Raw genomic sequence first — 144,179 nt, forward strand, 5'->3', positions numbered from 1 at the left:
ATTAGAGGCCTGCCAAAACAGATTGTTGAGAAGTAAACCAGGAATGTTTTCCTTACATAGAACTTTGTCAGAGTTCCTTTAGGAAAGAAGGAAGGAAGGAAGGAAGGAAGGAAGGAAGGAAGGAGGGAAGGAAGGAAGGAGGGAAGGAAGGAAGAAAATGGCCTACAACCTTGCCTATAGCCTAATCTGATAGAGGCATTTTCTCAGTTGGCATTGCCTCCTCTGAGATGACTAGCCTGTGTCAAGTTGACTTATCAGTAGCCAGAACAGGAAGCTCCCTAGAGTCTGATGATTTGGACTCAGTCTGTAGGAAGTCTGCCGAATGCATGGACTAGACATAGATTCAGCCCTGAGCTTCGTTCACAAACCTGCACAGACCTTTGAACTTTGACTTTGTTCCTGTTTGTTGTTTGTTTGCCATGCAGAGAGCAGATACTGAGCAACGCCCCCTACCCCCACTCTCCAGTCACTGCTAGGATCCTGTGGCAAGTCACTTCCCTCCCAAAACTAGAGACCAGAAGTCCCTTCTTATTTTACTCAGAGACACTGGGAAAATGTTAACATCTAAAGACTATAATAAGCAGCTAAACTTGAGAACAATAGTCCAATCATCCCCAAATCTTGTGGATTGTAAAAGAAAGATCAAGGTAGCCACCTTGTGGTTGCTGGGAATTGAACGCAGGACCCATGGAAGAGCAGTCAGTGCTGTTAACGACTGAGTCATCATTCTAGTCCCAAATAATCATGATTTTGACTCCAACAAACCTTGAATAGTAGCAGAAGTTGGGGGTTAGAAAGTCCAGAAAAACTCAAATGAAAAAGATTACTTTTTCTGAAGTATTTTTTAAGTGTGGGTACTGTATGTACGTGAGGGTCAGTACATGTGCCAGGAAGCATGTGTGGAGGTCAGAGCACATTCCCAGAAGTCAGTTCTCTCCTTCTGCCTGGGATGCAGTTCTGGTCATCAGGCTTCCATAGGATGCATTTGAACCTGCTGAACCATCTCACTATTACACAACTTTTAAAAAGTTTTATTTGTGGCTCTCTTCTCCTTCCTGTTCCAGAGATCGCTGCATCTTCGTGTGCAGTGCCAGCCTCGTCCCGTAGACAAGATGGTGAAGGTCAGTTTGAACGGATTTGGCTGTATTGGGCACCCAGTTACCAGGGCTGCCTTCTCTGGATCTGGCAAAGTGGAGATTGTTGCCATCAATGACCCCTTCATTGACCTCAACTACGTGGTCTACATGTTCCAGTATGACTCTACCCATGGCAAATTCAATGGCACAGCCAAGCCTGAGAATGGGAAGCTTGTCATCAATAGGAAGCCCATCATCATCTTCCAGGAGAGAGATCCTCCTAATATCAAATGGGTGACGCTGGTGCTGAGTATGTCGTGGAGTCTACTGGCATCTTTAACACCATGGAGAAGGCCAGGGCCCACTTGAGGGTTGTCATCTCTGCCCCTTCGGCCAATGCCCTCATGTTTGTGATGGGTATGAACCACGAGAAATATGACAACTCGCCAAGATTGTCAGCAATGCATCCTGCACCACCAACTGCTTAGCCCCCCCTGGTCAATGTCATCCATGACAACTTTGGCATCGTGGAAGGGCTCATGACTGCAGTCCTTGCCATCACTGCCACTCAGAAGACTGCTGATGGCCCCTCTGGAAAGCTGTGGCGTGATGGCCATGGGGCAGCCCAGAACATTATCCATGTATCCACTGGTGCTGCCGAGGCTGTGGGTAAGGTCATCCCAGAGCTGAACGGGAAGCTCACTGGCATGGCCTTCCGTGCTTCTACCCTCAATGTATCCATTTTGGATCTGACATGCCGCCTGGAGAAACCTGCCAAGTATGATGACATCAAGAAGGTGGTGAAGCAGGCATCTGAGGGCCCATTAAAGGGCATCCTGGGCTACACTGCGGACCAGGTTGTCTCCCGTGACTTCAACGGCAACTCCCACTCTTCCACCTTTGATGCTGGGGCTGGCATTGCTCTCAATGACAACATTGTAAAGCTTGTTTTCTGTTATGACAATGAATATGGCTACAGCAACAGGATGGAAGACCTCATGGCCTACATGGCCTTCAAGGAGTAAGAAACCCTGGACCACCCACCCCAGCCCAGCAAGGATACTGAGAGCAAGAGAGAGGCCTTCAGTTGCTGAGGAGTCCCCATCCCAACTCAGCCCCCAACACTGAGCATCTTCCTCACAATTCCATCCCAGACCCCCATAATAACAGGAGGGGTCTAGGAAGCTGTCCCTACTCTCTTAAATTCCATCAATAAAATTTGCTGCACCCACAAAAACATGTATTTATTTACTTATTTATTTATGTGTGGGTGTGTTTGTGTGTGCTTGTGTGCCTGCTCATGTATTTCACAGCTAGATACACACCCCTACAGAAGTCAAAGCTCAAATCTTTGGACTGTGCTCTCTTTTTCCACCATGGGTTCCCAAAATCAAATTTAGGAGGTTAGGCTTGCCCAGCAAACTTTGATCTGGTGAGCTATCTCACCAGCAAGGCGAAAGACTTTAATGCTTACTTGCTAGTCACTATTTTCTGTTTCCAATATCCTACTCCCCAGAATCAGGCCAAATGAAATCCTATAGTTAAATTTTCAAAGAAGTGAGAACTGTCTTTGCACAGAAGACTGTGCATATGGACCTAGGAAATAAAAGGACAAAAAAAAAAAAAAAAAGGAAATAAGGAAGAGGTGAGCAGAGTGAGGTGAAGAAACTGCAGGGAACTTACCCATCTGCCAGTAGAAAGAGGTAGCCAGAGGAGAGCCTGTTTCTGACAGGATGGTTTGCTTCTGATGTACAAATTAAGACATAACAGGTATCACCATTCATACCGGTATCCTTACCATTTTCTAGGCAGATGAAGAAGGATAAGGAGTTCAAAGCCAGTCTCTCACAAAAGACCATGACACAAAGAAGCAAACAACAGGGGAAACAATGCCCAAGTTAGGTATCTTATGCCACCAAGAAAAATGTCAGGGCCAGGAATGGGTTACATCTTCTTAAAGCATTGGCCAGATGTCTCCCCTGGATCCCCTCAAACATCACAGGCTATTGAATGTTCTCCACAACATGATGGTAAGGTCCTATTGATGAAGACAACACTTATGTATGTCACTAAACATGGCGGTGGAGCCTATTGACTAGTGTTGATGCAACTGGGAAGCTCTCTTCATGTTACCACAGGAAAAAGGTAATCAATATCAGCCAGCTACAAACCCTCCTGGTGACCTACTATATCAGCCTGCCTGTGAGACATTCTGGTGCACTAGTAGAACCAATGTTCTAGTAGTTTATGGAGGCAACCAATACCCCCATTTGGATTTAAGGTCCACTTTATGAGATGTCTCTCGAACTTGACACGAATGAAATGTCCAAGAACCTGAGACTAGAAATGTGATGGGTCTAGGAGAAACCCTAATGGTATTTATTATTCTGCTAAAGGAACATAGCAATAACATGACTGCTGAAGAAAAACTGTGTCTATCCAGAGGCCAGTACCTTGCTCAGCCTCGTCAGAGAAGCTTGTTCTCCAAGTAGATGGGAACTAGAGAGAGGCCCACAACTGAACAGTGAGTGATGCCACATGAACTTACAGAGATGTGGCAGTGTGCACAAGGCTTGCACAGGTTCAAACCATATGGGCTCCCAGAACCTAGAGGAGGAAGTGGATATGGGACCCCACCTCTAGCCAAGGAACTATCTGCAACTGATAACCACTGGCAGAGAGAAAACCAATTTTCTCCAATGGCGTGTCCCTGGGTATAGCAGCATTCCAGAACAGGCCTCGTGTTCAGGATCAGCTGACCGGTACAAAATAAACGCAAGGGAGGTTTTTGTGAATTTTCTGTCTTATTTTGCTTTGTTTGGACATTTTTCCCCCTTACCCAAGTTTTGCTTGTTTGTTTGATTTTTTGGGGGGAAAAAAGACTATTAGGCTTTTCACGATTTTCTTAGATTTATTTATTTATTTTATGTACTGTAGCTGTCTGTCTTCAGACACCCTCGAAGAGGGCACCAGATCCCATTACAGATGGTTGTGAGCCACCATGTGATTGCTGGGAATTGAACTCCAGACCTTTGGAAGAGCATTCAGTGATCTAACGGCTAAGCCATCTCTTCATCTCTAGCTTTTCAGTTTTTATTCTTGCAATTTTCTATGACCTTTGAAATTATTTCCAAATAAAAATTTAACTTTTTATTGATTTTTTTCTGAATGTCACATTATGCACACCAATCCCACTTATTTTCCCATCCCTTTGCATGTATAGTGTAATCTTGCAACCTCTCCCTGAAAAATCAAATAAGATAGAATTAAAAAAAAAAAAGAAACAAGAAAGAAAAACAAATCTTGTGGTGGATGCTGTAGTATGTCGCAGTGTGTCGCACAGTATGCCCTTTTGTTCACACATCTTTACTTACAAATGTTCTTGGCAATGAGTCGTTGATCTGGTCTCTGGCTTGTGCTATACCCCAATATCAGACCCTCATGGGGACTCCTCAGATGTCCTGCTGTTGCTGTGTCATGGAGATCCTGCAGCGTTGGTTCTGCAGGAGCAGCCTTTTCGCACACTCAGCAGATCATAGATGGCATAGATGTTGGGTGGGCCAAATTAAAACCCGGGATCTGGCATGGGTGGTAGTTGAGTTGGTCAGTCTGCCAGGGCAAGCTCTCCAGCACTGCCCAAGCTAGCGCACCCAATGCTGCTGACAGCAAGGGGCAGGGTGAGGTCTCCCTTGGGCTAGCTCACTGGTGACCCATGTACACCAGGGTCAGCTCTACTGTGTTGGGTGAAGTGCAGGGATGGCCTTCCCAAGTGCTGCGTCCAGTGAGGGGCAGGGCTAGCTCTCACACTCTCATGATCTCAGGGCTAGCTCTGGTGAAGGGGTGGGAGGCACCTCTCCTTTACCCAAGCCACCCCACAGCCAATAAGGAGTGGGGCCAGCTCTCCTGTGCTCATGCCCTTAGAGCTGGCTTACCAGTCTGCTGTCTCCCATCAGGGTCAGCTCTACTGTGTTGCCCAGGAGAGAGATGGGGCCAGCTCTTCTGAGAGTGGTGGCCAGTGAGGGGTGGGACTAGCTCAGTACAGTGTTTCAGGTAGCAGTCTAGACCAGGGACAGCTGCATGGTTTTTGGTGATAACATGGGCCTGGGACATCAACACAGACCCTGACTGCACAGACCTATGAACACAGACTCACATATGGCCCGCAGCAGAAACATGGGGCCAGATATCTCTATGACCTCAGGTAGTAACACAGGCCATGAAGATTAGTATGTTGCCATCCCCAACACACACACACACACACACACACACACACACACACACACACACACACACACACACAGAGAGAGAGAGAGAGAGAGAGAGAGAGAGAGAGAGAGAGATCAGCACTGCACTCAGAGATCCACATGGTCTCTAGTAGTGGTCCAGATCATGGATATATGCTTGGCCTTCGGTGGTAACAACTCAGGCCACAGACCTTGACACAGAACCCAGATGTAGCAGGACCACAACCCCAGACATGACCCTTGGAGACAGTCCCCGGGACCTCACCATGGCCTCCTCAGATCTGCATTTCGCCACCACTAAGTCTCCAGTTCTAACTTTCTCCACAGTGTACAAACCTCTTGGCTTCTCCTTCTCTTCCTTCTCTTCACTACGTCCTTTGTCTTTCCCATGTCTCTGTCACACATTCACCTATCATAGTGGCATGCAAGGCAGGTGCTTGAGAGTCTATCTTCAGGTTGCCCAGGTGAGCAGGACCTGTTATTTCTGGTTTTGTTTCTTATTTGTGTTTGTTTGTTTGTTTGTTTGTTTGGCTGTTTAGTTTGTATTGGAAGAGAGAGGGAGAGAAAAAAAGCATTAAAGTTGGGTAGATGGGGAATGAGAAGGATCTGGGAGGAGTTGGGAAAGGGGTAAAATGAGATCAAAATACATTGTATAAAAATCAATAAAAAGTAAGCAAAAATTAAAATAAAAGAACAGTTAGATCTGAGCGCATGGTCTGCAGAACTTTATCTCTCCTCCCGTGAAGTGTCTGGAGAGCGGTGCTCTCAAATCCGGTCTGGGTCTCATTCTAGAATTCGAAATCTTCCAAACAAGTTTCCAAATTCATGCTTTTGATGGAGCTCACTTCCCAGAATTTGGTCCTAGCCTTTTCCAACTGCAGAATATGAATCAGAATCAAAGCTGATGACTCTGAAAAATAAAACTTAATGTGATGTTTTGTCCTTAGAGAATAAAGTATGCGGTGAAGTGCTCTTCTGATGCCTTTCACAGTAATCGCCATAAACTCAGCAGAAAGCAATTAGATTTCCTCTGAAAGAGAGAACACACACCTCACATCACACACGCTAGCGCGCGCACACACACACACACACACACACAAAACACACTCACATCACACACGCTAGCGCGCGCGCACACACACACACACACACAGACACAGACACACACACACACACACACACACACACACACACACAGTCCGGGGAGTCCAGGGCCAGGAGCTACTACAAATGTTCTTGTTTTTAAAGAGAATGTGTTCTGACCTTATTTCTAAAGAACTTAGCATATGTGGCTTGGGTTTATTTTCCATTTGCTAATTACCAGTTCCTTGTCATCAGGATTTATCATTATTATTATTGGTGACTGAATCATCCTTTTCCACAAAATCTATTTTCCAGGCTCACCCGCCTGAAGGCTGGCTCGTGGTCCACCCCTGAGTGCCAACACAAGCCTTTCAGATGAGTCTTTTTTGCATTTCCCTGTCAAATCCTTTTGCTATCCAAGCTGAGACCGAAAGTCTTCTTTGAACAACTGCCTGCTTTTACATTTTGCTGCACTGACATTCGTCTTACTCTCAAACCAAAGCATTTTTTCCATTCTTCTGAGACCAGGTCAGATACACTTTAATAAGACATCATGGAAGAAATAGACTTGGCTGTAGTCTGCTGTCTTCCAGGACAGACCTGTGAACTCTCAATCTTGCAAATAAATGGATTGCCAGGAAAGTTTTGGAGACCCACATCCTCCCTGTACTCATAAAATAAGAGGGCAAGGGAAATTCTAATCAATATTCTAGCATAGAGCCACTTCAAATATGTATTCAATTTTTTAAATTAAAGCTATTTTTTTAATTTTAGGGTCTAGTTAAGAGCACTTGCTGCTCTTCCAGAAGATCTGATTCCATTTCCTGTCATTTACGTCAGGCAACACAACTCCAGTTCCAGGGGATCTAATACCTACTTCTGGACTTCATGAGTGCCCACACTCACGTGCACGCGCCTCTCCCATATGGGCATAATTAAAAATAAATGTTAAAATGTACAGATTAAAAATGTTATACTTTGAGATAAATTCTAGCAGTAGTGCTGTAGCAGTATCCATGTGTGTCTTAGTTACAGTTTCTATTGTTCTGACAAAACACTGTGACAAAAAAAGCAAGTGAGGGATGAAAGGGTTTGTTCAGCTTATACTTCTATATAACTGTTTGTCGCCAAGGAAGCCAGGACAGGAACTCACACAGGGCAGGAACCTGAAGGCAGGAGCGGATGCAGAGGCCATGGAGGGGTGCTGCTTTAGTGACTTGCTTCACATGGCTTGCTCAGCCTATAGTCTTACAGAACCCAGGACCACCAATGCCCAGGGATGCCATCCCCACGATGTGCTGGGCCTTTCCCCATTGATCACTAATCGAGAAAATGTCTTATAGTTGGATTTCATGGAGGTATTTCCTCAACTGAGATTTCTTTCTGTAATGACTCTAGCTTGTGTCAAGTGGACACAAAACAAGCCAGTACAAGGTGCCTTTATATCTTTTACTTGGTTTCTCAAAGGTTAACAACTTACATGGCTGAGCTGGTAAGCTTTTGTAGTTGACTTGACACAACCTAGAGTCATGTAGGACTAGAGACCCTTAGCTAGAAGTTGCACAGATCAAACTGGCCCAAGACCTTGCCTCAATCAAGGGATAGCCTTGATTGAGGACTGCTATGGGAGGGCCCAGTCTATTGTTGGCAGCGTCATCCCTAGGCAGGTGGTTTCTGCTTGAGTTCCTTCCTTAATCTCTCAATAGTTGTGACATGGCCTGAGCCAAATAAACCTCCAACTCACAGAGATCCTCCTGCCTCTGCCTCCCAAGCACTAGGATTAAAGGCGTGTGCCCTCACTGCCCAGCTTTAAAAAAAAAAAAAACACTTTTGGCAATTTTATGCATTTGAAAGTATGGACTTTTAGTTGACTATCAATTTGAGGAATAACTGATAATTATTGATAATTATCAATAATTAATAATTGTCCTTAAAGAATAGTCTCTATTCTTGAAATGGCTAAGTGGGTAAAGCTTTCTGTGTAAAGCCTGGTGTTCTGAGTCCAATCCACAGGACACACGTAACCATAAAAGTAGAAGGGACGAACCAACTTCACAGAATTGCCCTCTGGGCACTACATGCCCTGCCCTACAATAACAAATAAACATTGAAAAAAAAATAGCTTCTCTCTTCTATGTCCTTCTCATTGGAATTCTGAGGTAGTTCTCTATTTGTGAGCAAATGCACGTTGGGGGGCGGGTTGTATGATGAAATCAGATTCTTATTTCCTTCACAGGTAAGAGAGTTCCTGAGCAACTGGGAAGCTGTCACAGGGACCCCAGTAAGCAGGACAGATCATATTTCTGCTTCAGTGAGGAGAAGACAGGCATGTTCCCTTCTTTTGGAATTAGGGCATAAACATCTAAGCAGAAGTATGTTTCAATGGTTGGGGGTGGTACACACTTTCAATCTCAGCATTCAGAAAACAAAGGCAGGCAGATCCCTATGAATTCAAGTCCAGCCTGGTCTATTTAATTAGTTCAAGACAAGTCAGAACTACATAGTGAAATCCTGTCTCCAAATCAACCAACCAGTCAACCAGCCAACCAACTAATCAATCAAAAGTATGTTTTGGGGTTAACACACTCTACACCAAGGGCTTTAGCCTAAACCTCTCTGCTTATATGTTAAAAATAGATATTACATTTAATATATTTATATTTATATTATTTAGTATATTATATTTAATCATTACAATTAATAGCTATAACGGTGTTTAGTCACTGTTTTAAGAACAATGTATTATCCACTATACCTAGTGTGCTTATGACAATATATGGGAGGTGGAAACACGTTCTATTTTATTAACCAATCACATTTTTAAAATGCACTGCAGGGGTTCAATAAACATTTATTTTTGTAAATAGTAAATTTACCCAGAAAAGGTGTGAATTTCATTATTTGAGTTCCTTGGTCAAGATGAACCTGAAGAGGTATCTTTGACATTGCAGTTCCCTAACCCAATAAGCTCTTGGAATTTTGTTTTCTTTCATTTGGTTTTTGAAACCAAAAACCAAAAACCAAAAAAAAAAAAAATCTAGCATGTTCATACATGCTAGTAAAAGCACACTAACTATATTCCTAGCCCAAAGCTTAGGGTTTTGACTGGGTCTGTTTTGAGCTGGATTTCCAGGGAGAATTGGCAACAGGAAAAACCCGATATATTTTGGAGCTAAATCTTGAGCAGCAAAAATGGTAAATCTGTTAGCATCTGACAGCCTACCTCAATAGACCTGGTAATATTTGGGAGGGTTATGAGTTACTCTATATAGAAGTACTTGGGGACCTCAACATAATTATATAAATGTGTTACAACTATGAGAACAACAGAGTTTCAGGGACCAAGAAACTACTACTTTTATGTAGTCAGAAAATCACTTGGATAGAATCTCAGGACTCAGGATGTAAAACTGTTAGGATCAGGAGTTCAAAGCTAGCCTTGACTATGTGAGACTCTGTCTTAAGCACACATAAGACAGTCATACTAGCTGCCCAAAATTTCCCCCACAGGGGCAGGACACAACTGGTATCCTGGGGGTAAGTGTATGAGAGAGGATTCTGGGAAGCGCTGATTCACAGTTTTAAAATATGAGCTTGAAATGAGGGCCAGGGGCGAAAAACACAAACCCAGACTTCATCCTTTCATAGTAGGAGGCCAAGAAAATGTCAATTCCTTATCAAAGTCTCCCAGACACTCTAGTGGCACAGTTAGGACCAGAAACCAAAGCCTCTGGGCTCCGAACCCCACAGACCTTCCAGTGTACACATGTGTGATCTCTCCTTGTCTGGTGGGTTTTTTTACTCTTTTTTTTCTCTAAATTTTTGAAGATAAATTGAAGTTTTAGAGATCCAGTATGAAATCCCCATTTCAGTAGTTGACTGATGGAACTCTGCAGACAAGGAGAGAGAGGGGGAAGAAAGTCTCACCCCAGTGTTCCAGGTTTTTTCCTGCCCAGAAAACCTCAAGAGTTCAAGGCACTGGCGGCCATCAGTGCTTCGAAGGCCTGAAACATTTTCTTCCAGAGTCTTCTGGCTCTGAGGTTTTTAAATTACATTGGTCTTGAATTAATTCCTAAAGACTTTTCATAAACACTGAATGCTGTAATAAAAGAAAATGGAAAGGAGGGAAAGAAACTCTCAAAGTACAAGGGAAAAGAAAGCATCCACTCGAGTGTGTGGAACTCGAGAAACACATTCGTCAGGGATGGTTGGCTGAGTAGAAGCCATTGGTGACCTATTGAAGAGCTGGGGTCTACTCGTCAGAAAGCTATTAACAGAATGGCCAGCCCTTGGTGAAAGTGCAAAGGGGGTAATACCACCTTTGGCACCTCTAATCTGTCCCTCTGTGACCTTCTTGTAGCCATCATCCTCTCGTTCTCACGTCCTCATGATTGGCTCTCAATCTCTTCACAGCCTTTGAAATGAGAGAAATGTCAACTTGGCAGTTATATGAAGGCCTGAGGCTCTGAAACTTTACTACTGAGTCACTTGACTTCCTCTGTTGGAGATGTCTCATCCGAGGTCAGAGGACAGCCAAGGCTGTGGTTTGGATATGATTTGTACCGGAAAGGTTTATGTGTTGGAACCCTGGTGTGGTGAGGAAAAGGTGGAAACGTTTAAGATGCAGGCATTAGGCTGTTAGAGTTCCTGGTCTTGAAAAGTCCCCAGCCTTGGTGTTTTCTTTTAGCAATTTAAACCCGACCAAAATATCACAGGGGAATACCACATACGTGACTCACCAATGATAGAGTTCATCCTATCTCTGTGGAAGGGACTAGAACAAGGCTGAAAAGCCATTCCAGTTTCTGATCTCCCCACTGATTGGCCAAATTTGTAATGAGACTTGCATTGTAATATCTTCTATTTAATCCTTGTCATCTCCCCTTTCTTTCCTCATGCCTTTATTTGAAGGACACTCCCCAATCGATGACTCATGGATCCATTGCTGTGTGTGTGGCATTTTATTGGTAAAATTCTATAGGGTACATGACATGTTTTCTTACTGATATCTATTTTACATGCATACTGTGGATGCGGCTCATTCATGGAGTAGCATGTAAGACTGCGCTCAATGATCAGTATTGCAAAATTTAAAAACATCAAGTATTTACTAATGGAATGAATGTATGCAGATGGCCAGACTAAAGTGCCCCAGCCATGATTTGAGTTTCTGGATATCACTTAGCCTGAAGACCTACTCTTGATCATTCCAGTTAGATGAGACGATGTGTTTTCCTTTTGTGTATATGAGTGTGCCAGTTTGAACTGGATTTTAGGTAGAAGACTATGAAATTAGAAAAAAAAATCTGAAATTCTGGTATACCGTAACAAGACCAGTGGTTCTAAACCTTCCTAATGCTGTGACCCTACAATACAGTTCCTCACATTATAGTGACCCTGACCATAAAATTACTTCGTTGCTACTTCATAACTGTAATTTTTCTGCTGATCCACAGGATAACTGATATTCGACCCCAGGGTTGAGAACTGGTACATAAGAGCCTGGAAAGCTACCAAATGTCTCTGAACCTCTTTCTAAGCAGAATACAGTAAAACTACAACCCTGCCTGCCTCATATGAAGAAGGTACAATCATAGTATAAACCCATGTAAATGTAACAGTCGGTATGTCAGTCGCTTTGTAGACATTTTTACCAGAGTCGAGTCCACCTGACTTGTATTTAGGCAGGTTCTGACTTACAACAGGTCCCACCTATAGATGTTTTTCCTGTTGCCTTGATATTTAAGGGTTGAAACAATGGTTCTATGATAATATTTACTGGTTCAACCTATTTTTTTTTTTTTTTTCGGAGCTGGGGACCGAACCCAGGGCCTTGCGCTTGCTAGGCAAGCGCTCTACCACTGAGCTAAATCCCCAACCTCCTGTTGCCTTGATAAAACCCTCTGCTAAAGCAACTTAAAGAAGGAAGGGGCTACTTTTAACTCATAGTTCAATGTAAATCCCATTACACTGGGAAGCTCAAAGCAGCTTTCATATAATGTCCATAATCAAGAAGAGAGAGCAGTACTGATGCTAACCGGCTCCCCTTCACAATATCATACTATTCAGGATCCTTTGCACAGGGTACAGTCCTGCCCACAATTAAGATGGGTCATCCCCTCTTGATCAGCATCTCAAAACAGGCAAGAATGTCCAAGGCTCATGGCCTAGAAGTCCACCTCTCAGGTGATTCCAGATCCTGCCATACTGAACGTTAATATTAACAATCAAGGCTGTTGGATGGATTCATGCCACGAAAGCCTGATGACCCAAGTGTAATACCCAGAACCCAGGTAAGGATTCATAGGTGCTCATTGACAATCAAGGAACCTGCATGGGTCTACCTAGGCCCTCTGCATACACAGTTTTTTAAAGGATTTATTTATCTATTATATATAAGTACACTGTAGCTGTCTTCAGGCACACCAGAAGAGGGCATCAGATCTCATTACAGATGGTTGTGAGCCACCATGTGGTTGCTGGGAATTGAACTCAGGACCTGTGGAAGAGCAGTCAGTACTCTTAACCACTGAGTCATCTCTCCAGCCCGTGCATACGTGTTATAGCTGGGTAGCTTACTGCTTGTGTGAGACTCCTAACAGAGGGAACAGGGAGCTGTTTCTGACATTTTTACCTGCTTTGAGAACCGTTGTCACCCAGCCTTAATATGAGGAGAGGTGCCTAGTCTTACTTGATAACCATGTTTGGTTAATATTTCTGGGAGGCCAGCCCTTTTCTGAATGGAAATGGAGGAGTGGTGGGGAGGGAGGAGGTGGAGGGGACAATGGAGAGGGCTGGGAATGGAGGGGGGGAAACTGCAGTCAGGATGTAATGTATGAGAGAATTTAAAAAAATTAAAAATCACAGACACACACACACACACACACACACACACACACACACAATCACACGCTCCAAGGAAAGGAAAGAAGAAATGGAGTAGGGAGGAACAGAGGGAGACGGGGCAGAGGGCGTGGGAGGGGGAGACGCAGCCCCACGCTGCTGCCCATAACTGCCTGGGATATTTTCAAGGACTTCGACTAAAGATTTCTGTTTGGTCCCTTGCTTTGGGTGTTTTCCTCTGTTCTGTTTCCATGTTCATTTTCCTTTCCTTTTATTTCATTGAGGTGAGAATTATGCAGCACAACACTAATCATTTTAATATAAACAATTCAGTGACCAGAAGTCACTTCATGGTATTGTACAATATCCATCCATTTTTATCTACTTTCAAAATGTTTGCATCATTCCACAAGGAAAGGCTATTAAGCCGTTACTTGCTCACCTGCTCTCACCTACTCAAAATCTGTTTTTTGCCTATCTTGGATATCTCAAATAAATGAAATTGTTCAATATTTGTCCTGGCAATGGCTTAAAGGTGGTTCAATCATTAACATGCTTCACTGCAAGCCTGAGGACCTGAGTTCAATCCCCAGCACCCATGTAAAATGTAAGGCATAGTGATATGCCCTTGGAATCCGATCACTGGTGAGGCAGAAACACGATTATCCCAGGAGCCCTCTAGCCGAGGTGTGCAGCCTCATTGGTGAGTTTCAAGCCAATGAGAGACCCTGCCTCGAAGGAAGTGGACAGAGTTCCTGCAGTTGGCATCCAAGATTGTCCTTTGGTTTCTACATGCATTCACCACACTCTTGCATGTCAGAACACATACATATGCATATGTGCATAAAGATATTTCTCCTCTGCATGCCTTATTTAATTTGGCATGATGTTTTCAAAGCTTATCCATTTTGTGTCATGAGCCAGTGATTCTTTTCTTCTTATGGCCATATATTATTTCACTGTTTAACTTGTTCACGGTAAAATTTGTTTAGTCATTCATATACCGACATATCTGTGCTTGTTTGCAGCATTTGGCTATTGTGTCATTGCAACAGACATGGACATGCATGCATTAGATTTCATGAAATATTGCTTTGCTTGTGTTTGTGTGAGTATTTGTGTATTTGACCCAATATTTATGTGGAAGTCAGAGGATGACTCTTTAGAAGTTGACTCTTCCCGCTGGGCTGATGCAAGGTCTCTCTCATTTCAGTCTCACAGCATACCACAGGCTAGCTGAACGAGACTTCTTCCTCTCCGTTCTTCCTTCCTTGCTTTAAGAATGCTGGAATCACAAATGTGTCCCACTACATCCAGTTTTTTGACATGGGTACTGACAATCAAACTCAGATCATAGGTGTAGCACACCCTTTTATCTGCAGAGCCATTTTACAAGCCAGAGCTCATGAAATCTTAATGTCCACTGATGCTTAAATTCACAGCGGAAGCACACTCAATCTTAGACTTCTTAGGTCCAAGAGTAAATTCCCCCAGGCTCCAGCTACTTTAGATCGAATTTTTGTCAACTTGAAAGAATACTGACCACTAAAAAAACTTTGAAACGTCTTTGCAAGTTCGGTCTTTGGATCTATAGAAAGCACCCTGCTCGTGAAGAATACTTTGAAACAGGACCAAGTAAACTTCTCTGAAGTTCAAGTTTCCCCTGTTCTCAAGGAAACTTGAATAAGAATTGGAAACATTTCTGAACTACTGGAATGAGCTCGGCTAAGCATAGAACATTCCTGAGCCATGTCTTACCACCACAGTGGGAAAATCATCGCAGAGCCCGGAACCAGGAGCTTAGTGCAAGCCAGAGTGAAGAGTGGGGTGGGAGGCACTTGGGATTAGAAGTTCAAAAACCAGATCTCTCCTAAGTCAACAGGTAGTCATTTTTAGCACCCCATCTGCTCACAAGTCCTCAGCTGCTCTCTCTCTCTCTTTACTCTTACCATTTGCTTCCTGTCATCCATGTTTCGTCTCTTGTGGTCAGTGGAATGTCAGTGTTTTCTTTTCAAAGGGCTTCTAGGAATTGCCTCCGGCTTGCTTGGTTAAATCCTCTGCCGCACACACTTCTTCAAAAGGACATAGCGTCTGGAGAAAACCAGAATAGGGAGAGAGCATAACTGCTGATAACTCATCTTTAAAGAGCAGCAGGGCTCTGGTTCGTATTGATCTTGGCTTACCTGGCTAATGAGAACACAAACTGGATCTGAGCCCTTCCGGCTCCCTGACCCCAGGAGCTGATGTGATGGGTGGGAGATAATTTCGTATCTCTGTCATTTTTGTTTTTCTAATTACTTACTCTTTGGGACTATTGTGGGTTGAGAATCACATTCCTGACTCCAGACAACACAGGAGCAAGGAATTCTAATTCAGTGTGGGTTTTCGCTTAAGTTAGGGTCAATTTAGGAACTGTCAGTCATTTTAGAGGAATGATGTCTGAAGAGTCATGCTTGGAGAAGACAAGGAAGAGAGGGAGGAAGAGGAAGAAATGGGGAGGAGAGATTTTCTTGGCTTGTGTTATTAAAGGTGAGGACTTTGACTTGGGGTTCCACTTAAGTGACCCGAAGATACCCAAGGACCTGACCTCTTTTCATCTCTCCACACCGGCAAGATCAAAATGGTTGCTCCAAGCCCTCAGAGTTTCATGCTGGCTTTCTGTCACACGAAAGAAAAGCGTTCAGAATTTTCTCTAAGATATTTGAATCCTGTGATATAGGTCACATACTTGTCTCTGCCACAGTCATGTAGCCACCGGCAAGGAATAGGAGGTATTTTGGTGGCTGGATGACACTAGGTGACCTGGCCACCAGAACTGAAGTCAGAGCTCCCTAGCTCAACTCCCGGACCACCAGATTCCCAAGAAGAAACTTTGAGCTACTGACACAGGAAGTGATTACACTGGAGGAATCAATAAATGCCCAAGTTCATCTCCCAGGGGCTGGACTCCTCTGTGCCTTAATAATTTTCCACATTCTCATGAGTTGATAGATATCCTGTGATTAAAACACCTTGACTAAAACCAACCGAGAAGGCTGGAGGGAGATGGCTCAGCATTCAGGAGCACTGACTACTCCTCCACTGGATCAGAGTTTGGATCCCAGCGCATATCAGGCCATCCATAACCACCTATAAAACCAGTTCCAGGGTCACTCATGCTCTTTTCTGGCCTCCATAGGTACTGTGTGTACATGTCGCATAGATACATGTGCAGGCAAAACACCAATACATGTAAAGTGAAGAGAGCATTTCAAAGCAATTTAGGGGAGGAAAGGTCTGTGTTCAGCTTGCAAGTTATAGTCCATCATTGAGGAGTGTCAGGCAGGAATTAAAAACAGGAACTAGAAGAAGAAACCATGGTGATATACTGATTGCTCATTCACTCGTAGGCTCATGCTTTCTCATGCCAAGGCTACTTGTCCAGGGGATGGTGCTGCCCACAGTGGGCTGGTTCCTTACACGTCAATTAACAATGGAGACAATAATCTGCCAGAGGCATCTCACAAGGCAGTCTCATCAGGGCCATATAGTTGAGACCCCTTTCTAAGATGACTCCGGGCTATGTCAAGTGGACAGTTACAGCTAATAAGGACAGTTGGGTTCTGTTATTTAGAGTTACTAAGAAGAGCAAGAGAAGCAAAGCCACCCGGGAGCTTACGTTTATGGAAGAACACAGTGGGATTTGTCTCAGGAACGCCCAGTTTGTGCAAGGGGACAATGACAGTTTAAGCTGCCGGCATGGTCCTGCCCCACCGTTCTGCTCTCCATAGCAGAGCCGGCGTCGTCCGCTCTTCTCCAGGGAAGTCTTTGTTCTGATGATGTGAGCAATTCGACAACTAGAATCTGCTTCTAGTTTACAAGTCATAAAAGATGCTTCAGCAGCAGCTACTGACTTAACTGTAACTCAACAGAAATGATAGGAACGGTTGGAGGGAAACAGACTTAGCGGCTGTTCTATAGTCCTGTGTGTTTCCGGTAGCATCGAAGGTCAAGTTTCAGCAATATTTCTCTAAAAGGCACTTGGCAAGTGTTTTGCTGATTGAAAAGCTATGATTCACCAGACAGATAACTATCATCAACGTGACGATAACTGGGTGGCTTACCACTCTCGCCATGAGCCAGGCAGGTTTGAACTGGGTCATGTTGTGTGGCTTCATCATAACACACACTGTAAGCTACCATTGAGTGTGACAAAGCAGCCGTGGTGGCTGAAATGGTCTGGACCCCTGCATGCTTGATGTTGGTGTGATATTCCACAGTGGTTTGGTGGACAGTGAGAGGTGTCAGGATGTCCCATAGCTATTAATCTATGAACTATTTGTTCGGTCTGGGAGAAGTTACATAATTTCCAGAAACCAAGTATCAGGTTTCTACACTGGTGAAATGAAAGGAAATGCTTACCCTACTTACTTTTCGAAGTTATTAAAAATATGTGTCTTGGGTTCTTTCAAACAGTTTGATGTTTTTTTAAGGCAGAATGAAAAATATTTATATGGGGAAAAATGCCAGTGCCTCCAGAGAAATTTAGTGAATGGTTTATCCTGCAAAATGTACCCTTACACAGTGTACATTTTGTACATCAAGTGCAAAAATTCAACCCAACAGGAAGTGCAGATTCTCCAGTACCCCAAAGCAGTGTGAATGGAGGTAATAATACTTCTTATTCTATGTGTTGACAACTCCCAGCTGTAAGTTTTGACCTAAAGAGCCCAATAGGAGTCCACACTATAAAAAATAAGTTTGCTTTTAAAGTGAGATCTAATGCTAAGTCAAACAATGAACGAGACATTGGGAGCCAGGCACTGAGATCTAAACTTTCTAAAGCAGAACAAGTGTACCTAATGGGATAGCTCAGAACATGAAAGTTTTATATGTGGTTTGTTATTTTGGTTTTGTTTGTTTGTTTGTTTGTTTGTTGTTTGTTTGTTTTTTGAGACAGGATCCCACTAGTAGCCCTGGCTGTCCTGGAAATCACTATGTAGACCAGGTTAGCTATAACTCATGGAGGTCCACTTGCCCTCGTCTTCCAAGTGATAGAACCACAGGAATGGGTCGTCATGTCCAGCGCTGTAAATGTGGTTACCCCTGATGAGGAGATCCTCACATACACCAAATAATGCTATGTAACCGTGTTCTCCAACTTAATTGGTCAATAAAAAAGCTAAAGTCTGTGATTGGCAGTGGATAGAAGCAGATGGGTTTTCAGTTCTCTGGCTGAAGGTAGCAGGTATAGAGAGGACAAAGGAGAGATTAGGGGAGGAGGAAGCTGCCATGCGAGGAGATGGACCATGAGTATGTGGCCTGGAAAAACAGCAAGTAACAAGGGACATAGGCTGTGGTGCAAGTTAGAATAACTCTAAAACCCAATGTAGGCTACAGTTTATGAACAAAATATCTGGTTTGTGTGTCTTTTATCTGGGCTAGCTAGAATATATAATCCATTATCTGTCCAGAAGTTTTGGATATGCAGGCAGGACCAGCCCCTCCATGTGGCTCAGCAGTTCATAGATGGAGTAGATGTTGGGGTGGACCGACTCAAAATCCTGGATCTTGGGCCTGAATGTAGCCGTCAACCCACCAGTTCTCCCACACTCCGTCACTAAGGCCAGTTCTCCAGCACTGCCCTGGCTAGATCATCCAGCAGGGCCACCTCTCCTGACCTCATGCACCTGGGGCTGGCTCTCTCTACCTGCCAGAGACAGCAAAACCTAGGTGGTGGGAGGGCACCTCTCCCTCATTCATGCCACCATGTGGCAGACAAGGGACAGGACCAGCTCTCTTGTGCTCATGCCTTCTGTCAGGCTTACCCTTAGGGCCAGCTCTACTGTACAGGTCAGATGAAGAGCAGGGCCCATTCTCCTGAGTGCTGTGGCCAGTGAAGGGTGGGGCCAGCTGTGTACATCCCTTGGATATCATCATGGTCTCAGGCAACAGCCTTGACCAGGGATGTCCACATGCCTTTGATGGTAATATGGGACATGGACATAGACACACTCTCCTGCTGCATGCTCATGAAACCAGACATGGTCCTCAGGGGCAGCACAGGACAGGACTTCATCATGAACTCAGGAGGCATATTAGGCTACTCACAATAGGCTGTTTCTCTCCACCTTCATATCTCCAGATCTGCTTTTATAGCGCTCAAGCAGTCCGGCTTCGCTTTCTCTCCTGTCTCTTCATCCCATACTTGTACACCTTAGTGATTTGTGCTGTGGATGGGAACATAATGGCAGGGCCATTGGCTGTCTTCAAATGTTTGTCCAACCCTAAGATTCCAAAGGAAATAAATCTCTGGCCAAAGCTAAACACAGCACGGTAAAACTGGGATTCAACATAGTCATCCAGTCTCAGGGCTGAACCGCCACCACAACCAACTAGAGAGATGAGCAGATAGGTCAACGGTGAGAAGTAAACAGAGCAGGACATGTCCAGTCAACTGTGGGTCTCCGCTCTGCAGGTTCTGCTCTTCTTCCTGAGTTAGGATGCAGCTCTGGGAGTCACAGGTACTCATACAATGGTCAGGTTCTCTCAAAGGAAGACGGCGTAGACCCAATGGAGCTTGCCCTTATTACTGGGCCTACTGATGGGCAGTCCAATCCACCATTTCCCAACGAGGAAGAACAGCAACCACCTTCACGACTCCAGTTCTGCCTCGCTTCACGGCGTCTTCTTTTCCATTGTCACCACCTATTTGCTTGCTTCCTTCTCTCCTGTCACTCACACCTACTCACTTCCTGCTGCACAGGGCTATTGTCTCTGCACTTCCTGAGAAAATGGGGCTTGATTACAATTATTTCTTACAGTTCTTGATTTGATCTTGGTTTATTTAAAGACATTTGCAAGCTATCCAGACTAAAACAAAAACCAAATAGGTAGGTACCTAGGGAAAGCGAGTATCTTGTCTCCTCTGCCTCCAGAGGCAGTCCCTTTCCACCCTTGACTCAGATGGTCTTCTAGTCACAAGTGCGTGGGTTTGCTGCTGAAGTGGGGCAGTTGTGCAGAAGAATTAGATCAGATCCAGAATTCCTCCCCGGAAACGCTGGGTTAGAATTTCACTGCTTGCCATCCAGACAAAGCTTTAGGACATGTTCCTAAGCCATTACATTTCCCAAGACCTTGAACGGAAAAGCATTGTCTAGACAGATGATAGAAATGCTTCTCTGTTAATGGATTTAACATTTATACTTCTCTCTTTAGACATCGGGGAAATTAGACACTTAGTTGTTCTAAATGCTTAGATCAACTTCCAGATTGTTTTTTCTGTCATTAAATACAGAGTGAAATTGCTTAAAAATAATACTGATATGTATTTAATATGAGAAAATGTATTCAGTTCTTAGAATATTATGTACAATGATATTGACTTGCTTGTATAATATTGTTTTATCTTAGTAGCACCAGAATTCAAATTTTATTCTTTAAAAACATTTAGACTCATTTATCTTATATGTCTGGGTGCCGTGCCTGCATGTCTGAATGTGTACTGTTCATGTGCTTATAGGTGGTTGTGTTACCTCCTGGGTGCTGGGAACTGAGCACCCTTCTGTAAAAACAGCAAGGGCTCTTAACTGCTAAGCAATCTCTTTACATCCCTCAAAAATTTTCTTGATATCTATCTATCTATCTATCTATCTATCTATCTATCTATCTATCTATCTATCTATCTATCTATCTATCTATCTATCTATCCATCTTTAATCCCAGCACTTGGGAGACAGAGGCAGATGGATCTCTGTGAGTTGAGGCTAGCCTGGTCTACAGAACTAGTTCTAGAACAGCCAGGGTTTCATAAAGAAGCCCTGTCTCAAAAAAAACCCCAATTATTTCTGAATCTAAAATGGAAGGAAAAACATTCTTTAGTAGCACAGAAACTGGACCTAGAACTCAGTGGAGACTGTGATGTTATTTTCTCAGCACTTAACCACAGTGGATTGAGGAGGTGATGAGATGAGCAAAGCGGGCTGAATGAGGGCTCGTTCCTGGGCAGCGCCTGTCCTTTCCTCTAATAATTTATGGGCTTCTGGGCTACAAGACTCCATCATTCTCACGTCTTAAGACTTTTTCTTTTTTTCTTCTTTTCAGACAGAACCTAACTATATGTAGCCCTGACTGGAACTTAATATGTAGGCCAGCCTGACCTTGAAACTCACAGAAATCCACCTGCCTCAGACTCCCAAGTTCTGGGACTACTAAAGGTATGCCTGGTTCTGGTGATTTTGTTTTTCTTAAGCCATCTAGAGTTGGTTGTACGGTTTTTCCATGGTTTGTGTGTGTCCTATGGACGGTCACATCCTCAAAGCTGTTTTCAAGTGTGATGTTGTTGACCTTAAAGGGTGGAGCCAAAGCTGGAGGCAATTGTCAGTGCAGGCACCACCAGCTGAAGAGATTAGAGCTGGTCTTCAGGCAGAGCTCAGGTAGCTCTCCTGGAAGTAAGGCCTCCTCATGTACTCTGCCTGTTCTACAAGTGCTCAATTCTCTGTTTTTTTTTTTTTTTCCATCATGTTGTAACCCAAGACAAAGGGCTTTCAGAGGCTCAGTGGACAAGGCCACTTGACCTTTGGGTTGGTCTGTATATGGTTGGCTCAGGGAATGGCACTATTAGAAGGTGTGGCCCTGTTGGAGTAGGTGTGTCACTGTGGGTGTGGGTTATAAGACCCTCATCCTAGCTGCCTGGAAGCCAGTATTCTGCTAGCAGCCTTCAGATGAAGATGTAGAACTCTCAGCTCTAACTGCTCCATGCCTGCCTGGATGCTGCCATGTTCCCACCTTGATGATACTGCACTGAATCTCTGAACCTGTAAGCCAGCCCCAACTAAATGTTGTTTTTATAAGAGTTGCCTTGGTCATGGTGTCTGTTCACAACAGTAAAACCCTATCCAAGACAACCTTGGATTCCCCTTTTATTTTTCAGATAGATTCTCTTGTAGCACAGGTTGTCCTGGAATTTGCTATATTGTTGAGGCTAACTTTGAACTGCTGATCCTCATGCCTCTGTCTGCAAGTACTGAGATGTTAGACTTGAGCTACCTCTGCCTCTGATCTTGGATTTTTCAGCCTTCATATTGATAATTAACACATTCCCCCCCTTCTTTCTTTCTTGGCTTCTGGCATTTTATTATAACAATAAGAGATTAATATTGTTGGTTTGTTTGATGTGCTACATTGCTAAGGCAATGGAGAGGTTCTTTGGCATGCAAAGAAATCTGGAGTGCATTCCCTATGTGGTCTCTGATACTTTTTGAGTTTTCCAGTAGCCCCCCTACAATTGTGAATGTAAATGCTGGATTATCCCTTCAAAAGGAGGAACTTATGTAATCACTAATTATTTTCAGAGTTTATACTTGATCAATGAGTTGCTGTTGGAGTAAACCCATCTTCAGCCAGGCAGTTACACATGCCTGTGGTTATAGATATTTGGGGGTGGGAGGCTGAATCGGGATGATGGTTTGAGACCAAGAATTCAGTACCAGCCTAGGGAACACAGAGATTGTCTTAAATCACACAAAATGAAACTTAAAAGTCACCTATAAAAAAGTATCTTTCCTTCTTAATTTGATAATTTCCCTCAAAATTTAATGTGCTATTTTTTAAGACAAGGTTTCGCTCTGTAACCAAGGAACTCATGGCAATCCTCCTGCCTGAGCCTTCTGAGATCGGAGATTACAGGCGTGAGTCACAACAGCCCTCAGATGAACTCTTTGCAGTATGGTTAATTGCATTCTTTCATATTGGCCCAAGAGAAAAGATACTGATATTAAGTTCAGATTTTTTTCCCCTCAGGAAAAAATATGACATCTACTCAAGACAAAAGTACGTAAAGGGGAATTTTTTTTTTAATTTCAAAAATGAATGAAAAGCACTTCATAAGCCCCGCAGGCACCGCTCCCAGCTCCTAGCACACACTTCCCAGCTAGGCTGTTTGCTTTGGCGCTGTGACATCATGTAGAGATTTTTGTCTCCACAGCTTGGCAAATTCGGAGTAATGTAGAGCCCACACATAAGGCTCAACACAGGCTCTCTCACACGCGTCCTCATTTTCCCATGTGCCTGAGGCTGGCGGCTGCTCCTTTATAAATGTTGGGAGGAAGGTGATGATGTGATGGAGACACAGGAAACAGTTTGGAACCAGAATGCCAGGCACACAGCACAGCGGAGTCCCATCTGCTTTCTAGGGCAGTTTGTTTCACTTCCCTTGACTTGTGGCCACACCCAGAAATCTGGAAACCTCACAGTTCCTAAGCATCCTATTCCAGAAAATACAAGTTGCACATAGTTTGACCACCATGTAACAGAAGAGGAGAAATGGGGTTGGAGAGGTAGCTCAGTTAGCAGGAAGTCTGCCCATTATTCAAGAGGCCCAGAGTTTATCAGTGCCACATGCTCTGGAATTGCCCATGTAACTCCAGGAGCTGGGAGGTAGAGGTAGGAGGACCAGAGGCTCAAGGTCCTACAGTCTGGACTATGTGAAACCCAGCCTAAAAAAGGGGTGGTGGCGGCAATCATGGTTCATGTTGGGGTTCAGGAATCACTCAGACCCCAGCCTCAGTTAAACAAAATAATTTATTGAACACACACTCCAAGACAGACCAGGGTTACAGCATAGACTTGGGAGCTGAGGCTGGACCTTGACTATTTCTCAGGGCCACCTTATAAAGGCATGCGCCACAATGCCCAGATCTGTGTTCTGTGAGCTTCATTCTTTGAATTCACCAGGTGAGAACTCAGAAACCACTGACTTGGTCAAAGTTTTATGTGACCTTGAGTGGCTGGCACCTGATCCTGAGTTAAAGCCCACCTAAGACAAGAGGCAAGTTCCTCTGAACGCCAAGACATCTCACTTTTCCTCCGTCAACTCCTCTGAAGAGTGATTCTGGCCTGTAACCTCAGAACTCAAAGAAGCAGAGGAAGACTGAGTTTGAAGATGAGGATTATGGAGCAAGTCCGTATCTCAAAACAGAATGCTTGGAATGTAGCTCAGTGCGAGGGCACTCCCCTAGTGCACACGGCTGGGTTTTATTTCCAGTACTCAAAAGAAATGAAACCAATTAAATTTCATCCCTACTTTATCTGAATTAAAGCTAAGAAAAGTTTCCTTAAAAAGTATGAGAGAGATGGGTCATCGGTTAAGAGCACTGACTGCTCTCCCAGAGGTCCTGAGTTCAATTCTCAGCAACCACATGGTGGCTCACAACCATCTGTAATGGGATCCAATGCCCTATTCTGGTGTGTCTGAAGACAGTGACAGTGTACTCACATACACAAAATGAGTAAATCTTAAGAAAAGAATGAACTAAGGAATGTTACAGAACTATCTGTAGTCAATACGCATAAGCACTGGTTGACTTCATTCTCACTGATTCGTCAACGTTGGGAGGTTCATGGACATATGTCAGCATTATTTGGATGAACAGTCTAACAAGAGTGCTCTTGACAAAGACAATCCTGCTTGGAGCCTTTATTTTTCTCCACTGTAGCAAACAATTTAAGAGGTGCTATTTTTCCCTTCCAGACTGTTTAAACTGTCATGATTTCATTTGCATTGAGCTTTGCACCTTTAAAAAACACGCTTTCTTGGTAAGCTTTGGCTTTTATACTAAAGATGACGGTACACAAACCTAAAGGATTTGTATTTCCTTTTGGAAGGCGCTGTATCTAATTGCTACCGTCCACTTTGCCTTTTACTTCCTTTTACTTATATGCAGCAATCTAGTTTTCCTGTGTGAGTGATCAGTTAATAGTTCATAAGATTCAGAACAGGTAGAACCAGCCCTTTAATTTTAAAAAGAATTGGGGTTTCCTTAAATTTATATCAGCATACCCACCCTTCTAAGACATTCTATAAACCTAAAGGACAGACAGATTTTTTGTTGGTACAAATAGGAAAATGACTAGAGTCCATGAACATTCCAAATCCAATTACGGGAGGAATAAAACTGCCTTCCCATAGAACTGACTTCTTAAAGAGTTAAAATCATACTTTTCAGAGTAGTTGGCTTTAAGTGCGTACAATGACACAAACCAATGCTACACAAATGAGTAAATCCATCTCACACTTTTATTTATAAGTTAGTTCTACAAGCAAATTACTAAGCACAGAAAAGGTTCACAGCTTCCATCCTTTACACTAGAAAAATATATTATTTTACCAGCTTCTCAAATTTGCCTCCTGCCTTCAGAGACTAAGGTACTACATATACAGATTTTCAATTTGTTTTCACTCTTTACACAGAAAACTGACACTATTTACACAGACTGTAAATAGTATCTTAGGGAGCCGAATTAAGAGTAACCGTACTTGTAGGAAATGAACTTCATACAATATAAAAGTCTTAAGAATTCTATAGTTTATATAATTATATTATGGCAAGTCTGTGACAATACATAGTATAAAACATGAAGTATTTACAGTTAGGTAAACAATTACATAAGGGGAACATTTTTTCTAAGTTTAAAAATTTTCTGTGTGTGAATATTTTGCCTGGAATTATGTTTATGCACACACTATGGGCAAGGAGACCGTGGCCCACAGAGGCCAGGAGAGGGCCCAAGAATTACATATGGAATTACATATGGTTGTGAACTGCATGTGGGTGCTGGGATTCTCTGCAAGAACAACATTATTCCTGTGCTGAGCCATCTCTCCAGCCCCAATGAAGAGCAACTTCACGATGGTCAGAAAAGGGTATTTTTCATATTCCAGAAAGGTGGCTTTTTTCCCACTATCCTTTACGCTAGCTAATTCTGTACACTTGAGATAGCAGAGGCTATCTCAGTTATTTGACCCTCTGTTTTTTTCTGGCTTGGAACTGCTCTGTTTTGTTTTTCACAGATTTAATCAGCATGGACAAGGCGGGATCCATGCGTTGCTTCTGTGCTGGCTTTCCGGTGTCCTGCTGTGCTCTCTCCACTGCTTGAATGAGTAGTTCTTCTTTCTGTTCTCGATGTCGTGCTTTCTCCTCCAGAATTTTTTCCATAGCTTTTGTTTTCTTGAAATTAGGATCAGAAGGATCCAAATTGAACAAGTGGGAAGTGTACATTGCCTGAAACCGTGCATCACTGACATTTACCTGCAAATGCAAAGAGAACAAACACGTAAACAAACGCAGAGTGCTGGGGTTATTACTGCACATGTGTGCACCCTGGGCACTGGGGCATTTGAACCAATTCTGCAATCTCAAAGGCTTTCTGTTTGTTACTGGAGACAAGGTCTGTCTTTTTAGTCTAGGCTGAACTGGAACTTTCTGCTTTTGAACACAGGATCCTCGGTCCTGGTCTCCTGAGAACTAGGGTTAAGGTGTGTGTACCATATCTAGGACAGGCTCAGTGGACTTTTGAGGCCCGCCTTTTTAGTAACAGTCTGGAGGGTATGCTACTCTCTCTCCCATACTAATCTACTTGACTAGTGGCCCATGTGTACTCTGTGGTCTGTAACTTGGATGATCACTGTGACTGGCTAGAGAAGTGGCTCCTAAAGCAGGGCTTCCTGTTCCTTGCTTAGCATAAGACCAACTTCTAATTTGTCACAGACAAAGTCAATCAGGACACCGTCTAATTGCCTGGAGTTTAAGCAGTCACTACATTCTGGTATCAGAAAGGTAGCTACTCAGGATTCCAGATTCAAGGTCACTGGGCAGCTTAGCCAAACCGTGTTTCAAAATATAATGTCAACAGTAGCTGGAGATGTTGTTCAATGGTGGAGGGCTTGCCTAAACCAGTGTGGGGCTCAAGGTCAACCACCCTGGGACCACAGTGAAAAAACAATAAAATAAAGAAATCCACCTTTGAGTTCAAGATTTGGTGAGATACAAACCCCAGACTTATCCTCTATGTTTCTATAAAAAGTACTATGGTCCAAACTTGAAAAGTGTACCCTCAATCCAGCCAGGCTTAGGAGTAAACAACAAAGAAAGACCTGAGTCTACCTAGTTATAGTGATACTGACAGACACCGTACCAAAAATAACAAAGGGACTCTCATGAAAACGCAGTCTGTGTGTACTTGTCTATGTGCAGGTGCCTGTACTGCAGATGACTGAGGTTGATTATCAGGTGTCTCCCTTTAATGTTCTCTACCGCAGTTCTCTCTCACTGAAGTGACAGCCCATCAACTGGGTACGCTGGCTGTCAGCAGGCCCGCTGGATCCTTCTGTGTCCACTCCCTATAACTCCTGCTCCTGCGAGCACTGGGATCCAAACTCAGGTCTCACGTTCTTTACCCACTGAGCCATCTCCAGAGCCCTCATGCAAAAACTTAAAAAAGATTATTTGTGTGGCACGTAGAGGTTAGAGCACAGCATGTGGGCGATGGCGACTGGACTCAGGTTGTCAGATTTGGTGGTAAGTGACCTGCTGAGCTGTATCACCAGTTCCATGAAAAAGTATTTTATACACGATTACTTATGGGTGAAGATAGAGCTCACAACAGAAAAAGTAATTTATCAGAGACTCCATGGGAACACAAAGATATATGAAAAGGTGGAGCCGTAGTTGTCTTGCAATCCTTCTAACATGCTACAAAGAAGTTTATGTCTTTCCATTCACTTTGATCCAATTCAAAACTCACCCATCTATTTTTTTCTTCCAAATTCACTAGTGGAAACTGTCAAGCAGTTCCTAGTGGCTATTTTAAAGTTTTCTGTGGAGGGCTTGGACTCATGCCTATGGTCATTAGGACCACACTCTCAGCATAAGAAGGAAACTGATGAGTGACAGCAACAATATACACAAATTAAAAAGCATGGCCCACCTAGTTGGCTACTGTACACATCGAGAGTGAGGCTGTCATGTGACCTCTCCACGCTCAGCTGACTATCAACGCACGAGCATCACTGTTTCTGGTTTTGACCTTTAAAGGCTATAGGTTTTTGTTGTAGCACGGCTACCAACTTTAAGCTAACTATCTCATTTAGTGCTCAACCGGAGAACAGCGGGATGAACTGTTAGATTAAAGGACAGTCACTTTGTCACCTTTACAGGCCTTGACAAGACTTTTTGAGGGTAACTTCTTGCCTGATTCCTATCTCCAGAGTGACTTTAGATTTAACTCCACCTTCAAGAAGCTAACAATACTTGCAGAAAGGAGTCTAGTATAACTGTTCTCTGAGAGGCTCTACCCAGCAGCTGACTGAAACAGACACAGACACCCACAGCCAAACATTGGATGGGGACAGAGACTTGATGTGCCAGGGTGGGAGATACCCAAGGGGAGCTTCCTCCCTTTCAGAGGAGAAGGGGAGAGGCATGGGGGAGGGACTATGTGAGGGGGGGAACCAAGATATAAAATGAATTAGTAAGAAAATCAATGGGGAAAAAAGACGCCATAATAACTTGAGCTGCCAGTTACCTCAAAGTCATCTTCAAGTAACTCCTTCTTTTTCATAAGCTGTTTCTTCTTCTTTTTGCTCAGATTCTGGTGCTCTACGATCTTGTCATAATTGAAGTGTTTCTTGCTGTCCTCTTCCTCATCCATTACAAGTAAAGCCATCTCGGCCTGCAGAGAGGAAAACAAAGAAAAACGACAAATGCACAGCTGAGTTTCCCCAGTTGCTGTTCTGAGCACTGCTTCTACTCCATGAGTGGAGCTTAGGAAGAGGCCCAGGAGACAGAGCTTAAGTTCATCCCAGGCTACGAGGTGAGAACTAGCTACAGGGAAGGAGGGAGAAATAGTCTTTATTTAAAAGACAGGCTTCCATTTCTGTAGAGTGACCTCATTAGCAGGCAGAGGAAAAGAGCCCCAGGTCTGTCAAATACATTTCATCTTCACCTTGTTCTTTTTAAGCAATGACATGAAATTTACTTTGTGATACAAATTACAGTTTCCAGATGTGTACTTTAGCAATTAGGAAAATTCCTTCGCTCTTTTTCCCTTTGCCTCTTTCAATACTGATGCACTTTCATGAGGCAGACTCAGCATTTGCTTCTGAGGATAAGCATTGCATTTCCACTGACCATGAGACCAAGAGTCAGCTAAACAACCACCAGAACTAGAGACAACACACTCGAGCACGCTCCGGTGCCTCCCACAGCTCCCTGTATTACACACAGGACGCTTTATTCCTCGCCTTCCATCGCTGGCACTCACATGGGACTTCCCTATAGAGCCAAGTTCCATGAGCGGAACTTAAGCTACTTTAAGTAGCTTTATGAGTGCTACTTCTATGTAAGGGGTGGAGAATAGAAACACGCACTAAGCTCCACAGTTCAGATGGCTAGTCAAGGCTCACTCCCAGAGCCACATGGGTGCTGCTGACCCCGCAGAAGTACACATGACTTTGGAGTTTTGGAATCACTGGGTTATGCATAAATATGCATAATTTCTAATGAAGACTTAACATTTGTATATTAAACTTATAACCTCTAATAATAAAAGAGAAATTAGCACTTGACAAGCTATATAACAGAAACTGTAGTATAGGGCAGATCAAATAGAATCAAAGGATATGAAAACATTACTTTTAGGTTTAAATATGTCTCAGTCATAGGGTGTGAATGAAAAAAAATCTTAGTCATAAAAGTGCATACATATTCATATTCTGCAGAAATGTTTGGTTAAAGGTGACATTTAAAAATTATGTGGCTAAGATAACTATGTATCTTATAATTTATTTACAAGATCCACTTGAAAAACTAGTTTTAAAATTAGAGACAACAAGAACTCATATGAATCACATCACTTTAACTGCACATATCAATCATTGATTAACACTCAACAACAACCACAATGTCTACCTTTTGTTTTTCTAGTTCAGTTTCTTCCTCTGAAGTTGCACCGTCTTTTGCAGATTTCATTGATTTTTTCTTTATACCTGGTACAGCAAACCAACAGACAGCTTAAAAGATGGGCTCAACAGGGAAAATTTGTTTATACTATAAACAGAACACAAAATATCTAGAAGTGATTGTCTATTTTAACATTTATTCATGAGTACACTGTACCTGTCTTCTGCACTAGAAGAGGGCATCGGATCCCATTACAGATGGTTTTAAACCACCATGTGGTTGCTGGGAGCTGCCCTCAGGATCTCTGGAAAAGCAGTGAGTGCTCTTAACTGCTGAGCCTTTTCTCCAGCCCTCTAGAAGTGATCCTAACAAATGCAGACCAGAAGAGAGAAAGGCAAACACAGAAAGAAGGCCATGGGTCTAAGAGTGCACAAGCCTTCTGGGAGGCAACTAAGTGTTAAAAAGAAGGCGCTTTTGTTAGTATAGTGGCACATTTCTGTAACTCTGGCACTGGGATGGCAGAGGAAGAAGGGTGCGAGTCCTAAGGATGACACATAGTGAGACCATCTCAAAACCAAAGCAAAACCAGTAACTAAAGACAGTCACTAAACTATGTACTGAACAACATGGCTTAGTCTTTTTGTAAAGAAAAAAAAAATCCCCAAAACTTCACGGGTTATTCAAAAGGATGAACAATTTGCCTCATCTTAGAAAACCAGAATTGAGTTATGCCCTTATCTGTAAAACAGGTGCTTTAAAAAAATTATGTGGGCGTGCATGTATCATATCAAGAGGGAAGGTCAAAGAACAAATTGTGGGAACTGGTTCTTCCTTTCCATGTGGGTCAGGTGTGTGTGTGTGTGTGTGTGTGTGTGTAACTCAGGTCTTTAATGTGACAGTCAGCACATTTACCCTCTGAGTTATATCTTGCTCAGAGGTATATATGTGTGTACCTAGTGAATGTGTGGTACCCATGGAGGCCAGAAGAGGGCATCAGTTCCCTCAGAACTACAGTTACAGTTGATCTTCCATTTGCATGTTAGGAACTGATATAGAATCCTTTGCAAGAAAAGTGAGTGCTTTTAGTCACAGAGCCATCTCTCCAGTTCCAAACAGAGAATTCAGTAGCAGCTACTCAGAATACCTGTAGGGTTATTCTAGGGACTCCATGGATTAGTAAACTGCAAGAATGCAGCTACTGCTTTGCCCACTATTATGTGCTATAGATGTCTGCAATTATTCCCACTATTGTCTGATTATACATATGTCTTAAGGTTTTTAGTATAAATTATGCTGATGCTTTGCTTCTTTTGTGTGTCTAAGTGTGAGGACTGCAAAAGTAGATGAAGTCATGGTGATGGATAGGAAAGATCAGTTTGAATATCTGGTTAGTTTAGAATGTTTCTGCAACTCTGGTTCTCTGTGAACCACGGGACACCATCCACTGAATAGAAATGGACAATCTTGTACTGGGAATGCAGCTCAGTTGGTACAGTGCTTGCCTAGCATGCATAAAGTTCTGGATTTGATACAACACAACATATAAGCAGGCATAATGGTTCAACTCATGCCTGCAACTGAAGTACTCAGGAGGTGGAGGTAAAAGGTTATCCTTAGCTACACAGGGAGTTAGAGGCCAACTTGAGCTACATGAAACTTCATCTTCCAACAAAAAAACCAAAAATGAACTGTGCAGTGGTTTGAATGAGAAAGTCCTCTGTAGTCTTAGGCATTTGAATACTTGGTCTCTGGTTGGTAGTGCTGTCTGAGGTTGGCTAGCTATGGCATTATGTTACGGTCTCTAACCTTCTGCAACCACAACCTACAACAAACTCTTCTATTATTTGTCTTGGACATGGAGTTTTATCACAATGGAAATGTAACTACACATTCCCAATGTTCTCCATAGTAACAACAATTAAGATGCTGGAAAGTTGGGCCAGAGGTTGAGAGGCCTTGTTTTTGATGAAGATCCCATGCTCAGTTCCCACACAGTGGCTCACAACTACCTGAACTCCAGCTCTGGGGGAATGCAAGGCCACACATCTGTCTTTGAAAAGCTTCCCCCACATGTAGGTTATATGCAGGATAGCAGGGGAATGAAACAATCCTGTTCTAAAACATTATCTTATCACTAATCTCCTAGTAAGTAGGAACTAATATGTTAAGACAGTCTTGGTCATGCATGCCTGAAATGTCAGCCTCAGGACAAGCCTGGGTACACAGTGAGATCCTGTTTCAAAAACTGAACAGAGGAAAATAAAGTTTTATTTTTAATCTCTTGGGAATATTGCAAGAAGTACACAAGGATCGAATCTATTGACCCATAAAAACAGACTCCAAGTCAGATGTTACAATTTTATAGTTATAGAAAATAGAAATAAGTGTTATACCTATATTAATGGACTTTCCTAGAAATATTCCTGTCTACTAACTTCATGATTCAAGCTGAATTTGTCCAAAATATTCTTATTTATGATTTCAATCTGTTTAAAATTTCATTTTGTGCAGGGACACATATGCACAAGCATGTCAGTTTGGTTTGTGGATAGTCAGATGACACCTTTGAGATCTTATTTCCTCCAACTACTGTGAAGTTCTGGGTGTAAAACTCAGGTCCATCAGGTATGCTTGACAAACACTTCTACCTGCAGAGTCATTTTATCTGCTCCTACGTTAACCTTTAAACAATTTCCGTGATCTTGAGCTAACCACACTTCAAAAATTGTCCATTATTTGTCCTTGAACTGACTTCAAGCTGGGTATGCTCAGTTCTATTAATTATTATTCATTAATAATTCTATTAATGTGCAGGTTCTCTGAGTAACATCCTCATGCTGAAAGAGATAACTGCTTTGGAAAAACCCCTGTGAGATACTAATATGCTGCAGGTTACTAAGTCTCTGTCCATTCTTTTATTTCTTGGTTATTTTTGTTTGTGCCTTTTCACTCACCAAAATATAGACCCGTGTTTAGCTATAAAGCAAAAAAACTTAATAATATACCTATGGAAAATGATGTGCTATAGAACAAAATCTGTCCAGAACTATCTATACAGACATTCTATTTTACATCACTTCTAGTGTCTGAATTGTGCTCTAGAAAGCTTCTTCTAGTTTAGTTGCGTGCTTCTTATGGGATAAGAGCCCCAGCCAGACACACCTCCCTAGAGCATAGGTGAGGTCTCAGTACTGAGTGGATGGGGACCGGTAAACTTCCCTACTCATTGCCTTTTTTGGGTGCAAGTTTCTACATCCAAGATCACTTGCTCTTTCTTTAGGTCGATACACTATAGTTTTGCTTAAAAAAAAAAAACACAACAACAAAACCCAGCACTCTTTTCACACCCAGCTTTTTATTTATGTGAGTTCTAGCTCTGCCTCTAAGTCATTTTTACAATAACCTTGCAGAAGCACACTATGATTCAGATTCTATCAGCTACCAACTGTGCCTGGATGATCAATTACCATCAATATATTCAACTATAAAGTGACCTAGAAATGGATCTGAGGACAGGATGCAAAGGTCACTCGTACACTGTCAAGCAGCACACAACCAGTATGCCGTGCACATGTAACACATGTAACACACCATCTGAATGAGCCCAACGGGTAAAGACAGCTGACTTCACTGTGGTTTACAGAACACTTGACGGCAAAGCATAGATACACCCACTTCTCAAACGACCTCAATGGACCTTTTTCTGCAAAACTAAGTTTCCTAGTTCTTACTAATGTGTGTTCTCTGCAGGGATCAGCACTATGTTAACAGATATACCACATCATGTCACTTTCTTGCTTTAGGGCTTTTTGTAAGTCAACAATAAACTCCCAACTTTCTGTCCTGACAACAGAGCTCTGCAGGTCACTCCCATTAGACCTTCATCCTAGCTCCACACAGACCTCCCTCTCTGGCCATGCCTCAGCCATATGATGTCTTTCAATCCATCCAACACTGCACAAAGTATTCTTTCTCACATATCCTTTCCCTTCCTGTGCAATGCTCTTCCCCTGGTACTACAAGCCCAAGGTCTCAGCTCAAATTTCACGACCTCAAGGGAGCCTTCTTTGCCTATCTTACTTACAGGACACACCCACTTTATCTTTCTCTTCCTAGTTATAGTCTCTATACCCATCTATTTCTTTTAAAACATTTATCATACTTACACAGTCCTGTTTCTATTTTCAGTACATCATTTCTAAAACCAGAATTCCTGAGAGATTGTCTTGTCTATACTACTGTTCTAGCTCTAGCCTATCAGATTGCACAGCACTTATCGCAATACACAACAACGTTTAAAACCAGATTGAAACAATTCTTATGAAGCATTAAGAAATAAACACATTGAAAGCAAACAAATTCTACCTATATTGTTCTCCCAGAATGTTTGATACTAACATGAAAGAACGCTTATATTCAATTTAAATGTGCTGTCTTTAAGAAATCTGGGCACTGAAGAGATGGCTCAGCGGTTAAGAGCACTGACTGCTCTTCCAGAGGTCCTGAGCTCAATTCCAGCAACCACATGGTGGCTCACAACCATCTGTAATGGGATTCGATGCCCTCTTCTGGTGTGTCTGAAGATAGTGACGGTGTGCTCACATATATAAAATAATTTAAAAAAAAAAAAAAGAGAGAGGAATCAGCTACCTCATGCTACTGAACCATTTAGGTTATTCTTTGAATCCTGCTGTGTGTTCTGCAATCTGACCAGTTATATATGTCAAATGAAGCACTTTGGACACAGAACAGGGAAACTCCAGTGTTCCACATCTCTCCATTATAAACAATTTTAGTCAAGAGGATAAGGCTAAAATCCATCATCTATAAGAAATGACTACATAGGAGTGATAAAAAGCAGATATGCTAGGTTTCCCTTTCCAATCCCTAAGAATCTCAAATCCTATAATAGAATTTATTCAACTTAATCTCCTTTTCATCAATAAAATGTCAGTGCTAAGAGGCTATAACAAGCAGGACATACTTTTAAGCAACTCAGACTTTTCCTGTTGAGAACTGATTTGGCCTACTGATCAGGAGTGAGAAGCAGGGAAACTTCATAAAACACTTTTCTTTACAATGCCAGCTTAGAGTTGCTCAAAGAGCAAACCTTTGGAAGCTCACAAGTATGTGGCATAAGATGAGGGGAGGACAAAGCACAGAGGAGAAACTGGAAAGATTTACAGTAGCTTCTGCAGTGACTTGCCCAAGCATGGCCCCAACCTTCCCCAACACATTCACATCCGCCCAAAGGTAAGAGCGAAAGCATCTGACAGCACAAGGGTACAAACACATGGAGCGAAGACTCCTTGGATATAGGAAGTAAGACGTCCTAGTTTAAGAGTCCGAAGAAAAGGGACTGTGAGAAAAGCTGGAGTTTCAGTACATTTAACAAAGATAAATGCAAAAAGGAATGAAATAGTAAGCATAGGTACTTTTGTATATTTGAACAGAAAAGGCTATTACACTGTAATTCCATGTACACATTTAAAGAGTATATACATGCCATGACAAATCCATTTCACTTTTAATTCATTGCCTTTGCCAAAAGAGACCTGGAGAAGAAGTATTATAGTGCAGAGACTAGTCCTCATTCGAAACATCGTTCTTTAAGTCCATTAGCTAGCTATAAAGACCATTTCCAGAAAAGAGTCTCCATTAAACTGTTACACCCATTATTATTAAAGCGTCTCCTAATGAGGGAGCTGGAGAGATGGCTTAGCAGTCAAGAGTATTTGTTGCTCTTGTATAGGACCAAGGTTAGGTTCCTAGCACCTACACAGCAGCTTAAAACCATTTGTAACTATAGTTCCAGGTGCTCTGACACCCTTCTCAGACACTGCATGCATGTGGTGTACATACATGTAGGCAAAGCAGCCACATACAGCATAAAAATAAAGATGTCCTTTTAATGTTTTTAATAATGCATTATTTTATATTTTCTATAACAGAAGACACATTGACTCTTCTTAACAATTAATATAACTGAACTCTACAGCACAGAATTGGTTACAAAACATTAACGGAGCAATCCAAATTCTAGAAAATTTCAGAGAATTGTTAAGTCTGTATCATTTCAACCCATATCATCCTTTTCTGAGGATTCCAACAGAAAATTACAAATACAGGCTGGCTTACCTATTTTTTTAACTTCTTCAGCAAAGTAGGGATCATTTAGATCAACATCAGAAGGAATCTCATCTTCACTGGCTTCTTCAGCAAGAGCCTTAAGGAGAGAAACAGTAGTCACTACCAATAACTTAAGTCATACAGGATAGGTTATTTCAAGTACTTAGAGCAATCTATTTTCTGGTTAAGGAAAATGTTTTCAATTGCAAAATTTTAAAACATAAATTGATGATCTGTTTCTATGTTGTTTAAAAATGATCTTGGATTGGGGAGATGGTTCAGCAGTTAAAAGCCATCACTATTTGTCATAAAGACCAGAGCTCTGATACCAGCACCCATGTCAGGTGGCTCACAACAGCTGTAACTTCAGCTTCAATTCTGGTTTCTAAGGGCCTATTTGTGCACCTGCATATATACATAGATATATGCACAGACAGTTACACACACACACACTTTTTTTTTAAAAGGCCTGGCATGGTGGCCTAAAACCACAGAGGAGGCAGAGGCAGACAAATTTTCTTTGAGGTCAGCCTGATCTACAAAACAAGTTAGTTCCAAGCAAGCCAAGGATACTTTAAGACCAGTTAACAAAACAAAACAAAACAAAACACACCTTGTTTTATCTGTGGTCTAACATTGTAAACTATCAATCTATTTTAACAAATATGCTTAGAATGTATTCATCCTGGACACAAAATGATCCACTAAACCTTAAAGGCACTAAGGAATCAGATGGCATCTAATGCTATTATCAATCTGGTGCAGAACACCTAGCTTAGCAGACACTAATTACTTATATGTATTTGAGATATTACAAGTCCAGATCCTCTCTTGGCTGCTCTTTCTCCCTCTGGCACTTGCTAGAACCAGGAGCCTTCATCCACAGACCCTCTAGTCTAGTCCAGGTGGTGAGGAGACACTGGTACACGGCACAATCCCCCCCAACTCTAGTCCAGACCCAGCTAGACCCGCACCCTATGCATGTGCTTTGGCTTGCTCTGATGAACCCACCTGATCTCACTGTAACTTGTACCTTCTCTAATGCCCAGGCTCAACCACAACCAGGGTCCCACTCAAGCCTTTTCCTAACTCCCAGGTATCAGCTTGGCCTACTGTGTTCATATCAGATTCACAACCAACAGAAGAAGCCCATACTTCTAGGTTTCACTGCACAAAAAAATATGAAAGGTCAAGACAGTATGTTCTCTCAAAACTACCAGTCCTATGGAAGTGTTCTACAGTGAGTGTTGCCTACAGGAACTCCAGAACTGCGATGATTTGAATATGCTTGGCCCAGAAGTGACACTATTAGGAGGTGTGGCCTTTTTCTTGTTGGAGGAAGAGTGTCACTGTGGGAGTGGGCTTTGAGACCCTCTCCCTAGCTGCCTGGGAGACAGTCCTCACCTGGCTGCAGCTGGATCAAGATGCAGAACTCTCAGCTCCTTCCAGCACCATGTCTGCCTGGATGCTGCCATGCTTTCTGCCAGGATGACAATGGACTGAACCTCTGACATTGTAAGTTATCCCTAACTAAATGTTGTCCCAATATAAGAGTTGCCTTGGTCATGGTATCTCTTACAAGGTCACAGAATGGAACAAACAAACTTAAAAGAAAGAACAAAAACAAAACCCAAGAAGTTTAGAGACACAACCAAAATCAATGAACTCAAAAGATGAAAATGTCTGCGTAGTACCCAAGAAAACACAAACATAAGGCTGAAATGACATGATAAAAAGAATACAGGTCTTTAGAAAAGAGAAATAATGAAGAGACCTCAAGCTGAAATGAAGGTAGAATTGAAAAACTTAACACAAATAGAAAACTCAGAGAAAATCTTTACAAGTAAAATTGATAGAATATAAGTTATATTTTATAGTCTATACCTATCTGTTACCTACATACCTATATAGGTAAAAATTATATTTAGATAAATGTACATATAAATAGACAAGCAAAAAACCCTGAAGTCCAAAACAAAACACAGAAAAAGAACTGTGGGACTCATGAAAAACCAAATCTTTGATTTTTGGCCATATGGTAATAGACAAGATGTTCAAAAAGATCATAGAAGAAAACTTTCAAACTAAGGAAAGATAAAACCAGATGGTCTCAGAAGCACAGCTGTTAACACCAAATAGACAAGAACATAAATAAAATGCCTACATTATCATAGCTAAAACACAAACAAGAACCAAGAGTAGTGAAAGTGCCAAGGGGATAATCGCTAGTCACATAAAGGAAAAGCCGTCGGAGTAACAGCTGACTTCACAAAGGAAACTCTCAAAGCCAGCAGAGCGCAAGTTTTACACAACCAACTATCTAGACTACCTTACTCAATAAAGCCATCTGCCATAGTTGAAGGAGAAAGAAAAACTTCCCATGATGCAAATAGGCTAAAAAAAATCATGTCCAGAAAACCAAGCCTGAAGAGATCACTAGAAACAATACTTCTGAATGAAGAATAAACATAGCCAAGAGACCCTAGAAGGAAGACAAATGAAGCTATAACTAATGAAATACTAATTACAACCAAGAACATAAACAGCAGACTGTAGATATAATTAATGTCTGTGCACTCTGTAAAGGCATTCACCTATCAATAAAAAGCTGATTGGCCAATGAGCGGAGGCAGAATTAGAAAGTGGACACCTGGCAGAGAGAGAAAGAGAGGACTCTGGGAAACAGTCAGGTGTGACGATTTGCCCTAAATACTGAAGGAAACATGAAACCGAGGAGAGGTAACCAATCTTGGTGGGATTTAGAATAAAATAAATAGATAACTAAGTTATGAGCTGGTGGAAACAAGTCAAGGCTTATGGCCTAAGCATTATTCATAAATAATAAGGCTCAGAGTTGTTATTTATAGGGACAAAGAGGCTGGGTGGAAAAGCAACCAAACTAAAACAACAACCAACCAATCGACCGCTACCAACACAAAAACAATAAAATGACAGCAATCAACACAGGCCTGTCAATAATTTTAAACCTTAATAGCCTCAATTCTCAAATCAAAAGCCACAGTCTGGCTGAATGAGTGAAGATACAAAGTCTATCTTTCTGTCATCTACCAAGAAACTCAGCTTTAAAGATTACAGGCACCATGTTAAAGGGGAAGGATGGAATAAAGCATTCCAAGCAAGAGTAACAGTAAGCAAGCAGGTGTCTATCCTATTAGCTGACAACACAGACTTCAAACAACTAATTAAAAGGGATAAAGGGCACTTCTTTTTAATCAAGGGTACAGTTCATCACGAAGATATTATCATCTTAATATATATGTACTGAAATTGATGAATCCAATTCATGTGTACTATGAGAATTGAAAGCAGATTATTATCAATCAACTAATAGGCGATTTCAATAACCCATTTCCTCCAATAGACAGGTCAAGTGGACAAAAAATAGAGAAATAGCAGAAATAAATGATATTATACAGTCAACGGACTTAACAGATATCTACACCCAAACACCAAAGAATATTCATTCTACTCAGCAGTCATGGAAGCGTCTGTATAATAAATCATACCTTGTAACAGAAAACAATTCTTAACAAATTCAGAAAAATCAACTCTGTGTATCTTATGTGTCCATATGAAATAAAAGCTAAGTCAATACCAAGCATATCTCCAGTAAGCAGAAATTCATGGAGATTAAACACCCCATTACTGAAAAATGATGGGACAGAGAAGAAACCAAGAAGTAAAAAAAATTTCCTGGAACTAAAAGAAAATAAAGCCACAATGCAACCAAGTCTCTGGGAGACATTGAAAGCAGGGAGAGTTATAGCCCTGAGTGCCTACATTACAGAATATAAAGACTACAAACAAATGACTTAATGATGCAACTAAAATTTTGGAAAAAGATAATAAATCCAGTAGATGGCAAGACATAATAAATATCAGAGCAGAAACCAGTGAAATGGAAGCAAAGAAAACAATACAAGAATCAACAAATTCAAGAGCTGGTTCTATGAGAAGATAAACAAGGTTGACAGACCCTTGGCCTAACTAACCAAAAGAATGAAAGGGCCCAAATTAACAAAATAAAAAATAAACAGGGAAACATTACAACAGACAAAAGAAATTCAGAATATTATAAGGGAGTAATTAAAAAGCCCATATGCCATTATGTTGAAAAATCTAAAAGAAATGGATGAATTTTTAGAGTCATCCAAACTATCACAGTTACAACAATCTAAACAGACCCCAAAAAAAAAATATTGAAAAATAAGGGTTCTGTTTAAAAAAAAAAGCCCAGATGAATTCACACTTTCAAAGATCTAAGCCAATCTTTAATTCTCCCACTATGATGCATGCCAACACATGCCAATATCACTCTATCCCCAATGCCAGGGAAAGACACAACAGAAAAACCTACAGGCCTTATACCCTGGATGAAAATACTTTTTTAAAAAGTTCTCAATAAGGGTTGGAGAGATGACTTAGAGGTTGGGGGCATTGGCTGCTTTTGCAGAGGACCCAGGTTCAAAGCTTAGCACTCACATGGTAGCTTGCAAATATCTATAACTCTAAGATCTGACACCTTTACACAGACATGCATGAGGCAAAACACCAATGCACATAAATGTAAATAAAGTTATTTAAAAAATCCTCAATAAATATATATCAAAAAGATTACCCACCATGACCAAGGTGGCTTTATCCTAAGACGGTAAATGTAAATGTAACAGATGACATAAGTAGAATTAACAAGAAAAATCACAGGATCAGTAGATGCTGAAAAAGCCTTTGACAAAAATCTAACATGTCATCACAATAAAGGTCCAAGACACAGTAGTACTGGAGGGAATATTTTTCAGCATAATTAAAGCTATATGTGTCAAACTCACAGCCAACACCATCCTAAATGGAGAAAACTTTGAAGCAAGCCCATTGAAATCAGGAACAAGGCAGGGCTGCCCACTGTCCCCACTCCTTGTCAATATAGCTTCATGTACTAGCTGGAGCAATAAGGCAAGAGAAGGAAATTAAAGAAATACACATAAGAAAAGGAAAATACCTGTACTTGTAGGTAGTATAATATGATAATTAAGAGATCTCAAAAATTCTAACAGAAAACATCTAGAAATGATCAAAATAATTTTAGGAAAGTGGCAGGAACCAGAATCGACTTACATAAATCAATGGGTCTTCTATACCCCAACAACAATAAAAACAGAGAAAGAGATCACGGACACACTCCTATTCACAACTGAAATGGCTAGAAGAAAATATAGGTAGCATCCTACATGATATAAGTGTAGGAAAGGACTTTATGGATAGGACTCAATTTGCTTAGGAATTAAGGCCAACAACTGACAAGTGGGACTTCATAAAACTGAAAAGCTTCTATATAGCTAAAGAAACAATCAACTGAGTTAAGAGGAAGCCCTCAGAGGGGGAGGGAATGTTTGCAGGTATATACCTGACATGATTTATACTCAAAATAATCAAAAAGAAATAAAAGTAGCTAAGAAATCTTAAAAAAGAAAACAAAAACTAACAACAAACAGCCAACAACCAAAAACCCAGAACATCATCCTTAGAAATTAGGGAAATGTAAATCAAAACAACCGAGTTTTAACCTTCCACCAGCCAGAATGACTAAGCCCAACAAAACAACTAGGAAACATGGAAAGGAAAAACCCTATTTCCTGTTGGTGGGATTGTAATCTGGTGCAGTCACATTGGAAATGAGTGTGGAGAATTCTCAAAAGGATAAATACATCTGCTACATGACTCAGCTATACTATTCCATGGCATATGACCCAAAGGATTCCAGCCTACTCTGGACACTTGCTCAGCAATGCTTGCCGTTACTTTACTGACAGTAGCTAGGGAGTGGAAGCATTCTAAATGCTTTTCAACTGAAGATAATAAAAATGTGGGGACATATACACTATGGAATAAATCGTGCACTTTGCAGATAAATAGATGGAACTAAAAACTATGATTCTGAGTATGAGGTAACCAGAAAACTGTCTTCTAGATAGAACAGGGAAGTTTCACCATGAAATCTCAATAATATGGTGCCTAAACAATGACAGACCACCATGCTTACATTCCAAAATAGATGGCTGAAATCTCACAAGGCACAATGCATAGATGAAGAGCTACAGGCAATTAAAAATTTCTACAGAAGGAGAATTCATCTTTCCTAGGGTGAGCATGCCAAATGAACAGACATGAACAGGCTCAGCAGATTGCATGTATGTATTATTTTCATATATATATGAAATCTATAAACATATATAAATACATATATGTAAGAACAAAAATGAATAAAAGGCTGTGAATTTGAATGGGAAAGGGATTACATGAAGGGAAAAGAGGAAAGGGGAAAATAACAACTATACTTTAATTAAATAAGAAACGTCCAGACTTTGTCCAATTAAAAAGGAAAAAAGAAAAAGAAAGAAAGAGAGAGAGAAAAAGAGAAGAGGCCAGGCTATGGTGGTACACGCCTTTAATATCAGCACTCAGGAAGCAGAGGCAGGTGGATCTTGGAGTTAAAGGTCAGACTGGTCTACAGAGTGAGTTCCAGGAGCTGGGGCTACATAGAGAAACCCTGTCTCAAATCAACAAGAACAAAAGGAAAAGTGTAAGGGAAGTCTAAAGCTTACAGAATGCTGTCTAAAGTCTCAAGAGTGACTACTGTAGTAACCCCATACAGACTCACTTAGAAAATCTTCCAAGAAACTTCTAGCTTCATCTCTCATGGAATCATTTTATTAATGAAAATTAACTGGCTACTTAAGTTTTGAAGAAAGTTCCAGTAAAAAGAGGTAGCATATCAAGGAGGTAGGGCTATTACCCTACTTTCCCACTTTATTACAATAAAAGTCTAAAAATTATTTCACGGTAGCTGGGTGCGCTAGTTCACACAATTCCAGCCTTACGGAAGAGGAACGTGGGTTATATGGTGAGAAGCACCTTCTTATGGACAGCTAGTATTCAGCAAACACCTGGTCAGTTAGCACGGGTACCTTCTGTTTCTTTTTCAGTCTTTTCTTCTCTTTCTTCTTCTCTAAAAATTGTTCCCAAGGGGTCAGTTTATCCTTTCCCTCCAACTTGTTTTTGACCATCTCTTCTGCACTCTCCTTAAGTCCTAGAAAAGAAACAAATTTCAAATAGTTTAATTAAAAATGGTGTACCTTCGACCAGTTGAAAGCTTGTAAAAACCAAGAGAAAGAGAACAAACATAATTTATGTAAGTGGGTGTATCCAATAGTCAATACCTGTAATATTCCAAGACCACAAAATGATTAACTTTGGTAAATCCTACTCTGTGTGTGTGTGTGTGTGTGTGTGTGTGTGTGTGTGTGTATGAGAGAGAGAGAGAGAGAGAGAGAGAGAGAGAGAGAGAGAGAGAGAGAGAGAGAGAGAGAGACTGTTTTAGCCAAAGGAAATCAAAACAAATAAAAAATCTGGCAATCTGACACACGGTTATAATGAAAGCCTATTATTAGTTAGACATGGTGATTATAAACTACAATCCCAGGTTAAGCAAGATTGTGAGTTTAAGTCCAAATGGGTTATACAACAGAAATACTGTCTCAAAACAAGTGAACAAAATTAAAAAAAAAAAAGGAAAAAAGAAACCCAAATATTTACTTAGGTCTAACTTTCCTCTCCCTATCTTTGAGCCTCCGAGAGGTTGTCTGACTTTCGGCCTTTTGGTAACAACTGAGTGAAGAAAATTTCTAGAACAGGTTATAACTACTAACTAAGCAAACATATCTATAGTTTTTCCTATCATCCCATAAAAGCCTAACTAACAGAAACTGAAGAATGGATCAAGCAATGTATAAGGCTGTGTGGTTAAGATCCAAAGGGCCACCAGCACTCTACTCTGCATTGCTTGGCTCTTCCAATGCCACTGTCTTCACGGTTCATCTCTGAGCTTTCGTCCCTATACTCTCCACTCACATATCCTTCACTGTCATTAAACTAGTACTTTAAAAATGTACTTGGCAATGAGACACTCATTTCCAGGGCTGTTTCTTCATTTACAGTATTTTCAATGTATTTTGGATGATGAATCAGATCAACCACCACTTTTTTCTAAAATGATCATTTTGAATCATTCCACTCACTGTTACATTTTCATTTTGTTTGTGTAGCGGTAAATAATAAAAAAGAATTTACCAACCCATGCTATTGCTGGCGTCACATAGCATTTGCGGGGTATTTTCATATCAACCAGCAAAGCATCTCAACCCAACTCACTAAGCTCCCAATATCCATCCCACACTGTGGCCAGCTATTCTCTGAGCCTGGCGGCAGCCACCATCTTGCAATTCTCTTGCTGCAGACTCTGCTCACAATCCCAGCATCCGCCCCCTGTGGTTACTGTCACAACTCCCAGGAACCAGTCAAAACCAAAACTCAATAAGCTTGTAATTTATCAATCAGAGTTATATCAGCAAATAGTCACCGCACAAAACATACAAACAATAAACTCTGAACCATTAATATTGATATAATCTGCCCACCTAGCTAAGACAAATTGTCCTATAAAATCCACCCCTTATGAATACTCATAACTGCCTGCGGTCCTTTAAGGCCACCCAGATCTGGGTTGTCCTTCTCCTCCTCCATCTTGGTTGCTAGTCTCCTTTCTCCTCTCTCCTCTCTCCAAAACTCTGTGCCCGCCTTAGTGTTTCACTGCCCAATCACAGGCCTTGCCTTCTCTTGTGCCTGCCTTCACCTGCTCACAGACAACAATCACATGTTTGTGTGGAGACAGGGTCCCAGACTGGGCTGGTCCCCAACTTACTATGTAGGCCAGACAGGCCTTGAACTTGTGGTGATCCTCACCGCCTTGGCTCTTGACAGACTGAATTACAAGGTTTCATTTTATTTGGCAATTTAAACTTTTTAACATTAATGATATGTAAATAATAAATACAAACTAAATACTTATTATATGGTTCTGCTGAGAACCTGCAAAGGCAAGTTCTGTAAACTAAAAACAGGGCAGTCACGTTCTTTCACATTCTATAATATTTAGCACACAGTAACTACTTAATAAACACGTCTGTCTTGATTTCTTTTGAAGGAAGGACTCTTATTTCCTGCCAAGTGTTTGATCTTTGATATTTAGAACATATTATTTCCAACAGAGAATAAACCAAAGCTTTAAGGCTTCTGTCTCTACGTGACTCATGTGGACCACTAGTTCTAGAACAAGTGATGCAAAATTTATTCTCGGGAACTAATATTTCCTCGATCTTAGTTTGTTGGTAGCCATAAAGTAACAATATCTTAAGTTCAAGTCAGTCTGTAGTTTCTTTTTCGCCGGGCTCCCACTTAATACACCAAAACAGAGGAATGACAAACACACTGCAGTGAATTAACACACCACCACGATAACTTAAAAACGCTTTGTTCTCACTGTCATCATGAGATCATTTAAATCTCTTGCCACAGATCACAGTTGTTTATGTTCTAAGTTCTTAAAAATATGCCCATCCCAGAAGTCTCTTGGCAAATGCACAAGAACATTCTTTAGTCAGTTTAGCCTCTCACTTAAGAGAAGCCACAATGTGACTTGAAAAACAACTTCATTATAATTGCTTTAGCTTTGTATAAATTTGTTAAAAAAAAAAACCCAAAAAGCAACCTTTAAGCATATATCCATAGACTGCCAAATTAAAGATATCAATAATCCCACAAATAAAGGGTAAAGCCCCTTCTAAAGCCAACCACAACTGCAGATGACTCAATGTAGTAATAATAATAATTTAATAAGCACAATCTATTCAGAACTATTTTGGCAGTTTCTGTGCATATAAAAGGACTCATAAATATTTTTACAAAATCTTCAAGAAGAATATATATTCCTCCTGACCTTATTCACATGAAATATTTGAAAAGTCTTCAAAGGATTTAAATCAACTTAAGTAGGTACTGTTACAGGCTTTATTTATAAAAACAAAATGCATGTTTTAAGAGTTCTCATATAGGCTGAACTGGCACGTTTACTTAAATATGGGCTTAGGACTCATTGGGAATATTTATGAACACTTACATATCAATCTCATAAAACTTTTTGTGTGCTATAAATTAGACTATGTAGCACTCAATTCCAAAAGCTTTAAAATGTTACTGACCACCATCACCAACACCAAACTCCAAATGTGGAACTCATTCTGGGTTCTGAGCTTTATAGAGGAAAACCACTAGCCATGTCCCGAGGAGCACTGCCATCAAGGCACCTCTTCCAACCAGCATATTACTCTTGAAGGTGTGAGGACAAGGAAGGACATGATTACTCACATAACAAAGGTCCATGTTAGTAGCTCGTGAGAGTCCTGGCATATAGCACACATCTTAAAAATGTCCATAGAACAAGCAAGCAAGTGAAAGGAAAGTGATCAGATCTGTCCCACCCCAGTGACTGGGAGCAACAACACATGGAACTGAAAGTAAAATAAAAACTAGTTTCAAGAAACAATAGTGAACGGCTAAAGCTGTCAAAGGGCCAGAGTAAACAAATGCTCTCTGGCTGTACTCAATACTGTTAGAATAGTATTCCATCTACCACGTGAAAAGTACACAGTTAAGATGAGGATAATAAGGGATAAATCTAAAAGATGATCAGACTGGGAATTTCTACTCACATAACTGTGTATCTCCCCAAACATTTAATAAATATCCAAGGAAGACATGCCCAGAGTACTCATGGAACTCATGTTACCTTTTGCTGTTATTGCCTAAGTTATTTCAGTGACAGAAAAGGCTTTACATTTGTCTAGAATTTGGGTTGTCTTTCTCTCACTTCTAAATCCCCTTTCAGTCTCCCTTAGAGTGATGGCTTTCAATTCCAGGGTATTAACTTTACCACACATCAAACTGTCCCTTATGCCTGTTTCTTAGCATTCAATGTTCCTATAACAACGAATTCAAATACAAGACACGTGGGCCTCATTAGGGAGCTATTGTTTCTTGTATTTGTCTCAAGTTTATTTGTATATTTTCTTGCCTTTCAAGCAGATTGTGGTCACAATAACATACTACCAAACTGTCTTCATATAAGCAGACTAACTTCTGGCCAAGTCTGGGAAAGCCATTCTGCTAACTTATTTATGACAAATACTGAAAAATTACTTTTTCTATTGTTATTTTTATATATCTATGTTATTTTCATATACTTATAGGCAAGGTAGAAAATGAATGAAATCTTTTACACGAATGGCTAAGATAGAAGGAAACCAAAAGAATTCCTGAGTCAAGTCTCAATAAGGAAGCTCAAATAGAAATATTAAACTAGTTCAGAAACAGGGAGTTTTCTTTGGGGACACACGCTAAGCTAATATAGTCCAGTATGGATTTTGGGCTGCTATGGGCTCTCAGCCAAGGAGGCGGGGGCCAAAGTTTGGAGTCTGATCATGGTGGGAGGTCCCAGAATCCTTAAATGTGCCCCCAGTAGATGATGACCCTCCCCTGATAGTTTGGGGGTAGTATATGGAGACCGGGGGAGTAAAAATACAGTTCCCCTCTGAGACTTTGTAACCACAAGCCCACAAACCCATGGACTTGTGGCTGGAATTCATTCTACTTGTGTGGTCCCAAATACACTAACTCAAAAATTCAATAGGTCTTGGATTAGAAATGCCTCCAGGCACCTGACAAATACTCTCTAAAAGAAGGTTGTCTGACCCAGAGTTCCTGTAAGAAAAGAAGATCCAAGACAAGAAGATTCCAATAAAAATCCCAGAGGAACTAGAGTAAGTAGAAACAAAAACCAGTAAGACAGACTCATAGACTATAGACTTCGAAATAGATATAAAATATAAAACCAGCACTTAAAAAAGGCAAAGGAGGAAATTATTAGAAGGATGAGGCAAGTTTGGAGGGAAAAAAGTAACTCTGGGAGATAAAAACATCAAGTCAGCACCCAAGTTTAAATGTATACACTAGAGAAAGACTTAATGAAGTAAAAACAGAACTGAAGAAATTATCCAGCAAGTTGCACAGATTCAAAGGCACAGAAATCAAGAGTTACCAGATTCAAAGAAAGAAAGTAACATACACATCAAATATGATTTCTAGAAGAGAAACTGGAGAAGATGAAGAAAACCTAGGACTTTAAGAGGAAAATGGCACTTTCACCTGACAAAAGATAATATTCAGGACTATGCTACTCAATTGATTCCCAACAAGAGTTAAAATACAATCAAAACAACCCTACCACATATACCACACTAAAGTGTAACTTGGCAAAAACTATAAATATATCTTAAAAGCCACCGACCCAATACAGCACCTTCTGAACTGGCTTCCTCAGATATTTTCTTCTTCCAGGGAAGGGGTTAAGATGGGGACTGGCCTGGGGCACCTACACTAGAAGGCACCACCCTCCCTACTCTAGCCTGCAGCCCTCAGCCTCAGCAGCAGAGCCTGCTCTAAGAACAGTTCCACCCACACTCACAGCCTCGTCAACTCAGCTAGCTCAAAGACGGTTCCATCAGAAACAGTATCTTTTATCACTATTCATTTCTGTTACCACAAAACCCACCAATAGACATAAAATGAAAATAAAACAAATACTGAAAAAACAAAATAAAACAAAACAACCCTAACTCAACTAGAGAGAAATCAAAGCTGGTATTGGAATCCCTGTCAACCACCTAGGGCTAGTGAACTTGTGTGTTTTAGGAGAAGCTATAACCACCACTTTACTAAGCAGCAGACTCCCTAACTGAATATTGTCCTTATACCCATAGGTAAGTGCAGTGCTCACCCTCATCAAGAAAACTTCTTGCTGAATAAATGGAATAAGCCATTACAACAAACCACAATGAGTCAAAATGTAATTGCACAGTCTATTCCAAAGGCTCAGGTATCATTGCGGAAGAGGGGCAGAAAGGCTATAAGAGCTAGAGGAACTGGGAATTTACTATGACACTTAGTCTCTTATGAATATCAAAAGCTACATCCAGAAAGGCTCACCAACTTGATTGCCTAAACAAGGATGACATCAAAGCTCATGAGGCTTCAAGCCCCCCCCCCAAAGAAATTACAGGCAACTAAGGAACGCTGATATCAGGAGAAACAGTCTTTCTCAGGGAAGAGCACACCAAATGGCAAAACAATACTAAATGCTCAGCCCTGAAAACATATGTGTAAGTAATCATATACAGAATGAACAGGTTGTATTTCTATATTTAAGAATCACACACACACGCACACAAACACATACACACGCAGCATTTAATAAAAAAGGTCATGATTTTGGAAGAGTAAGGCAGGTTAGATGGAAGGATTTAGGAGGAAAGAGAAGGGGAAAGTAAGTAATTATATTAGAGTCTAAAGAAATTATAAATCTTTAAAAAAAAAATCCCAACCCTCCATTTTATAAACACTAGAAAAATATAAAAATATAAAACAAAAAAACAAATGTAATATAGCCAGAATGAAAAGTACATTCAGTTTCTACTTTAATATTATTAAGGAAGAAAATGGGGTTTCAATAATCCAGGAAAGTGAGAAATGGACTAGCTATTCTATAGACAGTATGTGTTAGAAACTTTTAGATAACCCTTGCTGCTTCTCATTTTTAAAAGTTATTTACTTTATGTGTATGTGTATCACATCTGGGCAGGACCCCTGGAGGCCAGAAGAGGGTGTCAGGTTCACTGTAACTGGAGTTACAGGCAGTTGTAAGCCACAATATGGGTGCTGGAAACAAAACCCAGATTTCTGTAGGAGCAGTAAACACTTAACTGCTGAGCCATTTCTCTTGCACCTGCTTTTCTTCTCTTCTATCCTCATCCTTCTTCCGCCTTCTTTCCATTTGGCGATTTCTCTGTATAGCTCTGGCTGTCCTAGAATCAGCTCTGTAGACTAGGCTGGCTTTGAATTTAGAGAGATCTACCTGCCTTTGGCTCCCGAGTTCTGGGACTAGGGTGTGAGCCATCACCACCTGCTCCTGGTTCTCAATTTTACTCTACAGTCCACAGACAATTCAGACGCTGTTCACACAGTATGATGTTTCCGCTTATTGCCTTACAAAGCTTCCATAGACAACTTGTTAACTGGATGATCCAAGAATGATTAGGTTACTAAATTTTAATCAGCTGTGTGGCTCTCTAGTTATCATTTAAACTTCCTTTTCCATCACCAAACTAGGATGCAAATTATAAATTCTTTCAGCTGTTTTCTAAGCTCAGGCTTTCCATTTGATGCTTCCCTCTCAACTCAACTGTCTTCCTTCTCAGCCCAAGGCTACGTGTGTGATTTTAGTACAGCATCTGTAAAGCTTTTCCCTACTTTGGTTTTGTGGTTCTAAGGATCAAACCTGGAATTCATTCAATCCAGACAAGTACTTAGCCACTGAAGTATATTCCATCCTTTAACAACCCCCCAACTCTCAAAACTCACACACACACACACACACACACACACACACACACACACACACTCTCTCTCACACACACTCAGATACACACACACTTGCTCACACACATACACACACTCACTCACTCACACACACATTCACACACTCACTCACTCACACACATACACACACACATACACACACTCACACACACACACACTCACACACACACACACTCACTCACACACACACATTCACACACTTACTCACTCACACAGTGTCACTAGAGACTTAAGCTAGGGTCCTGCTAGACAAGTGTTCTATTGCTGAGCTATATCTCTGGCCTTCTATTCAAAATTTAAAACATCTGACTTTAAAAAAACCTTTTAAACAAAAAACATTTTGTAAATATATTTCAAATAATGAACACATTGGCAATAAAGCAAACAGAAATATAGCCCCACCACCCTCCCAATAGCGAACAGTTTCTGTAAGCTATCAAAAATTTAAATGTTTGGATCAGGGTTACCTAACATAATGAATCACTACTGATTCAAAACATTGTTTCTGAATAAAGAATGAATAATTCAACAGTCATATATGTCATCCTTGATATCTGTGTAAGTTTCCTAATAGAAGGCAGTACATCAAAGAAAGATTGTGTGTGTGTGTGTGGGGGGGGGCAAAGAATAAAGACCAGACACTAGAGTAACATGGGATCACTGCTTTGCCAAGTGGAGGCAATAGCTGGGCAGTGGTGGTACACGACTTTAATCCCAGCACTTGAGAGGCAGAGGCAGGCGGATCTCTAGGTTTGAGGCCAGACTGGTCTACGGAGTGAGTTAGTTTCCAGGATGACCAGGACACACAGAGAAACCTTGTCTAGAACCCCTCCTCCCCCCCAAAAACCCAAACCAAAAACCAACCAACTCCTTGCCAAAACAAACAAAACCAAACCAACCAAGCAAACAACAAAAGATAGGTGGAAGCAAGACAAAGTGGAGAAGATGAGTTGTACCCTTGGGCTCTATGGCCCAAGGTAGGAAGAAAGAACTCCCTTGCTGGGTGAGACAGAGGGGATCTCATTGGCACTCCTGCCCGACATACAAAACAATGAAGGAGAACTACTCTTGCTGGGTGAGACAGCAATGAGGCACATTAATTAATTAGATCATTAGATAATGTTAATTATATGCATCACCTTATCTACAAGTCCTAGAGAATCAGACAGGAACTTTACACAGTATCCAGTAGAGATATTACTTTACAAAGACAAAACTAAGGTATTATAGATTTTTCATAAATCTTTTAATTAATGTTTCTACATACCCTAATTAATAAGGCTGAATTACTGTATTTCCATAGGAACTAAGTACCCATAGAAAGAGAAGTCCACCTCAGTCAAGTCCATGGTTTCTTTATGACTGGAGCCTGCTACCTATTTCTCTCTGGACTTTACACCCTAGGGATTAAATGACACATGCTATTATAGTCAACATAAACAGGAAGAAGTTTAAATAGCATGAAGTAAAGTTTCCTTTAGTAACAAAGCACAACATACTCATACAAGTATTAATACGATTACTTATTTTTCTTAAGAGTTTAAATTTTGAGATCAAAACCCCATAAGAACCAATGAACAATACATACTGTTCTGGTTCTCTGTGGTTTAGTCAAGTATAATATCAGAGAAGCCCACAGGTTCATAGTAATTATTACTGAAAATTAGATTTTTTTTATACCAAAATAGACATGACCTGAAATGTACCTTCAAAAATGCTTCAAAACTTAAGTATTATGAATCCTATTCTTCAAATTTATAAACAGATTTTGAGTAGGAGTACTACATATAATATGCAAAAAGACCTCTTTCACTATTACATTCACAAATAGGCATGAATGTAGCAGGTATCCACAATAAAAAGCATACTATCAGGAGCCTCCAAAAATATAGTTTGGGCTAGCAAGACGGCTCACTAGATAAAGTTTTTGTCACCAGACATGACAACCTGAATTTGTCATGCTGGAAAGGGGAAGAACTGACACTTGTAAATTGTTCTGTGATCTGCACAAACCACCTACCTTAAAACACACAGTTTGAATAGAGATATATTTACATATCTATCTCCTTTAAAACATTTTAGTTTTCTAAGAAAGCCAACTTCACTCCATTCAGGAAATGTGAAACAGTGACAATTCCCTGACACTGGAACTATTACTTACTATTGGAGGCACTACAAACTGATGGGATATTTTGGGAAAGAAATCTGACGGTAATGTCTAGACAGAGAAAGTGCCCAGGCCCCTTCCTGGTACATCTATTTTGGGTAGGCTACTTTCTAAAGAATAGCTCACATAATGAAAAAAAGATCTAGATTATTTATAACGTCTTAGACCAGTGATTCTCATCTTGTGGGTTGTGACTCCTTTGGGGGGAGGGAGGGTTGTCAAAAGGTCCTTTCACAGATGTCACCTATTATCCTGCATATCAGATATTTACATTACAATACCTAACAGTAGCAAAATTATAATTATGAAATAGCAATGAAAATAATTTTATGATTGGGGGGTCAGCACAACTATATTAAAAGTCACAGCATCAGGAAGGCTGAGATACCTGGCACTTGAGCTTCATCTTTTGATCTTTTGACAGTGGTAGTTTTAGCTTGAGAAGACCACAGGCTGTTGTGCCATGGCATACGTGAAGGCTTCTGTGTGAAGAGGAAGTCACACAACTGACTAGCAGAGAGCCAGAGTGCTAATGTCTGCTTTTCACTGTGGCCTGGATACTCTTCACTGAGGGGCTGAGGGTGGGGCTAGGGGACCAACTGTTGTTAAAAAAAGTTTTTAAATTAAAAGGCCCTAAAAAAGCAAGCCAAGGTATTGGCTAGGGATGAAAGCAAAGAACTCTTAGAATGGACCAATATTTGTGGCTTTGGAAACTGTCCTGTTTCTTTTCAATGCCATACGTCTACTGCAGTAAAAAATTAGAAATATGGTCAAACATTTGACAACAGAGAAATGGCAAATGGAAGCAGAACTTACCTAAAACACAGCTGAGTCAGGGTAGTAGAACTATGGGTGGTAACTTTTCATTTTAAATTTTAAAACACTTGAGCTAATATTAACATTCCACCCACAAATAAAAAAGTCAAGATAAAAACACATTAGATGTATAGCTCCTAACTCACTTCATGAGGTCTATTACTTATTAGAAAGGATATCTCAAGAAAACCACAGATCAAAACTCGTCACTAAAATGGGCAATATTTGTATCCATAGATCACATGTCCAATAATTTCAATAGAAAGGATTTAAAAAAAATCCTAAAATTGTACCTGCACAGAACATACATATTGTTTCTTGTCCATATATATATAATAGATGTACATTTATATATTATAGTACATATTTATATATTATATGTTTTCAGGTATGTTTAGAATATATAATATGTATTTTATATATGAGTATACATATGTACATATTATATAAATATATTTATATAATGATAACTGCTTACATGGCCTTTACTTATTCTTATAGAAATGATTTTAAGTATAAAAGATGATGCATACAAGTCATCTGCAAATGACAGGCCATGATTTGTATCTGTAGAAAATACTAGAATGAATTCACCAAGAATGGGAAGAGATGATGATGTGTAAGTATCAGTATTCTGTAATAGTTACTACTTGCAAAAGTACATGCAGATCTGTCTATAACTATTGGTGTGTATAAATGTGCACTGTATATGATAATTCTTGTTTATGCTAGCTTTTATCTGTCTTTAGATTTGACACTTTAAAATTTGCCCTGTACTACTCTACTAACTATAGCCAAACTGAGATGGAGCACCCAATAACACATATTTTATATTAGTGAAACCTTATGAATTAACAAACAGCAAAGGCTACAGGAAAAGGGATCTTGAGAACTATAGTTTTTTAAAAGAATTGTAGTAATTAGAAAATACAGTACTTGGCTTAAATTTTCTATATTATAAATTAAGGAATCAAACCCAGGAAAGGTCTTTGCTTATAATTAGACAGAAATAATTTATAGTTAGTAAAACCAAGAAACTAATCAAATGGTAGCTGGAAAGAGTATAAAATACCTATGGATCAGGGATCTATGGGTAACAGAAAGTAGTAAGACTTCAAAAGACAGGAACCCAGGAGCAGTCAGGGACAGGATCCTTCTGGTCTCTGCCTGCAACCAGAGCTGAACGCCAGTCACCAGGAGTGCTGACACAACTGAGAGCAGAGGTAAGACCACTACTTCTGCTCGAGGAACCTGCCTGGAGCCCTCAGGACACAGGAACCCAAGAGCAGTCTGGGACTTCCTGTTTTTGCCCGCACCCTAAGCTGGCCCTGTGACACAGTTCTCGGTAGCCAGATCCCGCTGGGAGAAAGCCAGTCTCCAGGAGTGTTAACACACAGGCTTAAAGGAAGGTTAAGATACTGTCAGAGACAGCAAGACCAGCTAACCCCAGAGACAACCAGATGGTGAGAGGCAAGCATGGGAACCTAAGCAACAGAAACCAAGACTACTTGGCATAATCAGAGCCCAGTTCTCCCACCAAAGCAAATACTGGATATCCAAACACAATGGAAAAAGCAAGATCTAGATTTAAAAAATCACATCTCATGATGATGATAGAGTACTTTAAGAAGGATATAAATAACTCCCTTAAAGAAATACAGGACAACATAGGTAAACAAGTAGAAGCTCTTAAAGAGAAAACACAAAATTCGCTTAAAGAATTACAGGAAAACATAACCAAACAGGTGAAGGAATTGAAAAAAACCATTTGGGATCTAAAAGTGGAAATAGGAACAATAAAGAAAGCACAAAGGGAGACAACCCTGGAGATAGAAAACATAGGAAAGAGATCAGGAGTCATACATGCAAGCATCAGCAACAGAATACAAGAGATACAAGAGAGAATCTCAGGGGCAGAAGATACCGTAGAAAGCATTGACACAACCGTTAAAGATAATGTAAATGTGACGATCAAACCTAAGGATGATAGGATAGAAGAGAGTGAAGACTCCCAACTTAAAGGGCAAGTAAATATCTAAACAAAATTATAGAAGAAAACTTCCCTAACCTAAAGAAATGACCATAAACATACAAGAAGCCTACTTCATATTCATCAAAGAAAAAAATCCACCAAGATGAATTCTCAATCCTGAATATCTATGCTCCAAATGCAAGGGCACCTACATACATAAAAGAAACCTTACTAAAGCTCAGTGTTCACACTGCACATCACACAATAATAGTGGGAGACTTCAACACCCTCATCAATGGACAGATCATGGAAACAGAAACTAAACAGAGACACGGAGAAACTAACAGAAGTTATAAATGAAAATGGATTTAACAGATATCCATAGAACATTTTATCCTAAAACAAAAGAATATACCTTCTTCTCAGCACCTCATGGTACAGATTACCATGGACTAAGGCTGATCTTCAATAACAATAAAAATGACAGAAAGCCCACATACACATGGAAGTTGAACAATGCTCTACGCAATGATAATTTAGTCAAGGAAGAAATAAAGAAAGAAATTAAAGCCTTTTTAGAATTTAATGAAAATGAAGGCACAACATACCCAAACTTATGAGACACAATGAAAGGAGTGCCAAGAGGAAAACTCATAGCTCCGAGTGCCTCCAAAAAGAAACAGGAGAGAGCATACACCAGGCAGCTTGAGAGCACACCTAAAAACTCTAGAACAAAAAGAAGCCAATACACCCAAGAGGAGTAGACGGCAGGAATTAATCAAACTCAGGGCTGAAATCAACCAAGTAGAAACAAAAACAACTATACAAAGAATCAACAAAACCAGGAGCTGATTCTTTGAGAAAATCAACAAGATAGATAAACCCTTAGCAAGACTAACCAGAGGTCACAGACAGTGTATCCAAATTAACAAACTCAGAAATGAAAAGGGAGACATAACAACAGAATCTGAAGAAATTAAAAAAATCATCAGATCCTACTATAGAAGCCTATATTCAACAAAACTGGAAAGCCTGGATGAAACGGACAATTTTCTAGACAGATATCAGGTACAAAAGTTAAATCAGGATCAGATAAACTATCTAAATAGTCCCATAACCCCTAAAGAAATAGAAGGTGTTATTAAAAGTCTCCCTACCAAAAAAGGTCCAGGACCAGATGGGTTTAGTAGAAAATTCTATCAGACCTTCATAGACCTAATAACAATACTGTCCAAACTATTCTACAAAATAGAAACAAAGGGAATACTACCCAATTCCTTCTTTGAAGCCACAATTACGCTTATACCTATACCACACAAAGACACAACAAAGAAAGAGAACTTCAGACCAATTTCCCTTATGAATATCGACACAAAAATACTCAATAAAATTCTCGCAAACCAAACCCAAGAACACATAAAAAAATTTATCATGATCAAGTAGGCATCATCCCAGGGATGCAGTCCACCAATGTAATTCCCTATGTAAATGAACTCAAAGAAAAAACCACATGACCATCTCATTAGATGCTGACAAAGCATTTGACAAAATTCAACACCCCTTCATGTTAAAAGTCTTACAAAGATCAGGAATTTAAGGCCCAAACCTAAACATAGTAAAAGCCATATACAGCAAACCAGTAGCCAACATCAAACTAAATGGAGAGAAACTTGAAGCAATCCCACTGAAATCAGGGACTAGACAAGGTTGCCCACTCTCTCCCTACTTGTTCAATATAGTACTCGAAGTCCTAGCCAGAGCAATCAGACAACAAAAGGAGATCAAAGGGATACAAATTGGAAAAGAAGAAGTCAAAATATCACTATTTGCAGATGATATGATAGTATACTTAAGTGGCCCCAAAAGTTCCACCAGAGAACTACTAAGCCTGATAAAAAAAACTCCAGCAAAGTGGCTGGGTATAAAATTAACTCAAACAAATCAGTAGCCTTCCTCTACTCAAAGGATAAACAGGCTGAGAAAGAAATTTGGGAAACAACACCCTTCACAATAAGTCACAAATAACATAAAATACCTTTCTAACCAAGCAAGTGAAAGATCTGTATGACAAAAATTTCAGGTCTCTGAATTAAGAAATTGAAGATCATCTCAGAAGATGGAAAGACATCCCATGCTCATGAATTGGCAGGATTAATATTGTAAAAATGGCCATCTTGACAAAAGCAGTCTACACATTTAATATAATCCCCAACAAAATTCCAACTCTATTCTTCATAGAATTAGAAAGAGCAATTTGCAAATTCATCTGGAATAACAAAAAACCCAGGAGAGTGAAAACTGTCCTCAACAATAAAAGAACTTCTGGGGGAATCACCATCCCTGACCTCAAGCTGTATTACAGAGCAATAGTCATAAAAACTGTATGGTATTGGTACAGAGACAGGCAGGTAGATCAGTGGAACAGAATTGAAGACCCAGAAATGAACCCACACATCTATGATCACTTAATCTTTCACAAAGGAGCTATATCCATCCAGTGGAAAAAAAGACAGCATTTTCAAAAAATGGTGCTGGTTCAACTGGAGGTGAGCATGTAGAAGAATGCAAATTGATCCATTCTTATCACTGTATATAAAGCTCAAGTCCAAGTGGATCAAGGACCTCCACATAAAACCAGATACACTCAAACTAGCAGAAGAGAAAGTGGGGAAGAGTCTCGAACACACGGGTACTGGGGAAAATTTCCTGAATAAAACACCAATGGCTTATGTTCTAAGATCAAGAATCGACAAATGCTTCTAAAGAGGAATTGGCATCTTATTATATCTAAATGCATTCAGAAGAAAATTTTTACTTAATATCTAATTCTCACCTGGAACCCACTTGATTTCCATTTCCATATCATTTTCTTTTCCTTTCTTTTCTTTTTCTTGAATAACCTGCAAGAGCTGTCTATATTTTGCAATTTGTTCTTCATCATCCTTCTGACTTTTCTTTGTTTTCCCATCTTCTCCTATGTTGACTCCATCTTCACCTAACAAAACAACCAAATAGATCAATCTCATTTAATATTTAGAAACAATTACCTTCAACTTTAGTGTTTAGATCTCATAAGGATATGGCTAAAAAGTCATGTTATGGAAATACTGCAACCACAGACTACAACTTCAATTTGTTACAATGAAACCAAAGACTTCAGCCTTGCACTCAAGAAAGCTCAGATGTGATGAAATCAATGTAAGAGTGACATAATAGTCCCTTCTTTGCATGAAGAATGGCAGTTCAGCCCCCTGTTTGTTCTCTGTCATCACACAGTGGCTTTAAAAGTATTCTGTTCAATAAAAGGAGTCTGCATGTTGCTGGGGTGAATGTGGGACATGGGATTAGCTTCTCAGGCCACAGAAAAGAGGCAAAGAAGTCGTTTAGAACTTAAACCTGAGATTATAAGTTCTTTCTATCTGAATGTGAATAAGCACATTTACTCTTAAGAGGGCTGTTCATCAATCAATCATACAGACAGACAAACTAGGAAGCAAGTCAATTAATTTTACTATGTGGAAAGATAATTGATATTTTTGAATTTTAGCTTCCTAAACCTTAGAATATGAAGAAACAGTACAAAACCCATGAACAATAAATATAACCTGTTTGTTCTACAGTTTCAATGTAAATTCTTAAAGCCAGTAACAAATTAGAAATCTGAGTTTTAATATAAGCCATACAAACTTATCGAGTGTATCAAAATGTACCACCTCTAGTAAAGTTTGAAAGCGATGCAGTCAAGTTTCAGACTTTGTAACATACTGAACTGATATAAGCATGGAGCTGTAAAGCGTAAGTGTTAACACAATGTTCTTACATCTTTAGAAAGGTGATATGCAGGGAAAACGTTGCTTAGGTACATTTCTGAAGACTATTTTCTCCCTGAGTGAATATACAGTGGTTGTAGGCATTCTTTCCATCACCCTATCACACTTTTATATGCTCTCTCAAACAGCTGAAGCTCATTTCTTTGCTGTTGTGCTTTGTGCCACAATAATAATGTTGGATGGAATTCTGTCATGTATCCCGTAATTCAATGGATAAAACATGAGGAACGCATTAACAAAATGGCAATGTATTTCAATTCTATTAAAAGCTTACTTCTGAAAACATAATTAGAAGCCAGATCCTTCCAGGTTGAAATTTTAGTGGTAAGTCTCTGATGGCTTACTTTAAATTGATTTTTTCCAGTACTAAATTGTACTTTCTGAAGCTCTAAAATGTGGGATAACTCATGTAGGTCTGCTTTTCTAATTCAAGGGCAACATTTTATGAATGCCTTTATAGTACATAAGATTTAAAAAAAAAATAAATTCAAACAATAAGCTATTCTTATAAACAATCAGGAATGTTTAATACTCAAATATACTAATGTAGCTATCAGAGGCACTAAATTACAGATCAAGGTAAGTTTGTAGTTTTTTAAAATACTGAAGAAAAAGGCGTGCTTTTGAAAAAATTATATATTTCAAACTGAAAAAAGTTAATGTTTAGTTTCAAGACAAAATACATGATACAAAGTACTATCTATGCTCACTACTTTACACACATCACTTCAGTCTTTCTATAAGCCAGGTACTGTTATAATTCTTAGCTACACAAAGAAAGGAACAAGGTGCTAAGAAAACCTGACCTTTGTTACTTCACTATGTTGTAGTCAAGTTTTGAAACCAGCAGAGACTAAGGGTTTTTCCCCTCTATTTTACAATACTAAAGGTTAAGCATAGGGCTTTATGAACCTTGGCAAACACTGTACCATTGTATACCCAGTGAGTCGGAGATAGTAAATATACTGAAAAATTAATGATTACTTTCTGATGTTAATAATTATTTATCAATAATATTAGGTGTCCCATTGTTAATACTGTTTTAAAATTTAAATGGGGGTGGGGTGGGTGGAGAGATGGCTCAATGGGTAAAAGTACTGGATGCTCTTCCAGAGTACCTGGGTTCAATTCCTTGTGCCCACATGATAGCTTACAAACCATCCATAAATCAAGTTCCAAGGGAACTGATACCCTCTTCAGGACGTTATAGGCACCAAAGGTATTCAAACTGCACACAGACTCGCAGGCAAAACACCCATTTATATAAAATAAGATACAATAATTCCAGGATGAGTGAAATGGCTCAGAGAGGATAAATGCCTGCTGTCGAGCTTGATAACGACTTTGGCCACCAGGACCCACATGATAGGAAGAAAACAACTTAGTCCTGAAAGTTGTTCTCTCAATTTCCATATGCATACTGAACATATGTATACACACACATAAACACAAATGTAATAAAAAACAGTAAAACTTAGTTCATTTTCCAAAACCAAACAAAGTCTAGTTGAACAACATGAACCCAGTCATTCCTAATAGACATGGAATATTGTTTCCCTCTGTATTTTAGAACTAGGGTAAAGGAAAACAATGGAGAATTCTCAGAAGAGTACATAATGCCCACATAGGCATATACATTTACTTTCCATACCTACACTACACGAACACAAATTCATCTTATTTATGAGGGAAAGGCTCTAAAAGGTCTGTGAGAAGGCTATAGTAAATACATTAAGAAATAAAACCTTCATCAGAAAGATTAACAAGCACCAGCCAGCAAGGCCTTAAAATATAAAGTCCTTTATATCCAATAGAAGTACCACTGCAATTACACATGCTCTTTATTAAAACCTCATTACATTTATTTATTGTGCATATACATGTGCCATGAGAACTTGGTTTTCTCCTCTACTAGGTGTGTGAACCCTGAGGATCAAACTGAAGCCATCAGGCTTGACAGCGAGAGCCTTTACCCAGTGAGCCAACTCATATTTGCAAAGACTATGAAACACTTAATTACATGGTTTTATCAACATGTAATATATACAAAGAAATAGCAGCTATTAAACATAATTTTCTTTTCCTTACGCTAATAACTACAAAACAGTATTTTGTGACAAACTTAATGGGATAAAGCACTACTTTCAGTGATATAAAAGCAAAAACCTACAGACTATTCAGAAATTAAGAAAGTTTAGGCTTAATGTTAAAATGTTAATCCCATGTTAAAAGCAGAAATGTATTTCTGTATTGTTTCATATGCCACTAGGTTATAGAAATAATCACCATGTGAAAGGAGAACACTAAGAAAAATGTTACACTGTAACTAAAGATATTCTTTTCTGCTGATTTAAAGCACTTATATCAATGTTTAATATTTCTGCTTTTTCATTTTCTATTTGCACTGAATTCATAGTTTTTAATGTTTCAAAATTCCATTAGACAAAAACAACAAAGATGTAAAGATAACATTCAAAGCTGAAGGGCTACAGCCGCAGCTCAGTTGAACCCATTGAACCACTCAAACTAACAAGCAGACATAAAAATGGAAGAATCTGAGGTTGCTTTGGCAATACCTAGGGGGCTGAGGACGGCTCATTTGGTGGAGTGCCTGTCATGCTAGCATAGAGGCCTGAGTTTGAGCAGGGCAAGTCTCCAACCCCAGCACTTGAAGAACAGAGACAAAACAGACTTCAAGTTCAGTAGACAGGCAGCTTAGCCAATTAGTGAGTTCTACGTTCAGTGAGAGAGGAGACCCTGTCTCAAAAAATTAATTGAACATACTTGATAGTGATCTTTGGTCTCCTCAGCAAATGTGCACATAACTAAACCTATCTCTCTCTCTCTCTCTCTCTCTCTCTCTCTCTCTCTCTCTCTCTCTCTCTCTCTCTCTCTCTCTCTCCTCCTCTCCCTCTCTCTCTCAGAATAAAATCTTCATAACCACCAGTCAAGTCAGAAGCCAGTGGAGTGTTATTATCAGTGTGACTACAGGGAAGTCTTTGGAAATCCAATTTAGAATTACAAGCAAAAGCAATTTTTTTTTGGCATTTTTCAGGCAAATGAAACTGCAAGAGAGTTTTGATAGTAGTTCATTCTTACTCCAGGCATTTCCTCAGTATGTACTTAGAGCTGAAAGAAAGAGGTTTACAAAGATGGCTATGGAAGAAGGGAAATGTAAAACAAGAACAATACAAGACAGTGTTACACCCCCAAACAACACATAATAAAGTACAATTTAGGATTCCTGTAGTAGGCTTGAGGATGTATCTTAGGGAATCTTTGCCGTATTCACAATGACCTGGGTTTAGTAGCCAGCAGTGCAAAATTTGGGTGTGGTTGGTCGATGCCTATAATCCAAATTATAGATCCTAGGAACAGAAGCCGGGAGATCTCCGTGATCTGTGACTTCAAGGTACGCCTACAGAGAGATTTTCTCAACTAATTAATTAGCAATAAAGTGTGTGTTGGGGAGGCATAAAGGTATTTTACATATTTACAAGTCTAACAGGCTAGGCATTTTTACTAAGCCAGAGTTTAAATAAAGTTTGTGGCTATAGAAAGTTAGACTAGCAAAATATTTAGAATTATTTTAAAGCCTGACTTAACTGTTACTATTATTATCATTGTTGTCATTATTATTGGTATGTCTGTACTAAAGCATTAGGTAGAAGATAACTTCTGGTGAGTCAGTTCTCCTTTCATCATGGGTTCTGGAGATCAAAGTCAGGTCACCTGGTTCACACGACAAGTGCTTTTATCTGATGAGCATCCTGCTACTTCAGGCATATATCTATGCACATTCAAGCATACAGTTCTAAGCATATGCAGCCAGTTTGGGGATCTTAAGTTTGCCCCAGACATAGCTCTGTTAACCATAATAAAAGGATTAGCAAGTACCTTCTGGTGCTTCCTCCACCTCTTCTTCATCCTCACTGGAGGAAGCCAAGTAGGCTTCAAAGTCCATGTCCAAAAGTTCATCCTTTTTAAACTTTCTGTTCAGTGTCGTGATTCTTTCGTGATCAGTCTCATCCCAAGTGATCTCCACCTTGAACCCAAGAATGAAATCAATCCCCACACAACAGCACAAAGACAAATCAGACTTATTAAAGCACACTGTTAACTTGATGCTTAGTATGTTTGGCCAATGGTGGCCCATGCCTTTACTCCTAGCACTCAGAGATGAAGGCAGAGGTAGGGGTAGATCCCTGTGAGTGTGAGCACAGGTTGGTCTACACAGTGAGATATTGACAAAAATAAATAAATAAAAGTTACAGTACACCTAAAAAGTTCAGACATGGGCCTGTTTGAAAAAAAAATTGAGTGGCATGAATTCTAAACAGTATCCTATTTGTGGACTGAATCACATGTATTCACTTTTACCTTCCCCTAATTCTTAGCTGTATGAATGATATCTCATTATTGAGTATGAACAAATAGATTAACTGGAGAAAAATGCTAGAAAAAGTTACTACTATTATGAACCAGTGGGAATATGATTTTCATCTGGAGAAGTAAAATGACAGTAGAATCACAGACTAGACGGGATTTGTTAATAAAGTAATATAATTTCAACAGGTACCATTTCATAAAAGGATTAAAAGTCAGTGATGTCAAAGGTTTTCAGATTATACCAAGTAAGTTTATTGAAAACACGACTGAGGGAGATGAGCTCCTAGCCTCTCTTCCAGTGGTTCTCAGCCTTCCTAATGCTACGACCCTTTAATAGTTCTTCAGGCTGTAGTGACCCACAACCATAAAATTGTTTTTGTTGTGATCTCATAACTGTAATTTTTGCTGTTATGAATCATAAAATAAATATCTGTGTTTTCTGATGGTCTTAGGTGACCTGTGAAAGGGTCATTGACCCCCAAAGGAGCCACAACCCATAGGTTGAGAAGCACTGCTCTATTCATTCAACACACAGAAATCTATTTGTGAAAGGGTTCAGGGAGAGCTTTTATAATACAATGTGTTCAAGTCCTCGATTTTTTTCTGTTTAGTCCAATTTTTCCATATTAGACAGCAAGTTAGGTACCAAAGATCCTTAACAAAATCCTTGTTACTCTCTCAGAAGTTTAGCTATTCACAGGGTTTAGAGTTACCCCTTCTCTGATAATTAATTCTGTGCTGATAATGGCCAAATGGTTGCTGTAAGTGGAACAGATACTGGTGTTACAGACAGGATGCAGGGTCTACAGACTAGCTGGCTAGACATGCCGCCTATTTTAAGTACTAAGAATTGAAAATAACATGATGCGGCTGAATCTTTCAGAATTCACTCTCTGGCTCTTTCTATACTTTTGTTACTAATCAATATCAGAACATCCTCCCACAGCAGAGCACGGAGCAGATGCAGTAGCTCTGCATCAGCTTCATGACCTGGACAGGCAGAGAAGCCAGTGTGTTGTACAGCATCACTGCAGGCAAAGACTTAGGGTGAGAGAAACAGAAGCCATTTAGCTAAGTAACAAACTTTTGCAACACACAGAAGTCTGGCTGCTTGTAATTAATATGAAAACTAGTAGTCCTGAATTATTCTACTTCTGTTGTTTACAAAACTTTTGAAAATCATACCTGCAGAAAAATGTGGTCCTATTCCAAATGATTAATAGGTTTTTGTAGCTGTCATTTGAGGTAAAGCTATGTCCTTCCTTCACTCCCTAGAATGTCAATAACTAACATCTATTAAAAGAATCTAAGCTAAAACCCAGGGACTCCGCAAGCAGAGACAAGTATTCTACCACTGAAGTACATCCTCAGGCCCACGTGCTTCAAGATAAAAGGTATAGCATCCATTGCATGAACTCTCAAACACTATTTAATTCTAAACTTCCTAAAAGCAAGAGCCTAACTCTGCATTTAATTCTTCTTTTTCTTTTGTTTTAAAGTCAGGATCTCATGCATCCTACACTGTGACTCTTGAGCTCCTGGTAACCCTGCTCAACTCCCCAGGGGTGAGACTAGAGGCATGTGTCACCGTGCTTGGCCTACATATATATGTTTTTTAAGCCTTAAGAAATACCGTTGATGTTCCCATTGCAGCAGATGTGAAATACTTTGGTTTATATGCTGTTAGATCAACTTCTGAGGCCGCATCCTTGGGCTCATCATCAAAGGTAATATCATCTGGTATAAATCTAAAAAAAAAAAAAACAAAACAAAAAGAAAAATGTATTTAAACATAAAAAGTAGTGATTATCAGGGTTTAGAATCTAATTGGTAACAGTTTATCTACTATATAAGTGTAATGGTTAGAAACAACCTTGGCATAACATCTCTGAAATTTATAAAGTATAAATCTGAAATTTCACTAAGTTTGAGAATTCTTTATAAGAGATTTTGCATTAGGAACTACTAGTTTTCATATTAATAACAAGCAGCCAGACTTCTGTGTGTCATCATTGGTTCACAACAGAGTGCTAAGGTCAAACAGAGCTAATACTGGGTAAGTAGTCTCAATAAAATACAGAGTACCATAAATATAAAAGGTCACTGGAAATAAAGAAAAGTTTAAAGGCTGATTAAGAATAATCTTAGCCAACAATTTCATTTCTATAACTAGCCTTTGTATGCCAATCAGCCATGGTGACTTACAAGTTTTAGGTATCAGGCCATGGAATGTGGGATAGAAAGTAGAGGTAAATAAACTATGGTTATTATAATCAGGTTTTATAATTTACACAGGATAATATGTCCACACACACATATAATGCATCTACTATATTCTATGAAGAACTATCAGGAGGGTACTAAGAGGTGGCTTAGCAGTCAAGAGCACATGCTGGCTCGTGCAGAGGACCCAGGGTTGATTCCTAGCACCTACCTGGCAGCTTACAACTACCTGCAACTCCAAGTACTGGGGATCTCGCATACATAAAATAAAAAGAAATAAATCTTAAAACAAGTTTTTTGAAAGAATTATTATTTCAAGGATACACATTATGAAAATAGCTTGTAAGTTATTTTTGTCAATCATTATGAGCATTCTCTTATTTATTTTCCACAATGTAAGAAAGTATTGCTCATCCAAATGTTTTACCGCTTATGGTCTTGCTATAGTAAGATTCAGTTGTTAAGAGATGAGCTGAATTACCTTAGGTCTATGAAGGAACAACTGCTTTCAAATTCCAGGCCATCGCAATCTTCGTAAATCTTACTCGCTGTTTCTGGAGAATCACACTCCACTACTGCATAGTAGTACTTCAATCGTTTGAACTGGTAGTCTCTTAGCTTCTCTCTAGAGGCCCTAATGAGGAAAAACTAAATCAAAACTATGCATACAGTCATCTGTCACTCCAGTTCCAGGGGACCAATCCCTCTGATCTCAAAAGATATGTGCATTTATGCACACAAATCCACATACAGACAGACTCATAGAAATAACTAAAATAATAAAGATAAATGAGACATCAGCTCTAATGCCTTATCTTGGAAAATGTTTGCTTTGGAAATGAAACAATTCTTGTATTCACCTACTTGTGGTGTGTGTATCTCTAGGCGTATGTATATCATGGTGTATATTTAGAAGTCAGACAAAACCATTTTCAAGAGGTAGCTTCCTTCTTTACCATGTGGGTTCTGGAGAATTGAATTCAGGTCCTTAGGTTGTCAAACTAGATGAAAAGTACCTTTAGCCCTAGCCATCTTGCTGGCCCAGGATCTAAACTTTATAAGCTTAATTTCATTTAATTATAATCTGTTCCTTAAAGGTTGTTCTCCGCTCCTTTTGTTACCATCCAGTTAATCACCATTTTTATTAAGTGCACATATAGCTCCACCTAGTGGTTTACAACTACTTCAACTGTTTCTAACATAAAAATTCCTTTCTTTCTACTTAGCACTCAATTAAGGAAACAAAACAAAACACGCCTAATTCTCAGCAATAAGGCAATCATGAACTATTTTTCCCAATATTGCAATCATTATTTCCAAGCATACACACAAAATGTTGGCACAATGTGCTGCCATCTGTGATCAGTTATCAAGCTGTCCTAATTGAAGTGTTAGTTGAAGTGCAAACTTCTGAATGAAGGCCATGACTTTACTGGGGTTAGTTTTCTATTGCAGAGTGACTCAGTACCAGTCCTTTTCAGGGGCATCCTCAGGAATACTCAGTAACTCCACGGGTCCTTGAACTTGCTCTTCCTTCATCCTCTGCTTTCCAAACTCCGAAGGATATATCTGAACACAAAAAATAAGACAAATTATTCATACATTCTCTTTCATATAATATGCAGGCCTATCAAAACTATGATATCAGGAGTCATGACTCAGCTCAATAAAACTCACTTCAAACTCACTGCAGGAAAGCAAACCTCATTTCTAAGTACATGAGATAAAGCATCCTTTAAAATAAGTAATTTAGGAGACGGGAACAAAACCAGAGCATCATCAATGATGATCTCCACTTCAACTCCAGAGTCAATGGTGGAAGGAAATAATCTACTTTTGAAAGGGGTCCTCTAACTTCTATACAGAGATGTGCACACACACACACACACACACAAATCTAAAATATAAAGCAAAAAAATTTAAAAAGTTAAAAAAATGCTTCTCTCCCTTTACTACCTGTTATATTGGTTTCACACTCAATTGCGTCAGACAATTTTCATATTAATAAAATATTTTTAGGAGGAAAATTAAGTCAGTATAATTAGAAACAAAGTCAGATTTAAGTTAAAACACCTAGAAATATTTACTTTAAATGAAATCAATTCTCACCTTCACAGAAAATACAACTCCTCCTTTGGGCTTAAATGAGTTGAACAGAGCCAGCAAATCTTTTGCCTTTAATCTATCCCAGTCCATGTTGCAAACTGCTAGTCGGCGTGTAATCTGAAAAAGTTAAAGTATTATTAAATATCACAGAATCTTTATTATTCCTTTCTCCCTCCCTCCCTCTCGCTTTAAAGACAGGATCTCACTGTGCAGCTTTAGGGTTGTCCTGAAATTCACTCTGTAGACCAGGCAGGCGTGAACCCACAGAGATCCACCTGCTTCAGCCTCCTAAGCCCTGGGATCTAATCTATATAGTTTTCAATGCTTGAAAAAAAAAGATTAACAATGAACTATCTTCTTTCTCCAGTTCTGAAATCATCTATTTCATTTAACTGATTTAACATGCAAAGAGAGCTTCCCTAGAGGCAAACAATAGTAAATCCACAACAGATAAGCACTATCTCTAAACTGGGTTTTTTGAATTGTTGAACCAGGGTAAGAGCACAAACTGATGTTTTAACCACAACAGTTTTTAAAGATAGTCTCCCAGTGTGTCGAGGGCAAACAGGTTACCCCAGAGCATTTCCTTATTGTGCAATAAGAACATAAATATAAACACCTAGCAAAAACATGCTTAACACTTTGTGTATATTTTAAACTACTTATGTAGAAATCCTTGCTGAGCATAACAGCATATACCCGAAATCCCAGCTCTGTAGAAGAGCTTCTACAAGTTCAACCTTTCATAGACATGTTCAGTCTCAAAAGGTTTTTGACAAAGACCAACATAAATTCATGATAAAATCCCTAAAGAAACTAGGAATAGAAGGAACAGTTCTCAACATAACAAAGTCCATATATGACAAATGTATGCTCAACATTATAGTAAATGGGGAAAAAGTAAAAGCATTTCCTCTAAAGTCAGGAAGGATAGATAGAATGGTGTCTAGTTTCTCTACTCTGATCCACGACAGTACATAAGGCTTAAATACTAAACTCAACCTGTGGGTCTTAAGTACTTAAATGTGGATCTTGATCCCTTTGGCAAACCCTTCTCTCCAAGGGTTCCATTATGATTTATAACAGAAGAAAAATTACAGTTATGAAGTAGCAATGAAGTAGCAATGAAAGTCATTTTATGGTTGGGGATCACCACAACATGAGGAACTGTATTAAAGGGTCACAGCATTAGGAAGGTTGAGAACCACTGACTTAAGACATACATACAGGAAAGGAATTAGACAAATTCCTCATTTTCAACAACATGATCACATATACACTTAAAGGTTTTAAAGGCTCTACCTGGAAACTATTAGACCTTGCACTCTATCTCCTAGAATGTCCTCCTAAACTTGGAGGTAGAGGGGTGTGTGTGTGTGTGTGTCCTCATAGCTGAGCAGTCAAGCCATTTATTATCAATGTTTGACCATTTAGTCTTCGTAACTGCTGCTGCTCACTGTATAAAGCAGTTGCTGACAAAGCTGCCAATAGCACTGATTTATGGAATAAACTTAACCACTTGAGGCGACTCAGCAGACACATCACACCCATTTAGCAAAGCAGCTGTAGCCTCCTTGTTAGAGCCTAGGACCCAAGAGGAAGTAGACCAGTGGGAATGGGAAGAAGGTAATGGTAGGATGTGAGTTCAGATCCCAGCACCTAAATAACAATGTAAAGCATTGAGTACGCCTATAATCCCAGTGTTCAGCAGGTAACAATTGAGGAAGACGCCTGATGTCTGCCTGTGGCCTACACACCTACACACCTACACACACACACACACTCACAAATATAAATTAAAATAGGAAAAAATAAAAATTATGACCTTTGCAGAAAAAAGGATGGTATTAGAAATTGTGTTAAATGAGATACGTTAGTCTCAGAAGACAAATACTAATGCTTTCTTTGTTGCTGCGTTTTAATTTTTTTAAATTTTTGGTATATATGTGTATGTGAACTAATATATAATTCAGAGGTTGACACTGATGTTGCTTCCTGAATCACTCTACATGTTATTATTACAATTTTATTTTAAAGACAGGTTTTTCGCTATGTAGTTCTAGCTGTCCTGGAACTTGCCGTTAGACCAGGCTAGCCTCAAACTCAAGAGATCCATTTGCCTCTGTCTTCCACATGCTGGGTTTGAAGTATGTGCCACTATGTCTGGTTCCATGTTTTGTTAAGGCAGGGTCTCTCACCAAACCTGAAGCTCACTGGCTGGGTAGATTGGCTGGCCAATGAGCCGTAAAGATTATAGTATTTTTGTCTCACTGAAATTCAGGTCCTTATGTTCGCACAGCAAGCACTTTATTGGCTGAACCCTCTCCCCAGCCTGCTGAGTCCAGATTTACCCTTATGTCTCTACATCATGAAACTAGGAAGGGTTCATGAGAGCAGAGGATGAGATCTGAAGGGAGCAAGGGAAGAGAGGATGAGGGAGTACATGTCATCTAAAAGCAGAAGGGGGGACTGTGTGGGGCAAACAACAGGACTCGAAGCAGGAGCAGGGCAGGAGGATGGAGGGCTCATGAGAGGAGGACAAGCAGGAGCAGAGCATCCGAGTACACACGAGTGAAAGTGTAAAGTGTGGCAAAGTACATGACTTTACGTGCGATCTTTAACAAGTAATGAGAACTTTAAGCCCCGCCCCCAACGAAGTTAGAAAGAAAAGAAAGGGACAGAACGTCTCCATTTTACCTGCTTGCACACATCTAATCTCTATACACTAGCTCCATTTCAAGGTGCTCATTCTTTCTTGTGCTGGGATTGAACTTAAAGGCTCACACATGCTAGGCTGCTGTACCACTGAGTTTATCTCCAGTCCTCAAGAAATTTTAATCTTAATCCTGAATCCCACAGGGTGGTGATATGGCTCACTGGTGAGATCTTCCCTGGCAGACAGGAGATCCTGGGTTCAATCAACAACAAGCAAGCCTCACCATCGTTCACTGATAAAGCTCTTCTCAATGTATATTTAATGTTTTCTTTCTGTTTAGTTTTCTTTTATACTCCAAGCTGGCTTGGAACTCACTATGCACTCCAGGACGACCCTAAACTTACAGCAACCTTGCTGCTTCCTAAGCGATGCTACTATAGGTATGCGCCACCATGCCCCACTTCAGTCTACCCACGCTAGCTGAACTGAGCTAGCCCTTCAGTTCCTCTCTACTTAATTTAATGACATCAAACAGAAGCTATAATCACCCATAGAAGCTATAATGTCATAAACAATCTTATTGCAAATGTTACCTCATCAGCCCGAGGAGCATCTTTATCTAATTCTCTCCAAGCATGTTCAAAACCAGGTTCTTCTGGAAATAAATCTGCCAAATCGTCTTCATCTTCAGAACTAGTTTCTACATTTCCTTTACCCCTCGCAAGATCAGGACCACTATCACTTTCATCATCACTTTCTTCATCCTCCTCATCTTCCTCTTCTTCCTCTTCCTCCTCCTCCTCCTCACTATCCTCCTCTTCTTCTTCATCTTCATTTTCATCATCATCCGCTGAGGCTCTATCATCACTTGTGATTTCACCTTCGGATTCCTCATCTCTTCCTAGTTCACTGGCGCTGTCTGAATCTTCCTCCGGGGCCTCTTCGTGAAGCATTCTACCAGCACTGTCTTTTGCCATTATGACTATAGCATATTGTGGGAAGAAGGAGACATAGAGAATTAAATTAAATCCGAATTATTGACATTAGATCTAGTAAAAATAGAACTTTTACAAAACAGAGAAAAGGAATTTAAGTACAGTAACATTTATGCTATACCAAATTATTTAAGTGTAATCATAATCTATAAGATCATGTAAGTGGGTTTAAATACTCATTTAGTATTTGTGGAATACCTGCTTTGTGCTAGGTGTTTAATATAATACATAATCATTGGCAAAAAAAAAGAAGTTATCAATATTTTCAATTAATTTCCAGTTGAATGACTAGGTAACAAGTATTAAAATAAATAGTCAAGTTACTATACTCACAATGAAACTACTCTAAATGTATTAAGTTTCCAAGAGTGGTTACTTTGCAGCTAACTAAACAATGAAGGGAATTAGGTAATCAAAGTGAAAAAAGTTGATGAAGGAAATTTGTTCCAAGCATCAGGAAATGCAACTGTAAAGATCAGACAATTACAAAAAAGCAGCAAACGTGTGTGGGCTGTAGCCAGCAAGGACTCAAGTAACATTAGATCTGAGGAGTTAACAAGAAGTATGATGGAGGAGATTGGCTTTGCCATTGCTCCATTTTCAATGGAGGACACTACAAGGATGTCATCTGAACTACACCACAAAAAACTGGAGGGGTCATGTGGGTAGGAAATAATAAAAACACAAGGACAGTACATCCTCTAGCCATGAAGTGAAGGCAAAATAGAGGTGATGACAGGAGGACTGTAGCACAGTGAAAAGCTCTGGGAACCTCAGATGAGACAGTGACAGGGATATTTGATATGAGGAACAGGGGTTTTAGATGCATCAGTGAGTCCCAGCTTGCTGACCCACAGACACAGCTGGCTGGTTAGACAGGTAGACATGCAACACTGGAAAAGAACTCATTTGATGAAGCGTCTTTATTTTAGATGAGTTCTGGATATCTGAATTCAAAGTGCCTTCAAAGTTAATGGCACGGTGTTTGCCTAGCATGCCAAAGCACTGTGTTTGATCCACAGAACCACAAAACAAAGTGCCTTTGTTTGAGTCATTTAACAAGAAACATCAATAAGGCTGTTTATTGTAAGAGATAGGCTCAGTAAATGTGGGCTGGAGGGGTTGGGGATTTAGCTCAGTGGTAGAGCGTTTGCCTAGCAAGCGCAAGGCCCTGGGTTCGGTCCCCAGCTCCGGAAAAAAAAAAAAATTATGGGCTGGAGATAAAATTTATAACTATTCATACATAATGGAGAAAAGAAGTTATACTATGAATGAGATCATCAAATAGAAACAGTACAAAATTTTCTGCTCTTATATAACTGTTAACCACATACCAAGATGTTTTGTTGAAGTAGGATTTAATTTTTCTTTCACAACTCTGGAAGGGCTCATATTCCACTTTTGAAAGCAATCGCCTCTGCATGTGTGAAAAGTTTATACACTATGTTTAAGCTGGTGTTCCTACTTCAGCTTATTCAAGAGATTATGCATTTGGAGAATGAAATTGTAAAACTTAAGATGAAGAATGTAATTTGTTTTTATTTTAGTCCTGTTATAATAGTTATAAATATTTATTTATATCCTATTATAATACATATAATTCTTTTATAATATTTATTCATTAATCAAATACTTATTGCCTACAATGTATAAAACACTGAATGAGGGAAAGGCAAAAGAAGGAATTTGTAAGATCTAATGCTTTCAATGGGCTCATAAAAAAAGAGAAATTATTGATTAACAAATCTATGATTTCATGCACCATACTAAAGTGTTAAACCTTGTCTATGAAGGTGGGTGAGATGGCTCAGTGGTTATGAGCATTTGCTACTCTTGCAGAGGATCTGGGTTTGATTCCCAACACCCAAATGGTGGTTTACAACATTTGTAACTTCAGTCCCAGCAAAGCCAATGCTCACTTCTTTGACCTTCATAGTAGACATACGAATATAAAAAAAGCTTTAAAATTTTTTGTTTGCATGTCTGTGTATGATGTCCTTGTGCATGGAGGATGGGGAGGAGGCATACATGCCATACTGCATGTGTGAAGGTCAGGACAATTTCATAGTTTTCTCCTTCCTTATATACATGGATACTGAGAATCAAACTCACGATGCAGGGTTTGAGCTGCAAGAGCCTTTATCTGCTGAACCATCTTGCTTGCAGATCACATTGGCCCTGAGATCACTATGTGATCTAGAGAATGGCCTAGAACTCCTGATTCTTGTGACTCACATTCCAAGTACTGGGATTACAGACATTCATCAGCATGCCAGGATGCATGAAGGAATTTATGGAAGATCTCGAAGATATTATTTGGCTTAAAATACAAACCTCAAGACTTTACTGTCTAACAGAGTGGGACTACTGATCCTTCTAAACACATCCAATTCTAAATTTGCTCAAAAAGTTCTTTGGTCCTCAAACTTAATCCCCTCTGCTCTTCTAATCCCAATAAAAATAATGTATTCCTTAGGGTTTTTTCTCTTATTACCTTTGAATGACTACTTCTGAATTTTTTCAATCTCATTTATGTTATGGCCCTTCCTGTAATAATATTCTGTAGTACAAGTTTGACTTTTCCTACCTTAGATCTATGCCGTCCAGTATGGTAGTTAACAGTTAAAAACGTAAATTTGTTAGCATTAATTACAAAGAAGGAACTTGTATACACTAGATATAAGAAATGACTTCATCTGCTTATTTTGGTGTTTTAATGCCACTACTAGGAGATCCACCACTATGTATCTCTAGTGGACAGCGTCAAGACTTTAGCAGACTATTGTCTATCTAAAGGCATCTACAAAAGGGAAAGAAGAGCTGGAACCAAATCTAGCTCCATTCAGCAAGCCATGAGCTCTGGGATGTACTTACTCAAGGGAAATCAATGTGTGGATTCACTCAAGTGCCATCCTCTCACCAAACTATGAACCCCAGAGAGAACTGTGTTGGTGTGTTCAGAGGACATGCGATTTTCTGACTTGCACAAAGGTACCATATAAGCTAGCAATAACCCTAAACAAGGTGACCATGCCTTACAGCAGTTGTCATACAGACACTGAATGAACTAGCGAGTACCCAACTCTACCTCCCTCTTCAAACACATCTCTGCCTATATAATAACATAGCAGCTCTCAGCACTGCTCACGACAAACCAAAATTGTTCACCCAAGCTCTCATGTTTGTCTTTTGGTACCAATACAGGAGAAAATCATTGCCCTTTTTTTTTTTTTAAAAATAATTTTGTATTTTAAAATAAACACTTGACTTTTCTTAATATACTACAAAAATATTGTTTACTTTTTTAAAAGATCATAACAGTAAAACAGTATAATACAAAAGAATTGGTACTGCTAACCAACCTGCTTGCTTTTCTCTTTTTGCCTTAGAACCACTGACTGTTGAAGATTTCACCATTGCAGAGGTACTGGAATCTTTGGTCCTCAGTTTTCCTTTGGGCAAAGCTTCAACACTAAGGTCAGTGGTGTCCCTTTTCTTTTTTCTACTTTGTAGGAATTCTTCACTATCTTTGGGACTTACTTCTGAATCTATCTTTGGAGATTTATGTGAGTTTTTCATTTTCTGAATTCTTTCAGAATTATTTAAGTCATTTTTATTTATAGAATCCTTTTGGTCAGTTTTCTTGGTTTCTTTCTTTTTCTCCTCAATCGGTGTTTTTGACTTTGTTTCCTTTTTGGTCTGGTTTTTTTTCTCCTTCACTCTCTTTTCATCCAGTACTTTACTTTCTTCATCAGAGAGATCAGAATCGGAGTCTGAAAGGTCATAGAAACGCTTCAAGTCCTCTGTAGTGCTGTGGCTAATAGGACGTCCTCTTTTATCAACGGCATAGTTCAATTTAAATTTTTTGTCATGAAACATGGCTCGAAACCTCTTGTCAATTTTGACTTTTCGGTCCTTTTCTGGCATTTCCCAAAATCTGGGATCCTTTGAAACCCGCCTGAACCGCTGGTCATCCATTATTTCTTGTTTGGAGGACATTTTTACAGTCTTAATGAAGAAATATCCAGAGAAACAAAGTACTAAAAATAAAAATTACAATGATGAATGATTAATAATTAAAATATTTTTAAAAACGTTTATTGTGTGTGTATTCTCTCCCTCTCTCCCTCTTTCCCTTCCTCCCTCCCTCCCTCCCTCCCTCCCTCCCTCCCTCCCTCTCTCCAAATGTACAAAATTAAAACCACTTAAACTTAACTTCACCTACCCAAACTATTTGGGGTAAAACATAAAAAGAAAGACACAGCAAAACATAATCCTTCCATTACAGATTACTTGAAATAAACTTGTAAACCAAACAGAATCCTAGGGTTTTGGGGAGGGCAATGTTTAATTGTTGACTGCCTTTAGAATTTTTGCTATTTTTAGCCTGTACGTGCCATCAATTCAAAGATTATTCTTGGTGCATAGAGCCACATACGCAAAACCAAGATTCTGAAGGCAGTCATGATTATTGTGAGTTTGAGGCCAGATCTTATGTTACATAGGGAATTGGTGGTCAGTCTGGGCTCCATAGTTAAATTGTTTCAAGAAACCAAAGATGGGGAGAAGGCTGAATAGGATTTGATCCTCTAGAACGTACAAAAAACCCCCTCAATACCTGTAATCCCAGTGCTGAGCAGCTGGGGCAGGCAGAGACAGGAGGATCCCTGCTCATCCAACTTAGCTTACTTGAGGAGCTTCAGGTTCCAATGAGAGCAATTGAGGAAGACACCAGCAGTCACCTCTGGCTCCATAGAAGCACCCTTCCAAACATGAGCACACAAGTGCATGGGCATGTGGGCTGGTATGAGCATCTACATATGCAACAGACACACAGAGACAAAACCAAGATTCTGAAATCTCAGTTGGTCTAATTGGGTTTTCATAGTCTTGTTTCATTCTCTTTGTTAATCTTTCTTTCATAGTTGTAGCAGCTTTTGGTTCTACAAAACTGTCTCCTAATTAATGAGGGGCATAAAAAAAATTAAACCAGATTTACCTCAGTGTTGTTTCTGTAAATCCTACCTTCTATCAAGACCAAAATTAATTTCAAACTATAGTTAACAAATGTCACATTTTTAATAAATTTTTCCATGTGTGTGATATGTCTGCACCACTTCTGTGCCTGATGTTCATGGATGCCTGAAGAGGGCTTCTGGTCCCCTGGAACTGGTTTTACTGACGGGGCAGTAGTCAGCAATCAAGTGAGTGCTGGGAATTGAACCTAGGTCCACTGGAAGATCAGCAGCCAGTGCTCTTAACCACTGAGCCACCTATCTAGTCCCAAATGTCACTTTTTAATAACATTTTATTCTCGAAGTAACTAAAATCTAGATAGGCTATAAACAGGAAAAGTTTGTATGCCTAATGTTCCCTTGTAAGCTGTAAACCAGTCTCTGATGGTTTGATTACTCCAGATATCAACTTTGCAAAAAAGTCAGAAGTCTCTGTAAGAATAAAGGCTGACTGACCAAGCAAAACAGTATTACACAACTCACTTCTGCGACAGTAGGTCAATACTACGGGCTAGCCCAGCCTTGAACTGCAATCATTTCTGTCTCAGCCTCAATACTGGGATTACAGGTCTGTGCCGTCATCACACAGGTCAGTGTTGCTTTACTTCAAAATCCTTTACATTCTAATGAGAAAAAGGAAAACTTTTCGCGGATACGTATATAAATTCCAGATGTACTACAATACTTTGAACAACTTTACAACACAGCTACCACCTTACCCAACTACACTGCTTGTAAATGGGGAAAGAGAAGCCCTCAGCAAACATGGGACGTTCAGAGAGGCGAAAGCAACTAGACCTCACTTCAAACGCTTCGCCTTATCCCTATAGTCCACCCACCCTCTGGCCTGGGGGCTCGTCCCGAACGATCATCCCACCTCACAAACTTTCGGGGTAAGTTACTCGGCTGCGTTCTCTCTCTCGAAGCAGCTCTGAAGGGAACAGTGAAGCCAGAAAGGGACTGAACTATAGGCGTACTACTCAACTCACAAATTCCAAGGAGATCCCGACGGACAACCACAGTTACTCACTACTCTTTTCCGATCCCAGTCTGAGTTCACATGGAGCACATTCCCACAATCCTTTGCGTGACGCCCCGCCGTAACGGCACGCGAATTAGGCCAAACTACTTCAACCTTCTACCTTGAAACAATTTTGTCTCACTGCGCCAGTCGTAGTCCCTTTGGCGCATGCGCACAATAGAAAACATGCCCAGCTGTGGCGCCGCAGCTAGAGATGCTGCGACAGGTCGTTCTTTCGCGCCTATACGCAAGGCTTGGAGGTCCTGCTGTCTCTGCAGCGAGCGGTGGTCGCAGGGAGGTCGCTTCCAGTGTTCCTCCTTCGGGCAGCACCTCGCCCAGAGCTCTAAACATCTTCGACAGGGAATTGAAGAGGAAGCAGAAGAATTGGGCTGCCCGGCAGCCCGAGCCCATGAAATTTGACTACCTGAAGGAGGAGGTCAGATTGTGGGACCGCGACGGAGGGAGGCACGGAGCCTGGTAGGGCGGACCCATCCACCCGACCGTGTGACCTTGAGAAGCGTCACCTTCCTGGGACTTTCGGATTATCCTGGAAGGACGATAGGCTCTGATAGCGTGCATGGCAGTCATTCATTCGCTTAACAAACACTGCTTGAGTTCCAGGGCAAAGCAGGATCTCCACATTTGCAGAGCGGGAGACATACATAGACAAGGAATGTAATTGCAGCTAGAGTAACGTGAAGAAAAAGTGGTAGTGGTATTGGTGACTGCGATGGTCAAGAATGACTGCTATGGGTGAAAAGTATGAAAGTTTAGTCGAGGCTGATGGGAGATGGGTCGAATCTCCTAGGAAAAGGAAAAGTGCAAAATTCCTAAGGCCTTCAATAAATCCCTCCTTTCTATTCAAGAAGGGCATCTGGATTACAACCTGACTGAAACCTTTGAGTGTGCACAAGTAGAATCTATTCAGTAGAGTATATGAGAATCATTTCTGAAATAACCAAAAACTATTGCCATTGGGAATCGTACAAAGTGTGCTGCTGCTCAGGGAAAAGACTTCGTTCGATGTCCTAATCCCTTGCCCATCACCCCCTCAAAACAAAATCAACGATATTCTTAGCTTCCAAATAGTAACCACAAGTTCAGAATGTTTATAAGAGACTTGAGGGCAATGTGTGGATAGTTGGCTTTATCCTGGAAGACGCCAGCCCAGTGAAAGGTGGTACTTAGCATTGTGTTCTGGAAGGCCATCTATACTTTTCCACACTTGCTGTTTACTAATTTGCAAGCATTGGCTTTCTTAATTCATTATGTAATATATACTAGTCTGACCTCGAATTCATAGAAATCCACCTGCCTCAGCCTCCTGATGTTGATAATGGTTTTGAGTTTTTGAGACAATATACTGGCTTGGAATTCGTTATGTCACCACGTATTGCAGACTGGCCTCAGACTTGTGGTAGCCCTCCTTCCTCTGACTCCTGAACAGTAGGACTCTAGACATAAACTGCCACACCCAGCAGATTGTTCATCTTTATTTCATTAAGTTCACTTCTACAGTAAATTGCTTCCGTTTGTTTCCTGGGTATTTTTAGTATGCCCATATTCAGTATTTGTAAAGAAAGTTGCTGTAGGACAATAGAAAATGGGATAGAAGGAATCACTTCTGTTTTGAAACATAAATTGAATCTTAGGGAAAAAGAATTACTGTTCTGTTAAGCCTACTTGGCGTATTTAACCCGTTGACTCTTGAAATCTTTCAGATTGGAAGTCAGATTGCAGACCGTGTATACGACATAGCCAGGTAGGAGATGTTATTTCAGTGAGATGCAGTCTCTCTTTCTCCCTCGATCCTCTCTCCTTGTCTGTCTTTCTGTCTTTTAGTCTCTTCATCTGTCTCTTTTTTCCCGAAACAGACTCTTGCTGTAAGTCCTAGGCCATGCCTTGAACTGGACTTGGACAGTCCTCTTTCTTTAGCATCTGAGACTATAGACATGCTCCTCCAGGCCTGGCTAAGATCAAAATCTCCTGTCGAATGGAGGCTTGAAATCAAATAATGTGAGCTTGTTACGTGGAGTAGTTGAGTATGAGAAGTGATTTAAATTACTGTAAACATCTTTCCGTTTGGATTTTTGAGATGGTGTCTCACTATGTAGCCCAGGAGGCACTCTGCCTCCACCTCTAAGTGTTGAGATCTCAAGCACACACTCTTTTTCTTGTCTGGGAAAGCAAATGCCATTTTCTTCATTGTTACATTTTTTTAAAAAAAATTTTGAATGTAAAACTTGTAGCTTTCTTCAAGCCTAAATGACTGATCTATTTGGTTTAGCCCAAATTTAGTAATAGAGAAATTGCTCAAATATTGAACTAAAAAAATCGACTGCATGTAAAATTTTAAGATTTATTAAACGTTAAATTTAGGTTTTATTAAAATGAACAATAGAATCTTTTGCCATTGGAGTAAAAGAACATCTGTCTAGATTTGTTTTCCAGTTAGTAGAGATGAGCCCTGTTGGAGAACCCTGCTATTAAGGTTGCTGTCCAGTATGTTTGGATTATTCTCCAAGCTCAGTGCAAAATGGAGGACTCTTTCTCAGCGAGGCTTCCCTCTCTCTACCTGGACTTACTTGTAGTGTCTCTGAGCACAGATGCCTGACATTTGGAGGATAACCCTGCAAAGAGCTTCTGGCAAGTGCTGCCCGATTCAGCATGTGTCTCGCTCTATTCCCCTTCCCATGTGATAATGAGGTACTGTCTTATGACCAATGGCCCCTTCCCACCCCTAAACCTAAGAGCCCTTAGATACCTACCTCTGGATCAGTAAAGTAGAGCTGTCTCACTGAAGCTTTCTCCTGGGAGTTTTCTGCTTCTGCTTCTGCTTCCCCATCCAGATCCCACCCCACAACCCCACCTCCCCCACCAACCCCAGGAAAAGGAGACCTACAAGACTGTTTATTTTATCTTAAGCATTGGTAATAGTAATACAGTTTCTACAAGCTATGACTTGCGAAAGAGCATTTTCAATTCAGTAGTATAAAGTTCTTGATGGATCTTTGCTCTTGTTTTAGGCATAATGAAAGCTTTATTGATTCAGGCTTGTCACCACGTAGTGGAACTACAGCCAAATGATGGCTTTGTATTAGAATTACTCTCTGGTACTAGCAAATCACTCCTTTTTGTTGACTTCGGTTAAGTGACACTTGTTGAATTATACCACATGGGATAGATTTATCACATTTGTCTTTTAAAAGCAGAGAGGATTTCCTTAACTCACAGATTCTCACGCTGTATTTTGGGTACATCTTTACTGGTTGAGGTCGGTCATAGGTGCCATGTGGTGCTATGTGAGAGTTTGCAGCTACACAAACCTGGCGAACCTGGAGTTCTTTTGATTATGTCTAGCCATGGTGAAAGGGACGAAGATTTGTATGAGTTCTCCGCTTTCTCAGGCAGCAAGTACAAGATAACTTGGGAAGTTGGAACCTTTCCCAGCCCCAATGATTGAATAAAAGTAATCGGAGTAAGCTAACAGGAGTCTTTTCCAAGAAAGCTGAACCCCTCTGCTCTTGGGAAAAATGAAGGCTTAACTTCTTGGTGAGCTTCTCTCTACTGTGACACCTATCACCCACCAATAATCATTTGCCTAAATTATAGTTTTTGTATGATTTAATGAATGAAACATTAAATTTTGATTTTCAGTTTGGACTTTACATATTCTGTGATGCAGTCCTGAGGATATTAAAGCCAAGTCCATGAAGACTCTTGTGATTATGACTGAAAGGATAATTTGAACATTAAATAGTTAGAATTGAATTATTTAAAATGTGTCGAAGTTCTATTATTAGAGTACTTAACAGGTGTGGATTTGCAGCCACTTGTGCTTAACGTGCACAAGCCTACAGTTTCCATCTCTTGTATCATAAGGAGAAACAAGCAAACACAGAGTAGTTTGTATTAACACTACTGTGTTTTATTAACTACACAGATTTTAATATAATTTGGGAGAACTAAGGCCTATTTAGTACTCTTAAAAATCAATCAAATAACTCATTCTTTTAAAAACATCTATAGTGTGCTAAATATTTCATATGTAGTAAAAGCAGTAATTTTGCTGTTTTCTGAAAAATAATTTCTTGTTTTTGATTTTATGTGTATGTGTGTGCTTGAATATATATATGATATATGTAATATATTAATATAATACATAAACAAAATGTGTGCATGCAGATCCCCACAGAGCATCAGAACCCCTGGAACTAGAGTTACAGGTAGTTGCAGTCCGCCTGGTGTGGGTGCTGGGAACTGAATCTGGGTCCTCGGCAAAAGCAGCATGTGCTCTTCATCACTGAGCCATCTCGCTAGCCCCCAGCTTTTTCATTTCATAGATGAGGAAACAGATCCAGGAAAGCTAAATCACCTATAGTCACATGTTAGTAAATTACTGATCCAAAATTTGAACTCATGCCTTTCTAATTTTAAAACTAAAATTCAGTTATTGCTCCTTTATAATCAATGTCACTTGTGGTTTTCCATCTATGTGTTGGTATTTTATAATTTTGTCATACAAGCTTTTATTAATTTTTGTGTGTGTGCATGAAGATGTGTTGCAGGTATGAGGTATGTGTGTCCTGACTGTGGGGCAGGAAGATGGCTCAGCAGTTAAGAGGGCTGGTTGCTCTTCCAGAAGACTTGGGTTCCATTTTCAGAACCCACATGGAGATTCACAACCATCTCTAACTTCCAGTTCTAAGGGATCTAAAGCCCAATTTTGGTTTTCCTGGGCAGCAATCATACATGTGGTACATATACATTGCAATCAACATTCACATTATTAAAATTATGTTATAGGATATTTGTTTCTAGTTGTGGTGTGGCTCAGCTCTTAGCATACACCTTTAATCCTTCTGGGTGGAATACAATCACACCCTTAGTACTCACCTTTAATCCCAAATAAAGAAGATAAAATTAATTTGTAGAAGAAAGCAGCCATGCTTGAAAGTGATGACTAATTGAGTGGCAAAGTGAACAAATCAGAGAAAGATTTGACAGATTAGGGTATGCCCCACTCTCATGAAAGCAGAGAGGAAAGGGAAGCTACTTAAGGAGAGACAGGACAGGAGGAAGAGAGTATATAGTACAGGAGTACTGTTTGGACAACCCAGAGAGAGAGAGGGAAAAAAGGGCAGTTTTACCAGGAGGGTTTTACAGAGACAGACTGAAGAGAGAACAAGCTAGACACAGGTAAAGACAGAGTGAGCAAGAGAATGAGAAGGGCCCAGAAAATTAGAAAAGACCGCTGGAGTTAGTTTGAGGCCAAGCAGAGCAATTCAGAGGCCAAGAAAAAAAGCCAGATTGAATAAGTCAGCTGGGAAAGAAGTTTGGACCAGAACAGCTGAGTTGAACCAGCTAGGCAGAGATTAGAAAGAACTAGATGATCTTATTTAGCAGCGAGTCTCAGAGACTGAGAACATTTTAGGCCTAAATTAGATGCATGAGGATAGAAGCTTCCAGGACTAGGCCTAGAGTAGCAGATGAAGGCAGTAAGCTTCCGAGACAATTACTCCAGGAGAATAAAAGTTACTTTTACAGAGAATTTAAAAAATAAATTTTTAAAGAGAAAGAAGATATTTGAGTTGACTTACTTAGCAGTAAACACTTGGAACTTTTTGTACTTCTAAGTTTCAAAAAATAATTAAGAGTTTCGAGGGGCATGTTTTGCCTTGATTTTTCCTGTGGTGCTAGAGAGTGAAGTAGGGCCTTGCATAAGTGGGGCAAGCACTCTACCACTGAGCTGGGTGCCGGTGTTTTCCGTGTTGACTTACATTTAGCTTGTTTTCTGTCTTCGTCTGGATGATTGAATTCAAATGCCTTCGTTAAGTGTGTTCTTCAAATCCATTTCTAAACCTCTTTGTCTGTTTTTTTGCTTGAGCCCTCACATATGTTTGGTAGGTGCTGTACTGCTGAGCTACATCCACTGCCCTCGGCTGGTTCTTCATAGTTCAGTATTAGGGCTTAGTGACTAGATCAGACAGACTCACTCGATATATTATAGCTCCTGTAGAAAAGGCCAACCATAGGATTTTCTGAAAGGAGTGATTACAGAAATGTTTCTGCATAAGTAAATTAGCCCTTGGCTGTTTTATAGACTCTATTGCAAAGCTTAACTTCTATCTCTATTGTCTTCCAGAGATTTTCCCCTTGCACTGGACATAGGATGTGGAAGAGGCTACATAGCACAACATTTGAATAAGGTATTTTTATACACTGGTTTAATCAACTTTGAGAAATAAAATTGACTAATTGTGCATGTGTAAGCATATGTAGAGCCCCATCCCATCCCCCTAAGGTACATGTATATTGTGTGCTTGTGTACATGGGGGTCAGAGCACAGCCTTCCTGTTGCTAAGTAGGAGTGTCAGTGAGCCTTGGCAGCTTCCTGTCATTCCACTCTTCCTAGCATTCCAGGCACCACATGCCCAGCTTTCTTTTTAATATGGTTTCAGGGATTTGAACTCAGACCCTAATGTTTTGAAGTCAAGATAATTGAATCATCTCCCTTCCCCCAACTCAGTTAATTTTAAGAAAAGACTTTCATGATCAGCTTAGTCGAATGATATTTAGGTTGTGGTTATATTAAAATTGCTAAACATTTATTCGTTGCTCCTGATAATTTCTTTAAACCTATATATTTTCCTCTTCGTTTTAATTTTGTTTAAGCATTTTAATAGTTCACAGTAAAGCCGGGTAACAGAATGCTTGCGTAGCACACATGAAGCCCTGAATTTGATTCTTAGTGATGCAAAAAAAAATCATAGTCAAGAAAATTAATTTTATTAATTAAAAAGCTGTATAAACTATAGATAGCATTTAGTAGTACTCACTATTTTACTTTATATTTTTAATTCCAACTGTGTCGTAGGGTTTCTATTGCTGTGAAGAGACATCATGACCACAGCAACCCCTATAAAAGAGACCATTTGACTGGGGAGGGCTGGCTTAGAGTTCAGAGGTCCACATGTCAGGAGGCATGGTGGAGCACAGACAGACATGGTACTATAGAGGGGAAGTTCTGTATCTGATTGGCAGGCAGCAGGAAGAAGAGAAACTGGGCCAAGCTTGAGCATTGGAAACCCCAAAGCCCACCTTCAGTGACACACTTCCTCTAACAAGGCCACACCTTCTAATCCCTGTTAAATAGGGCCACCCACTAATGACAAGCATTCAAGTTGGGCCATTCTTACTCAAATCATTACAGACCATAAATACATTTGTTTGCTCATTTATCTTTTTAGTCTTTGAGTAAGACACAGGTTAAAGTGGGCTTTAGAAAAAATATGTCTTATTTTTAATTATGTGTAGGTGACTATATTGGCATATAAATATGTGCATCTGAGTGCAGGTGCTTACAGTGGCCAGAGGGATTGGGTGCCCTGGGGCTGGATTACAGATGGCTGTGAGCCCTGACCTGGGTGGGACGTGAACTCAGATCCTCTGAAAGAGCAGCAAATGCTCTTCTGAGCCGTCTCTCAGCTCTTGGGATTTAAGTAAAACCTGTTTTGACAATACGTATGTTTGAGCTGGGGTGCTGGAGACTTGTGAGACTCCTCAAACACTTACTGACAATACATGCCGCAGGAAATTAAACATTCATTGATGGGCAACAAGAGTTAAAGGATGGGAGAAATATAAGAATGTATTTGATGTAGTCCTAGAGGTGGAGAATCTGGGCTGGTGGTTTGTAACTTTGAAAATCAGAGCAGGGCAGAAGGAAAGGGAGAGTGCTATGGAGTATGATATGTGATGATGTTTAAGCACCATTAGTTTAGGCGTGTTATGTAAGAAAGACAAAAGGAGAGAGAATAGACATGAGGAGGCAGAGCTAAAGGCAGTCCAGTCATGAAGCAGATGTAAAAGCTTTATTATATGAGAGACCTAGTAGACCCAGCAGAAATGGATCAGAGATTGGATCTCGGATTCTCATTTGGATTTCATCTATATCTATCCCTTTGCCTTCTTACTGCCTTTACCTTACCATATTGGCCCTGGCTACCTGCACTACCTGTCTGAGTTGCTGCTGTAGCGTCCATGTTGGTCTCCCTTTGCCCCAACAATCTGTTCTGTAGGGCGATCCTTTTGAAATATAAGCCAAGTCATTCTTCATTGTCTCAGAACTGTTGGATTTTCTTCTATTTCAGACATAGTCATGTGTCTTGTGTGTGTGTGTAAGTATGTGTGTGAGTATGTGCCTGTCACAACACAGGTGGAGATCAGAGGATATCTTTAGAAAGTTGATTATATCTGTTTTACCATGTCAGTTCTGGTCACCTAACATCTTTATCACTGAGCCATCTCAACAGCCACTTGTGACTACTTTCTAAAATAGCGCCTCCCGTTTTTGATGACAAATAGTTCTTTATGGTGGCATGGTATATGTTAGTTCATGGTATATGTTAGTTTCTTTTGTGTCCGTCTTTTTGTACTGGACTTGCCTAACAAACTATTGGTAGGGTTTACTCTTGCTAAGCTGTGAATAGACAAAAGCAAATGGGTGAACTGAAAGAGAGCACCTTCTCTAACAGAAGAGGGAAACCACAGAAATCACTGAAGAAGCTTCCAGAGACCTCAGTAGTGCTGTGCTTGAAGAGATAGGTGGAACAGGACTAACCCAGATGGAACAGATTGGTCATGCTTAGATCATGAGAGTGCTTTAGTGACACATAGACACCAAGAATTGTGGACCATATAAGTAGATTCCTGAATTATAAACAAAAACTAATAAGTGTATGTTTATTATGCACAAATACAACTTTATGAAATTTAAATGATGCTTAGAAGTAGGAATTTTCTCAAGATTGAAAAGTCGATGCCTGTTGTTAAGCGAGAGAAATAGACAGGAAGATACAGATTAAATATTGGAGGAGATCAGGATGCAGAATCCTGGAGAAAAGAGTAACATTGTCAGAACCCTTTCTCTTTAAGAGAGGATAATTGAAATGGAAAATGAATCTCCTTAGTTTCTGTGCGTGTTTTCTTTTTTCTTCTGGAAACTCTTTGAATGGAAACAAAGCATGAACCTGTGTGAAGTCTTTGTAACAGGAGTAAGGATAACTACTAGCATTCAGCATATTAAACAAAGAAAGATTGAAGTAATGGAGTAGTGTAGGCTATTGGTATCCATACCTGTATTCTCTTATTTTGTTAAGTATGTTAAATATATTAAATATAATTAGTTTCATGTGTTTAAATCTGTGGTATTCTTTATATATTTCAAAGAAACTTGTGTATCATTTTGGAATTGGTTGGAAAATAAACTTACAAGACAAAAACTACTCCATAATTTTCTCCTTTGTAAGTTTCAGTAATTTTTTTTGCTTTGCTCCTGCTGCAATAAATGTTTCTGTATCATCTGATGTGCTTTAATTATCAAATTGCAGGACACTGTGGGAAAGATCTTCCAAACAGACATTGCAGAACATGCTTTGGTAGGTAGCTTTTTAACACTGTTTGTTTCTGACCTGGTTTAATTTTTAGTTCTTTATTTCTGTCACAATGTAATATACGTGTAATTATAAATGTATACACATGAAGATGACTTAAGCAGTGCAGGAGTAAGAAAAGAGATTCCTAATCTCACTACCCAGAGACAGCTGTGGGTGACATTTGGTACCTTTATAAACATGTAACCGCCTCCATCCTCCAAGTTCATGTGAACAGCAGTACACTAACATTTCATGCGTTTTTATGGAGTGTTGTTCTGTTCTGTTAGAATACTTTTTATACATGTGTACTTCTTTTTAAATGACCGAAGAGCCTTCCAGTATGTGAGCATCACATGATTGATTTGTCTGAGCAGCTTCTAGAAGCCTGCTTAGTTCTAGTTTCTCAGTAGCCACTCATGCTGTTAACGACATATGGAAAACAACTGTGTGTGCTTGACTTACTCGTTTTTTCCTGTTAGACATATTTTACATACATATAGACAGACATATATACATATATATACCTTTGGTGGATGGAGCAGAGCCCCCAAAAGCTACACTTTATTTTGTCTCTTAGCCATTACACCTTCTTAGACAAAGGGTCTTTATAAAATTAGTTCATGGATAAAATGTTACACAAAGGAGAGTTACAGAAGGATGTTGATAGTAAGTTCAAAGCAGTGTTTCTTTCTATAAGCTCATTATAAGTTCAAAGCAATAGTTTCACATGGCCTTGCTTTATCATAGTACACACCTGTGGATAGCTTCTTCCTTGGATCTGACCTAGAATGAGTGTTTTTCCTTGATCAAAAATTTGTCCTAAGCCCATTTCTCTTAATAGTGTAATATATGAAAGCTCATTATATTGCTTTATATATGCAGCCTTTACTTCTATTCTATGAGGAGGGGGCACGTTCTATTCCTGAATCTAACTTTATTACATCTTTCTGGCAAAACAACTAAAACTATTTCCTCAAATTTTCTTTGTAAAATTATTTGAATTCTACAAAGTCATTAATTTGTCCAAACAGCATGAATTCATAGAGGTTCTTCTTTATGTTGATCTGCAGGAAATTTGCCCAGTAGGGTAGGCTGATGCCCAGGAATCATTAGCCTATGTAATAATGGCAGGAGAGGCAGATCAGCAGTGAGACGCAATTCTGAGACAAAGTCGGTGGGGCTGTACCTCTCCAGAGTGCACCCATCACAGCCGTGCAGAAGGGTGGGCCGTCTCCAGGAACCTCTTGCTCGTCATAGCTTTCTTTCCTAGATGGCTTCTGTCAGAGTGTTTTGCCTGGTTGTGTGTATGTGCGCAGTCTGCATACCTAATGCCTGTGGAAACCTAGGTGCGTTAAATCCCTTGAAACTTGAGTTACAGATGGTTGTGAGCCTTTCTGGGTGCAGGGAATTAAAAATGGGTCCTGCAAATAGCACAAAGTGCTCATAACTCCAAGCCCTCATTGTTACTTAACTTTGAACTTTTAAAATAATTTTGTGACGTGCCTTTCCTCTCACCTTCATTGATTTCAGCTTTTACACAAATTTTTTTCTAGGTCATTTTTAAGAGCTTATTTTTAGAAATGTTAACCCTTCATAATTTATAATAAATATTTTCCTGTTTTGTATTTACATTGTTTATTGCTTTTTAGAAGTTTTAAAATTGGCTTTTCATTTACAGTGTCTAACTTTTTAGTCATATTTATATAAGATTTTTTAAAAAACCTTATGAATCTAAAAGTGTACATTTGTATTCAGTAGTCTGTAGCTTCATTTGTTGCATTGAGATGTTTAGGTGCCTGAGATTTGTTTTAGTGTGAATGGATGTATTTTTTTATATTTTTTGAAGCAGCTGAGTGTTATTTAACAAAACTTTTTGAGTGCTTTTTGTGTGCTACATTTTGTATTTTGTTTTTTGGTAGAAACTGCTAAGCGGAATATAACATTAGCAATGTTTAACAGTGATTATGTTAGTAATTGATGCTATTTAAATAATTGAAATTTTATCTTTTACCATTAGAAAAATTCCGTAGAAACAGATATTCCTACTGTGAATATTTTAGCTGATGAAGAATTCCTTCCCTTCCCAGAAAACACGTTTGACCTGGTGGTTAGCAGCTTAAGGTTAGTGATCCGTTTGTACTTTTAAGAAATATGTTACAGAGGCTAGTGAGATACTCTCTGGTTGGCGAGTGCTTGCTGCATAAGCGTGAAGCAATAAGTTTGTGTCACAAAATCTACATACAAGGCAGTGTCAGGCACATCCCTTGGGCTCCCTGGCCAACAACAAGTTTACTTGATTAATTTTAAACCAATGAGAGTCCCTACTGAAAACAATATGGTCAGAACCTGAAAAGAATACTTGAGGTTAACCTCTGGTCTCCACATGCACATGTATGTGTGTATGTGTATGTGTGTATATATGTTACAGATATATCTAATTTATGTTACAACATTGTACTCTTAGAATAGCAATGGATAGAGGACTAATCCCTCCCACCTCGGACCTAGAATTAAACCTAAGATCTTGCGTGTTAAAGACAGTCTATCACTGAGCTGTATTCTTTACTGTGATAGAATAAATTGTTTTTAGTTACAAACTGGTTATCTTAGTTTATAGATGCTAAGATTTTTCTGTTCAACAATTATGAATTCAGGACACCCAAGTGGAAATTAGATGTACGGTCTTAAGTGTCTTTTTATTCCCAAGTTTCTAACTTACTAAAACTCTTTTGCTCTTGCACACTGAGTTAGTTAGGATGAGCAGAAAACACGGTATTCAAGAGGCTTCTTATGTGTAAGTTTAGAAAGCTTTGTTTCCCATCACCTTAAAAGGTGTTGGATGTCCTATCTGCATATTAGAACAGGCAAAAGCCAAACACTGACAACACCAACTACTGGCACGCATAGAGCGCCTTACTCTTCTTACTCGTTGCTGGTGGGACTGCAGAATGGCGTAGGCACTTTGAAAGACTAGTTGATGATTTCCTGAAACTTGAGCATCTTTGTTAGGATCCAGGATTTAGAGTCCTGCTATTTATTTACCCAAAGAAATGAAAACTTATATCCATGCAAAAACATGACAATGAATAATATATTACTGTTTCAAAAAATATTTTAGATTTGCTTTCTATGTATGTGAGTATTTTGCCTGTAAGTATGTATTTGCATTACATGCATGTCGTATGCCTGTGGAGGCCAGAAGCAGATGTAGGATCCCCTGGAATTGGAGTTACACATGGTTGTGGCCACCATTTGGGTGCCAAACACTGAACTCGGGTTTTGCAAAAGCAACAAGTGCTGTTAACTGCCGCAGCTGTGTTAATAATTGCTAAAACTTGTGAGCACCTAAGGTTTTGTCTTAGTTAGGGTCACTGTTGCTATGATGAAAAATCATGACCAAAGCAAGTTGGGGAGGAAAGGGTTTATTTCACTTAGTGTCCCATATAACAACAGTTCATCATCAAAAGCCATGAGGGCAGGAACTCAAGCAGGGAAGGAAGCTACAGGCAGAAGTGATGCAGAAGTCATGGAGGGTGCTGCTTACTAGCTTGCTCTCCCTGGCTTGCTCAGTTTGCTTTCTTATGGAACTCAGGACTATCCAGCCCAGGTCTGGCACCACCAGTAATGCCCTGAGCCTTACCTCATTAATCACTAATTAAGAAAATGCTCTAAAAGCTTGCATACAGCCTGACCATATGGAGCCATTTTCTTAATTGACTTCCTTCTCTGAGATGATTTTAGATTGTCAAGTTGACATAAAACTATCCAGCATAGATGTCTTTCAGTACTAAGGTATTGAATTGTGGTACATCTTGACATTGGAATTACTTAGCACTAAAAAGAAATAAGCTGTCAAAACATGAAAAGAATGCAAGAACTCTAAAACACATTACCATATGAAAGATTATTCAAAAATATGTGTATGCTGGTTCTAGCTATGTCATTCTGAACCAGGCAAAAGTACAGAGAATATAAAAAGATCAGAGTTTTTTGTGGGACTATAGAAAACAATGTAGTTTCAGATTTCAGTTTAGTACCTTTTTTGGTTTATCCTACTGATAATTACACCAGCTAAGGTTAAACAAATATGTGTTTATATTTTAGTTTGCACTGGGTGAATGACCTCCCTAGAGCACTTGAACAGGTGAGAAGACTTTCGTTGGTCTGTTCTGAGATAGTTTATTATCACAGATTGACAAATGTTTCTGTTTGCATTGTCCTTAAGTCTGAGAGAATGGAGTGAAACCAAGTATTTTTAATGTCCTGTGGCCTGGGTGTACTTGGCTCTGGCTTGCACTGGGTGGCACTCCTGGGTGTCCTTGGCTCTGGCTTGCATCGGGTGGCACTCCTCGGGAACTTTAAGAGTAGCTGTTGTAGAGACGCTTCTAGTATGTTTCTGAGAGATTTAATTACTATGTAAAACTAATTGGTGTCACACAGCATGCACTATATGAACTCTCTCTCTCCTTTTATTGCCTGTGAACCTGTTCTTGTTTACATCGTATCTGCCCTTTGCATACCCTCAGTAAGTGTTAGATCAATGCTTATAGATTGATTTTTATCAGTAAGCAGAGAATGTAGATGGTGGTAGATGATGTTGTGTCTTAGTGGGACTCGGAGAGAGTAGCTGGAGGGAAGCACGCAGGGCCCAACATAAGTCTTACAGATACTTGTATCATTAGTGAGTGTATTGTCTGTCTTTGCCGTTACAATACAACATATATGTATACATCATACAGCAGTGACTCTAGGATTTCTTGTCTGATATTTACTTTCTGATTAATTTGGCAAAATAAGATTGGTAGTCATAAAATATATTTATTCTTTTGATGTTTCTGTCTATAAAATTTGAATAGTTTTGTTATATTTATTGCAGATTCATTATGTCTTAAAACCAGATGGAGTGTTTGTTGGTGCAATGTTTGGAGGTGACACGCTCTATGAACTCCGGTGTTCATTACAGTTAGCAGAGACAGAAAGGGAAGGAGGCTTTTCCCCACACATTTCTCCTTTCACTGCTGTCAATGACCTAGGGCATCTGCTGGGAAGAGCTGGCTTCAACACTCTGACTGTGGTGAGTTTCAGGAGAACTAAGTAGCCCACAAGTAACCTACTTATTACATTGCTTAAAAACAAACAAACAAACAAACAAAACTTAAAAAAACCCAGCATGTATTAATAGTGTTCTGGAATGCTTGGGGCAATTTCTTCACATTTGTTTTTCTTCTTTTGGGGGGTGGGTGAGAATGATTTATTATCTTTAGTGTGCATAAACACAATCTGAAGTCAGTAATATAAACTTTTAGATTCCAGAATAAGTCACTCCAAAAAATGTACTGGAATTTATGAAGAGATGACTTCTTTTAAGTTATATGTATTTATTTTGTGAGGGAGGAAGGTACGCCATGGTCTATGTGTAGAGGTCAGAGGGCAGCTTTTGGCAGTCAGTTCTCTCCTACTGTGTGGGCTTCCAGGACTGAACTCAGTGCTGTTACCTGCTGTGCCACCTTGCCATCCTCTCTGAGGGAAACTTTATAAAAATACTACTCCGTTAGAATCTTCAAATCCAAATTAGATGTAATTTGGGTTAAGACCACTACAAATGTGACAAAATGTTTCTATTATAGGGACATTTGTAATACTCTCCCTACCACCAACTATCAATTTAAACAGACACAAATGACGACGTTCTCTAGGTCTAGGCTTAGTTGAGGTAGAATTTGTTCTATTTCAAACAGAGTGGAGAGTTTTATAAAGAGGATCCATACGAAATAAGTGCAGAAGAGAAGTAGATTCTGCACAGACTGGGGTCGAGCACTGCATATGGCTTACTTTATTTTGGGAGGTGTTTTTAGACTTGGTGTTTTATGTGCTCAGGCCAGTGTGGAAGCCACTGTGACTTTGAGGTGCTGCTCCTTTCCGAGCTCAGTGTACTTTGATTACAGGCACGCACACCTGGCTTCAGTGACTATAACTTGAATCTTTGCCCCGTCCCTGTATTACTGACGGGAATTTGAGAAGGGTACTTCATTTCTCTCAGCATTTCTATAAGAAATATAAATGCGTTTCACCTTGGGTGACCCTTGATGTTAAATGGCCAAAGAGTGCGTGCCATGACCTGCTTTTCTCTTTCCTCATCCTACTTCTAACACTTTCTAAGAATAGATTTCCCAAAGAGTCTCTCCCTTCCACCTCTCTCCCATCACAGTCATTCTACAGAACCCATTCCTCTCCTCAGGTGAGTTGAATAGATTGGCTGTGCTTTCCAGCCCCTTCAGATGCACAAATGTGTCAACGTGATTGGCAGCCACTGGAGTTCCTTGAAGACAGCCTCTAGGTGCATAGTTAGGGATGATAGATGGGCTTACAGTTAAAATAGCTACTTAAGTGAACTTACTGTGCAATCAACCAACCAAAAATTATGTATATCCTGTGTAATGAAAGAAAGAAAGCAAGGGGGTAAACTGGCAGAAAGCCTAATCTTTAAAAAAAAAAAAAAAGCCTCCAGAGAAGGGAAGAAAGGGCGGGCTGGGAGACTAGGCAAGGCTTCTTCAAGGTAAGGGCTGGACACGGTCCTGAGACTTCTCACTTGAGTCTAGGTTGACTCTTAAAAAACGTTTACATTATCTAAACCAATAAAAACATGGTTTTGAAATATCAAACATCTGAAAATTGGAGAGCATAGCTTCATGTTGAAGAACCAACATATAAGAAGTTATGCATTAAGGGGGTAATTATATTTTAAAGATATTTTAATTATATAAGTAACTCATAAATAATTTTAATTATAAATGTAAAACTACAGATAGACTGGGGAAAAAAAAAAACCTCATTTGGCTTTAATCCCGCACATCTTAGTTTTCTTTGGAGAACAGGATTTCTCAAAATGTTAGTCTTTGGTATTCGGGGTGGCTCTCGCTTTTAGTCCCATCTCGTGGGAGGTACAGAGAGACTGCTGGATCTCCTAGTTCTGGGCTAGCCTGGCCTACAGAGTGTCCCAGTATAGCCAAGGCTGCACAGAGTAACCCTGTCTCGAAAAGCAGAAAACAAACACTGTTAACACAAACATTGTGCTAGAACTTATTCTGCTAAACTAAAAATAGTCCATACTACTTGTTATTGTGAATTCTCTGCATTTTCATTCTTTTTTTAATGAACTACTTTAGCATTGCGTGTCTGCGTATTTATATATGTATGTACATAGTTCTGGAGTTCCCATTCTTAGCTGTGTTTTCTAAAGTACTACAGATATGTGCTCTCCATCTTAATATCCACATTGTATTCACTAACAGGAATATGTCACGGCTTCATTTTTCTCTCTGAATAAATATCTTCCTAATCTACATCATGTATTCGGTCTTGCAGCAAACGTTTACTGATGAGTTCTGGGCTGTGGTACTGTTCTAGTACTTTGGGTGTAGCAGCCAACAAAAGCCATTCTCGTATAGTGTTCTTCAGTGTATAGTGGGCCCCATAGAATTTAGTGTCTGATACACCGCAACCTGTGCACAAAATCATTTGTTGTTGTTGTTGTTATGTAGAGAAAAGTGTCAGGGATTTTCATCAGATCTTGAGATCTGGTGTGACTGACCAGAAGCCACTGGTTTAAAGTTTTAATTTTAATATTCTTTTATTTACGGTAAACAATGATAATAATAACCATTGCAAGTCTACTCTCATTTCAAGAATTACCCACCATATTGTTACAAACCTATAATTGAGGTGAAAAAATAATTACTGGGAAGATAAAAACCTCTAAATTATGCAGATGGGGCATAGGAAGGGATAACACAAAAGGTGTGGAGTGGATTATTATGCGACTATAGTGGAACTCACTGTGTAGACCAGGCTGACCTTGAACTCAAGAGATCTGCCTGCCTCTCTGAAGGCTGGGATTAACAGTGAGCCACTCTACCGTACATTATTTTTATTTTTTTTTTTTTTTTTTTTTTTTTTCGGAGCTGGGGACCGAACCCAGGGCCTTGCCTTCCTAGGTAAGCGCCCACCACTGAGCTAAATCCCCAGCCCCAAATGTGTAGCCCAGGCTGGCCTCGAACTCGTGATCCTCCTGCCTCTGCCTCCTTCAGCAAATCCTACCGGTGTGCGCCACCACAACCGGCTATTTTACTTTTTATTTTGAGAGAAGCTCTACTTAACTGCTCAGGCTGGCCTTGAACTCACACTGTAGCTCAATGACACCTTGAACTTGTGGACTTGCCTCAGCATCACAGACTTACGGGATCATAAACCTGTACTGCTGTGTCTGAACAAGGGTCTCTTTAATGGTTTGTTAATGTAAAAAGTGCAGAGATTAAATGATCACTATCCATTTTAATAGACACTGCTTAGCACACACAAGGCTGGCAATACAGCTCAGTGGTAGAACCTTTACCTAGCCTGTGTGAGGATCTTTAGTTCATTTCCCAGTCCTGTTATAAAATATGATCTCCTCCCCCCACGTGCACACATTCCAATACATGCATATTTCCAATAATAGAAAGGAACAATGCAATCTATGCATAGGGAGAAGCGATAGAGCAAGTTTGAAGTAGAAAGGCTCCTCATGACATTCGATACTTTATTCTTCTACCCAAGACAGGAACTTGAAGCAATACAGTCATGCAGAAGCATGTATGCTCATTACCCAGCTCACTTCTTAAGTGTTTAAAACTTTTCTCATGGGGTTGAGGATTTAGCTCAGTGGTAGAGTGCTTGCCTAGCAAGCGCAAGGCCCTGGGTTCGGTTCCGAAAAAAAGAAAAACAAAAAACAAAAAACAAAAAAAAACAAAAAACTTTTCTCATGCCTATACAACCCTGTCTCCAATCCCCAGGGAGTAGTGCTGCCCACGGTGGGCCAGGTCTTCCCATATCAAGACAGCCCTGATAGGATGGTCCCTCATTGAGTTCTCTTCCCAGGTGACTCTCCATTGTGTCAAGGTGATGATTAGAAATCATCCCAGTTTCTTCCCAGTTTAATACCTGATATATCCTATATCTCAGTATGTTAAATGGATGTTTGGAGCTGGGAGATTGAATAGGAGCTTGCTCTGCCCACTTCATGCCTGACTTGGTCTTGTAATACCACAAATGGTACACCTCTTTGGGGGATATTTTACAAAAAACAAGAAGAAGCCACTCATGGTGGTAAAAGTCTTTAATCTCAGCAGCAACAGAGGTGGGACGATTTTTTATTTTGAGGCCAACCAGTGAATTCCACAGCAGTCTAGGCTACATAGTAAGAAAATAAAAGTAACAATTCCAACATAAAACAGAGTTACTCTATTTTCTTTTCAAGGAAGAAATTAGTACAGTTGTTAGATTTTTAGAAGATAACATTTGTGAAAAGTATTAAAAACAAGGCAGTTCTTGGGGTTGGAGATAGACCTCAGAGGTAGGCACTTGCCTATTATTGCTAAGTACTTGATAGTGAAATTTCCTGCCTACCTCAAGAGTGCTGGGAAATAGTTAACAGCTCTTTAGCTTAATTTTTGATTGTCGTTCGTGATTGTCACATGAATAATACATTTTTCTTTAAAACATAGGATACTGATGAAATTCAAGTTAACTATCCTGGAATGTTTGAATTGATGGAAGATTTAAAAGGTAAGGCATTTTAAAGAATTTGCAGACTATTTGAGAGGCATTTTAACAGTGTACTCTAGGACAGCTAAGCACTAGGGGTCTGTTTCTGCTGAGAAAGCACACTGTCATTAGAGCTATGGTGTGCGATGTAGGAGGTAGACAGCAGGCAGATGGCACAAAGGAGAGTTAAATCAGTTGTGGTTAGTGCTGTAGAGTCGAGGCTTGTTAGCACTATGTCTGCGTCTGCGATAATATAGGAAGAACTTGTTTTAGGTACATTTGTCGGTAATCCAGGGGTTTCCGGTAGCAACAGTTTATACCTGAGGTCTAAGTTTGTGCGCGCGCGCACACACACACACACACACACACACACACACACACACACACACACACACTTAAAAATATTACAGTCCTTAGATAATTTGATGAGTTTAGGGTTGAGGATTTAGTTGAGAGTAGATCTGGTCTGGGAGATTAAAGAAATTGTATTTGAAAATGTGGTATTTGAGCCATAGTCTTTTTTTTCCCCTATGTCTTTTTTTGCATTTTTAATTGAATGTTTTATATATTTACATTTCAAATGTTATCCCCTTTCCTGGTTCTCCCCTCTCCCTTTGCTCCTCCCTCTGCTTCTATGAAGTTCCTCCCTTTCCACTTTACCTCACCACCCTGGCATTCCTCTCCACTGGGGAAATGAGCCTTCACGGAACCAAGGGCCTCTTCTCCCATTGATGCCTGACAAGACCATTCCCTGCTATGTATGCGGCTAGAGCTATAGGTCTGTCCATGTGTACTCTTTGATTGGTGATTTAGTCCCTGGGAACTCGGGGGATCTGGTTGGTTGATATTGTTGTTCTTCCTATGGGGTTGCAAACCCCTACAGCTCCTTTAGTCCTTTTCTAACTCCTCCATTGGGGTCCCTGTGTTGAGCCATGTTCTAAAGAAATAGAGATGAGTTAACCAGATGAAAAGATGAGGGAAGTGTGTCTCAGGCACAAAGAACAGCATATGCAAAAGCCTTTTTACAAGAGAACATAGCCAGAACTGAAGAAAGGCATTTGTCAGAGGAAAGTAAGATGGAGACTTGAGTGATGGGATTATGGGAAGTGAGGGTCACATTCTACACAAAACCTTAAAGTCCCCAGATTACTTACTTTTGTCTTTATGACCAAATACCTTACGGAAACAACTAAGGGAAAGGCCTCTGTTGGCTCGGGGTTTAGGGTGTACAGTCTGTCGTGGCAGGGAAGGCACTGGAAAGAGGCAGTTGGAGAGACCACAGCAGGAGGCCACAGTGACACAGAGCCAGGCTGTGGTGCTCAAGGCTTAGCATCCCAGTTACTCACTTCCTTCCTCAAGAACTCACCTCTAACACAACCTTCCAAAGTAGTGCCACCAACTGGGGACCAATATTTCAAACGCATGAGCCTTTTCGTGGTGGCAGTGGAGGTGGTGATGGTGGGGTTCCGTGTTTAAACAGTAACAGACCCTATTAATGTTGTTTTCCATTCCCTAGACTTGATCTCCAGTACCAAAATATATTGACTTCCCAAATTCATTTGCTTTTGTGAGACTGTGTCTCACGGTTTGGCCCAGGCTGACCTTGAGCTCTGTATTGCCTTAGCTTGGGTTAAGGCATGATCTACTCACATTAATGTGTTGTAGTACATTTTCCCTACATACATGTTTGCGGTCTCTTGTTCAGAATTGGGGAAGGCCCTTATCATTCCAGGCCCTTTCAGATCCAGAGCTTTAGCTTGGCTTTGAAAGTTACATTATGTAGCTCATCAGGCTGGTCACCTAGACCTTCAAAAGTCCCTACAAATGCCTTGTGTTCAAGGTCTAGTCTGAGTGTCCCGGTACACACCAACCTGCGGGGTGGTCCTGGTATCAATAGAGAGCTCTTGATTTACCTCTTCATGGTCATGCCCACTGTGAGAACACATTCTTTAGTCTGCTTCATCAGGTAAAGCTCCTCCAGGGTGTGGCATTTCTTCTTCTCTTCTCTATCCTAATCTGTGACTTATTCAATGACCTTTGTCAAATTTGCATTTGGTGAATGTCATCTTACAAATTTTGGCCCCATTCATGAGCCTCTTGTCTGCTGTAGTAGTTTGAGTCTCCCACATCACTGCAGCAGAGCTGACTGGGGAATGTGGAGGCAGATATGTTGATGACGGGAGGATAGTTAGTGCACTTAGGTGTTTGTGTTTGATAACAAGAAGATCCTGCTTATGGGGCTCTTTGCCTTGATACAGAGGAAGTAATGCTGTGTGGAGATTCTTAGTCTGAGAATTGTGTAGAAGCACTGACATAGTCACTGGAGAGAAAGGTGAATGACTAGGGGAAGTTACAGAGTTTGAAGGGTTCACTAAAGTCAATCAGACTTACCTGATTGGCAGCAACAGGAAATTGGGTCAGTTTGGGTTGGTGTCCTGCTATTTGTATGACAAATACAAAGGTGAAAGATCACTCTACAAATATAATTGAAATGGTGAACTGGAAGAAAAGGAAGTGGAAGGCAAACGTGAGCTGGGAGGTTGGATGAATGTTGCTGTAGCTAAGCGGTCTCCACACAGTCAGGAAATAATTACAGCTGAAGTACTCAGTCATGCTGAAAGGGCTGGGTGATGCACTCGGAAAATGAGATGCTTGGTGGATGACTTGAAAGTAAAGGGGTTAAAGTTACAAACTCTGTCGGGGACATCTCACACATACAGAGGCGGAGGGGAGGACGAAGCTCATTGGAGGTGAGGTAGAGAGTGGAACTTGATGGACACTAACACTTACTGAAAACTGTCCCCTCAGAGTGAGAGGTGCACAGGAAAACCGGCCAGTGCCAGACCTTCAAAGGAGGGGCTGCTTAGGCTGAGATCTGCCAGCAAGCAGCAGCAGGAGTTACAGCAGGGGGAGCTGTCCGCTACAGGGTGAGGGTGTCTCACAGGCAGAGCAAATCACGGCCAGGCAGACACCCTGAGGGACAGCAGGGATGCAGCTCCACCTCTCAGCTTTGAAAAAGTGTGACTTATTCAGGAAGAAACACCTGCCATGGAGAAATTACAGCTGTCCTCCTTTGTGAGACTTTGTGAGTGGCTTGTACACACACACACACACTCTCTCTCTCTCTCTCTCTCTCTCTCTCTCTCTCTCTCTCTCTCTCTCTCTTCACTAATAGCATGGGCAATTTTGATGGCTAGAGGAGTTAAAGTTGGGGGGGGGGTCTATGAAATAGAATTATGCTTGCCTGTAAGGAAGCCTACATCTGTTTCTGAAAATTTATAATACATTTTGAAATAATGAAATTTATGTAATTGCTTGCTTGTTCTTATATTTACAGATTTATGGTTTTTACAAACATTTTTGTACTTTTTTCTTTCCAGTGTTCCTCTTGGTAACTGCTTTTATGTTAAGTGAGAAGCATTAGGGCTAAAGAGAACACTTGGATCCGAGTGGCTGAATTAGGTGCCAAGCTCTTGTCTTGTGCCCTGGCGTCTTACCCGACTCTCATTGCTTGCTGTAGTTGTCTGTTAGTGGTAAGGGTCTGGCCTGTTTCTTGTTCCACGTGTTTACCACTTTTCTTGAGTGCAGTTACACTGTCCTATTAACATAGGAAGATACACATAGACAAAAACTAATCACTGTGGTCCCTTTGCATTATGAGAAACAGGATTGGTAGGCTACTGGTGTACACTCAAGATGATAAAGATAATAAAACACAGCAAACATTTTTTGAAATGTCCCCAAGTACTAAACAGACTCAGAAACATGGAGCCCTTTTATGTAAAAGCTTAAGACATGGTACTGAAATTATAATTTCTCATTTAGGCTCCAACAATAATTCTTTGAATACAGTGTTTATTTTCTACTAGTCTATAATAAATGCTGTACTCATGATTCATTTCAAGAAAGAAAATAGAAAGAGACAAGAAATTAGATCTATCAGTTGGAAAAGGTTACTGCCCACTGATTTAAAAATACAGTAATTACTCTGCAGTTCTCTGGGCTATTCTTTTTCTTTCCATGTGTGGGTTTGTTTTTCTAGGGATCAAAAACTTTAGCCTTGCACATATAATCCAATTGCTTTGCCACTGAGCTACATCTCCAGCCTCTGATTTTTCGATATAGGATCTGGCTTTGCACCCTCAAGCTAGCCTTGATCTTGCTTTGGATTGCAGGCTGACCTCAGACTTACTATCTGCGTGCCTCTGCTTCCTGGGTGCTGTATTGTATCTGGCACAAGGTTTTCTAATGTCTTGATTTACAGGTGAACTCATCAAAGGCATAAGTACCTTGTCTGTAGTCATGCTAAACCTAGGATTAGTTACTTGAATCCACAGTTTTATTCTATACATTAATGTAGTATATATGTATGTATATATATATATATGTGTGTGTGTGTATATATATATGTATGTATTTATACTAAAATATATAGTTGCATCTTTCAAATAGTGAGATTAGCCTTTTTGTTAACGCCTTAGCATTATAACTGCTTGTGGTTTTTAAAAATGTTTTTTGTTGTTTCTTTCAGAATTTCATAAAATAAGTTTTTGATCATATTCACTCCCTCCAAATTCTTTTAAGACCCATCCGCCTTCCCTTCCACCCAGTTTTATGTCTCTGCCCTCTCCCATGCCCTCAAGGTCAGTTTGTGCTGCTTGGATCTGTAGCCTTCTGGAATGTAGCTAACTTATCATGACTACACTCTTGGAGGAAACTGACCCTTCCTCTCCCAGCTAACAGTGGCTAATCGCTCCTCAGGCAGGGGTGGAACACTGCCCAGCTCCACTCTCCATGCTGGGCCTTGATTTGGCTGGGGCGTTCCAGGTGATGCTACCACACTGGTTTACATGTGCAGCTGTCCTGCTACGTCCAGAAGACACTGTCTCCTCCTTGTCGTTTCCTGCTGGCTCTTATATTCTGTCTGATGATCCCTGAGCCTTTGACACAGGGGGTTCAGTGTGTGTGTGTGTGTGTGTGTGTGTGTGTGTGTGTGTGTGTGTGTGTGTGTGTGTGTGTGTGTGTGTGTGTGTGTGTGTGTGTGTTCCATTTAGAACTGAGCATTCTGCAGTCTCCACTTCTCTGCACCATGGCCGTTTGTGGCCCTCAGTGTTGACTGTCATCTATGACAAAAAGAAGCTTCTCTGGTGAGGATTGAGAAATGCTTCAATCTGAAGGTGCAGGAAGGCGGTGTGAGACACATGGTGTCTTAGTTCTGTTGCTGTGAAGAGACACCGACTGACCAGGCAACTGTTATACAAGAAGACATTTAAGTGGACGTTTTTGAGGCCTAGTCCATTATCATGGTAGGAAGCTTGGTGCCAGGCAGGACAGCATGGCCCCTGGGGCTGGGATCTTACATTCTGATCTACTGGCAGGCAGGTAGGGAAAGGCAAAGCCACACCTACTCCAACAAGGCCATGTCTCCTAATCCTTCCCTGATAGTTCCACTAACTAGGGACAAAGGATTCAGTTATGGTTATGGAGGCCATTCTCTTCAAACCACCACACATGGTCTTCCGGTAGATCAGTGCTTGCATTTTAACCACTTTCTAGATCAGGTTTTAGAACCTTTCTGGGGCCCCTTCCCTATTAGTAATGCCTGCCCCCTGGGCTTTAAGTAGGTCTGACAGTTTGAGGAACTGTTCTGAATGCTTACCCTTTAGAGAGATCTCTTACCTCTACTGTCAGGCCTTTTACAAAAGTCATGTTTTTGATGTCTTTTATCTGTAGGTGACTTAAGAATCATATAAAGATAATTTGTAAAAATGTTATTTGTTTAAACAGAAGCATTAACTGATGGCTTTTATATTTATTCGCTGACTGTTTATTGAGTCCTTAGCTAGTGGTGGAGATCTGTAGTTTCTCATCTCAAGTTGCTAATATTCTAGATGAAAAGACTCCCAAGCTAGACAGACACACCTCTACTTAAAATGAGAGAAACACAAGGAATTGGCTTTAAATCTGCTTAAGAGTCTTTTAGAAAATGCAGAACCTAGGTGAGCTAAAGTGAGTTTTCCAGGATGAAGGGTAGGGAGAGTTTGAGGGTGGCACCAAGAAGAGTGTGTATACAGTCATGGGCGGGAGATATGAGAGGTTATGTATGTCCTACTCTTATGTTGGGGGAATGTGGTAATAATGCTGCCTAAGTGTATAGAATAGGCAGATAATGGGGAGCCATAGAAGGTCAGAAGCTTCTAGATTTTCTCAGATGAGCCTTGTAGCTTGTCTTGGGAGAATTTTCCCCAGGGATGACTCAGATTCAAGTGTAGTAGAAGGTACATTGTTTGCCTGTTTGTTAGGCATGATTTATAGGAGGGTAAGACAGGAACAGGCATGGTCAGTCTGCCCTGGTGTATGAGGAAACTGAGGCACAGAGAAGAAAGGAACTTGTCCAAGTTGAATGGAGACAGGCGGCTTAGTTCATATCCTGAAGTCTCCACTATTTACGCAGTGGGGAAAGTCCGAGGGCGGTGGGAGGTGGAGGCGTGCGGGTGTTTGCTGGGGTGCTCCTGAGCCAACTGGAAGGTGGCGTCCTCCAGTTAGCTTTTGTATTCCCTATCTCTGTTGCCTTTGTTTTCTGATGGTTGAGGTGTATCTCATTTTAGCTACCGTTATTATTAATTCACAGAAAAAAATGGAGAAGGTTGACCTAATTTTACAAACAAGTTTCATATCAACTGATGAATGCATGAGACATTTTCAAGGCTTTCACAGTGGTTTTAAGGTAAGTTCAGTTTTTTTTAAAGGCAATGCTCAGCATTGTTTCAGTAATCCACATTAAAGTTTGTTTTTAATAAGCATTTGAATTTAACCTTAAAAACACTGTGAGAAAGCCGGGCATTGGTGGCTCACACCTTCATCGCCAGCACCCTGGAGACAGAGGCAGGTAGATCTGTGTGAGTTCGAGGCCAGTCTGCTCTTCAGAGCTAGTTCCAACACAGCCAAGGCTACATAAAGAAACCCTTTCTTCTTGAGAAACCAAAACAAAACACCTCTGTGAGAAATCTCTTCTCAGCATTTGGCCAAGATCAAATGTAAAATCACTGAGAATCTTAAAACCGTTGCCAGCCAGTGCCTTTCTGTTCTCCCAAGCCCTGGTTGAGTTGCCATTACAGACGTCTTTCCTAGACGGTTGTCAGTAAAGCTTCCCCACAGTGAACTACAAGATATTCCATTTTAAAGGTGAAAAACTGAGTCCGCTAAGGTTGAATCATGCTTATCCTAAGTTATGTAAGGTTGCAATCAGAGTCGAGGTTCTCTCTCTGTGGTACTTCACAAGGAAAGAGGAAGTTCTGTACAGCAGTGTGTGTTTCTGAGGGGACAGTGGACTCCAGTGGCAAGAGAGTTACTGTTGATGCGTGTATCGGTGCTCTTGATTTGTCTGTAACCCAGCTGGGTCAGACTCACGGAGATGGCATATGCCTAACAGTCATATTTAGAATATGTAAGTAACAGTTGTTTGGCAGGCTTTTTAGAATGTCTAGTGCATTGGGTGTTGTCTTTGTATTTGCTGCATGTGATGTGGAATGAAGCCAGGGCAGTGGGACGTTGAGCAGAAGCTAAGTTTTGTATCCATCGTTGGTAAGAGACTGCCGCAGTGTGAACCCTGCCTTACTTCGATGCTATGTGATTCATGTTCACCATGTGAGAGAATATTTTTAAGATGGATATATAGTGGGATTTGTTAGTTTTTATTTAATATGTATGTCTCTAAGAGCATATGGCACACATGTGGATACCCATAGAGGGCAGTGGGTCCTCTGGAACTGGAGTTACTAGAAGTTACCAGCTTCTGATGTAGATGCTGCGAGTTGAACTCAGATCCTCTGGAAGAGCGGCATGTGTGCCTAACCACTTGGCCACTGCTCTGGCCCCCAGTATTTTTTGTTTTGGTTGGTTGATGGGTTAGAGGTTTTTTATTTGTTCTGTACTTGAACCTGGGTCTCACACAGCTGAGAATGACTCTGAGGATGACCCTGAAATGACAGTCTGCTTGGCTCTCTTTCCTAAGTGCTGGGATTTTAAATGTGCATCACCTCACCCAGTCATGTGTTTTTAATTAACTTAGCTTAGTAGTTTGTGACTATTAATAATCTATGAATTAAGACCATTAAACTCACAAAATATGGGACACTGGGTTTATTAGTAGAATGAGTGTCATTCCTATTGAAGTAGTGCCCTTAGAAGCCAGAAGAGGGCCGGATTCCTGGAGCTGGAGTTACAGACTTGGGCACTGCCTGCTGTATTCTGGGAACCAAACTCAGATCCTTAGCAAGAGCGGTGTGTGCACATAACTGAGGCAGCTCTCCAGCCTCCTTGTTGGCTGCTTTTAATAAAACCAATGCAATAAAAATATAAATTTTATTTAAATAAAAATCTAAAAATAGATTACTGTTTTTAAACTATTGAAGAAATGATCATTTCTTGACTAGTAGAAGTAAATAGTAGACACTTGCTCATGTAATAAATTTTAATATTAAGAATAATTACAACATTGTAAAATTTCCTTTAGTTCTTTTGTAAAATGATCTTAAACATAGCCTTCTCAAATATTTTAAAATGTACATGTAAAGAAAAATAGGTAACATTAATTTGATATTATATTAATTTGTTTTTATTTTTTATAGTACTGGGAATTGAACTCTCTCTCTCTCATTCTGTGTGTGTGTGTGTATAGGGGTGTGTGCTTCTGTGTGCATATGAGTTGCATGTGCAGCCTCTATATGTGTATACGTGGTTGCCAGAGATCATTGTCAGTATCTTATTCTCTTGCTCCCTCTGTTTTCCTTTGTCACTGAGCCTGGAGTCACTAATTCGCTAGACTAGCTGCCCTCAGGATTCCCTTGTCTCCCTTCCCAGCATAAGGATTACAGCAGATACCACCACACCTGGTCTTTATGTGTGAGCTGGAGTTCGTGGTTATATAGCAAGCACTGTATCCATTCATACATATCCCCAGCCTCTTGCCCTCATTAGGCAAAGACTGTACCTCCTAGCTATCTCTCTAGCTGTACAATAGAAATTTTCAGTAAATAGCCTCTTACCATCAACTTAAAGAAAAGGTTGGGGCTAGAGAGATGGCTCAGTGGTTAAGAACACTGACTGCTCTTCCAGAGGTCCTGAGTTCAAATCCCAGCAACCACATGGTAGCTCACAACCATCTGTCATGAGATCTGATGCCCTCTTTTGGTGTGTCTGAAGACAGATACAGTGTACTTATATATAAAATAAATAAATGAATGTAAAAAAAAAACTTAAAAGGAAATTATGCTACAGTGTACTTATATATAATAAATAAATCTTTTTTTTTAAAAAAGAAAAAGGTCTGTAGATTAATTTTAAAATACTAAAATAAGTGCCTCTATGGGGAAATGCACATAAGTTTTAAATCTGTTGTTAAATCCGCTCTTGCTAAGGATCTGAGTTTGGTTCCCAAAAATATCAAAACAATTTGAAGGCATGGTCATATTGAGTTCCACAGCCCTTATCCAAGTTTACAGCTGTAATTTTATGTGCTGCTTAGAAGGAAGGAGGCACTGTCACAGTGTCCTGCTTCAGAGAGCCAGCAAAAAGGGGTATAAGGTGAGGTTTTCTTTGAAAGACCCTTGCCAATGCTTGCGACCCATCTAGGGTCTAGGTGGCTTTTGCTGAGCCGGCTCACTGTAGACTGTGGCTGTTGTGGGAAGGATCCTGGTGCTTCCCTGCTGAGAATTAACTTTCCTTGACTTGGTAGTACAGAGGATTCAAACAGTTCTGCTCCAGTCAGTGAGCGCCCAGCTGGAATGTGAAAGCCGGTGAGACTGAGCGGCTATGCTGTTGGATGAGGTGGATCGTGTCTTGATGCTGAGCTGCTCGGCGTGTTTGCAGTATTTCCTCAGACTGCCTGTGGTTTATTTTTAGGAATGGGTGAGAGCAACTGTTCTTGGAACAGAAAAGCCCTGCTGCACCGAGACACAATGCTGGCAGCTGCGGCGGTGTACAGAGGTGAGTCGCCCACTCCTCTACTGCAGTCACGGAGGGGTTTGTACTGCATGCTGTTCATTCCACAGCGCTGTTCCCTTCTTGTAAGGTACTGTCGGGCTTCATGGGAATTTTGATTTTTGTTTTCTCTCAGAATATAGATCCTATCTGTGTCTGTTTCCAAGCAGTTCTTGTTTCCATAGTGTCAGCTTCTCTGTGTTGAGCCTTGTTATGTGAGGCACACAGATCCTACAGCTAGCCTAGAACTCATTTCTCTTGGAAGTAGGTGTTTATTATGAGCAGATAGATACTGTTCCAGAATTTAACGATGTTTGTCTTTTTAGAAATGTACAGCAATGAGGATGGTTCCATTCCTGCCACATATCAGATCTACCATATGATAGGATGGAAATACCATGACTCTCAGGTAATGATAGTAAGGCATCACCGTTCTTAGAGGGTTTGTGTTTCTGCTTGTTTCCCATTGTTGATTGACTTAGGGTATATCATGCATATCATGATTGGGGTTACTCTGGGTTGGCCTTATCTCCATCTAATATCTCTCATTTTTCTTGTTTTCAGGCAAGGCCAGCTGAAAGAGGTTCGGCAACCGTGTCATTTGGAGATCTAGCAAAACTAAATAATACCATGTCACAGGGGAAAAAATAATAAACATTTGATTCAATTGTAATGTCTCCCAGAATTTTTATCAGAAATAATTAACCTTCACATCGAAATTATTACAGTTTGAAGCAAGAAGCTATCTATTGAGCTACTAACTAGCAACCTCATACTAGTTATGCTTAGTAAATATTTCGAGTTCTTGTTTGCTTCTGTTTACATAAAGATGCTGCTACGTAGTGATTGGGCATCCTTGGAATCCAGCCTGAAAGCAAAGGAGATTCGGGGAACCTAGGAATATGTGCACACGTGTCAGTACGTGATTTGATGGGAAAACATGTTCATGTTCTCATGCTACACCTTTCCTCCTTCTGGTCTCTGTCATTCCTGTGGGATGATCACACGCCTGAGGATGGGAGGAAGGACAAATTGCCTGGTTCTTGAGAGTTCTTGTGCAGTACAATGAGAATAGTGACTGCTGTAGACACTGATACCAGAATTCTTCATTGCACTTTGTTTCTGGAGACAGATCTCATTATGTAGCCTTGGTTGGCCCGGAACTACCATGCAGACGAGGCTGGCCTCCACTCGTATTGATCTGTCTGCCTTTAGTCTGGGGATGACAGGCATGCCTGGCCCACCATACCCAGTATTGTCACACGTCTGTCTTGTCCAGATGACCAGAGCTCCGAAGCCACTCTGTAGCTTTGAACTTAAGAAGAGCATCTGTCTTCACCAGATTCATCCCTCTTTTCCTGGGTTTGTTATTTTTGTTCTGCATGTTTCCATCATGTGCATGCTTGGTGCCTGCAGAGACCAGGAGAGGGCCTTTGGGTCCCCGGGAACAATGTTACAGACGATGGGAGCCACTTCAGGTCTGCTGGCAACAGTGCTCAACAGTGAGCATCTCTCCAGCTCCTCCTCCCCACATTTAAGAGCGTCTGAGTTCTGTCCCTGCTCTTTATTCGTTTTTTAACTTCTAGGGTCTAGGTTGCCTACACCACTTTATCTTAAGAGAAGAAAACATTTTTATTTTTTATTAACTTGAGTATTTCTTATTTACATTTCGAGTGTTATTCCCTTTCCCGGTTTCCGGGCAAACATCCTCCTCCCCCCTCCCCTTCCTTATGGGTGTTCCCCTCCCCACCCTCCCCCCATTACCGCCCTCCCCCCAACAATCACGTTCACTGGGGGTTCAGTCTTAGCAGGACCCAGGGCTTCCCCTGCCACTGGTGCTCTTACTAGGATATTCATTGCTACCTATGAGGTCAGAGTCCAGGGTCAGTCCATGTATAGTCTTTAGGTAGTGGCTTAGTCCCTGGAAGCTCTGGTTGCTTGGCATTGTTGTACATATGGGGTCTCGAGCCCCTTCAAGCTCTTCCAGGAAAACATTTTAAAGGATTAGAAGTAAAATCTCATTTAGGCCTCATTGCCAGTGACTAACAAGTATTTACAGACTTAGCCCATCTCAGGGTCAGAAAACTTGGAAGCAGTGACATGTCCCCACTGGGCTTTGCTCTCTAACCACTGCTCCTGTTTGGGTGTTTGTGGAACTGTAGGAGTGGAGGCCTGGCTCGAGGAAGTTGGCCACCAGGGGCAAGCCTGGATGTTTGTAGTTCTGTCCTGACTGTGGCCCCTTTGCTTCCTGGTCTGCTCAGATAAGAGCAAGTCTGCTCTGCTGAAGCTCCCAGAGCTGTCCCTGCTGCTGTGCCCACCCTGCCCTGCCTTATGACTATCCCAAAATAGTCTCCCCTCATTTCCTCCTCTCAGGGATTTAACCATAGTGCCAGGAAAAGTGACAAAACTTACTAAATTGTCATATCAAAAATTTTTACGGGGTTGGGGATTTAGCTCAGCGGTAGAGCGCCTGCCTAGCGAGCGCAAGGCCCTGGGTTCGGTCCCCAGCTCCAAAAAAAAGAAAAAAAAAAATTTTTACAAAACTCGTTAAATTATTAAATGGCATGGAAAACAATGTCTTGAAAACCATGTTTCCTTTTAAATTGCTTAGCTCAATGTCGTGAGGTCCTGGCTGCTGTAGAACCTTCCTGCCTCAGCTGCCCGGGGGCTAGGATAAAAACCAGCTGCCACACACCCTGCAGTTGTCAGTCTCAAGAGTTTAAGAAATTCTTGCCCTTTCTGCTCTGTTGCTCTAAGTTTGGAACTCAGGTTGGAAGATTTTTCAGGACTCAAGTTCATGGTAGGAAAGAAGACTTTGATTCTGGGAGCACTGGCCTTTGGAATAAAATTCATTTATTTGAACACCTCTTTGAATTTCATGTGCTAAGCACCATCAGACTACCTGTCTCCCCCTTTATTTCTTCTTCTCTCATACATTACATCCCAACTGCAGTTCCAGTCATCTCACCCAGGATTCATCTCCTCCCCACCCACACCCGCTGTCACCTGATCCCTCCTGTTCCCATCCCTACCTGCCCTGCTCCCATTCCACCTGTGAAGTCTGTTCCATTTTTCCTTTCCCAGGGAGATCTTTGTGTCCTGCTACAGACCTCTTTGCTAATTAACTTCTCTAGGTCTGTGGACTGTAGCATGGTTGTTCTCTACTTTACAGCTAATCTCCACTTTTAGTGAGTGCATCACCATGTCTGTCTTTCTGGGTTCGGTTTACCTCAACCAGGATGACTTTCTAGTTCCGTCCATTTGTCAGCAAATTGCTATGACATCTCTTTGGAAAAAGATACCAAGGGTACGCTGAGTTGTAATTTTACGTGTAAAAGCCATGGTTTATTTGAAATCAGATAAAAAGCATATGAAGGACCCTGTTGCATTTATTCTCAGAGATCACAAAGCCAGAAAGAATTATGCCTGGAGATTGCTTCCATTTGATTCTCAAAAAAGAAGCCTCCTCAGGTACACTTACCTGAGATTCAAATTTCATTTCCTAGGAATATCAGGATCATTTTTCTGGATGTGTGATTGGGGCTATATCCACAGTGAAACCAGAGAACTTGTGAAAACTGGCCCTGAAAATTCAGTGAACTACATGTACATGTAAGAAATCCATGGATTTCTTATTTAATCTTCTTTCATTGGCTGTTGAGTTGCTGACAGCCCAATATCAAGATGGCTAGATGGTACACCACACTTATCAGGTTCTTGTACGAGCAGACTGTATGGAAATAGTATGGGCTTTTTTTTTTATTATTGTTATTATTAACTTGAATATTTCTTATATACATTTGAGTGTTATTCCCTTTCCGGTTTCGGGCAAACATCCCCTCCCCCCCTCCCTTCCTTATGGGTGTTCCCCTCCCACCCTCCCCCATTGCCGCCCCTCCCCCATTGCCGCCCTCCCCCCAACAGTCTAGTTCACTGGGGGTTCAGTCTTAGCAGGACCCAGGGCTTCCCCTTCCACTGGTGCTCTTACTAGGATATTCATTGCTACCTATGAGGTCAGAGTCCAGGGTCAGTCCATGTATAGTCTTTAGGTAGTAGCTTAGTCCCTGGAAGCTCTGGTTGCTTGGCATTGTTGTACATATGGGGTCTCGAGCCCCTTCAAGCTCTTCCAGTTCTTTCTCTGATTCCTTCAACGGGGGTCCTATTCTCAGTTCAGTGGTTTGCTGCTGGCATTCGCCTCTGTATTTGCTGTATTCTGGCTGTGTCTCTCAGGAGCGATCTACACTTCTGCACTTCTTTGCTTCATCCATCTTGTCTAATTGGGTGGCTGTATATATATGGGCCACATGTGGGGCAGGCTCTGAATGGGTGTTCCTTCAGTCTCTGTTTTAATCTTTGCCTCTCTCTTCCCTGCCAAGGGTATTCTTGTTCCCCTTTTAAAGAAGGAGTGAAGCATTCACATTTTGATCATCCGTCTTGAGTTTCATGTGTTCTAGGCATCTAGGGTAATTCAAGCATTTGGGCTAATAGCCACTTATCAATGAGTGCATACCATGTATGTCTTTCTGTGATTGGATTAGCTCACTCAGGATGATATTTTCCAGTTCCAACCATTTGCCTACAAATTTCATAAACTCGTTGTTTTTGATAGCTGAGTAATATTCCATTGTGTAGATGTACCTCATTTTCTGTATCCATTCCTCTGTTGAAGGGCATCTGGGTTCTTTCCAGCTTCTGGCTATCATAAATAAGGCTGCGATGAACATAGTGGAGCACGTGTCTTTTTTATATGTTGGGGCATCTTTTGGGTATATGCCCAAGAGAGGGATAGCTGGATCCTCAGGCAGTTTAATATCCAATTTTCTGAGGAACCTCCAGACTGATTTCCAGAATGGTTGTACCAGTCTGCCACCCCACCAACAATGGAGGAGTGTTCCCCTTTCTCCACATCCTCGCCAGCATTTGCTGTCACCTGAGTTTTTGATCTTAGCCATTCTCACTGGTGTGAGGTGAAATCTCAGGGTTGTTTTGATTTGCATTTCCCTTATGACTAACGATGTTGAACATTTCTTTAGGTGTTTCTCAGCCATTCGGCATTCCTCAGCTGTGAATTCTCTGTTTAGCTCTGAACCCCATTTTTTAATAGGGTTATTTGTCTCCCTGCTGTCTAACTTCTTCAGTTCTTTGTATATTTTGGATATAAGGCCTCTATCTGTTGTAGGATTGGTAAAGATCTTTTCCCAATCTGTTGGTTGCCGTTTTGTCCTAACCACAGTGTCCTTTGCCTTACAGAAGCTTTGCAGTTTTATGAGATCCCATTTGTCGATGCTTGATCTTAGAGCATAAGCCATTGGTGTTTTGTTCAGAAATTTTTCCAGTGCCCATGTGTTCCAGATGCTTCCTAGTTTTTCTTCTATTAGTTTGAGTGTGTCTGGTTTGATGTGGAGGTCCTTGATCCACTTGGACTTAAGCTTTGTACAGGGTGATAAGCATGGATCGATCTGCATTCTTCTACATGTTGACCTCCAGTTGAACCAGCACCATTTGCTGAAAATGCTATCTTTTTTCCATTGGATGGATTTGGCTCCTTTGTCAAAAAAAAATCAAGTGACCATAGGTGTGTGGGTTCATTTCTGGGTCTTCAATTCTGTTCCATTGGTCTATCTGTCTGTCTCTGTACCAATACCATGCAGTTTTTATCACTATTGCTCTGTAATACTGCTTGAGTTCAGGATAGTGATTCCCCTGAAGTCCTTTTTTTTTATTGTTGAGGATAGTTTTAGCTATCCTGGGTTTTTGTTATTCCAGATGAATTTGCAAATTGTTCTGTCTAACTCTTTGAAGAATTGATTGGTATTTTGATGGGGATTGCATTGAATCTGTAGATCGCTTTTTGGTAAAATGGCCATTTTACTATATTAATCCTGCCAATCCATGAGCATGGGAGATCTTTCCACCTTCTGAGATCGTCTTCAATTTCTTTCTTCAGAGTCTTGAAGTTCTTATTGTACAGATCTTTTACTTGCTTGGTTAAAGTCACACCGAGGTACTTTATATTATTTGGGTCTATTATGAAGGGTGTCATTTCCCTAATTTCTTTCTCGGCTTGTTTCTCTTTTGTGTAGAGGAAGGCTACTGATTTATTTGAGTTAATTTTATACCCAGCCACTTTGCTGAAGTTGTTTATCAGCTTTAGTAGTTCTCTGGTGGAACTTTTGGGATCACTTAAATATACTATCATATCATCTGCAAATAGTGATATTTTGACTTCTTCTTTTCCGATCTGTATCCCCTTGACCTCCTTTTGTTGTCTGATTGCTCTGGCTAGAACTTCAAGAACTATATTGAATAAGTAGGGAGAGAGTGGGCAGCCTTGTCTAGTCCCTGATTTTAGTGGGATTGCTTCAAGTTTCTCTCCATTTAGTTTAATGTTAGCCACTGGTTTGCTGTATATGGCTTTTACTATGTTTAGGTATGGACCTTGGATTCCTATTCTTTCCAGGACTTTTATCATGAAGGGGTGTTGAATTTTGTCAAATGCTTTCTCAGCATCTAATGAAATGATCATGTGGTTTTGTTCTTTCAGTTTGTTTATATAATGGATCACGTTGATGGTTTTCCAGTATGGGCTTTTTTATTTTAACAAAATAAAATATAATAAGATAAAACAAAAACCATATGGGATTTTAAAAGCCCAGATTTGATCATCGTTTGCAAGCCTACCCACCCTCTCTTTTAAGATTTATTTTACTTTTGTAGTTATGTGTATATGTGTGTAAGTATGTGTGGAAGAGCGCAAGTGCCCGCAGAGCCCAGAAGCTGAGGACATTGAAGTCCCTGGAGCTGGAATACAGGTGATCATAATCAGGTGCCGGGAACAGAGCCTGGGTTCTCGCAAGACCGTGCACCAGGCCCCTATGTGCCCTTTCAAAGTAGCAAGTTTAAGCCGATGTGTCTCTAGCCTGTTTATGGGATCTGAGTTTTCAGGTACCCATTAGTCTGTCAGAAGCAACCTGGCAGAGAATAAAGAGCAGTTATCAAGACTATCTGTGAATGGGAGAATGGGAAGAGGGAAATTCCACAGGAAGATGAGGCGGTGTTTGTAACTAAAGCCTAGAAACAGGAGAAAGGAGCCGGGGGTTAGCCCTGAGCATGCATGCTCCTTCCCAACACTCAGTTCTATCTCTGGCCTTCCCAACACTCAGTTCTATCTCTGGCCTCAGCATTTTCATGTGTAAGACTACAGCTTTGGTTCTCAGTCTCCTAGGAGGCTCCCAGCTTACCTTCCAAGATTCTGAGTGTCAAGTGAATACTTAGTGGGAAGACATGAAAATCATTTCACCCTGGATAAGGCGCCAACAGCAGACCACCCCAGTGTCCAGCTTGATGAGCCAATGAATTATTGGGCTTACTTAAAGGATAGTGGGTGACCCAAAGCAACCACAGCGCTAGAAAGTCTCAGCTTCCACACTATATATACTCCATAAGCTAAGACTAGCCCGAGAACAAGGCTTGCTGATGAAGAATTACAGCTGGGAGGCAAGTATATGAAGGAGTGAGGAGAATCCCAGACGAAGGTTGCTTTCAAGTAGACGCAGCAGGTCTAATGAATATAGTCAGGGGCGTTAAGGTCACAGGATGGCTTTGGACAACACTGAGGGACTTTTTCAAATGTTTCTGTATGCTTCCCTGCCTCTGAGAATGGTGGCCTAAGCAAATCCATCACTGAGGGAGGGAAGTAAGTGGTCATGAATCGCTGGACAGGTTGAAATGAGAGGAACTGTCAGACTCCAGTTCTTGGAACCCAAGAGAAACTGGCCAGGGATGCCTTCCTATCCTTAAAGTTTCTTGAACTTTTGTTTACTTGACTTTTTATCGGCGGTGTAGCATGTAGTGATTACACCCTGCCATTTTCATAGGCTGGGGTCACTGACCTAGCTCACATTCTCTCCTACCATGCTGATCTTCCTCTCTAGCCAGGGTAGTCCTTTTCCCTTTAAGAGTTCAGTTTGATTTTTATCTGATAACAAAGTTTGGGAGAGAAGTAAAGAAACACACTGCGATTTACTTAGGTTCTTCCACTGGCCTTCTTTTCTAGATCCCTTTTTGGTGGAAGGTGGTGTCCCATGTATCCCAGTCTGGCCTCAGACTTAGAACTTGCTATATAGTTGAGAATGATCTTGGATTTGATCCTCCTGCTTCAACTTCCCAAATGCTGGGATTACAGACATGAACTACCATGCCTGGTTTTCTGTGGTACTGTGGATTGAACCCAGGGTTTCGAGAAGACTAGACAAAGAACTGACATCTCAGGACACACACACACACACACACACACACACACACACACACACAGGCGAATTTTAGTCTCTCAGATTCCGTATGGATGGTCTTCTATATTTTCTACGAAAGATAACAATTTTTTTTTAGTCCTAAACTTAAAAAGTGCCCTGGATTTTACAGAAATTTGCAGTCACTTACCCAAATGATTAGGTCATAGTCTCAGGTGACAGAGGCGTGTGCAGGGCCTACTGGAGCAGTCTATAATAAAGTTAGATTGTCTAGTCATGTGGTTCTCAAAGGAACTTTATTTAACATTTATCCTATTCACAAACAGTTGGCAAAGCCACTTAAAGCTCTGAGTATTATGCCCTTGCCAGACATTGAGTTAATCCATTGATCGACATCCTAGTTATCTGTGTACTTCCCTATGAAATGCAAGTACTGTTGTCCCCCTTTCAAAATTAGGAAAAAGGTATAGAGATTGCGAGTTTTGCAAGGTCACCCAGATGGCAGAGGCAGTATTATTTAACCTCTACACTGCGTGTGACGGAGGCAGAACAAAACAGTTTTAGTCCTAAGGGTATGCTTAGTGCTGGAACCTTTGTCTACCAGGTCTGAGTGAAGTTTCCTGAACTGGATTCCGACGAGGCGGGGATATTAATTACCTCATTGTCTTGGTTACTTTTCTCATTGCTGTAACAAAATACTTGACAAAAATGACTTCAGGAAAGGTTCACTTTCTCCAATGTGGTGGAAAGCCACAAGGGTGACTGGCTACTGTACGCTGAAGAAGTAGGGGTGAGTGCTGTTACACCGTGCTCTCTCACCCAGCTTTTTGGTTTGTTTTTAATATGAAGTCTGGGCATCCAGCCTGTGTGAAGGATAAGTCTTGTCTTAAAGTTCTCTGACACCTCCCTATACACACACACACCTAGAAGTCTGTCTTCTAGGTGGTTCTAGATCTAGTCAGGTTGGCAAAATAAGTCATACCTACTGCCTTTTGGAGGACGAAAACACGAGCCTCCAGTCTCTCTTCATATCTCTCTCTTCAGCTGCTATGGTTTGCTAAATGAACCTCACAGGCAAATATGGTGAAGGTCTGGCCTACTCATTGTTCTACTATTGTAGGTGATGGGACCTTTAAGATGTGGGGCAGTATGAAAAGAACATAAGTCACTAGGGGTGTGCTCTTGAAAGGTACCTCGTGACCCCTTTGGTTCTGACAGCATAAGGTGGACAGATTCCTCTTCTGCTTGTCCTTTCTATGTGAGGCTGCCTAAAGCAGTGTGGCCATGCTTTCGTGGAATGAAGTCTCAGAAACCATACCCAACCTGCCCTCCTAAATTCATTTTCTCCTTATTTTTTGTTTGGTTTTGATCTTAGTGGCAAAGCTAGGCATATTAGCACACTCTGCACCCTAGTGAGCTATGAGTGAAGAACCTGGAAAGGATTATGTCCTTAGCATATGCCCAGTTTCCTGTTTCAGAATTTTGGTCCCTGCATATTTACCTGCCTACCTGCCACATTCCGGGTCTTCTGTGCGCTCAGTTCAACCGTCTTTAAATTCAGCTCAAGTTTTCACTTCTAGCCTGCCTTGAATTTGTGTTATTTTGTACTTTATACATTGTTCCTGTATGTAAAGTATGTTTCGGCTCTTCAGCAAAGTGTTTACCTCCTACACCAACATTGCTATAGCCATAGTTCTAGTAGCACAGAGAGAGCACAAATACAGACACTGGAGTTCAAATGAGGAATCAGGCACATTAACTGCAGATTCTAAGACCAACTATTCACTTGGAGTTAAGGATAGACTGTTACCTACCTCAGAAATCTGAGTACCAAGGAAGACAGTAGTTGGATATGGACAATTCCAACACAGTTCCTTGAACTAGGAGAAGACATCTGCTAGAGGTAGGAGGATTCGCCCTAGAATTGAATTATGAAGTCAAAGCAAAATTTGTAGCCAAACTGAAGGGGACTTTAGGTGCCACCCAGAAGCTCCCGAGTTGAAAGCTTGGTTTTCAGATGATGGCACTCTTGGGAGGTGTGTAACCTTTAGGAGGTTGTCTTAGTTAGGGTCTTATTGCTGTGAACAGACACCATGACCAATGTAAGTTTTATAGAGGACAACATTTAATTAGGGCTGGCTTTACAGGTTCAGTGGTTCAGTCCGCTATCATCAAGGTGGGAACATGGCAGCATCCAGGCAGGCATGGTGCAGGAGGAGCTGAGAGTTCTACATCTTCACCAGAAAGAAGCCAGGAACAGACTCTACATCCTCAGGCAGCTAGGAGGAGGGTCTCCAAGCCCGTGCCCACAGTGACACACTTCCTCCAACAAGGCCACACCTTCTAATAGTGCCATTCCCTGGGCCAAGCATATGCAAACCATCACAGAGGTGGAGCTTAATGTGAGACATTAAGATCACTGGGGCCATATCCTTGAGTGCATACTGGGATCTCTGCACCTTCCTGTCACCCTTTGCTTCCTCATTGCTGTAAGAATAGCAGCTGTCTCCACTGCAAACTCCCAACTGTGATGCTTTGTCTCACCATAGATCCCAAAATAATAGAGCCAACCAACCGTGGTCTGGAAGTCCCAAAAGATGAACCAATAATCCCACCTCATAAGTTACTCATCTCAGTTACCATCGCAGTGGTAAAATGCTAATCCCTGTCTAGCAACTGCTGAGTGTTCAAAACTGAACAGGGACTGAGGAGATGGCTTGTCTGGAGTCTACTGTGCAACCGTGAAGACCTGAGTTTGGATCCCTGTCATGGATTCTATACCCAGCACTGGGTGAGAAGCATGAAATCAGGAGAGTTATTGGGGGCTATTGGCTAGCCAGCCTGTCCAATCAATGAGTTCCTCTCAAACACAGACACACACACAACTGCATACACACTCCAATATGAATATGTATATATACCATAGAATGAATAAACGAAAAAGCAAAATATATGTCTCAGTATATACTTACATAGTATATATATTTAACATACCATTCCCGTCTTCTTTAATATCTATGATTATAAAAAATGACCTCAACTGTTTTAAGGAAAAGTTGTAGTTTGACATTTGATTAAGAACCAGCTTCAAGCCAGATGAGAGCTATTCCAGTACCAAGAAGGCTAAGGCAGGAGCAATACCAGGAGTTCAAGGCTGCCTGGTCTATACAGTAGATTCCAGACCAGCCTGGGTTAGTCTGTGAGATCCTGTATCAAGGCGAGGCAAAACAAAGCAAAACAAACAATAAATCAATCTTGGTGGCAGCAGGTGCTGTGTGTGCCTCAGTGGAACCGGGTGTAGGTCCTGTAGCTGAGGAGCCTCTCTGTGAGGCCCAGGCCTCCACCCTAAGGAAAGCCTGGTCCCTCGGCGGGAATGTGACCCACGGTGGCAAAGACTGGGTTGAGGGAGAGGTGTCTGGAGCAGATACCCTCAGCTTGGGTTGTCTGGGGCACCAGGCCTCCATCCCTGTGGCCACTTCCCAGTTCACACTTGCCTGAGTCCTTAGTCCCTCACAGCACTGCCCTGACTCTGGAATATCCAGGGTGGTTCCAGTTTCTCCCAACCTGGGACTCCAGTTTCCTGAGGAATGAAGGAGTGTAGATCCTCCTTCCACCACTAAGCCAACCACACACCTCCCGGGAAGTCTCTCCCGCTCCCTAGTCTCCTCTTCCCCTCCCCAAGCCACCCCTTGCTGGATTCCAGCCCCAAGGCTGGCCACAGAGCACTTCTTTCATATTACCTCCCTACTGTCAACAGATCCCCTCGCTTCCCAGATTGCTTCTGCCAGCCTGCAAATGTCCTGACTTTCTCCAGTGTCATCCTCAGCCCCTTTGGTCTCCTTTAATGCAAAGAGAAGTCTGAGTTGGTTTCACAGGCCTTCAGACTTGGAAGTTGCCAGGCCACGCCTTCCTTTTTTTTGTCAGAGTGACAGTGAGCTCTCACTGTGATCTGGGTGACCCGGTGTCACGTTCAGTATACTAGACTAGGGAAGAGAGAGTAGGACAGGGCATTGGTGACTTCCACAAGAAAAGTTGCTGAAAAGCATTCAAAACACTCAACGTTTCCTTCATGCTGGGAAATCAAAATAACTCTCGGTACTGTTGACACTTTTCAGGCTCCCCTGTGAACATTTCTAAATTTTTCTTCTTTCAAAGAAACTGTTACTCAGTTGGCAAAATACACTTATAATTAAGAAACTTTGGGATAGCATTCTGGTTACATTTAATCGATTAATTTGGACAAGAACCCAGACACTTGTTTACATATTTGAACCCAAAATTCAGCTTCTCTTTCTCATGAGGTTTTCTTTCTGGGATTGGTCCCAGTTACTGATTTAGGAGTCCATGTTGTGGAGTTCTGGGTTCATACTGTTTTCTGCTAACCCCATGGACCATTCTGGAAGATCTTGAACCTAAAGGGTACCTATCTTTGCTTTATGGGGCAGCAGCCTGGGAAACTTTGAGACCAAAGAAGTTTGGTTCCCTCCCCCTGCTTTTTATCAGATGACCAAGGAAGAAGGACTCAGGGAGGTGTAAGGGCTCACATTGTGATGTGTTTGAGAAACACAGGTTTCAAACTCGATAGGTAGCTAAGAATGACCTTGAATTTCTGATCCTCTGGCTTGCTGGCTTGCTGAACCCTGCATGCTTACCACACCCAGTTGAGGATATGGACGGAGAGCTCCCAGCGTTCGAGACAAACTCTATCCGTTGATCCACATCCCCAGCCTACAAGGGTTTTCCAAATCCAATTCCTTCCTTTGCAATTTGTGGGTAGCAATAATGTACTATCTGCTTGGGATGTGGCTGGAGTAAGAACAGTGCCGTGTGCCTTTCTTTTCCTGTTGGCACCTCCAGGTTTCAGAGCCTTTCCCAAGCCATCAGAGGCCCTAGATGTTAGGGGAGTGAAGGCTAGCGTGCACTGAACGCCTTCCTGAAACCCTGATTTCTGCCCATTTCTGCTCAGAGCGTGGCTTGCCCTGACGGGTCTTCAGGTTAATTGGCGTTAAAGTTTTATTTATGGTTGGCATCTGTAATGTACTCAGGAAGGCTGGGCTGTCAACAATGGAGGTTTGGGAGGGAAGCGATTGGATCCTGACTGATGCATTCAGGGTTGACCCTCAGGAGGTAGTAGAGACTAGGGGAGATGGGGCCTGATTAGAGGGAGGAAGAAGGGTTCTGGGATGTACCTCAGAAGGGGGCATCTTGTCCCTAGCCTCTTCCTCTCTTTCCTTTTTCACACGCTGCTGTGCTCTGCTCTCTACTTAGGAGGGCTGATCAAGGACTGAATTCTGAAACTATGAGAATTCTGTCTTTTATCCGTTGAATTGCTTTTCTCAAGAATTTTTTTGTGGGGGAGGAGTCACGGGAACAAAAAAGTGATAAATATATAGAGGTTAAATTGGCTTAAAGTTAACTTTTTTGTGTGTACATATGTATGAAGTGTATCACACGTTTGTTTCTATTTATGTTTGCCCATGTGTGTGCAGGTGTGCGCGTGTGCGTGTTCATGTGGAGGCTGGGGACTGACTCTGGATCTCCTCTATCACTCCCCACCTCACATGAGGAGCCCGGGCAAGGTCTCTTCCTGGAATCCAGAGCTTTCTGATTCGGGTAGTCTAGTCAGCCAGCTTCCTGAGGATCCCATGCTCTCACCTCTCAGTGGGCCGAGGACCACAGGAGGCCTGCCACGCTCACTCAGCCTTTACAGGGTTCTAGGGATCCAAACTCCGATCCTCACCGAGTTGCGTGGTAAATACCTTGCTTGCTAGTCATTTCCCCAAGGTTTTATGTTTTGAGAGGAAGAAAATAGGCCATAGATAGTCTAAACAGAGAAAGCAGCTTTTTAGTGAGCCATTCGTAAGAGAGCAGTTGCCTCGGTTGCTCTTGGGCGTCGTTAGTTTCCGTGAGCCTGAGTTTATAGCAGACATCAAACTACTGGGAATCTTTACTGAAATATAAGGGATTTGTGGCATATTGACTTTTACGAGAAAGGGAGGCGCTCACCCAGTGTCAGGAGGTTCGTCAGACATCCTGCTGTGGAGATTCAGGCGGTCCCTGCTCCCCGTGCAGTGTAATTCAGTGCCTATCAAATGATGGGCTTCTCGGCAGTGCCTTGAATTTCAGTGTTTGCTTTATGTCGACACTCAGGTATACTTTCCCTGAATCTATGGTGATGGTGAGACACAATATTCCTAATCTGTAAGAAAACTGGCTCAAAGTGGATGTGCAGTTACCATTCCATTGCTACTCAAGAGTTCCAAGTCTCCGGTCTCTCACAGACTGGTTTTGTGATGGAAAGCATTCTTTCTTTGCTTTATTTTGCTTCATTTTTTCAGTGTTAGGAAGTGAACACAGCGCCTTGTTCGTGTACTTTTTGGTGGTTGGTTATTCGGTGTGGAAACAATCCTTCCCACTTACGCTCTTCTCAGGTCTAGTTCTATGTGCTTTAACACATCCTATAATTGTAAGATTATGTTTTATGATTTAAAAAGACCTATAATTTGTTTCAAACGAAACAAGAACAAGGGCTGCAGAGAGGGCTCAGGGGTTAAGAGCATTTGCTGGTCTTGTGGAAGACCTGAGTTTAGTTCTCAGCACCCACAGGGTAGGTGACAACCTTCTGTAACCCCAGACCTAGGGCATCTGACACCCTCCTTCACTCCCACGAACACCAGTGTCCACGTATGTACATGGAAGCAAACACCAGCACACATGATCAATCTTTGAAAGAAAAAAAAGGGGTGCAGTAGGAAAAGCAGAGCAAACCCCAAGTTCAGATGCACTTACTCATGGTTTGAATCTTCCATAATATTAGCCCAGACTTCAGCCACATCTTTAAAATACTTTTTATTTCTTGAGAATTTCATATATGCATTGTGCTTAATGCCTTTTTTTTTAAATAGAAAAAGTAGGTCTTTATTCTATTAGCATAGGCATCAAACAAAGGCAAGCTTTGAAAACTTGACTGTGAATTATCTTTTAATTTTTGCTTCAAGGTTTGGAAGAATGATGTTTTACTCTAATAAAATTAAGTTCTTATGTTTAATTTAAATAACCAAAAAAGTTTTCAATTCATAGAGAAAAGGACGGTTTTGTCTTGTTCTGTTTTTGAAGACAATAAGCGTCTTTATTAGCTGGCCGGTGGTACATTGGGTATTCAGGATTTCAGTGTGTGCGGATACTTTCATGTCAACCTGACCCAAGCGAAAGTTATCTGAGAAAAAGGAGCTACAATTAAAAAAAAAAGCTTCCACAAGATTGGGCTGTAGGCTAGCCTGTAGATCATTTTTTTCAAATTAGTGATTGATGAGGGAGGGCTCAGTCCATTGTGGGTGGGGCCACCTCTGGGCTGGTGGTCTTGGGTTCTAGAAGAAAGCAGGCTGAGCAAGTTGTGATGAACAAGTCAGTAAGCAGCACCCTTCCTTGGCCTCTGTATCAGCTCCTGCCCCCAGATTTCTGTCCTGGCTTCCTTGAATGATGGACCACAATGTGGAAATGTAAGCCAAATAAACCCTTTTCTCCCCAATGTGCTTTTTTGGTCATGGTGTTTCATGCCAGCAAAACCCTAACTAAGACATACATTAATGAATATTGATCATATGCATTTCCGCCTTCTCACCACCTCTCCCCAGCTTTCCTCACCATGTTTCCCTCCTAGCTTCGTGTCCTCTGTTTGTTTTATATACATACACACACACACACACACACACACACACACACACACACACCATTGCCTCCTATTAGTGCATGGGTGTGGGATCACGTACTGGACCATGGTTACCCTACCAGGGACCAGACCCTAAAGAAAGCTGACTCAGTCTCCTCTCTGTCAGTAGTTCCCCAGCTAGGGGGGGGGGTCTCACATGCTGGAACACTGACAGTCTTGATTTCGTGCAGGCCTCCAAAGCTGCTGAGAGCTCAAGATTGCACCAGTTGTCCACGTTCACGCCAGTCCCCCTCCATCTGCCTCCTCTTACAGAGAAGCATGGCGTCTCTTGCCTAATCACTGTAAGAATGAGTGATGTATGTATGCGCAGACACTGTAAACAGTGGCATAAGTAACCTTTGGCTGAGTTCTAAATTGAGCCATTCTTTCTCCTGTTGTGGTTTGAAGCCGTGTAGACCTTGAGTGTTGGACACACCCATTTCAGGAATTTCCCTCTCCTTCCTGTTTTGTAGATTGTAGCTTTCTTCACCTTTTTCTGCTCACGTTTGTGTAACGAAGTCTTCCAGTGGTTGTACTTAGAAATTACTATTCCATTCTAGGATGTTAAACATTATTTTTAAATTCTTTACCCCCTTTTTCTAGACATCCCCACCCCATGCTCAGGTTTGGACTCACACGCTGGACAAAGAAATCCCTAGCCTTTAGGTTTCCTTTCGATAGGAGCATGCTAGTTAGCTCGGGCTTGAACTCCTGTGTAGCCCAAGCTGATCAACTTATCGATCTGCTCCTCACCGTCATTGTGCTGAAATTATAGGTATGAGCCAACAAGCAAGCACACTAGGCTATTCCTAATAGTTCTGTGCAAAAGCATTCTATCTAACTAGGGTAATTAATTAGTATTTTTTCCCTTTGGTGCCATACTCCCTCTGTCAGGTAATGTAGCCATCTTTTCCTTTTGTTTCCAAGGTATTCTTGGCACGGAAAGAGAGAGTAAAGAAGCATAAATAGCTTTGGTTTGCCTTGGCTTTCTAGAAGTGCCAGATATCACTTTCACGGTTAATTGGCCTAAACTAGTCACATGGGACCAAAACACTCATCAAGGAGGCTGACAAGCTTAGGGAAGCATAGGGGAACATTTTATTGAGCACCACTTGTCTGTACTACACAGAGTAAGGAAGTAACCTGTTCTTTCCATGTTGTCTCTGCATCCTTTTACTTTGGCTATAATCTAAGAGTTAAAGTGTAGACAATAACATAGCATTCGTCTTCCCCAAGCCCTAGCAAATGTGAGGGCTGTCATATTGGCTCCATCTGTTTATTTTTCATAACAGCTCGAATGGAGCTATAATTTACATAACATAAATTTTCCCCTTTGAAGGGAAGATTGAGTGGATTTTCGTATATTCACAGAGTTGTGGAACCATAGCTAATATGTAATATTAGATCATTTTTATGGCCTCAAAATGCCCATGCATATAAAATATGATTAAGTATTTTGAGGAAGTGCCAGACCATTTTCCACAGAGTTCTGTAGTTGGGAGGGGTGTTCTAACAGATACCTCTATGTCTAGTTGGTTTGAAGTGCTAAAGTCTTCCATTTTCTCGTGTTCTGGTAGTGAAGGCAAGCCATTGAAGAGTTATTATTGCTGAGTCTCCTGTTCAGTGTGGTCAGCTGTTACATCACGTATTTGGTGCTTTATGTTTGTATTGTTGTAGCTTCCTAAGCAATTGTTCCTTTCACTATAAAAAGCCCCCCTTTGTTGTGTTACTTTTTCTTCAGAGCTGGGGGTTACACTAGAGCCGTGAAATGTTAGGAAGTTGCTCTACCACTGGGCTACACCCTATTCCTTCTTCTTAACGTAAAATATTTTGGCTAATATCTATACCACTAATTTCTGCTGCTCTGGTCACTGTTTGAACTATCATATTTTCTTCTGACATTTTATCTTTAAACCTGTTTGTGTCTTTGTGAACTTAATGTGTGTTTCTTTACTAAAGTGTATTATGTTTAAATCAATGCCTCTTTAGAATCTAATAAAATTTATGAGGTAGAACTTTGATTTTTCTCCTAGCAGGCTACCCCTTACAAATTGAGAAAACCAATCTTCATTGATTTGAAAACATCAGTTTTATGGTATTCATCTGGGTCATTTTAGATGGCTTCTTCTCTTCGAACTTATGTAAATGGTTTAGTTCTCAGCAGCCTTATAGGTTTTTCAGTTTATTTCATCAATATTATCTTCCTTTCCTAGAATGATCTTTTTTATTGAAAATAAGTTTGTTTTCATACAATATATTCTGATTACAGTTTTCCTTCCTCTACTCCCCTACTATCTGAATCTACCCTCTTTCATTAGAAAGCAAACCAGAATCAAGGGGATGATAAAAAAATGAGATAAAATAAAAACAAACACATTGAGATAGGGAAAACCAATAAACAGAAAGAAAATATCCCCTCCTCTACCCCAAAGGCACAGGAAACATTCAAGAATTGCATAAGAACACACAACTGAACAGTAAAACATACATATGTACACACACACACACACACACACACACACACACACACACACATTTCCTAGGGTTCTCTGAGTCCTAAGGGGAGGGAATTGATATTCTCTTTAGGGCTGAGTGTTCAAGCCTCTCATTCCCTGTGTTGTCTGACTGTGGGTCTCTGTATTCATCCCCATCTGCTTACAGGAGGAAGCTTCTCATCTGAGCAAGATACTGCTCTGTGAGTCCAGTAGAATGTGATGAGAAATCATTTTATTTATATGTTTCTTCTGTAGAATAGTAGTGTTTAGTTTTTAGGCCCCTGGGCTATCTAGTTTCAGGTTCTTGGTCACCTAAGCAGTGTTTGGTTATGGGTTCCATCTCATGGAGTAGACTTGAAGTCAAATCAGATGCTGACTGGTTACTTCTACAAGCTTTGTGGAACCATTGCATTAGCATGTCTCGCATGCAGGACACTATTGTGGATCGAAGGTTTTATAACTGGGTTGGTTTTACATTTCTCCTTTGGTAGCCTGCAGAGCACCTTCCAGAACCAAAACCATTAGCCAATGGAGGTAAAGGCTCTATGTAGGCACCGGATCAACTCCTTTGGTCCAGTGTGTTGTACTGGTGTTGTTTTCAGCAATGGGGACGTGTTGCCAGCTTATTGAGAGCAATCTCTAGCCTTTACAATAGCCTGTGTTGTTTGGACGGTCCCACGGGGTCCCTTTGACCAATTAGGTGTAATCCATTCCTGGTACTGAGGCTTCATTTGGTAGTGAGAGATGTCCAGTTGGGGCTCTGTCTCCCCTGTTATTTGGCAATTTCATTTAGATAGCCTTCATGTATGTATCTATATCAGGAAGCTTCTACTGTATTAGATTTCCACATGGCCCTTTAAATAGCCCTTAATCTTAGGTTTCCCTCCCAATATTACCTTCCTTATCCCCCCTCTCTCTGTTTGATCCTATTCCAGTGACCCCCATTCATACCTAATTTTATTTGTTGTCTCTAGGGATATCTGTCCCTTCCTCCAGTCCATTCCTCCATACCTAACCTCCGTGGTTCTACAGATTGTAGCTTGGCTTATCTTTGACTTAATGGCTAACACACTCATATAAGCAAATATACACCATATTTGTATTTCTGGACCCAGGGTTACCTCCCTCAGGATGATTTCTTTTCTAGTTCCATCAATTTACCTGTGCATTCCATTATTTCATTTCTGTTAATGGTTGAGTAATAAACCATTGTGTAAATGTACCACATTTTCTTTATCCATTCATCCATTGATGGACCAATTTCTAGCTATGAGTAATAGAGCATCAGTGAACATGATTGACAAGTGTCTCTGTGTAGGATGAAGCATCCTTTGAATATATGCCCAGAGTGGTCTAGCTGGATCTTGAGGTAGATCGATTCTCATCTTCTTGAGAAGCCACCACACTTATTTCCATAACGGCCATACAAGTTTGCATTTCCACACGCAGTGTCTGAGTGTTCCCCTTACTCCATACCCTTGCCAGCATGAGCTGTCATTTATTTTATTAATCTTGGTCATTCTGACAGGCGTAAGATGAAATCTCAACGTTGGCTTTATTTCCATGTCCTGATAGCTAAGGATGTTGATCATTTCTTAGAGTGTTTCTCAGCCATTTGAATTTCTTCTTTTGAAAATTCTGTTGAGAGCTATATCCTATTTTAAAAATTGGATTATTTGGCTTCTTGGAATCTAATTTTGAGTTTTATATATTTTGGATATGAGCCCTCTATCAGATGTATAGTTGATAGTATTTTCACATTCTGTGGCCTGCCACTTTGTCTAAATGGTGATGTCCTTTGCCCTACAGAAGTTTTTCAGTTTCACAAGGTCCCCTGTCTTATGGTTAGCCTTCTATCTGTGCTAAGAGTGTTCTCTTCAGAAAGTCTTTTCCTCTGCCAATGGGTTCAATGCTATTCCCCATGTCCTCTTCTACCAGAGTAAGTGTATCTGATTTTATGTTGAGCTCTTTGATTTATATGCAGTTGAGTTTTGTGCAGGGTGACAAGTATGGATCTATTTGCATTCTTCTACATACAGCCATCCAGTTTGACCATTTGTTGAAGATGTCTTTTTCCCATATGTGTGTGTGTGTGTGTGTGTGTGTGTGTGTGTGTGTGTGTGAATTTATGTCTGGATCTCCAGTTAGATTCCATTAATCAACGTGACTATTTTTGTGCCAATACCATGCTGCTTTTAGTATTATAGCTCTGTTGTAAAATTTGAGATTGGGCATGGTGATACCTCCAGAAGTTCTCTTGTTTACGATTGATTTAGTTATCCTGGTTTTTGGTCTCTGTTCTCATATGAAGCTGAAAATTGTCAAGATCTGTAAAGAATTGTGTTGAAATTTTGATTAGGTTTACAATGAATCTGTAGATTTCTTATTGTAGGATAGCCATTTGTACTATATTAATCCTACTGATCTGTGAACATGGAAGATCTTTCCTTCTCTTGATAGCTTCTTAGATTTCCTTCTTCAATGTCTTAAAATTTTTAATCATACAAGTCTCTCAATTGCTTGGCTACAGTTACTCTAAGGTACTGTATTTTTCAAGGCTATTATTTGTATATAGGAAGGCTACTGATTTTTGTAGCCTGATTACCTTTTCAGCTACTTTGCTGAAAGTGTTTATCAGCTGTAGAAGTTTCCCAGTGGACTTTTCGTGGTAACTTACATGTACTATCATATCATTTACAAATACAGATACTATGATGTCTTCCTTTTTAACTTATATCCCCATGATCGTGTTCAGTTGTTTTGCTGAGCTACTACTTAAGACTTCAAGTACTATCTTGAATAGGTTTGGAAAGTGTGGACCACCTTGACTTGTTCCCGATTTTACCAGAATTGCTTGGAGCTTTTCTCCATTTAAGTGGATGTTGGCTGTGGGCTTACTGTAAACTGCCTTTATTACGTTGAAGTATACTATCCTCTATCTCTAAAGGAGTTTTATCCTGAATGAGTATTGTTTTTCAAAAGAATTTTCTGTATCTAATGAGATAATCATGTTCTTTTTTCTTGCAGTTTATTTATATTGCAGATTACAGTTGTTGGTTGATATATGTTGAACCATTTTTGCATCTCTGGGATGAAGATTACTTATCATGGTGGATGAGGTTTTTTGTGTTCAGTTTGCAAGTATTTTATTGCAATTTTTGCATTTATGTTTGTTAAGGAAAACTGGTCTGTAATTCTTGTTCTTTGTTGGGTCTTTATGTAGTTTAGTTGTCAAACTCATTGGGGTCTCATACAATGAGTGAGACAATGTTTCTTCTGTTTCTATTTTGTGGAAAAATTTGAGGAGTATTGGGATGGATTATTTGAAAGTCTGGTAGAATTCTGTGCTAAAACCTTCTGGCCCTGAGTTGTTGTTTTGGGGAGGGATACTCCCCCCCCTTTTCTCCATCTTTATTAAATTGGTTATTTCTTATTTATATTTCAATTGTTATTACCTTTCCCGGTTTCCGGACCAACGTCCCCCTAACCCCTCCCCCTCCCCTTCTATATGGGTGTTCCCCTCCCCATCCTCCTCCCCTTACCCCTATCCTTCCCCCAACAATCCTGTTCACTGGAGCTTCAGTCTTGGCAGGACCAAGGGCTTCCCCTTCCACTGGTGCCCTAACTAGGCTATTCATTGCTATCTATGCAGTTGGAGCCCAGGGTCAGTCCATGTATAGTCTTTGGGTAATGGCTTAGTCTCTGGAAGCTCTGGTTGGTTGGCATTGTTGTTCATATGGAGTCTCAAGCCCCTTCAAGCTCTTTCAGTCCTTTCTCTGATTCCTTCAATGGGGGTCCTGTTCTCAGTTCAATTCTGTTTAATCAGTTGAGATTTTTTTGTGTGTTTGTCCCAGTATGTGGTCAGTTTTGGAGAAAGTTCTATGAATTGCTAAAAAAGAAAGGTATATTCTTTTGTATTTGAGTGAAATGTGCTGTAAATATTTTAGGTCCATTTGGTTTATGTGACATTTAGCTCTAGTATTTCTGTTTATTTTTTTCTTTACCTATTGGTAAGGGTTGGGTATGGAATTAACCCACTCTCACTCTGTGACGATCAATATATGATTTAAGCTGTACTAGAGTCTATCCTTCATGTTAAAGGATATTTCTTGGATGAAACAGAAGGATGGATTCTGTCTTTAGATCCATTCTGGACATCTCTTTTAATTGAAGTATTGAGACCATTGACATTGATAGTTATCAATGAGCATTTGTTGATTCTTGTTATTTTGTTCTTGTGGTGTGACTTCTCCCTCCCCCTCTTTTTGATTTTCTGTCCTGGGATTATTAATTCCTTATGTTTTCTCATGTATGGCTAACTTCTTGAGGCTGAAGTTTTCCTTCTAGCACCTTCTGTAGGGCTGGGTCTGTAGATACATATTGCTTAAATTTGGTTTATTGTGAAGTGTCTTTCTCCATCTATAGCTGGTATCTGCAGTCTCTTAAGTGCTTGTAGAACATCTGTTCAGGTCCTTCTTTTTTTTTTTCCATTTTTATTAATTGGGTATTTCTTATTTACATTTCAAATGTTATTCCCTTTCCAGGTTTCTTGTCCATCAGTCTCCTAACCCGGCCCCCTCTCCTTCTATATGGGTGTTCCCCTCCCAATCCACCCCCCATTAGTGCCCCCCAACAATCCCCTACACTGGGCGTCCAATCATGGCAGGACCAAGGGCTTCCCCTTCCACTGATGCCCCAACAAGGCTATTCTCTGCTACATATGCAGTTGGAGCCCTGGGTCAGTCCATGCACAGTCTTTGGGTAGTGGTTTAGTCCCTGGAAGCTCTGGTTGTTCTTATGGGGTCGCAAGCCCCTTCAGCTCTTTCAGTCCTTTCTCTAATTCCTCCAATGGGGGTCTCATTCTCAGTTCAGTGCTTTGCTGCTGGCATTCGCCTCTGTATTTGATGTGTTCTGTCTGTGTCTCTCTGGAGAGATCTACATCCAGTTCCTGTCAGTCTGCACTTCTTAGCTTCATCCATCTTACCTAGTTTTGGTGGCTGTATATGTATGGGCCACATGTGGGGCAGACTCTGTATGGCTGTTCCTTCAGTCTCTGCTCTAAACTTTGCCTCCCTACCCCCTCCTGTGGATATTTTTGTTCCCCTTTTAAAGAAGGAGTGAAGAATCCATATATTGGTCATCCTTGAGTTTTATGTGGTCTGTGCATCTTGGGTAATTCGAGCATTTGGGCTAATATCCACTTATCAATGAGGGCATACCATGTGTGTTTTTCTGTGATTGGGTTACCTCACTCAGGATGATATTTTCTAGTTCCATCCATTTGCCTATGAATTTCATTGTCTTTGATAGCTGAGTAGTACTCCATTGTGTAGATGTACCACATTTTCTGAATTTATTCCTCTGTTGAAGGGCATCTTGGATCTTTCCAGCTTCTGGCTATTATAAATAAGACTGCTATGAGCATAGTGGAGCATGTGTATTTGTTGTATGTTGGAGCATCTTTTGGGTATATGCCCAAGAGAAGTATAGTTGGGTCCTCAGGTATTGCAATGTCTCATTTTCTGAGGAACCTCCAGACTGATTTCCAGAATGGTTATACCAGTCTGCAATCCCACCAACAATGGAGGAATGTTCCTCTTTCTCCACATCCTTGCCAGCATCTGCTGTCACCAGAGATTTTGATCTTAGCCCTTCTGACTGGTGTGAGGTGGAATCACAGGGTTGTTTTGATTTGCATTTCCCTGATGACTAAGGATGTTTAGGTACTTCTCAGCCATTTGATATTCCTCAGCTGTGAATTCTTTGTTTAGCTCAGAACCACAATTTTTAATAGGGTTATTTGGCTCTCTGGAGTCTAACTTCTTGAGTTCTTTGTATATTTTGGATATAAGCCCTCTATCTGTTGTAGGATTGGTAAAGATCTTTTCCCAGTCTGTTGGTTGCCGTTTTGTCCTAACCACAGTGTTCTTTGCCTTACAGAAGCTTTGCAGTTTTATGAGATCCCATTTGTCGATTCTTGATCTTAGAGCATAAGCCATTGGTGTTTTGTTCAGGAAATTTTCTCCAGTGCCCATGTGTTCGAGATGCTTCCCCACTTTTTCTTCTATTAGTTTGAGTGTATCTCGTTTGGTGTGGAGGTCCTTGATCCACTTGGACTTAAGCTTTGTACAGGGTGATAAGCATGGATCGATCTGCATTCTTCTACATGTTGACCTCCAGTTGAACCAGCACCATTTGGTGAAAATGCTATCTTTTTTCCATTGGGTGGTTTTGGCTCCTTTTTCAAAAAATCAAGTGACCATGGGTGTGTGGGTCCATTTCTGGGTTTCAATTCTATTCCACTGGTCTATCTGCCTGTCTCCTGTACCAATACCATGCAGTTTTTATCACTATTCCTCTGTAATACTGCTTGAGGTCAGGGTGATTCCCCCGGAAGTCCTTTTTTTTTTTTTTTTTTTTTTTTTTGTTGTTGTTTTTTTTTTTTATTTTCTTTTTTTTTGTTATTTCAGATGATTTTGCAAATTGTTCTTTCTAACTCTATGAAGAATTGGATTGGAATTTTGATGGGGATTGCATTGAATCTGTAGATTGCTTTTGGTAAAATGGCCATTTTTACTATATTAATCCTGTCAATCCAAGAGCATGGGAGATCTTTCCATCTTCTGAGTTCTTCAATTTCTTTCTTCAGAGACTTGAAGTTCTTATCATGCAGATCTTTTACTTGCTTGGTTAAAATCACACCGAGGTATTTTTATAATATTTGGGACTATTATGAAGGGTGTCATTTCCCTAATTTCTTTTTCAGCCTGTTTATCTTTTGTGTAGAAGAAGGCTAATGACTTGTTTGAGTTAATTTTATACACAGACACTTTGCTGAAGTTGTTTATCAGGCTTAGAAGTTCTCTGGTAGAACTTTTGGGGTCACTTAACTATACTCTCATATCATCTGCAAATAGTGATATTTTGACTTCTTCCTTTCCAATTTGTATCCCTTTGACTTCCTTTTGTTGTCTGTTTGCTCTGGCTAGGACTTTGAAAACTATGTTAAATAAGTAGGGACAGAGTGGGCAGCCTTGTCTAGTCCCTGATTTTAATGGGATTGCTTCAAGTTCCTCACCATTTAGTTTAATGTTAGCTACTGGTTTGCTGTATATGGCTTATATTTTGTTTAGGTATGGACCTTGAATTCCTGTTCTTTCCAGGACTTTTATCATGAAGGGGTGTTGAATTTTGTCAAATGCTTTCTCAGCATCTAATGAAATGATCATGTGTTTTTTGTCTTTGAGTTTGTTTATGTAGTGGATTACTGTGATGGTTTTCCATATATTGAACCATTCCTCCATCCCTGTGATGAAGCCTACTTGATCATGATGGATGATTGTTTTGATGTGTTCTTGGATTCGGTTTGACAGAATTTTATTGAGTATTTTTGCGTCAATATTCATAAGGGAAATTGGTCTGAAGTTCTCTTTCTTTGTTGGGTCTTTGTGTGGATTAGGTATAAGCGTAATTGTGGCTTCATAGAAGGAATTTGGTAGTGCTCCGTCTGGTTCAATTTTGTGGAATAGTTTGGACAGTATTGGTATGAGGTCTTCTAAGAAGGTCTGCTAGAATTCTACACTAAACCCATCTGATCCTGGGCTCTTTTTGGTTGGGAGACTTTTAATGACTGCTTCTATTTCTATTTCCATTTCTTCTATTTTCTATTTTAGGAGTTATGGGGTTGTGTAATTGGTTTATCTGTTCATGATCTAACTTTGGTACTTGGTATTTGTCCAGATAATTGTCCATTTCCTCCAAATTTTCAAATTTTGTTGAATATAGGGTTTTGTAGTAGGAACCGATGATTTTTTTGAATTTCCTCTGATTCTGTTATGTCTCCCTTTTCATTTTTGTTTTGTTAATTTGGACACACTTTCTCTTCCCTCTGGTTAGTCTGGCTAAGGGTTTATCTATCTTGTTGATTTTCTCAAAGAAACAGCTTTTGGTTCTGTTGATTCTTTATATAGTTCTACTTGGTTGATTTCAGCTCCGAGTTTGATTATTTCCTGCCTTCTACTCCTCCTGGGTGTATTTGCTTTTTTTTTTTTTTTTTTTGTTCTAGAGCTTTTAGGTGTGCTGTCAAGCTGCTGACATATGCTCTTTCCTGTTTCTTTCTGCAGGCACTCAGAGCTATGTATTTTCCTCTTAGCACAGCTTTCATTGTGTCCCATAAGTTTGGGTTTGTTGTACCTTCATTTTCATTAAATTCTAAGAAGTCTTTAATTTTTCTTTATTTCTTCCTTGATCAAATTATCATTGAATAGAACATTGTTCAATTTCCATGTATATGTGGGCATTCTTTCCCTATTATTGTTATTGAAGACCAGCCTTAGTCCATGGTGGTCTGATAGGATGCATGGGACTATTTCTATCTTTTTGTATCTGTTGAGGCCGATTATATGGTCGATTTTGGAGAAGGTACCATGAGGTGGTGAGAAAAACGTATATCCTTTTGTTTTAGGATGGAATGTTCTATAAATATCCGTTAAGTCCATTTGGTTCTTAACTTCTGTTAGTCTCTCTGTGTCTCTGTTTAACTTCTGTTTCCATGATCTGTTCCATGATGAAAGTGGGGTGTTGAAATCTCCTACTATTATTGTGAGAGGTGCAATGTGTGATTTGAGCTTTAGTAAGGTTTCTTTTATGTATGTAGGTGTCCTTGTATTTGGGGCATAGATATTTAGAATTGAGAGTTCATCTTAGTGGATTTTTTCTTTGATAAATATTAACTGTCCTTCCTTATCTTTTTTGATGACTTTTGGTTGAATGTCGATTTTATTTGATATTAGAATTGCTACTCCAGTTGGGGATTTAGCTCAGTGGTAGAGCGCTTGCCTAGCAAGCGCGCAAGGCCCTGGGTTCGGTCCCCAGCTCTGAAAAAAAGAAAAGGAAAAAGAAAAAAAGAGAATTGCTACTCCAGCTTGCTTCTTCAGACCATTTGATTAGAAAGTGGTTTTCCAGCCCTTTATTCTGAGGTAGTGTCTGTCTTTGTCTCTGAGGTGTGTTTCCTGTAGGCAGCAAAATACTGGGTCCTCTTTATATATCTAGTCTGTTAATCTATGTCTTTTTATTGGGGAATTGAGCCCATTGATGTTGAGAGATATTAAGGAATAGTGATTGTTGCTTCCTCCTTTTTTTTGTATTTGGAGGTGGGATTATGTTTGTGTGCTTTTCTTCTTTTGGTTTTGTTGCAAAAAGATTACTTTCTTGCTTTTTCTAGGGTGCAGCTTGCCTTCTTGTGTTGGGTTTTGCCATTTATTATCCTTTGTAGGGCTGGATTTGTAGAAAGGTGTTGTATAAATTTGGTTTTACCATGGAATATCTTGGTTTCTCCCTCAATGTTAGTTGGTAGTTTTGCTGGATACAGTAGCCTGGGTTGGCATTTGTGTTCTCTTAGGGTCTGTACGACATCTGACCAGGATCTTCTGGCTTTCCTAGTCTCTGGTGAGAAGTCTAGTATAATTCTTATAGGTCTGCCTTTATATATTACTTGACCTTTTCCTCTTACTGCTTTTAATATTCTTTCTTTATTTTGTGCATTTGTTGTTTTAACTATTATGTGATGGGAGGAGTTCCTTTTTTGGTCCAATCTATTTGGAGTTCTGTAGGCTTCTTGTATGTTTATGGGCATCTCTTTCTTTAGATTAGGGAAGTTTTCTTCTATGATTTTGTTGAAGATATTTACTGCCCCTTTAAGTTGGGAGTCTTCACTCTCTTCTATACCTACTATCCTTAGGTTTGATTTTCTCATTGTGTCCTGGATTTCCTGTATGTTTTGGGCTAGAAGCTTTTTCCATTTTACATTATCTTTGACAGTTGTATTGATGTTTTCTATGGTATCTTCTGCTCCTGAGATCCTCTCTTCTCTCATGTATTCTGTTGGTGATGCTCGCATCTATGACTCTTGATCTCTTCTGTAGGTTTTCTACCTCCAGGATTGTCTCCTTTTGTGCTTTCTTTATTGTTTCTATTTCCATTTTTAACTCCTGGATGGTTTTGTTCATTTCCTTCTCCTGTTTGGTTGTTTTTTTTTCCCAGTAGTTCTTTAAGGGATCTTTTGTTTCTTCTTTAAGGGCTTCTAGTTGTTTACTTGTGTTGTCCTGTATTTCCTTAAGGGAGTTATTTATGACTTTCTGAATGTCCTCCATCATCATGATAAAATGTGATTTTTAAATCTAGATCTTGCTTTTCTGGTGTGTATGGATATCCAGTGTTTGCTTTGGTGGGAGAATTGGGCTCTGATGATGCCAAGTAGTCTTTGTTTCTGTTGCTTGTGTTCCTGAGCTTGCCTCTCACCATCAGGTTGTCTCTGGTGTTAGCTCGTCTTGCTGTTTCTGATGGTGGCTTGATCCTCCTTTGGACCTGTGTCAGCATTCCTACAGACCTGTTTTCCTGTTTTCTCTCAGCCAGTTATGGGAACAGAGTGTTCTGCTCTTAGGCATGTAGTCACTCCTGGCTGGCTAACTTTTCAGCTCTCCCTGTGGGCAGGAACCAGAAGGGTCCTGCCCCTACTTCTCCTAAGTCCCTGTGGGCCACGGGCACAGATGGCACAAGGTGTTTTCCTCTAGAGTCTGGGATGTGGGCAGAGAGTAGTCTCCTCTGGTCTCACAGGAGTGTCTGCACCTCTGACCGTGTACCATGTGGTCTAGCTCCTCCACCTCCACACGGGATTTGTTTGACCTGTTCAGTTTAAATCAGGGTGCAGATATGGACCTTGGAGCTCCTGCAGCTGACTGCTCCTATCTTCCTGTGTCCAGAGGCACTATGCAGTTTCCTCTTGGGCCAGGGATGTGGGCAAAGGTGGGCAGAAGTGGCAGTCTGTCCTGCCCTGCAGTCTTAGGATTGCCCGAACTTCTGGGTGTTAAGCTGTCTCTCCCATAGGATTTTGGAGCAGGGAGCTGTGGGCTGGGATCAGCGACCCAGGTCCTTCTTTTTAGAGTCTCCATTGAGAGACTTGGCTCTGAGGTTTTGTTCAAGTTCCTAAAATTTTCATTTCCATATTTCTCTTAGTTTAGGTTTTCTTTATTGATCCTATTTCCATTTTCAGGTCTTGAAATTTTTTATTATTTCCCATTTAAGGACATCTATAATATTCTTAATGGCTAAATTAAAGTCTGTGTCTTGGTGCTTCAGCTATGCTGCATTTCTCAGGGCCTACTGCAGTAGAGTTGCTGGGATCTACTGGGGATCTACTGTTTTGTCTATTATCAAGTGTCCAGGCATCTGGTTTGGGATGACTGTAATTCTAAGAGGTGCTGATGTCTAGAAGAATCTTCAAAGGTATACCTTAATGAACTGACAAACAAATGTTTCACTGACTTTTGTAAGCCATTTAAAAGCACTTGTGAGAAGCCCTGACTTGTAGTCAGGTTGGACAGGTTGGTACAGGGAACCTGACTGGTATCGGATATGGTGGGCAGGGCAGTCTCATGGGACTGAGTCCTTCAGCTCATAGAGTGACAAGATAATTCTGGGTAGATGGTGTTAGAATTGAATGGAATCATAGAGCACCTAGGGTTGAAGGATTCATTGCTATGGGAAAACCTCTCACACAATTGGTGTCAGGAGTGTTCTGTGAGTAAAGGAAAACAGAGCTTATTTTCCTTATTTTATTTTGTATTCTTTCATAACCCAAGTTTTTTCTTTGATATTATTTGGAATAACTATTTTAATGTTTGAAAGACCTTAGAAACCAGCTAGGAATCCTGTTTAAGTTTTGAGACGGATTATATGCAGGCACACTCCTTGGGTGCTACAAATCCAAAGTGAGCCAATCCCAACTGCTCTCTGCTCCCACAAGAATGTGTGTTGTGGTACATATACAAGCAAATCTTATTCCAGACTTGACAACTATCGCAATGTTTTCTGAGATGTTTGATATGCACTTCCTTAAGATATGTCTTGGTTTATGTTTCCCTCAAACCACAGCCAGAGACAAGGATTTGAATGCTGGTTAGTTTATTTGGAGAGGGAGTGGAGGGTGAAGGAGTGGGAAAGTGTAAGGCGAAGAAGCCAATAACAATGTGTTAATGATGAGGCTTTAGCAAGGGGACAAACGGAGCTCCTTCATGGCATCTTAGTCATTCTACAGAAACACTGTGAAACAGCCCACTGAGCAACAAGGACAGTGAGGAGTTCCTGGCCTGCCCCTTCTTTGTTGGAGATTATTTCTAGAAACGCCAACTCCATGGCACTCTGGTCTGCTCTTCTTGGGACCACTTGTGCTCCCATAAGTGGAGAGCCTACTCAGGTAGGGGAGCATGGGTGTGGAAGACAAAGTCGAGCATGGCAGGCGCTGCCTGGTGATGACGCTGGGCGGTGCCGAGGGCAGCTGCCTAAGGATTTGATGCTTCAGACACCACCCATCTGAAACAGGAAGTGCATTTCTCCAGAGTAGCAACAGAGTAGCTCACAGATCACAACAGTCAATAGGATTGGATCACAATCAAGACTGCACACTGCAGTCTGAATTATGAACGAATCAAGTGACAAAAAGTAATGACGCTTTTCCCCTCCCTCCCTCCCTCCCTCCCTCCCTCCTTCCTTCCTTCCTTCCTTCCTTCCTTCCTTCCTTCCTTCCTTCCTCTTATTTTAGTCATTTACTCTAAGGTGACTCAGATGTGATTTTTTTCTCTTCTTTTTGAGGAGGAACAGGATGGGGAGCTGTTGGAGGCAGGCACAGGAGGGGATAACAACTAGAAAGCAAAAGAAGATTAAAGATAATTTTTTTTTAAAAGAAAAGATTTCCCAAAGTTGTAAAATTTAATTTTTACTCATTTTAATACTTTTAAAAGTGAAAATTGTGGCACTAACAGTGAAAAGTAGTTTTGGCAATAACATGAGAGGAGAACAGAATGAGAAAAGAGCTGGAGACAGTGACACATCGCTGTAAACCGCCCCCTTCAGAGGCTGAGGCATAGACCACTAGGTCAGCTTGGGATACACAGCAAAGAAAATGCAAAGAAAGGAAGAAAGGGACGGAGGGAGAGAGAAACAAAGAAAGAAAGAAGGAAAGAACAGAAATAAGAAAGGACATGGAAAGGTTGCTTATCTACTCTCTGAGCCAGCCAGGAAGTCCTTATCTGGAGAATGCTCAAGTCATTTAATTCTGGTTTCCCCAGAGAAGCTATTGAGGCTCTGGGAAGTTGGAGGCTACAGGTGTGCACTTCTGGAAAGGCCAATCAGCACCTGCTGTGTCCCTTGGTACCTCCACTGGAATTGATATTTTTAGTTCCATGCTTTTTCTTGTTAGTGACAAACTATTGTTAGAACGGCACATTTATTTTTAATGTGGGTTGATACCTCTTCTTTTTCAATGTGTCCAGAGGAGATGAGTACTCTTTTGGTGTCAATCATGTATAAGCAAAATACCCTGTGGGAAAAAGAATTTATTCTGGCCAAGCAAGGCATGAAGGGAAGACAGAACTGGTGGGGAAGCTCAGGAAGCAAAACTCAGCATGATACCCAAATGTCCCTCCTCATCTCTGCCTCCAATGGTTTCTGACCTCTCCAATGGTTACTTCTATCTAACACACACACACACGCACACGCACACACGCACAGACACACACACACATACACGTGTGTATGGATTCCCCTGACACCCCATATTTCTTCTGTGAATGTAAACCATTAGAAACTTACAGTTACACTTTTTGTTGGTATGCAAACATCAGCTCTTTGGGCTTCAACAGAGTTTTCTCTCCAACCTACTATTAGTTGGGAGGCCCTTCTCCATTCAGAGGTGAGGCTGTGCACATACAGTGTTAGCGGCTTTGTAAGCTCATCCAACACTCTCCTAAGCAAACTGGAAAATGAAGAAGTGAAATGACCAAAACATTGTTCTTGGTGTTTCTGAGGTCAGAGCCATTCAGGGCTGTTCAGCCCACAGCTCACATCTCAGTCTGAAATTATCAAGGACAACTGCTAAGGACATCTGGGCAATGCAACAGGACATTTTGAGTCTTGGTTTAGTTGAGGCCCAAGTCAGAATTAATAAGAGGAGCCAAATGGCCCCAATTTGTCAAACACTTAGAGCTGTCCATTTCGGGTGAGTCCCAATTTGTAATGTGGGAGTCTGGATGTCCAGGGCTAGAGTTGCTGAGGAGTGGCAGGTCCCACTGTGCAAAGCGGGACAGAGTTTCCCCCAAAGGAGGATACTAAAGGAGCCCCTGAGGGTACTCGATCTGCCATCTTTGTGTTAGAGAAAAAAGGAAGAAATTGGGAAAACACTCCCATTCACAGTATCCTTAAACAAAATAGAAATAAACCTAACCAAGGTGGTGGAAGACCTCTACTACACCAGATTCTTGTTTCGGTGTATGCTTTGGAGAAATCTTAAACAAAGACAGTGGGTTCCTAGTAGAGAATCATGAGAACCAAGCTGGCAACTTCCACGTCACAAAGCTCCTTTACAGGATGACTTCTGTGCCAGTTTAGTGAAACGGCTCCCATCCTTAAACCATCTCGTCACCACCCCTGCTCCCTTCAACCACAGAAGAGCTGGGGGTGGGGAGGGAAGGAGGAAGGGAAGCTAGTAGGGTGGAACTGACCATTCGCCACATTCCTGTCCCCCTCTGTCAAGGTTCCAGGCTCCGGAAGACTAGCTCTATTTATTTCTGGACACATTGCTCATATTGGCTAGTCCATTCTGCTGGGCCCACATCTCTAGAGGCGGAACTTGTTCACGGGGTAGCATCAGTATAGCAATTCTGCCGTCAACAGCCTCTGCTGATGGCTATGGCAATAGAAAGAGGGGAAATTAAGGAGACATGGGGAAGGAAAGAGAGCTCTCACTAGCTGAAAAATCGATAATTTCAGCACAATTAGCAACATTTCTTCCGAAGGTTTCTTATATGTGGAAAATATTCTTCTATAAAGATCTTTTCAAGTTAATAGTGTTCAAATAGCAATAAACCATGCTAAGGCCCAAGTGTATGTGACGTTTACTCCTTTTTATAATACTTTTGAGGAATCTCACAGGACTCTTCTTTACAATAAAAACACCCTCTCCCATGAGCCCAGTGATCTAGGATATCCTTATCAGCTATAATCCTATCCGACGTACCTCAAGAAGGACCCCAGGATCCCATTTGAATCTTAGAAACCCTTCGAGAGAGGAACTGAGAATCCACCAAAATCACCTGTCTGTATAGACACACCGAAAGGCAACTCTCTCTTGAGAAGCTCACATCTACACCCAACTCCCACATTTAAATTTATGTTAAAAACCTTTTAACAAATTTTATTGCTGCTTCATACTGGTTCCTTCTGAAATTCTTTTCTATGAAGTTAGAAATCCCGAGATCATCTGAGTAAAATAACTCCTCAGGCAGCAGCATAGAGCCGTGTCTCCAGCCCTACGGCTATGGATTTTATACTGTCTGAAAAAGAAAACTGATCGTCCTTCTACATGTCCATTATACTGGAAGGAAAAAAACAACATCAGAGACTGTCTGGGAGGATAAAGGCAACTAACCCGAGGAAGTGTCAGTCACGGGCAGTCGGGTCTTCTCTCTCTTATGCCATACATAGCAAGCTTCCTGACAATGAAGACCACACAGGACTCTTACTGATTTCCCAAGTTCTTGGCAGAGTACCTGGGACAGAGCGAATGCTCATTGGGTCACTGGGTTGGAGGAGTGAAATGTGCAGAAAACAGCTATCCTGACTCGAGTGCTTTGAAAGTGAAGTTGGTAACTTTGACTGCTGGCAACCTCTCGGTCCACGGGTTTGTCTAACCGCTCTGTGTTTGTGTGGAAGCTCTGGCAATAATGTTCCCCCAAATAACCCATCAGTCGTGATGTCTGGGATTTGGGGTGAATACTTGCCCTTCCTTGTTCCATAGGCAGAATATCTGAAAAGTACATGTTCTATCCAGAGTACCAGAAATCTGCCCTGAGCTCCAGGGACCAGAGGTGGTAACTCTTGATATCCGCCCTAGTGTTTCCTTCTTGCCTGTTTTTCTTGAGATTCCTCACCAGATAAACTATTTACACTGAAAACCCTGGTTAGCTTGTTTGGGAACCTAAATCAAGGAAAATGGGTTAGGTTTGAAATGTTCGTGACTCTCAGAAGTGGGGCCTGTCTTTCTCACCACTGCTCGGCTTGAGATCTTGTGTAAGCTAGTTGGCCTCACTCTCCCTTGCCCTGGGCCAGCACACTGGCCAAGTCTCAGCTCCTTTTATGCTGGCTGTGGTGGCATCTACTTCAGTTGGCTGATTCTCAGGAGCCAGGTCCCAGCAGTCCCGTGACTGATGTAGCCAAGCAAATCTTTTGTTTTCTGGACGCTCAGATGACTTTAGCTTACTCTGTGGTCATCAGCCTCATCTGGCTTGCCTGCTGTTAGGAAGATTTTAACTGAATGGTTTCTCTTAGACTTCACTGAGAGTCTCTCTGTGCACTGGCTTGTGGGTCTGTGTGCTCTCTGTTAAGTAATGTAGAGAATAATACAGAAATCTATCTTGTCCTAATGGGAACATGTCAGTAGTTTTCTAGAGGGAGGCTTCACCCCGTCGTCTACCATCCTGAGTTGCCGTCAGTGGTGGCACCTGAGAAGAGGCCCAGAAATGGACATTTCAATGACAGGTCAACATACCGTTTTTAAAGCCTGTTTTCCAAATTCTTCTAGGTTCTCTTACTGTTTGATCCATCATTGAAACCAACAACAGCAAACTCTTATTATGACTGTGTTGGATTATAAAGTACCAAAGTGGATCTTTTCATATTGGCACTCAGCATTTTGACTGGACAATCAACTCAGCTGTCCCTCTCCCCATTCCAAATCATTCGAGGGTTTGTGTTTGCTCTTGTGTTTTCAAATAGGCTCCCCTTATGTGGCTGAAGAGGGCCTTGACGTCACTATTCATACCAGATTGACAACTTCAATGCCTCAGCTTCCCAAGTGCTACGATTGCAGGTGCATACCAGTAGGCCCGGCTTCTTCACCATGAGTTTGTATTCAAATTTACTCACTTATGTATTTATTTTAAAATTACCTTTGTGTGTGTGTGTGTGTGTGTGTGTGTGTGTGTGTGTGTGTGTGTGTGTGTTTTGCCTGTTTATAAGTCTTTGCACCACGTGCATGCGCCTATGGAAGCCACAATAGGGCATCAGATATCCTGGGACTGGAGTTACAGATACTTATGAGCTGCCACATGGGTGCTTAAAATCAAACCAGGGTCCTCTAGCAGAGCAGCCAAGTATCCTTAACTGTCGAGCCATTTCTCCAGCCCCCAATCCTACCATTTATGATGTACGTCCTAGGTCCAGGACATTTGCTATGCTATGTGCAGACGTTATTTCATTTAATTTTCATGCCTGCTGTCTGAGATAGGGTTGTTTGCTTGCTTGTTTATTCCTTGTCTTTCAGATCAGGAAACTGAAGCCAAAGAGGTCAAAAAAGCTAGAGAGTTATAGAGCTAAGATTCAAGCCTAGCCTTCAACATAGGTCATGGGCCTGCCGCTTTTCCTTATCTATTAATTCTCTCTGCTTGATCTTAGGCCCCTGACTTCCATGTTGGGAGCCAGAAAAGCTAAACCATGACCTGCAGTGAAGTGCGGTGTTCATCAGGACTTCAGTTTGCTCCTGGGATCATCCCCGTGAAATTTATTTGTGCAATATCTATTTGTCATCTTCTCAGGTATCTTTATTCCCATCTTCCCTGAACTCACTCTTCTGTTCACTTTTAGAGTCAAAACAAGTAGCTTATTCTCTCAAAAGGGGATGGCACCTTCGTTATAACCCAAAGATGGTGATCTTTATAGAGGTCAGGACTAGATCACCAAGATGACAAGTTTTCGACAATGTCTTAGATGACCTGTCCTTGGCAATCCGATGTGGTCCCTAAACGAAGCAGGAAGTCTGGAGTTGCATCTCTAGGGAAGTTCTTAAGCTTTGTCCACTCTCCATCGTAGCCTGTGTGGGAAATCTACAGAGACTTTTGATTTGGATGAGGAAATTCTTTATTTGTTGAGGATAGCTCAGCATGAACCTACGAGTAGGTTTTCTGATGGTCCAGAGCCTACCTATGGTGATTTCTGAGCAGGAAGATCAGCACGACAACAATTAGGCCAATCACTAATAAATCCCAGTATGGTCCAATGGTGCTGTCCAGTTTCAGCCATTTCCATTTCGTGGTAAACTGCTGGCAAAAGGCATTCAGTCAAAAAAAGAAGGCAATTCTCGCAGCTCGTGGTGGTCAGAACCATTTCTCCTCCCAAACCCACCACCGCCACCCTACTTGCCAGCCCCCTGCTCCCTTCCATCTTGGAAGGTGGGATGAATTTCAGAGTAGAGCCCACACATGGGCTTCATTATCAACTCAAGTATGACTAACCTCAAGTACAAAATTTAGCTTGACATGGTGGCACTGGCCTGTAATCTCTGTACCTGGAAGCCTAAGGCAGAAGGGTCAGCCTGGGTTCCACAGTGACTTCCCAGTCAGCCTTGGATATGTCATAAGGATTTGTTTCCAAAAAAATGAATTTCTGCTTTTAAGAAGTACAGCTCTTTGTGGTGTCACTTGCCACCTGCCATCTGCTTACCAGTCTCAGATTTCGATGGCAAGAGCTATGTTTTGAAGAAGTATATATATATCCCATCTCTGCTTAAGGCTTTGAGCATAGAGTGTGTTGGAAAGAGTGTCTGCTGAATTAATTCACTGGTTGTACTCCACAGTGTCAACACATACTCAGCAAGTAAGAATGGCTGTGTGGTAGGTACAAGATTCTGCATTCTACTCATCAGAGAAAAGTTAACTCCCTCGCTAATCCTCATCACTTTGTCCCAAGTTTTTTGGAGGTTTTTAGAGTTTCTGAAAAATCTTATTTGAGATAAACTTACATTAAAAAACAGGATATCTTGGAGAAAATGCATAGTTTCCAGTTTCATAAGGGCAAAGAACACGGGTATGTGAGCATCTGGGCTTGTCTGAGCGGCCATGTCGTACAATCTTCTGGCCAAGTGAATGTCCTGGAAAGAAAACAGCCCATCCTCATCAGGTACAGAGTCTCAAGAAACAGAAACTGTTGTTA

At 40.7% G+C, this 144,179-nt stretch overlaps 3 protein-coding genes and 1 pseudogene across 8 annotated transcripts in view; 2 read left to right on the plus strand and 2 right to left on the minus strand.

Annotated features, from left to right (window-relative positions):
* The first annotated feature begins 1,100 nt into the window (after positions 1–1,100).
* Positions 1,101–2,101, plus strand: LOC116900655 (annotated as a pseudogene).
* Positions 2,102–25,283: 23,182 nt separating this feature from the next.
* Positions 25,284–77,713, minus strand: Esf1 (ESF1 nucleolar pre-rRNA processing protein homolog). The gene is made up of 14 exons (XM_032904307.1): positions 77,546–77,713; positions 75,016–75,693; positions 71,252–71,640; positions 68,006–68,119; positions 67,365–67,465; positions 66,378–66,530; positions 65,307–65,421; positions 63,182–63,329; positions 58,288–58,449; positions 43,080–43,201; positions 36,103–36,190; positions 29,974–30,050; positions 28,589–28,735; positions 25,284–26,313 (listed from the first exon to the last, which is right to left on the minus strand). Exons 2-14 carry the CDS (start codon positions 75,650–75,652, stop codon positions 26,020–26,022), a joined length of 2,547 nt encoding a protein of 848 aa, XP_032760198.1. The 5' UTR covers positions 75,653–75,693; positions 77,546–77,713; the 3' UTR covers positions 25,284–26,019.
* Positions 77,714–77,860: 147 nt separating this feature from the next.
* On the plus strand, positions 77,861–107,362 carry Ndufaf5 (NADH:ubiquinone oxidoreductase complex assembly factor 5). Of its 6 annotated transcripts, XM_032904308.1 has the most exons (11): positions 77,861–78,125; positions 79,411–79,451; positions 83,835–83,898; positions 87,082–87,129; positions 89,144–89,247; positions 91,231–91,270; positions 92,003–92,200; positions 96,669–96,729; positions 106,612–106,695; positions 107,016–107,098; positions 107,254–107,362. In XM_032904308.1, exons 1-11 carry the CDS (start codon positions 77,904–77,906, stop codon positions 107,338–107,340), a joined length of 1,032 nt encoding a protein of 343 aa, XP_032760199.1. In that variant the 5' UTR covers positions 77,861–77,903; the 3' UTR covers positions 107,341–107,362. The 6 variants fall into 6 exon arrangements, 5 of the variants coding, with proteins under 5 accessions (XP_032760199.1, XP_032760200.1, XP_032760201.1 ...); XR_004388035.1 differs by lacking the exons at positions 107,016–107,098; positions 107,254–107,362 and adding an exon at positions 103,340–103,435; XM_032904309.1 differs by lacking the exon at positions 96,669–96,729.
* A 35,728-nt stretch (positions 107,363–143,090) lies between these two features.
* Sel1l2 (SEL1L2 adaptor subunit of ERAD E3 ligase) overlaps positions 143,091–144,179 on the minus strand; it is a 122,443-nt gene continuing 121,354 nt past the window's right edge. Inside the window, exons 19-20 of the mRNA XM_032902362.1 lie at positions 143,989–144,117; positions 143,091–143,287 (exon numbers count right to left, since the gene is read on the minus strand). Coding sequence (XP_032758253.1) covers positions 143,168–143,287; positions 143,989–144,117 — 249 coding nt within the window. The 3' untranslated portion in view covers positions 143,091–143,167. The remainder of the gene's footprint in view (positions 143,288–143,988; positions 144,118–144,179) is intronic.

This window comes from Rattus rattus, chromosome 5, assembly GCF_011064425.1.
Source record: "Rattus rattus isolate New Zealand chromosome 5, Rrattus_CSIRO_v1, whole genome shotgun sequence".
NCBI classification, from domain to species: Eukaryota; Metazoa; Chordata; class Mammalia; order Rodentia; family Muridae; genus Rattus; species Rattus rattus.

Excerpts from the sequence above, each read along its gene's own strand:
- Esf1 (XM_032904307.1), bottom strand. The coding sequence starts at position 75,652 with ATGTCCTCCAAACAAGAAATAATGGATGACCAGCGGTTCAGGCGGGTT. Across the intron at positions 67,466-68,005 it reads GAGTTGTATTTTCTGTGAAG|ATATATCCTTCGGAGTTTGG; the intron begins GTGAGAATTGAT and ends TTTTGTGTTCAG. Across the intron at positions 36,191-43,079 it reads GACTGAAAAAGAAACAGAAG|GCTCTTGCTGAAGAAGCCAG; the intron begins GTACCCGTGCTA and ends TCTCTCCTTAAG.
- Ndufaf5 (XM_032904308.1), top strand. The coding sequence starts at position 77,904 with ATGCTGCGACAGGTCGTTCTTTCGCGCCTATACGCAAGGCTTGGAGGT. Across the intron at positions 79,452-83,834 it reads CGTGTATACGACATAGCCAG|AGATTTTCCCCTTGCACTGG; the intron begins GTAGGAGATGTT and ends ATTGTCTTCCAG. Across the intron at positions 96,730-106,611 it reads ATTGATGGAAGATTTAAAAG|GAATGGGTGAGAGCAACTGT; the intron begins GTAAGGCATTTT and ends GTTTATTTTTAG.